The sequence below is a fragment of the Chenopodium quinoa genome, unplaced genomic scaffold (assembly GCF_001683475.1).
Source record: "Chenopodium quinoa cultivar QQ74 unplaced genomic scaffold, ASM168347v1, whole genome shotgun sequence".
In the NCBI taxonomy this organism is placed as follows: domain Eukaryota; kingdom Viridiplantae; phylum Streptophyta; class Magnoliopsida; order Caryophyllales; family Amaranthaceae; genus Chenopodium; species Chenopodium quinoa.
In genome coordinates this window covers 5,094,776-5,238,954 of record NW_018744092.1, presented here as the reverse complement: position 1 = coordinate 5,238,954, position 144,179 = coordinate 5,094,776, and the positions used below count along the sequence as shown (strand labels likewise).

Sequence of the window (144,179 nt, the reverse complement as noted above, 5' to 3'; positions counted from 1 at the left end):
CTTCATTGCTTCAAGATTGTAGGGTTTAACTGTCCATAATTTTCCCACCAGAGTGAGATTTATTTTGGCTTCAGTATCATCGCTAACAATTTCTATGTAATCACCCCCTAGCACCACACCTTCTTCATCAGTTAAACGCAGTTTTTTCCCAATCCTTCACCAGGTCGTCCCCAATTATTCACACTACACCAGAATCCAGGGAGATTGACCTATGAAAGGTTAAATTGATCAAGATTGGCACAAAAATGGAGAAGCAACGCACAAAACCCTAACTCGTGACTTACTTACCCCAGAGAGGGACTTCTAAAAATAAAGTTAAGGGGGCTAACAGATTCTATATAAACTTAAGAGCACTACCGGCAGTGAGTGAAAAATCCCTCACAAGTAAAAGTTAAGGTGTAAAAAAAAAAACCGATCACCACATCAATGAGAGGAAATCCTCTCATGGCTGAGGACAATTAAATTCGCTCAAAGGATGAGGAGAAATAAGGAGGAATAGTAATCATGTGGGACCCGCAAATTCCCACGCAAGCTTATTTCATTTGTTGAGAAAGGATGCAAAACGCATCATACAATTAGCTAACTCAGCAAAACGACGTCGTACAATTAGCAAACTCAGCCAAAAAAAATTAAATGGCTGGCAACTGACGCGCGTCAGGCCAGCCAATGGGGGAGCGACACGTGGCTGTGGCAGTTTATCCAACCAATCAGAAAATTCCCCTTTTTGTAACGGTAATATATTTTCAATGCTAAATAATACCATTTTAAATATATAAAAAAAAAAAATATATTCACCAACGGCCATAAAATTTTTTACTCTATAAATAGAGATCCATTTTGATATATTTTGATATACTTTCAAAAACCCAAAAAATCTCTTATATTCACTAATTTCCCAAACCTCAATTCTTCTACTTCTTATTATTATTAATTACGGTTTTGTTAAAAAAAAAATTTACTGTTATAATAATTATACTTATAATAATAATAATAATAATAATTATATTATTATTATTATTATTACTATTATTATTATTATTATTATTATTATTATTATTATTATTATTATTATTATTATTATTATTATTGCTGTTATTATTATTGTTGTTGCTATTATTATTATTATTGTTGTTGTTGTTGTTGCTGTTTCCATTTTCCGAAAATATAATTTAGTTATTGTTTTTTTTAGTAATTGTTGAATTTCTTACTAGTTATTGTTTAAAGCTTTATTACTTTACTACTTTATCAACTTATGGATCCTAACAACCCTGATTTTACGAATCATTTCTCTGATTTGGGTGATGATTTTGTCACTAATCCTCGTTTCCAGCTTTTCCTACAAAGGCTTGGAAACACTTCTTTGCAAAATTCACCACATCAAACACCTCATCAAACTCCTTTCGAAAACACTACCTATGTACCACATTCACCTCTTGTTTATCAAGGGACCAATTCTCAATTTGATGATGAAATGGAAGAACCTGTTCCAGACACTCCTCAATACTCTCCACATCCTCCAAGAGGGTCTGTGAATCAAAACCAACCATCTCCAAAAGCAAGTCGAATGTGGTCTGTTGCGGAGGATGAAGCTCTAATTGGTTTGTATCTTCAATTCAGTGAAGATGCAATTGTTGGTACAAACCAAAAAGCAGCTGCGCTCTGGCGAAAAATATCTGCGGCATATGATCAAGCGCACTCTGAGAAACCCCGCATCCTACCGCCAAGACCTTTGAGGAGTTTGGAAAGTCGTTGGAGAAGGATGGCAACTGATTTAATACAATGGAGTAGTTGCTATGACGAAGTTGGAAGGGCAGCTGGCAGTGGTTACAACGAAGCAGACCGAATTCATAATGCGAGTAAGTTATTCTATATTTCCTCCAAGCCTACTCCACATAATTTTAATTGTCACCATGGTTGGGAAATGGTTAAAAATGACCCGAAGTGGAGGACAAAACTGAGATGGGCGTTGTCAAGAGAGGAAAGATTAGCTTGCGGTGATGCTGTCGAAGACGACAGTAGTGGAAGTGAAAAGCGGTGTAGAACTGAAGATGAAGATATTGTTCCCGTTACCGGTTTCATTTCTGGGGGTCTTCCTCGACCTGATGGCGTTAAAAAGGCAAAGTCCAGGCGTAATAAGGGAAAAGGAGTGGCTTTTGATGTCTGTAACATTACTGAGCAAATGCAGCAGAATAATGCAAGTAGGGAAATTGAGGCACAAATGCGATTGAAGAAGTTGGATTTCGACATGGAAAGGGAAAGAAGGAAGCAAAAACAAGTAGAGCTTCACCAAAAACAAGTCGAAATTCAAGAGAGAAGGCTGAACTATGAAATGCTGCAAGATCTAATGGCAAAGGGACCGGACCTAACTCCCGATGAAGAGGCTTACAAGGAAGAATTACGTGCACTACTCTATGGTAGAAGGAGCATGTAATAATAATCAGCTTAATGTGTTTGCTACTGTTTTATTTAATTAATGTTCAATGTAGTCCTTTTTATTTTAATTAATGTTAAGATGTACTCCTTTTTATTTACAGTAATGTGAAATGATGTTTGTTTTTATATAACATTAATTATGCAGTAAATTATTTACTTTATTAAATTTGTTTTGAATAATTATCACATGTACTGGTTAATGACAAATATACATCCCAATAAAATCTTCACAACTTTATGTTGAAGAGTCATATCAACTGAACACAAGTAATGATATAATGACATAGATCATTGAAGAGTCAAATCAACTGTCGAAGTGTCATAGATCACATGCATCAATATTTCAATTGCAATTCAGAGTGCAATGACACATCAATTTCATTGCAGAGATTGCATTGAAGTGTCATGTGGACTTTATATACATGCATGACACATCAATTTCATTGCAGATATTGCAATGATACATGGATTTCAATTCAGAGTTACTAACATGAAAAATCAGAGCAACTCACATGCATTGATAGTCACTTGGACTATATATACATGCATGTGTTATTCTAAACGGACAGAATCCCAAACAAACCAACTATTAAACCATAGCCAAAACATGTCTTTCATTTCCTCCACCTCAAGCTCTAGTTCTTCTGATTTCTCAAATAACGTTGAATTTGATCGGTTAGTTGATGATTATGCTGCTAACCACCTACCATATATTTTAATTCCCCAAGTCTCACCACAAGAATTCCAGCTTAATAATGATATAGCAAATGTCCCGGAGCCTAAAAGGGATAGGGAAAGAGAAAAAGGGCATGTGCAACTATATAATGATTATTTTGCGAGTAATGCAGTGTATAACGACAACCAATTCCGCCGTAGATTTCGTATGCAAAGATCTTTGTTCTGTCGCATTATGAATAAGGTGGTTGAAGGGGATCAATTCTTCCAACAACGTCGGAATGCAGCTGGAAAGCTTGGTTTATCACCGTTGCAGAAATGCACCGCTGCAATAAGAATGTTAGCGTATGGCGTAGCCCCCGATGTCGTGGATGAATATCTTCGTATAGGTCAAACAACCTCAAGGAATGCATTGCAACATTTCTGTCAGGGGGTTATTACACATTTTGAAAGTGAATATCTACGTAAACCTACAGATGAAGATCTAAGGAGAATCCTTCACCAAAATGAATTGCGTGGGTTTCCAGGCATGGTTGGTAGTATAGACTGCATGCATTGGGAGTGGAAGAATTGTCCTACGGCTTGGAAAGCACAATATGATGGTCGTAGCAAAACTGCAACCCTCATTCTTGAAGTCGTTGCTGATCAAGATTTATGGATTTGGCATGCGTTCTTTGGAATGCCTGGCTCATGTAATGATCTTAATGTCCTTTACCGTTCACCGGTGTTTGATGATGTTTTACAAGGTCGTGCACCACCAATAAATTTTTGGGTTAACGGACATCAATATGAGTTGGCCTACTACTTGGCAGATGGGATTTACCCGAGATGGCCAACTTTTATACAAGGTATAACACATCCTCAAGTTCAAAAAGACAAGTTGTTTGCTGATCAACAAGCAGCAGTTCGGAAAGACGTTGAACGGGCTTTTGGAGTTTTACAAGCCAGGTTTGCTATACTCCGACAACCAGCACTTGCATACGACGAAGATATTCTTTGTGACATTATCAAAGCCTGTATAATAATGCACAACATGATCGTCGAGGATGAACGACACAACTACACCCGTGCAGATGTTTTGAGACGATACTACGAAGAAGATGGACCACAACGTACAGCAGCGCGGCCGGGACCGAGCACAAGTGTCACGGTGAATAACAACGAGCCATTTGAATTCAACATCGGGCGGCCACCCAACATTGATTTCAACGCATACTTTCAAAGGAGGATTGCCCTTCGTGATAGACAAATTCATTCGTCTCTCAAACAAGATTTAGTAGAGCACATATGGCAGAACTTTCGTCATAACACGACCGAATAAGCAAATTTGTAGTTTGTAAACGTATCGTTTTTAGGTTTTAATACTTGTGTTCGTGTATTGCTTTAGGTCAATCCCCTTTTTTTTAAGTTCGTGACCGTACTTTTTTTAATATCCGATGTATTTGTATTGCCGTTTATGTGTTCATTTAAAAAATGCGCTTCTTATTAATCGTTTAAGTTACAAAAAACATCTTTCGTATAATCTATAATTGCTGTTGTTTGCTTTAGTTTTTATATTCTAATTAAAACGTAAAATAAAAAATAACATTGTAAATGGTATATTCAGAAATTTTAACCGTAATTAATTGAATAAAAAGACATTTCAAAAAAAAAAAATAATTTTTTTATAATAATTATTATAATAATCAAAACGTAATTATAAAAATTAAATATTACATATTTTAAATTGTATTGGAAAGTTACATATGTAGTATAAACATTATTAGAAAAAAAGAGAAACAAAATGGTGATGTGCATTATGGCGGGGTATAGTAAATAGGGGAGGATAAAGTGATGAGGAGTTTTTTTTTTTTTGAGCATTGGTGTAGTTAAAAAAACCTCTCATGAGAGGAATTGGATGGAAAAAGTGAGAAAGTGGGTAGAGAGAGATTGAGGGGTTCGTTTTCTCCTCACTGCTAATAGTGGTCTAAGGAGGAATTATATTGGTATTTTCATAAATAACTCAAATATAAATTCTCAAATCACTTAATCACCCATACATCAATCTGCAAAAAGAACAATCTACCCCTTCATTTGTTGTTATAATTACAGCCAATGTCATTAATACTATTTAAATTACCTCTCATATTGTTATCACTTTAAACTTTGGAAAAGACTGCATTACCCATGAAGTTTCGAGTAATTACGTCAAAATGCCCCTATAAAATTTGTATATTTATAATTCCACTATAAAAAGTTACGGGACTATGAAAAAAATTTCATAGTCTATCTCTTTGTCTTCCATCTCTCGAGCCATAATCTCACCATATCGAATTCTGCTTTGCATTGTCCAAAAAAATCATTGTCAAATTCTGCCATAAAATCCGAGGTGCTTTATCTTCTCCCTCCTTATTTTCTCCCCTTTTTTTCAAATTTTATGTTGAGAAATTATGTTTTGAGTTTTTGTAAAGCATTTGTTATCTTCTACTTGTAAATTTCTCTCGAAATTTGTTGTAAATTTGTATTATAATTTCTCAGATTGTGTTTTCTTGCCAATTGATTTTTTTATTTTGGTTGATTTTGTTTGCTCCGCTAGTATTCGTGATTTCTTGTCAAGTTGCTTGCAAACCCTAAAACCCCAAATTGAACCGCAAAGGTAATCGTCGAATCTATATTGTAATTTGTCAATCAATTGATTGCATAAGTTTGTAATATCTTTTTCGCACATCATAGATTTCACGTATCGATGTTCTTTTTAGGGCAATTTAATTCATACTTAGTATTCTGTAAAAAACGGTTGATCAATTCAATTGATTGAATTGCTTTCTCTTTTTACATCGAACAGGTTATTCCTATTCCGCTGACGTCCAAATATGGCTTCCCCGGACAACAAAGACACTCCTCGTATGTGTTTTCATTTTCATACCCTTGTATGCTATTCAATTATTCATCATAGTAGCAATTTTGATTTTCTGGGAAATTTTCATTGTATTTATCTGCTATGCCTCAATTTTAATTTGTCGCATATTGTTTACAGTATCTTATAGTTGCACTTTCAAGATATAATGATATATAAATAATCTCAGTATAATTAGGATTCTCCTTTCTCATCAATCATCACTCCAGTCACGAGTCATATGCAATACATTGCGTTAGCATATACGGAGTATTATATTGTTGGATGCAATGCATTGCCTTAGCAATTAACATATTATAGATTGATTGGTGTGGAACTTCGTATACTTGGGCTGGGGGAAGGGCATGGCCCCTTGTATTTATACAATTTTGTGCATGTAAACCGTGAATTGTGTATTACTTCCTGGCTTAGTGATTGTTGACTGAATGAGCTATATACCTTTTTTTTTTCATAAATGTTTTATAGAAAGATTAACCATTATGTCACTTAGCTTTCAACCATTATGTCGCTTAGCTTAACGAGATTATTTGATTGGTTTCAGCTGCGAAGAAGATGAAGCTTGAAGAGAAAATCCCTAATCCCCAAGATGGCAAGTCTCACTCTGTTACGATCTTTTTTTCCAGTTTATCATCCTCTGCATTAATGTTTCTGCCCTTTACCTTGGTTATTCCTGCAGCTGATCTTATTTTTTTAATGTTGTGCATAATTGGGTTTTTTTTTTTTTAATTGGCAGGAACTAATGAAAATCTTGAGTACCGTAAACCCAAAGATGTAATGTTGTTATTGTTTGTGCTTATCATTTTGTGGCTTCTATTTAAGTTTTGCAAACAGTCCTTTTATTTGTCTAGAAGAGGAACTAAAAGCATTGTACTTGTAACTTTGCAGTACTTTGTCCTGCTGAAGCTGGAAGTCATCTTACAAAATCGTGAATCCGCTGGAGATGTAATGTCTTTGTTTCATAAAGTGATGAAAGATGCTGGCTGGTATTTCCATTTACACATTGTCTTCATGCTTTTGCTTTTCTATACATCTATCCTCCCACATACCTCATCCGTCCTTTATTTACTTGCATCGTTTGTGGATGTGTCACTATTCACACATGACCAAACAAAGATTGTGCCTTATATGGATAGAAAACCGTAGTCTTGTATGATCTTGTTAGATTCGTCTCAATGTTTACATTGTAAAATTTATCAATGAGGCAAGTAATAAGTATGGAGTAAGTTATATATGTGTGTGCGTATACAGGTTATTTCTGATGTTCTCCTTTTTTTGGCCTGGTTTAAATTTTGTTGCAGCTCTGAATCCCAGATAAGGCCACTTCATAGCTCCTATCACTTTTTTGCACGCCTTACTCCAGAGGAAGCTAAGAAGCTGGCTGGTCAGTTCATAACTTACCTTGTATTTTATGGCTAGCATACTGTTTGTTTGCTAAAGTGTGTGGTTTGTTATATGATTTCATTTTATTCGCAGGTTTGGATTCTGTGAAAAAAGTGAGGCCGAAGGTTAATTCCCGTTGGTTTTCGGCATAATGGCATTTAGGCTGTTGAATTGATGTGCTATGGCCTTGTGATTGTGGATCGATGTTCGTGTTAAGTCACATTCCCGTTGTAATAAGAGTATTACAAAATAGGATTGGGGGGTTATATTAGGGTAGCTGAATTGCTGAGTTGTGGCCTACTGGCTGTGTAGTGTGATTTATCCTCTTGTAACAAAGACGATCATTTGCAATCACTGGTTGTAATTCAACTTAACCTGGTTTGTTTATGCTTCTTGTTGTTACTAAGTATGATTACTTTTCAAGTCGCAACTAGAGTAGTTGACAGCGGAGGCAGTCCCTTACGCCTCACCCAATCAGTATACATGAGACATGATATAAATATAACCATGGTGGTTTTTGGTCAATAGTAGGGAATTTTAATAATTTTAATTAAACGAACCCTTTTTTTTTTAAAAATTTTATATATCCTCTTCTCGCAGACTATAAAAAAAAGGGTGGGGGGCAATAAAATTTTATCGTCATATCAAGACAAACATGTATCAATTCATAGCAAGCATATATCGAAGTTGAATCGTTAATCATCACATCAAAATAAGTTTTGATCCATTTATGTAGAGTTAAGCATACAAATGGGGATTAAACTTTTTCATTTTTCACTGTTTGGGACCTTAACTTTTATAATGATAGTAGCAATTTTACAAACCCATTTATGTAGAGTTAAATTGAATGTAGAATTTGGATCCTTTTGACACATTAATTTCCAGCGGTCTTCATATGTTCTCGGTAAATTTCTTCCGTTTTTCAATGAGTTTCGGCGAGTTGGGTTTGTATATATATATATATATATATATATATATATATATATATATATATATATGAGGAGAGAGGAAGCTTGGTTTGGGTTTGTAAAATGGCTGCCAATGGTCGGTGATGGTTGTCGGTGCCATGATGATTGTTGCTTGCTTCTGTTTGGCATACGATGGTTGTCAGTAATGATTCAAGTCGCTTGCAACTAAGGTTGCCAACTTGCCAATAGCATTGTAGCAGCTACTTCGTCCTTTATCCATCTATTGCTCTCCTCTTATTAATAAAAGGAAACTTTATTTGTTGTCCTTTTTTTTACTGTATTTCATAAATGAAAATATATTTTTAACTGTGCAACTAGCCTCATGTGGGTTTTAGTGTGGTTAAGGGGTGGGCTGAAATTTCATTATAGGTCCTGAAAGGTAAACAAAAAAAAATTCAGGTCGCAAAAGGTGAAAAAAGTGAAAGTTATGATTTTTTTTTTCCAATTTATCATCCTCTGCAGCTGATTTTTTTTTTTTTTTTTTTTAGTTGTGCATAATCGGTTTATTTTGGGAGGAACTAATGAAAATCTTGAGTACCCTAAACCCAAAGATGTAATGTTGTTATTGTTTGTGCTTATCATTTTGTGGCTTCTATTTGAGTTTTGCAAATAGTCCTTTTATTGTCTAGAACAGGAACTAAAACCATTCTACTTGTAACTTTGCAGTATTACGTCCAGTTGGCGCTGGAAATCATCTTACAAAATCGTGCATCTGGTGGAGATGCAATGTCTTTGTTTTGTAAAGTGCTGAAAGATGTTGGCTGGTATTTACACTTACGCATTGTCTTCATACTTTTGCTTTTCTATATATCTATCCTCTGTATACTGACAGGATTTAGTCGTATCACCCAATCAAAAGAAATTCCTAAGTCCTCTAACTAAAGCAGATAGGGAAGCAGGGTCGAATCCACAGGGAAACAGTGTTCTTTTATTCCTAATCAACGATTATAATCTAAACTATTAAGTAACCAAATTTGTGTTTGTGTGAATTAAACTAATAATAAAACTAAGCAAATAAATCAAAGGAATAATCAATAATAAAGAGCTCTAGGGTATAGGTTCACCAATAAATAATACTCCAGGGTAAAACATACAATCAATTATCAATGCATAAATTAACCAGATTATAAAGGGCTGTCGCTACGTATTATAATCACATAATTAATCTACTGGTATTAAATCTCATCTCTCGAATCTCGACCTAACCATTAATAGATTAACATGTCTATTGAAACTAAGCCTAAACATCAATTCTCATCTCTCGAATCTCGAATCAATATTGCAAAACTCATACAATTAAATCTGCGCAAATCTAATTGCATAGCATTAAATCAATCAATAGGAAATTAATCAATCATTAACCATTAACAATAAACAATTACCCCTTCGTACTATTCATGGATCCCCACAACCCTAGAATTAAACTACTTACACATATTTAATATTAAGCTAAGCAAAGCAATTAAAGAAAGCATAATTAAGTCAAAGCAATTAAATTATTGAAAATAAAGAGGGAAGAAATCGTTACCAAAATTAAGGAAAATAATGAATTCTATAAATCAAGAGTGTGTAGAGAGATAAAGTATAGAGAGAGAAAGTAAGAAGGAGAGAGAAAGGAAGAGAGAAAGAAAATTCGTCCGTGTCAAAGACGCCCCTAAACTCACTTAACAAAAGCGTATTTATACTAAACTAAAATCCTCAATAAAGAAAAAGAGAAACGAAAATAAAAATCCTAAATAGAACACGCGCCTGGTCGGGCGAGGCATCGCCCGGCCGGGCGAGGCATCGCCCTATAATGTGCGTTGCTCGCGCCCGGTCGGGCGCGCATCCGGGCGAACCTTCGCCCTATGGTCTTCTCCTCTCGCCCGGCCGGGCGCGCCTCAGGGCGAGGGCACTGCCCGGTCGGGCGGATGCTTGGGCTTACTCTTCTTCGTCCTTTGGGCCTTATTACCTTAGCCCAATTCGTCATCCTTCTTGTATCGAATTGCCCAAGCTCCAAATCTCCTCATTGAGCCCTTAATCACCGGATTGATTCCTCAAATACGGTCCTGGGCTTCGGAATACGATCATAGAAATGCGTCTCGTCTCCAATGCTCGCGGTGGCTCCACTAAGTGCCGGAAAATGTTCCCAAATCTGCAGTTTCCTGTAGAATAATACCACAACTACGAAAACACTAGAAAACACATATTAGTAATAAAATTGGCTCTAAAGAGCCAAAAATACTCCTAACTATGATCACGGGACGGGGATAAAATAATATATAAAATGAATACATCAAACTCCCCCAAGCCAAACCTTTGCTTGTCCCTAAGCAAAGAAATGAATAAATAAATCAATACTTCACCCCAAAAATAATTTAAACCAAGCACAATCGATTCAAGGCAAATCCAACAAATAAGCATCAAGATCAACCAATCAAATTCATTTAACTACTTATCCTCCCTAACAATCGTCAAATAAAGCAAACCACAAGTGTATATGGAATTCAAGACTAGCGCTCACACACTCTGCACTCTTTATGCGGCGGATATAAAATGTATCTGATCGCTCTCCAACCAACCCCTTTAATGTGAACAATGCCCTCCCAACTCACTCACTCGTGTGTTTAAAAGACATACACTCAACCTAGTAGTCGACTCGAAATATATCAAATCATTCTTTGCATTGATAAACAACTAATTTCACATTCATATAACTCTATGCACAAAGGTCGAAAGGTCTTCAAAGCTTGTAACGTAAGGCTAGGGTAAAAGGTAGGATAAATTTGGGAAAATGTGAGAGTAAAGCCATGCTTAAGGGAGCCAAAATCCTAATAAATAAACCAAGGTCAAAAATAAATAATGACCAACACAACTCAACCCTACCAAAAATTCACCAAACATCCAATCCAATCATAACCAAATTTCCCAACACTTACAACTTCACTCATAAAATTATCATAATATAGAACTTGAGAGAACAAACAAACTTTGAACTTGAATTTTTTTCTTTCTCGTTTTTTTTTTCTTGAAACTTATTTTTCTCTTTCTTTTCTTTTGAGCAACCTTCATTAGAACACTTGAACATCGAAACAATTTTTTTTCTTTTGCTCTTTTTTTTCTTTTATCTCACTTGAAATTTGTTCAACTTTGAACAACAATTTTTCAATATTTATTCCAATCTATAAAAATAAGAACAAATAAAAACTTCTCAAGCCCACCCAAAACTGTGCAAATGAATATGCACACTACAAACTCCCTCACCTCACTCACTAATAGCTCCTCCAAGCCAAGCTTGGGACTAGTAACCAATGGGGCAAAATAGGCTTGTAATGTGGTTAATAAACGATAAACAGTCAAGGCAACAACATGGGTAGCAAGAAGGGAACAAATGTATCTAAAAACATCTGAAGGCCACCTAAAAGAACAAATGCCTTCGTCCTCCTCATTGTGCATAATAATGAGTCATACAAACATTACTCAAAGTTATAAACCAATACTCAACTTCATTGACATACCAGGAACTAACACACATTCCTAACCAAATCAACTAGTCAAGCACTATATTCACAAGCAGTTGGGCAAAATTGACTCATGTTAAGATTTCAAAGCAATCAAACATCAAATCATGGCTAACCTATCTACAATACTCATCATCATATACCAAGAATCAAAACAATTTTCACGTATAGGGCATAGGGAAGCATGATTTATCATTCATTGGATCGTATTTTTGTATTTTTTTTATTTTTTAAAGCAATAAAAACAAAATAACCTAGAAAGAAATAAAACTAAACTAAACACACCAAAGAAAATAAAGAGAAAGGGGAAGAAAGGGTACTTGTATATACAAGAAATTCCCCCCAAGCCAAACCAGACAATGTCCTCATTGGCTCAAAGGGAAGAAAGTAACCCAGGCGACTACCCCTCATCATCAAACTCATAACCTCCACCATCCCAAGCATTGCGATGCATCACCTTGTTACAATTCTGGACAAGAAAGAAACAAAATGTTAGTAAGAAAAAAGGTAAAAACAAGTCAGCTTCACTATTTTGATCATAATTTTTTTTATAAAAATGATAATGCAGTAATTCTAATTGCATTGGAAAGTAGCCTTGAAGAGCTTTCCAATGACAGGTCACACGCAAAATTCCGTAAAGAAACGCAAAAGTTATGGCTTTTTGAAGTTGGCCGGTTTTGCTGACGCGATCTCGCGCCCGGTCGGGCGAGCTTAGCTTTTTTTTCGACCTTTGTTCTCGCGCCCGGTCGGGCGGTTGTTCGCCCGGTCGGGCGAATTTTGGGCAAAAATCCTCTTATCTCTCGCGCCCGGTCGGGCGAGTATGCTCGTATACGGACTTCCTCTCGCGCCCGGTCGGGCGAGAGGTCGCCCGGTCGGGCGCCCTACAGCACTTTGAGTCCGATTTTTCTCAATTTGTTCCTTTTTCTCCACTTGTTCCTCGTCAAACCCAAGCCCTACACAATTTAGAGCCCTTTCTATAGCATCCACTTCATCCTTCCATGTAGTAGCTTTTCCTGTGGAAGATGTAACACAAGATACTGCCTCCAAGGGATCTCTAACGAGAGCTTGGGACTTATTAGAAAAATTATATACATCAACCACATCAATACTATAGCACTTTTCTTCCAACATGGGGCTTTTGGGGGCATTATGTAAATTAAAAATAATGTTTTCATCCCCTACACATAACGTAAGTTTACCACTTTTCACATCTATTATTGCCCCTGCAGTATGAAGGAATGGTCTACCCAATATAATTGGAATTTGCAAATCTTCCTCCATATCAAGAACGACAAAATCAACAGGTATGTAAAATTTACCTACTCTAACAGGTACATCCTCTAAAACACCTAAAGGATATTTAAGGGAACGATCAGCCATTTGTAGAGTAATATTGGTAGCTTTTAATTTACCCATATTCAATTTAGAGCTCACAGATAATGGCATAACACTTACACTAGCACCCAAATCACATAAGGCCTTATCAATCATCAAATTTCCAATGTGAAAAGGAATAGAAAAACTACCCAGATCTTTTAGCTTAGGTGGAGACTTATTCTGTAGTATAGCACTACATTCCTCAGTAAAAGCAACTGTCTCTACCTCACTAATAGATCTTTTTCTAGTCAAAATCTCTTTCATAAATTTAGAGTATGAAGGAACTTGAGTAATTAATTCTGTAAAAGAAACTGTTACCTGCAAATTCTTGACAACCTCCAGAAACTTACCAAACTGCTTATCCAACTTATTCTTAAGATGTCTATTTGGGAATGGTAGTTTGATAACTGGTTTCTGTACATCCCCACTCTTGTCTTGATTTTTATCCTTCTTTGGAGTTACAACCTGCAATGTATCATCAGAAATGTTAGTTTTACTTTGGAGCCCTGCAGGGCTAGTAACAACAATATTTGGTGTAACGGAATCATGATTAACAATTTTTGTAATTATAGGTTCATCATCTTTGGGCATAGGAGGCCCATCGAAAGTTGAACCACTTCTCAGCGTAATTGCATTCACGTGATCTGTAGGTTGCACCGGCTGCGATGGTAGGGCTCCCTGCTGGCGAGTTTGTAGAGCAGAGGAAAGTTGCGCAATTTGATTATCTACAATTTTATTATGTGCTAAAAGTGCATCAATTTGCGCATCCCTACTCTGCATGTGTTTTTGCATACTTGCTAACATAGTTCTAATTTCGGACAAGGCAGGGTCAGTGGGTGGAGGTGGATTTTGTGGTTGGCCCCTTTGGTTGGGAGGTTGATAATATTGTTGATGTGTTTGTTGCGGTGCTTGTTGCTGTGGTTGTTGTGGAGGTGGAGGGTTTAGCACATTGGTACTCCGGTAGGAAAGATTTGGATGGTCTCGGAAGCCAGGATTATAAGTGTTGGAGTATGGGTTATATTTGCCTATAGGTTTGGAAGGCATTAACTTGCTCCATGGAACTCCTACAATCTTGTTCCCAATGACCTGCAATTCCACAATTTTCACAAAAAGCATCATTAGAATTATTCACAGCAGAAACATTAGCTACGGGAGTGGGAATAATAGTACTGAGATTATCAAGTTTCTAACAAATAGAGGTTAATTGAGCCTGAACAAAGGATACTGAATCAACACTATGCTTCCCCTTGTTGGCAAAACCTCTAGGATTCCCATATTGGGAGTTGTGTATTGCCATCTCTTCAATAACCGTTCCTGCTATATCTTCATTCAGATTCATAAATCTCCCATTAGCTGCCGAATCAAGGATTGATCTGGAAGAATTTCCAAGCCCGTTGTAGAAGGCTTGAATAAGCTGCCATTGTTGCATCCCATGGTGTGGGCACTCTCTCTGCAGATCCTTGAATCTTTCCCAAGCCTCATATAAACTTTCATCAACCTCTTGGGAAAAATTTGTGATTGAACTCCGTAGTAGAGCTGTTCTCTCTGCAGGGTAATATTTATTATAGAAATTCAAAGCAAGAGTATCCCAGTTAGTAATACCAAGAGCAACTCTATTCAATCCATTATACCACAATTTTGCTTTACCACACAAAGAAAAGGGAAAAAGAATCTCCCTGATTTGGTCCTACGTGACCCCATTTTGCCTAATAGTATTGCAATACTGGCAGAAATCTAAAATATGAAGATTTGGATCTTCACCCTTAGCTCCGCTAAATTGCTTCCTTTCAATCATAGTGATAAACTGGGGCTTGATTTCAAATTGTACTCCTTCGAGGGCAGGTGGAGGAGTAAGATGTGGGAAATCTGTCAGGGTCGGCTGCGAATAATCGCTGAGCTTGCGAGGTGGTTGGTGCGTCATCTCTGCTTCTAGTTCTGAATGAACCTCTATATCACTAGAATCAGATGGTGGTTCCAAAGGTATAGTACCCTCAGAAGTAGCTCGTACCTGTCTAAAAAGATTCTTTTGTCTATGAAAAGAACGTTCAATTTCAGGGTCAAACGGAATGTAACCTGATCTAGAACTCCTGGGCATAAACACAGAACTAAACAAACAGATATGAGAAACTGTCCCAAAGAACTTGCGTTCTCTAAGACGAAAGAAAATAATTTAGACTACAAAAATAATCAAAAATAAAAAAATAAAACCGTTTCCCCGGCAACGGCGCCAAATTTTGACAGGATTTAGTCGTATCACCCAATCAAAAGAAATTCCTAAGTCCTCTAACTAAAGCAGATAGGGAAGCAGGGTCGAATCCACAGGGAAACAGTGTTCTTTTATTCCTAATCAACGATTATAATCTAAACTATTAAGTAACCAAATTTGTGTTTGTGTGAATTAAACTAATAATAAAACTAAGCAAATAAATCAAAGGAATAATCAATAATAAAGAGCTCTAGGGTATAGGTTCACCAATAAATAATACTCCAGGGTAAAACATACAATCAATTATCAATGCATAAATTAACCAGATTATAAAGGGCTGTCGCTACGTATTATAATCACATAATTAATCTACTGGTATTAAATCTCATCTCTCGAATCTCGACCTAACCATTAATAGATTAACATGTCTATTGAAACTAAGCCTAAACATCAATTCTCATCTCTCGAATCTCGAATCAATATTGCAAAACTCATACAATTAAATCTGCGCAAATCTAATTGCATAGCATTAAATCAATCAATAGGAAATTAATCAATCATTAACCATTAACAATAAACAATTACCCCTTCGTACTATTCATGGATCCCCACAACCCTAGAATTAAACTACTTACACATATTTAATATTAAGCTAAGCAAAGCAATTAAAGAAAGCATAATTAAGTCAAAGCAATTAAATTATTGAAAATAAAGAGGGAAGAAATCGTTACCAAAATTAAGGAAAATAATGAATTCTATAAATCAAGAGTGTGTAGAGAGATAAAGTATAGAGAGAGAAAGTAAGAAGGAGAGAGAAAGGAAGAGAGAAAGAAAATTCGTCCGTGTCAAAGACGCCCCTAAACTCACTTAACAAAAGCGTATTTATACTAAACTAAAATCCTCAATAAAGAAAAAGAGAAACGAAAATAAAAATCCTAAATAGAACACGCGCCTGGTCGGGCGAGGCATCGCCCGGCCGGGCGAGGCATCGCCCTATAATGTGCGTTGCTCGCGCCCGGTCGGGCGCGCATCCGGGCGAACCTTCGCCCTATGGTCTTCTCCTCTCGCCCGGCCGGGCGCGCCTCAGGGCGAGGGCACTGCCCGGTCGGGCGGATGCTTGGGCTTACTCTTCTTCGTCCTTTGGGCCTTATTACCTTAGCCCAATTCGTCATCCTTCTTGTATCGAATTGCCCAAGCTCCAAATCTCCTCATTGAGCCCTTAATCACCGGATTGATTCCTCAAATACGGTCCTGGGCTTCGGAATACGATCATAGAAATGCGTCTCGTCTCCAATGCTCGCGGTGGCTCCACTAAGTGCCGGAAAATGTTCCCAAATCTGCAGTTTCCTGTAGAATAATACCACAACTACGAAAACACTAGAAAACACATATTAGTAATAAAATTGGCTCTAAAGAGCCAAAAATACTCCTAACTATGATCACGGGATGGGGATAAAATAATATATAAAATGAATACATCATATACCTCATCCGTCCTTTTTTTTTCTTGGTGAAAAGATGCATGACATTAATTAATTAGATGGATAGAAGCCCATTAAAGTCAGTCAGACATAAATCAGTACAAACGTCTGGCATTCGATGCAAAACAACAAGAAATCTTGGCTAAAAATTCTCTAGCTATTTTATATACTCCGTATTAATTTATTTATTTGCAAAAATCTTGATGAAAAATATTTTATAATCTATACTATTTTCTTTCCCGATTAACATAACAAATGCTTAAAGTGAGAGTGGAGAATTGGGTTGAAATTATGTAGCATGTAGGGATGTGAGTGGGGCGAGCCATCCGCGGGGGCGAATTTAGTTTGGCAGATTGGGGTCGGGGATGGGGATGGATAAAAATCATATCCGCTAGGGTGACACTAGCAAGGCGAGAGTAGATTTATTATTGTACCCACCCCATCCCCGTTTCATACCGCATGAATAATATTACTATTATGTTTACCAAGCTATCTATTTCTCGAAATTTTTTGAATTATCGAATGGTTCGACCTAGCTTTATACAAATGTCGACAAAATTGTTATAAAATACTCACAAATTACATGCATGTGATGATTTGGGGCATCGCTTGGTCCAATAACTACTTTCAGTTCTAAATAAGCTACTTCGCATTTCGTTAAGCTTCTTTAGGATATGTAAAGAGCTATTAAAATATCTCATCATCTAATTACCGATTCAGTTTCATATTATGTGCAACATTTACTAATAACGGAAGCTACACTTTATGTACAACAAATGTTTTCATTCCTTTAATTTTTAAGTTGTTCTCTCTCATCACATGCATGATGCCTATGCGTCTCTATATTTCACTCTTCGTTTAACACTCACAAACAAAATTTGCATAAAAGTATGTGTTAAGGTCTTTGTTGCACATAATATGAAATGGAGAGTATATGAAATAGGTTAAACAAAGAAAGAGATAAGAATTTACAAAAGATCCTTCGCATATTATTCTTAGTGTTATCATTAGGGTATTAATTTATATTTGTAGCTTATCACTTTCAATTCTAATTAATTGGTTTTTTTTAGCACAATAACATCTGCGCATAAACAATGTCAGCGCCAAATTTGTTAGTTCTAGTTCTACACATACCGGCAGGCGCGCACGTAGTGGCCAAGCCACTAGTCGGTTATAAATGCAACATTGAGTTTCCAGCTAGTCTGCTACCTTATTATCAGTACGAAGTATAAAAGAATGACTTCTTATATAGTTAGTATAAAAGATTGACTTCAAACATTTACTTCGTACTATATAACTAGTATCTTAGATCATAGGGAGCATTAATCATAATTGCCATTGTCTAGAATCTCACACAAATCAAGGATTCTTAAGAAATTGAATATGTTAAAAATCTTAACAAAATTCTTCTTCCTCATTTTCATTAGATAATTACTTATGTTGTAATAATATGAGTTTAAAATATATGTTTTTTAACGTTGGACTTTAACCGTACCGCAAATAATGGTTATTGATAGAGTATAAAACATATTTCTAGGCATCAACCATCAGCTTAAGCTTTTAGTTGAGTTGGTCTTTTAACATGGTATCAGAGCCAACGTGACATAGAGGTCACGGGTTCGAATCTCATCCACCCCTCTTTCAAAGTGGAATTAATTCGTGCCGGATATGGAAGGGCCTCTGATAGAGTATAAAACATATTTTTGGGCCTCAACTATCAGTTATAGTGAAGAAAAACAATATTATGATTTATGAAGGCAATATCAAAACAAATCTAGTAAAATAGTTGATGTAACTTATATCGATACAGTTTAAGAATATTTTATAATCATAGTTAGACCTTGAAATTGCAAAACCATCAAATATTTAGAAATGTAGAGAACATGGTTATTGATCGAGCTGGAGTTGAGGAGTACGAAACATAATCAATTATATAAGGAGTATTCTTTGATCGAAATATTTTACACATCAGATATGTATATGCTTGATTGCTTGCACAAGTTCTACTCCAAGTCAGGAGGAATGACAAGAAATTTTATTGTACGAGTACAATAAGAAGGGTCCTCAAAAGCAGCATATATCACAAACTTTTTCCTATTACTCCTATTTTGACATAATATTAACTTTTTTCTTAGTACAATAAGAAATTTAGCAATCGATGCAAAACAACAAGAAATTTTATTGTACAAGATGCTAAGAGGGAAGAGATTAATGTTCATCGGAGATTCATTAAACAGGAACATGTGTAAATCGTTGATTGGTTCTTTAAAAATCTTTAACATACAAACCTCAGGATCCCGGGATTTTTCAACATATTATTACAAGGTAAGGTATGATATTTATAGCATTGAATTCGTTAAATCAACCATTATGGAAAATTTGTTTTTGGCCTATTGTCATTTTTTTGTGCTATACTAGAAAAATTAAACACATACTAAACACTTTCTAGCAACAAAGACTAATTAAAGACATGAAATTAACGATTATTAATTTTTGTTGATGCATTAATGGAGTAGATTAACTTATTGGTTTAGATTGGTTTGAAATATTTTTAAAGGGCTAAATACTTCCAATGACAAATGGATGAATATTACAAGATAATTTGACTCAATTTAAGTATTATTACTTTTTTTATTAGCTTGATGAAGCTGGTTAATTAAAATTTGGCAGTTGGTTTTAGGATTATAATTGCAGCATAATGTTCATCATGACACCCTTCTTAGTCCAACAAAATCAAATCTCGAGGAGAAGAGAAACCTTGAGGCTGGACACTTTGGAAGCCTCTATCTCCAAGTACCATGACGCCGATCTTCTCATCTTCAATACTCATTTCAGGTAACATTTCGCCTCAAAGATTATGATTATGTGTTCATTGAGTCAAATTTGAACTATACATTTACATATGTACATGATCCAAATAAATACACAATTTTCAACTAGAAAAGATATGAAGCATAGATTTGCAGGAGAAATTTGGTCCTCGATTGTAGCTACCTAGAATTATCACTTTTAGTTTATGTAGCCGATCTCACTTATGAGATTAAGATTTTGATTGATTGATTGATATTATTTCATTTGATTGGTGTAGGGGACAGTGGTGGACCCACCTTTAGTCATGGTGGGTCCCGTGACACAGTATTAATTTTTAAATAAATTAAAACAAAAAAAAACTAATAAATTTGCTAAAGGTAAGTGGTGACAATGTCTAACAAAAGTGAGAATTGTCCTTACTACTCCCAAAGTCACGTGAAACCCAACCAAAAATCAAGTAAAGTTAAAAAAAAAAATTGTCAGTTATTTTCTCTCTCCCTAAAAAAATAAACGTTTTGAATAACAAAATTTAGCACCCACTCTTACACACGGACGAAACGACGCAACCACCGAGCGCTGAGTGTCGACTGACCGAGACACCAGATCGACCACCCACCGCCGGCCGACAACCTCTGCGGCTCCACCCACTCTTGTCCTCTGTCCGACTGTCCACTCTATAAACTAATAAACCAGGTAATTTACTAACCTTAAATCCCTAATTTTCAAAATTCAAATTTGAGTATTTTGGTGATTGTTCTTGACTTCTTGCTTTTTGCTAAGTAATTCTTTATGGTAATTGTTGAAAAGCTTTATATTGTTGTTCTTATTTAGTTTATAAATGATTATTTGAAGGTTTTGCTTTAGTCTTTAGAAGTTTGGATTGATTAATTGTTCTAGGGTTTTTAATTGATTATTTACTGTTTTAATTGTATAGTTGTTATTCATGAAATGGGAATTAAAGTTGCAATTTCCATCGAAGTTATTGGTCAATTGAGATTTGTGAATTGTAGTTTATTTATAGGAAAAAACACAAATTCACAAATTCCAAGGGGTGGGGGAATGGTTTCAGGGGTAGGGGTTTCGAGTCTACGGCGGTTTCGGGTCAGGGAGAGGGGTGGGGATTTCGGGTGGGGAAAGGGATGGGAGTTTAGGATGGTTTCGGGTTGGGGAATTCAAGTTTTGCGCGGTTTCGTTGGTGGGGCTGGGGCGGGGGGGGGGGGCTATTGCGCTCATGTGGCTCTAGAAGGAGGGTGGTTTCGGTGGTGGTGCAGGGGGGGTGGCTGTCGGGGCTGGGTTGGGGAGTGGTTGTCGGGCTGGGTGGGGAATTGTTTAATTAATTTTTTTTATTTTTTTTTTTAAATAAAATAGACCATTCACATGCAGACACGTGTCAAGTAACCTACTTTATGAAATGAACTTTTTTATATATTTTTTTTGTTCATTATACAAGTTTTGACTATTTTTTGATATTATATGCGGTCGATGGACGATTATGAGACAACCTATTAATTAAATCCTGGATCCGCCACTGGCAAGGGAGGTGATTGGGATTCAGGGGGCACTTGTGACAACGACACAACTCCAATAACTGATGAAAATATGTTAACACCATATCCATGGTTAATGCAAAGTCTTGAAACAATAATTTCAGAAATGGAGACACTGGTGTTGTACCTTAACATTACAAAATTGACAAATTATAGAAAAGACGCGCACCCATCAATATATTGACGTCCTGGAAGCAAGCGGCGAAAGGGGATTCCACAAGATTGTAGCCATTGGTGTCTCCCAGGAGTTCCAGACTCTTGGAATCATCTTTTGTTTTACTCTTTGTTACTCTCGTTGGAAGGGTCCAATACAAAGGGCTCATAGAACTAGCTAAGACTTGCATCAAAATTTTTACACAAGGGCAACTTAATGAATTTATTACTTGTTTTTATATGTGGGCATGAGTTATTGTCGTTGTGGACAACATATTTGATGCATGAACATCATAATTCACGTGGCAATCGGGGATCTATTTATTATGACTTTTAATTGGGTAGATTCAATTTAATGATTGACAATTTAGCATTGCATCTTCATTATTGATTGCAATTCACGTTATTTAATTTTGCTAAGCTTAATTAATTAACTTGATTGAGTATTTATGTTAACTTTAATTTAATCTTCACATATATATATCGATCTAAATTTATTGCAAGACCAACATCAATAGCTAACATCAAGAGGTTGTTAGATTAAATAATGTAACATGATTACAAATAAGCATATTAGAAGAGAGTTAGTAGTGATAAATTGATAATAGGGCAGTAACTTAGTTATGCTAGTGACATCATTTTTGTAAAATCATAGTTAGGGTTGTTAATCATCTAAGTCTGCTCACGAACAACTCAAGCTCGGCTTGGTCAAAGCTTGGCTCGAGCTCTGAGTTCAGATCGAGAATAAATGAGATAATACACGATCCATGCTAAGTTCAACTCAAAAAGCTCGCAAGCCGGCTCGAGTTGTATATTTATTTTATACATTTAACTAAAGCTAATGAATGAAAAGGCATAAAATAATATAAAAATAAAAATAAAAATAAAACTATAATACACAAGCTCAAGTTCATATGATGGGCGGCCTAAATAAGCCTCTCTTTATAAATGAGCTTTTAAACAAGCCTCATTTAAACCTCGAGCTCGAGCGGTGCCACGAGCTCAAACCAAGCTCCGTTTTCGAGCATTCTAGCTCTAGCCGAGCTCAATATTCCAGGCTCGACGAGCCACGAGCTCAAGCTGAGCCGAATCTCCAAGCTCACGAGCTCGAGCCGAGCCTAGCAAAGCTCGGTCTCGGCTCGGCTCATTAACAACCCTTTTTGGAACTTACAAGTGGGTAGATATTTGATTGGATGAAATTGCAAGTTAAAGAAGTTATAAAGATGATTTAAGATTTTTTATTCAAATTCAAGGTATGATAGTAAATATTTGTTGGGGTTTACATGATTAAAATAGTAAGTACAAGTAATTTAGAACGTCCATTTAAGATAATTGGTGCAAATAATCTGAGACGGAGGGAGTATAACATTATATGAAAAAGCCCCTACTTAATTCACCTAAATTTGTATATATACTTGCGGAAATGAGAGTTCAACCATAACTTAAAGTCTTTTCTTTTTAATGAGTGTTATACTATTTTAATAACTAGCATTTTTTGCATGCTATGCGTGCATGTTATACTAATATTTTTTTTTTAACCACAATTGCTTATACATTAGCGTTAGAGAAGTGCGAACAAATATTAATACTCCTTATTCTTGAAATATATCCTTATTCAAATATATTATTGAGATGGGAGGGAAATATAAAACAAAAGAAAATATGAGCTCAAATAAAGTGGAAGAGTTTGATTTATATAATATAGATTAAATGATGATCAATATTTAGCTAAGTTTTAAAATATTAATTATTAGTAAAATTATTAATACAAAATTCAAGTTAATGTTTTTTTCTTTAGTTGTATGTGTTAATTAAGTTTGTCCGTTTAATTTTTTTTACTGGATTTTTAAATTTAATAAATACATATTTCATTTTTAACATGTTTAATTAGTATGATAAGCAATGGGAGGAAATAATTCTCCTCCATTGAATACTAAATTGAAATTTCAAATTTTATAATTTAATAAAAAATAGTTTTTCCACAACTATATATTTTTTATGATGAATATTTTTATTTTTATAAATAAATTAAAATATTTAACAATTAATATCTTTGTTTTTCTCACAATTTTATTTGTTAAAGATTTTTGTTTATTGTATCTTCAATAAGTAATTACAAAAATAGTTTTTCCATAACTATACATTATTAATATACTAATACCAATTTAGTTGATTTTATTAAATTACATTAATTTTATTGTTATAAAATATTTTATTGAACTTACTTAATATAATACGGACATAACACTGGCATAACATCTAGTAATTAACCATTTTTTTTTTATACCACTTTCTCTTCTCTCCTTTTTATCTAATTAACCCACCAAAACTACAAGTCTAAAATTAGGAAAAAACTTGGTTGACCCAATGGGTAGACTACCCACACTTATTACTTCCTCCATTCTTTAATACTTGCATCCTTTTCCACTGTTGAAAGTTTCATATTACTTGCATCCTTTTCCTTTTGAGCAATATACTCTCTCTATCTCTCCCCTAACACATGGGATCCATTATTTCAATTTGTGCCAAGTTGCTTGGATGCAACTAATAAAGAACAGAGGAAGTATAAGGTTATGATAATTATGTTAGTGGAATCCAACCTGACTTAAACATTAATATTTTAATAATCTATTAGTTTTGGGTAGACTACCCGGTGGGTAGATGTGTAACAATGTCCCTAAAATTAACATTTACTTTGTAAGAGTCGGTATTGGTAAAAAATATTGTAATTAAAATGTTACGGAAAAAATATTCAATTCGTATCGTGTTAGTGTTTGGCGGGTTTGCTTAAACGCATATATAAGGGGTAGCAAAATAATTCGAACTTTGGAGTACGACCGGAAAAGAAAAGAAAAGGGAAGAAAGGAAGGAACGAATCCCGACTTCCAGCTTTCGCTCCAAGTCAGCGGTCAACACTGAAACGAATTTGACGATTCGCTACGTACTTCCTTTTCTCGCTTCATCATCGTCTTCTCTCCTCTGAATTTTGTTACGGTTGTTGTTGAATGAGCTTACTACTTAGAGCGGTTCTGTTATTGCTACTTCTATGCTGTGAAGAATTGAATGAAGTGATATCTGAATGATTTCATTAGGTAATGAAATACTTCTTTGATCGAATTTAGGTTTTTAGGGTTTGAATACGATAATGTTATTGAATGTTAACACTTTTTTGGAGTGGTTCTGTTATTGCTAGTTCTATGCTATGAAGAATGAAATGAAGTAATATTTGAATGATTTCATTAGGTAATGAAATACTTTTGTGATTGAATTTGGGGTTTTAGCGTTTGAATGCGATAATGTCAGTCATTGAATGAGGTTAATACTTTCTTGGAGTGGTTATGTTATTGCTGCTTCTATGCTATGAAGTATAAAATGAATTCTGTGTTCGAATTTGGGTTTTGAGCGTTTGAATGTGATAATGTTGTTGTGCTATAGTTGGAATTCGGAATTCGCTTTTCTAATTATGATTGATTTGTAACCGCTTCATTTTTCACGTCAATATTCTTGCAGCTGCTCTCAATCTTCAATTTATCACCCTTCTTCTTGCGCGCAACTGTAAAATCTCACATCATCGGTAAGTTTGTTCTTAATTCAGTTGGCTTACACGAATTTGGTACATTCTAAATTTCTGATTCAATTTTGAATTTTCACCTGCCTGTTTATCATTTTTAAACTCGAAAACTCCATATTTTACGAAAATCAATTTATATACGTTAAATTTAATGTCTAATCACAAAGAAATAACTTCTGGGTATTGCTTATTTAGATTTCTGTTGCTTTTTTTCTTATTTGGAATTATGCCCACCACCTGTTCGATGAAATGACAGTGGTTCTGTTTTGCCCAGTTTCATGGTATTGGTTTTGAATGAAATTGAAGAGATGTTTAAAATAATTAGCTCAATGTAAAATAATTTGGAGCTTCCTTAATGTTTTTACATGCTGTATTTTTTGGCTAATATGACAGGTCTTCTTTACTTCAGTCCTGGTTCCTAGTTTTACCAATTAGAACTTTACTGCTGAGAGGAAATGTTGTTCTGTTTCCCCTTTTAATTAGTTTCGTAATCAAATTGAATTGTGAAATATCTTGATAATTTCAAAATTGTTGTTCTGGTTGTGCAAAATCAATGACAATGTGCATCATCAATCCCATTTATTCTGTATACTTGTATAGTACATTGTATTTAATTCCATTTTTTGGACAGGATTGTTACAGTTCTCCCATCTCTAGACATAATCCATGCAAGGTAATAGAACAAACAAAACAGATAACATCTCAGCTGAAACCAATTCAAAAGCTAGCTACAAGAAAATATTGCATTTATAAACCTTGTTCCAACTGCACAAAATACACATAATACTTCTGTATTTCAAGTGCACTAACTGCACATAATACTATTGTTTCCTTGTGCAATGAATGTAAACAAAGTTTCCTGTCACAAGGATCCAAAAAATACCCTAACCATCAACACTAAACACTAACTACTTCCTAACTGTTCTCAACTTAGGCCTCAACTCAGAACATGCTGCTGTTGGGCCTGATACATTTATTGTTGATGCTTGACTGAGATGCAACAGAATGCGCGAGCTAGCTAGCAAATACAGGTTCAAGGAAGATAATAGAGGGAAAGACAAGTTGATTGATTAAATAGTTGCAGAACAAGTTAGTGACTTTAGGTCACAAGTCTCCGAGGCTCTTTTCTGAATGAATTCTCTTTCCTAAGCTTCCCATATATATAGGGCTACACTAACTAGTGATGTGGCATCAAGGCTTAATTGCTACATTCTTCATTTACCCAAAAGCACAAAAAGCAACATAAAGTAAGCTAATAAGACACCAACTGTTACAGCTCTAAGGGGTTGGTGTTGCAGGCTGCTGCTGTGGGTGGAGGGTGCTCCCCTGCCTCTGTTGCTGCTGCTGCATTTGTCTCTTTCTCCTGCTGTAAGTGTGGAGTAGTGGTGGTGTGGGCTGGTTCATTACATTACCCACCCCCAAAAGACACACCTTGTCAGGGAATCGCAATTGATTCAGCTTCCTCCTAAGTGGCCTCCATATCTGGCAACCCTTTCCATTTAATAAGGACCTCTCGGACCCCTTTTCCATCCCTTGCGTGCCGGACTGTGGTGACTGATTCGGGTTCCACCGCCAATTCAAACTTTGAGAGTTACCTGATGAGGATTGATGAGGATTGGTGGGTGAGCTTGGCAAGTTCCCAATAGCGCGCTTCAATTGTGAAACATGGAAGACAAGATGAATGGAGCATTGATCCGGCAACTGTAACTTGTATGCAACCTTCCCCACTCTCTGAACCACCTCATATGGTGCATAGTAACGTGTTGCCAGTTTTTCGAAGGGTCGCCCTGCAAGTGATTTTTGGCGATACGGTTGGAGTTTGAGAAAGACAAACTCTCCCACACTGAATTCTACTTCCCTTCTCTTCGAGTCCGCCCCTTGTTTCATGACTTGCTTTGCCTTTAACAGATTAAGGCGTAACTCATCCAAGATCACATCCCTCTATTGGAGCATCTCCTCTAGACTATCGACTGGAGTTTGACCAATGCCATACAGGCCTCGAAAGGGGGACATTGAGGTGGAAGAGTGGACTGCTGTATTATAAGAATACTCAGCCAGGAAAGCCACCGTGCCCATGCTTTCGGCTGCTCTCCGGCAAAGCAACGAAGATAGGTCTCAAGACCCTTGTTAACCACCTCTGTGTGACCGTCCGTTTGAGGGTGGTTAGACGTATTCCTTCGTAATTCTGTCCCTTGCAGCTTTGAAGAGTTCTCGCCAAAACACACTTAAGAAAATTCGGTCCCGATCTGTAACAATACTTCTCGGAAACCCGTGCAACCTCAAAACCTCATTGATAAAGTGGTCAGCCACCACCGCCGCTGTGAACGGATGTTTAAGCCCAATTCAATGAGCATATTTTGTGAGTTGATCCACCACGACTAAGATCACAGCCACCCCTTGGATTTAGGAAGTCCTTCAATAAAATCCATAGTGATATCCTCCCACACCGCCCCGGGAATAGGGAGTGGTTGTAGCAGCCCTGCCGGACTTTGTTGTGAGTGTTTGTTCCTTTGGCACGTCGAACACCCTCGCACGTACTCGCCACATCGCGCCTCATTCCCTGCCAGCCAGCCATCCTCAAATATGTCTTTGTTTCTCCTACACGTCCTGCTTCCGATGAGTCGTGATAATCCTTAAGTAATGCCGGCTTAATTACCGAATTTTTGGGCACCACCAAGCGCCCCTTAGTTTCTGGTGTTCAATTGCGAACCAGGAATTTACCTTCCCTCCGCAAGGTCCTGCTTCACCTTCTGGAGCAGCTTATCCCTTGCAATTTCTTTCTCCAGCTCACCCCAATCCACCGCATGAACGGTGATTATGGACCCTAACTCAGATTCCTCCTCACCTTTGCGTGAGAGGGCGTCAGCCACGTGGTTCACTTCCCCGGGTTTATACTGTATCTCAAAGTCGAACCCAATGAGCTTCCTGATCCACCTTTGATACTCCATCCCGACCTCTCGCTGTTGAGTTATGAATCGCAGACTCAGCTGGTCATTTCTCACTATAAACCTTCTGCCAATAAATAATGTTTCCATTTTTGTACCGATAAACACACCGCCATCAGCTCCTTCTCATAGATCGACTTACTCCGGCCACGTGGCCCCAGAACCTTGCTATAGAAGGCAATCGACCTTCCATCTTGCATCACAACCGCTCTGAGTCCGAAACCCGAGGCATTCGATTCCACCACGAACATCTCGGTGAAGTTTGGCATGGCTAAAACCGGTGCGGAGCACATGGCCTTCTTGAGCTAACAATTAGTTTTATGGTTGTAAGTCTAACGATGTGTTTGAGGAATCATTATAGAAAAACATTCGACTTTTTGGTCAAAATGTACCACCCTTTTTGGGGACAAAGGGGGAGTACCTCTTAAGTAGGTATGAGTGAAAACCAAATTCTACAATTATATGCAACTAAGATCTGATATGTTTGCACTATTAGATATAAAAAATGCAAATTTTTAGTGCATTTGTAATCTTGTGGTGTGGCTTTTCTATCAATTATAATGTACATTATTCTATGCAGGGTTTTCTTACACGTACTTACATAATCACTGCTCCAGGGAAGTAATGACTTTGTTTTTATTTAACCAAGAACCGCTATTGAAAAGTTTTGTTGGTTTTGTGTATGAATGATCTCAAAGTGATTTTGTATTGATTAATCTCACAAGTTCTTGCGCGTTGTATAATCCATATTGGAATTCCATCTTTCCAATGTTACAATATGTAGAACACTAGATATGCGGCAATAACTTTGGATTAGATTCTGACTTCTATATGTTTAATGCACAAAGAGGAAATATGATTATGAGCTTGTCGAGAATGTATTTTCTTATTTGTTCCTATATATACATAAGTGTCTCTAGGCCTTTTATTGTAGATTTTTTTGAAGTACATGTTCGGTTGGAAATTTTTTGGTTAACATACACGTGCTTTCAACTTCCACTAGTAAAATCATTGTTATAGGAGTCAATTGCCATTGTTTTTTTTAATTTTTATTCTGCTTTATTTACAATGTCATGTTTAGAGTTTTCAACTCGATATTTAGATTCAGCTCTAAAAAATTCATATACTACTGCTATTATAATCTGTAATGGAAACAATGTAATGGGAACAATGTAGCACATACGTAATATGTTATTTATGTTATATATGCAGGTTAGTGTAAGAGAAAGGATATGGATCCATTTGAGTTTTCTAGTAGCAGCATCTATAATCAATCCACTGTTGCTATTATAGATGGTTGTCGGAAGACATCTATTCATTGTGATAGAAATGTTTTGACATTTCTTTGTGATCATAGGTGAGACTTGAGAGTTTTGAATTATTTTTTATATTATATTCAAATCCTTACTATTGAGTATATTATTAATGTTTTTTTTTTCTTCGTTGATTTAGCGGGTTAGAGGATTACAAGTCTATTGATAAGTTGTGTGAGGACTGCTATGAGGCAGGCAAACAATCTACACCAGTAGGAATAAACGCACACGGCTATTTTTGTTCTTCTATCATAGCGTCACGTCGTTTTGTTGATGCTAGTATTGGACGGATCAAATTAGGCACCATTAGTGGCATCTCACCCCCACCCCGCATTGCAATCTATGCAATTGGATGCCCTTGTGGTTAATTGATAATGATAGTGTAAATCATGCTATTTATGAAGCAATCTCAGCTAAAGTGGATGTGATATCAATGTCACTTTCGAAATCGTTTTCATCTCTCTTTTCTGATGAATCTAGTGATGCATGGGGCGTAGCGATTATGGAAGCATTGAGAGAAGATATCCTCATTGTACTATCAGCAGGAAACTATGGCAAATTAGGTCTTCAATCAATACAAAAAACTCCTCCTTGGACCGTAACCGTTGCTTCATGCACCCCGACCACCAAATTCAAAAGTAAAGTTGAATTTGTATCTGATACAGATTTTTATGAGCTAGAAGATATTGAGGTACTTTAACTTTATGACTTATTAATTTTTTTATAGTATAATCATGTTATTTGAATTTCCTATTTCATTTATTTATTTCTTTGTTATCTATATCAGGGGTACTCCATTAGTATGTTCTCAAGTTCAAGTTCTAATGATGATTTTCTACCTGTAAGGTAATCGAATTTTCTTATATGCATTTTTATTTCTTTCTTGTCAGTAAGATATTTATAGCTAGAACTTCCTCTAATTGCCTCTAGCATGTTACAGTATTTTCTTAGATTATTTTGTAGTATATTTTTTTTAACAGACCAACAAGAAAAGTTTAAAAAATAAAGACAAAATTGTAATATGAATGTGATGCGTTAAACTAAAGTAGTCATTTAGTAGAGTCATACACTACTTATCATACATCATTATCAAGTTCAGTTTGCTTGTTATAACAAAATCTTTTCCACATACCATGCTTTTGGTTTCTCATTAGCTTTTAGAGATAGAGTAATTATTTAACAATATTATTAACCATGATTTGACTTTATTTTAGGAAGTTGGGCGATATCCAAGATACACAAAGCATCATGTATCTTAAAAACTCGGAAATTTTAGTTGAACCCTCTTCAGATTTTTCGGATAGTGCAAGCATACAACCAATTGTCCTACTTTCAAAAGAAGCAAGTAATATAGTTTGCTACTATTTGGAAAGCGTAACTGCAAAAAATGGGTGCGTATTTTTTTTAAGAAAAATTGTATTAAATGTTTCATAGTAGAGATATTTAAAAACAATTTTCTTGTTAATTTTCTTTAAATTATTTTAAAGAGCATCACAATATCTTAGTCTCTTAAATTATTATATGTTATATGAAGGTCACTCTATGCTATTATCCATTGCTCGTCGAGAAAGAAGTTGGTAGTACACCTTTAGTTTCAGACTTTTCTGGCCGTGGACCATGTCGTACTTACACAGAATTCATGAAGGTAATTTTCTTTCTAGATGTTATTATTGTTACTTTATTAATGATATTGCTATTGTTATTGTTGTTGTTGGTGCTACTGCTGTTGGTGTCTATGTATTATTATTAGTGATATGTGTTTTTTTGTTTGGACATGATAAACCTCCTTCTATTCAATCAGCTTTTGCAAATCAAATCATGTCTTCCACCCAAACCCTCTTTTTTTTGACAAAGGATAAGACCACCAAAGAAACTCAGTCTTTGTGGCAGTGCTTAAAAAGATTACAATTTAATATCAAATAGTAAGATAAACCTGTGTTACTCGGACTCGTGTACCCATATCCGACACGGGTACGTGTCCAATGTACGACTCGGCTAATTTTTGAATTTTTTTCAAGATTTTAGCCCAAATTGAAGTGTCCAAGTATTGTACCCATGTCCGAGTGTCAAGGATCCGACACGGGTGTTTGAGGCAAAATGAAGAGTCTGAGTAACATAGAGATAAACAATGAAAAGAAGCACAATCCTTTAAGGTATCTCCTAAAGCAGCAAAACGTTGGGCGTTGTCATCAAAAAATTCATGAATTCCTTTTTTATTCGTGAGGCAACCCAATCTGGACGCCACTCTAAGCCCTTTGCTTAGACTCAAGAGGACCGATTTTCTCTTGTCTTTTGTCTGGTAGGCATTCGATTCTTTGTCAAACGGGCTTCACCCGCAACCAAGAGAGAGAGAAAGTCCACTTCACAAGACCAAGGAGGTTCCACTTCAAAACCATATGGCCATGAGGGGATCGGAGTAGCCCCTTAGTCTTATATTGTGGTCTCAACTCTCAATTTCTATCAATGTGGGACACTCATGTGTTATTTGGTGGGATCTACTTCAACATTCTTCGTGCAAAATTTGTCCGTGTCTCATTAATCTCCAAATTATGTCGATGCGCTCTCCTTCCTTTTTCCTTTTCCCCATCTTGATCTGGAATTCACTTACCTCCTTGCATTCGTTATGACCGATTATCATCTGAATTGGCTTAATCTCGAAACCTGGAGGACCTTCTTTCATGTCTTTCCTTGGAATTTTGGGGATTGGGGTTTGTTGGCTGGTCCAGCTTGTATTGATTGTCGACTCCGCTCTTCGAATGATGCCCAGGGGGTTAATACAAACTCCTTCGAACACCACTTTGTTCCTCTGAAGCCAGATACCTTGGAGGAGATTGACAAAAATGGGAGTGCTCCGACCTGTTTTCTCTCTAAAGGTAAGCAATCCAGTCGGTGATCCAATCGACCAATGGAATGGATCTGTCATTGTTAGTTCTAATACCCAGGCTGCTTCCAGCCCACACTCTCCTGATCGTTGGACAGTCCCTCAATAGATGAGTCGTACTTTCCTCCATAGCTGGGCCTCCCTGAGAACTGCACATAAGGCAATTCCGTTGGTTTTAACTCCTCGTTTCTTTAGGTTGTGCCCTGTAGGGAGGGCGTTGTTCAAAATCCTCCACAAAAATAATCGTTGATCCCTTCTTCCACTCAAACGCTCATTCCCGTATAAATTATTAAATTCTACTCAAATAAGCAAGTTTGTGAGCTACCCCATTCCCTTCCCTACCCACATGTGAGTAAGAAATACAGCAGCAGCCAAATGTAGAATATCATCTACAATTTTTCTCAAGATGCTATTCTCGCATACAACTTTTCTGCAGATGATTGCATAAAGCTTGAAACTGTCCATCTTTAGAACCACTCTTCGACATCCCCCCTTCACTGCAATCAGTAAAGCATGACACGCCGCAAGAGCCTCTGCAATATCCATGCCAACTGCCCCTCCTTAACACAAGTAGCTAAAATCACATCACCCACATGGTCACGCACGCTTCACCCCCCTTAAACCAACCGAATTATCCCCAAAAACGTCAGAATTGATTTTATAAGTATCCATGTCAGGTGGCTTCCACCTTTTCAGGACAGCAAGCACCACGCAGCTCTTGTGCTTTCTCAACATTATTAGTAATGGAAACATTCATAGGCCACTAAAATATTATTAGTAATCAACTTACTTGGCATCAGAATATTATATTGTTATTGTTATTATTGTTATTATCGTTAACATTATTTTTCTTATTGTTGATTTTATTTTTATTATTATAACTGATTCCGGTGATTTTTGCAGCCTGATCTTTGCGCTCCAGGGGAGCATATTGTTGCATCTTGGCCAGACGACGTGCCTTTAGGAGACGATGGGGATTCATTTTTTGTTCCATATAATGTCTTGTCCGGCACTTCTTTTGCAACACCCCTCGTTGCTGCTGGACTTGCTATGATCAAAGCGGAGAAAAACTTTTCTGTTTCTGCAACAATTTCTGCAGCCATAACTACTGGTAAGCTTGCGTAGTAACTTTTTTTTGTAATGTAATAATTGCAAATGTTATATTTTCACATGATACATGCGTAGTAGTTGATTGGAGACATCAGTACATGATGGGCAATAATTTAATGCCTAATTAGTTCGTGTTGCACCCACTAGTTTTTAAAACATAGTGTTATTAGGCATTCACTTCCCTAGTTTCATTTAGGTGCTAACGTTCTTAATTGCTTTGGTTCTTACAGTCTAAATAGTACATACAACTATGTTTTGTGTTAATGAATTTTTTGACTAACCCACTTTAGCTCCAAAGCTTGTATACTCCAGAGACAATTTTATTTTGCACATGAATCCAATTGAGAAGGGAAATAAATCAATCATTGAGATGAGGTCCAACCCCTATGGAGACCAGCAAGCAACCTAAGTTAATGAGAATTGACCAATGACCCGAGCATCCAGGAGTCTAGAACCGGCCAAATTATCTACATAAGGGCACCTATCCCTACCCAATTATCGTACCAAAAAGAAATTACATTCCCATCACCCAAGTCCCAAGAGGCATTATGTGAGAGATGGTGCCACCCCTTTATGCCAAATAACCGAACCTTTCTTGGAGTGAGTTTTTTGCCATTAAACAATCTTTTGCAAGGTTATTGTTGTTTTGACTCATTTTCCAACCTAGTTTCATCATAAAGGCTTGGTTTATACTTTATAGTCTCCAAATTACGTATCCCTAACCAACACTAGTCTTTGGCTGGTATAACCTCTCTTTGCTTACTAAATGAAGTTTTTTACTCTCATTGCTCCCTCCCAAAATGAAATAAATCAAGGGTTATTTTCTCTAGTTTATGAATACTTGCTTTCAGTTTGCATATTTTTGTAAAAAAACCACTGGAAGCATCAATTAATTAGCATGAAAAGAGAACGAGTGCAAGATGGCTCTTGTCTCTTTGAATTCAGACTATGAAACACAACATGAAAGAAAATACAAACAGCAGCATACTGCCTATACTACAAAGATATAAAAGAAACAGTGGACCGAACAAGGCAGGTAATATCTAGTTTTCCAAGTGATTTTCCTCATTTTTTCTCCTCTCACTTCCTCCATTATTTTTTCCATTCTCTTTCTAATCTTTCCCCACATTGTACGACACCACCAAATTCTCTCTCCTCTTCTTTCCCCATAAATTGCAAAACTACCCCTTGCCCCATATGAACAACAACGATGAATCTCCCACAACCCGATAAAGATGAAACACAAAAATCAATGAGGAGCATGTGTCTTTTGGGTATGTGGATTTAAGTAGTAGCTAGTTATTTATTTATTTTCCTTTTCTTTTTTGAATTATGTGGATTAAGATGATTGTGTTATATCACTTAGTTTTATAAGTATTTAGAGGAAGTATTACTTTGTATTTTTGGTGTTTGTGTTACTAATTTAAAATTGATTTTTATGTGAATTTTGTATTAAATTCATGTGGCCACACAATTAGTTAATGGTGTGACCAGCCTCACAGAAAATTCATTTTATTTACATTATTGTTGAGACTACATCTCTTGTTAAGGATCAGAGCACCTACATCAAGCCTACAGTCACTCAAGCTCCTAGTGCATAGTAAAGTTTGTTATTATGATAGAATTCTGTTATAACAGAATTCCACATCAGCAAGTCAACTGATGCTTTGTATGGCTTGGTTAGCCTCTTTCAGTCCTTGTATATAAGGCTGATCTGTTTAATTCTTGCCTAACTTAATGAAAATAATTCCTCTTTTTCTCTCTAAATCTTTTTCTCTCTATTTTTCTGCTCTCATTTACTTTTCTTCTACAACACTGTTTTTCTACTGAAATATTGATCACAATCTCAGTTTGATCATTAGTGCTATTCTTGTATACTTGGTTACAAATTGTTTCTGAAATATTGATCACAATCTCAGTCTGATCATTAGTGCTAGTTGTTAGTGGTATCTGATTGATCATTACTGAATGATTTAACAATTATATAACTTGATGTTGTTTTAAATTATGTATCATTGTTTTATTATGCAGCTAACAAAATGCATGGAAAGATCTTGCTTTTGAGTTTGCATATGGAGCAGGAGAGTTTAATTTGAAAAGGGCAAGACAACCCGGTCTGGTGTATGAGGAGAAACATTGTATTTTTGAAAGATTCTATTTGTCTGATGGAGAAGATCCACCTTACTTTCACCTTAATCTACCTTATTTCTCAGCTACATTTCCTCCACATTGTGAAGAAAAATGGGCTATTAAATTCAGTAGAAAATTAAGAAGTGTTGAGAAAGGGCGAAGTACATATACTGCTAAGATTGAAATTCATTCTTCTACGATGCGCATGCCTACAGAGTCAATCAGCATCAGCGTTGTTCCGAAAATATTGGAATTTGATGATATGGACTGTGAACAACAATTTACTTTGAATGTGAGTTTGCCTAACACCAAATATTATGAATGGTCTTTTGGTGTGATTTCTGGTTCTTTAATATGGACAAAAAATGCTGATAAAGAAGATCAGAGAACTGTAGTTGATTCTCCCATTCTACTTTCATCCAGACATGTACCATCTAGGCCAGTTGGAGTTTATCCTTCCTCATGTTAGTACTTCATGACTTTTATGTTTGATGGTGAACTCATTCGATATGTACATATCATTTTTGTATGAAATTTTATTGATTTACAATTTTATAGTAGTGTTTCACCAAATATATTAATTTACACTAATATAATACTTATTTGCAAGGGTGAATAATTTGCATGGGTGATATTATACTATGACAATGTTATTTGACATTATATAATATTTTGTAATATTACTTGCATCAAATAATACACCACCGATGCTAGGCCGACACTAGGTGAGCGATGCAACAGGACCCCAAATAAAACATGTTAAAATTAGGGTCACTATGTTCAATATAATGTCAGTTGCGTGTATATAAATCTTAGGTCCACAATAATATTATCCATTATACAACATCCATGAATTTTTTTATTTTGTTTTTGGCAAGTTAGGGGAAGGTGTCATGGTTTCGAGCCTCTCATAGGTCAACCCGATCTGGGTTAGCGGGCAAGACTCCTTGGGAATGAGGGGAAAGAGTAAGGAAATCCCCACCATCAAATTGTCCCTTTGTGAGGATTAAACCCACATGATTATAAGATACAATCTATCTCATTAGACCAAGTACTACTCGTACTTGTTATCAACATCCATGAATTGATCCAATAATACCAAACATAAGTTGAGCAATCACAAAACTTAATACGAAGTATGAATTAATTTTAGGATATTTTTTATTTTAACACCTGACAAAATTTCAAAAATGGGTTTTAACACCTCCAAAAAAAAAAGTTTTATATTAACACCAGAAAAATGTTACGAAAATGGTTTTTACCACCACTTAACGGTCTTCGTCCAAAAATTCCGTTAAGTGGGGTCCACAGTGACACGTGTCACCATTTTACTTGTTTTCAAAAAATAAAAAATAAAAGAAAAAATTTTAAAAAAAACAAAAAGAAAAAAAATAATTTTTTTTTAAAAAAACTCAAACAACCAGCAGGCAGCCACCAACGGTGGCCCTTCTCCCCAGCCAACTCCCGAACCACCCTCTCCCAGCCCCCGCCACCGAGTTTCGCCACCGAACCTGCCCTAACACCGGAAATCGGCGTACCCTCGCTTTCCAAAAAACCAAAACCGGTTCCTCCTCCCTTCCCGCAGCCCAGAAATCAGGAACTGCCACCGGAAATCATGCCCAAAAAATGATATTCATTTTAAGTTAGGTGGCGGGGGGCTGGGAGGGGGTGGGTTTCGGAATCCGATGAAGTTTGGGTGTTCGAAGCTGAGGTTGGGTATCGGGTTAGTGGTTAGGTGGGGTTGGCTGTTTCCGATTCAGGGGTGGTGGGGTTGGTCGTTTCTGCAACCTTCCTTCCCCAAAAACGGCGACGAATTCGGCCATTAATGGCTGAAATCGGCCGATTTTTGGGCTGAGTGGCCTTAACTGGCCGATTTCGGCCATCAATGGCCGAATCAACGGCCATAAATTCGTGCCTGGTGATGGTGGTGGTGGGGCTAGGGTGGTTTAGGGCTGCGGGAAAAGAGTGGGGATGGGTTTAGGTCGGTCGGTGAGGGAGGGGGGGTGGTGCGCCGGTGGCTGTGGGTCAAGGTGAAGAAGAAGGTGGCAGTGGTGGGGCGATGGTGGGGCTAGGGTGGCCGGGTAGTTTTAGGTTTTTTTCACTTTTTTTTTTTATTTTTTTGTTTTTTTTTTATTGTTTTTTTCTTTTTTGGCCAATAATAAAGCGACACGTGGCTCATGACCCCACTTAACGGTTTCCTAAACGGAATCAGTTAAGTGGTGGTAAAAACCATTTTTATAGTTTTTGTCTGGTGTTAAAATAAAACTTTTTATTTTTGGTGTGTTAAAAACCATTTTCGAATATTTATCAGGTGTTAAAATTAAAAATATCCTTAATTTTATATATGTAACATACAAGCCAAATTTGAGGTATTTTTAGCAGAAAGGGCCAATTTTTTCTTTATGAAGAATGAAATAAGGGTCGAAGTTTAGACCGCTCACAGTAGTTCTACCTATAGAAAAGATCATGAAAGAGGCGATTAGAATGGTATCCGAATCCATTTACGATCCCAAGTTTCCAGACTATCTAATAAAACTAGTTTAACCATAATCAATAATTGACTAAATAACATTATAACACTCATTGGATATAAATTTACCAAGTGTTAAACAAATCATTTGTGGAATCTGCGAGTAAAGGTTTCATTTCACTCATAGGTGATCGACAACATTTATACTACTTAGAACATACTCATTTCTCCTTACATAATAACTATTGAATTGCTATCAATTATCAAGCTCATCTATTGCAAGTTTGCAACTGTAACCCTGTAAGTGACGAATGCCACACTATACTGTAAGGAAAAATGTTCTTTTTGTTTCTTTGATACACACGAGATGAGACAGCCATGAAGTTCAGTACAAATGATCTCTATACATGCATTGAATTTGGTATCCATCGCACCTGATTAAACTCTGACAAGGAACATCTGATCTCTAAAATTTAAGGAATCAGACAATGATCAGCAAACTAACCAGCTAATCAGTTTATATGCATGTTTTACAGTAGTAATGGACATCACTACTTCCAGCTTTAGCGTGAACCAGCTCACTAGCATATGTACGGAACTTAAGTTTTGTGAATGGCCTCTTTCAGTTGTTAAAGCATGATCCACCATGTCAGGACTACTCTCTATTGATTAATCATCATTATATTGCAAAAGAATGAATCAGTTACGAGTACTGTAGACTTCTCTTCTTGGAGTGAGCATCAGATTTTCTGTTTCACCATAAATTAGATTTATGTAAACCAGTCAAGTAATACAATGAATTTCATGTTAAATAGCATGCTTCACACAACTAATGAAAATTTTGCACTCAATTCAATGTCCTCAAATCCAAAATGAATGATGCTTACCTTCTTCTTCTTCATCACCGGTCTGGGTAGTGAAGAATGGGGTCAGATAGTTTTTGTCCAATGATGAAAAAGATGGAGCGCTGCAATTTTGTTTTTTTAACGAGATAAATAATTATTTAGAATTAAGAGCAATAGTTGTAACAGGAAACAAACTTTTGTACATGAGCCGTTATACACTACCTTCTATGGAATTCTTTTAGTCTCATCTTAAATCTGTTTGAAGATGATCCCTCGTCTTCTTGGCCAGAAGACACAAAGCCATCGCTCCTATTGAAGCCCTAAGGACACAGGAATTATGTCAATTATAAATGTTTGAGCACCAACATGATAAATTCATCACATGTACTCCGCATGATATAACAAGCCAGTTAGCCAGAGAATAATCCAACACACACCATATAATGAGACTCGCAAACTGGTGAAAATTCAACAGATAATAGAACATAGTAGTGTAGTACAATGATTCGGCCTAGGATCACATCCATCATTATATAGTAGTTTATATCAAATGACTGCTGATTGATACTCAATAATTCATATTCCCCCTGTCAAAAAGAGTCCAATTCTTACCTACTCACACACACCCTTTAAACATGGAAAAACAAGAAAAGATCCACTGCTGACTACCGAAACAATGAAACGCCCGATAAAAAAATGTTTTATGTCAAAGAAAGTAACAGGCATTTCTGTACTCAAACTTACATCTAGGTGGCCCTCAGGGGTATCACCAATAACTTGCAAAGATTCAAGCATGGTTCCTGTTGTTCCACCAATAAGCAAAACCTGCAGGACATATCTCAAGAGTTAATCAAATGTCACATTTCAGTCAAGATCAAAGTCCATGTTTTGAATTTTATTTTAATTATTTTTTGTTGTTGTAGTTGGGGGAGGGGAGGGGGGGGGGGGGGGGTGGGCGACATCAACCTAGTTTTATCCATTTTTATATACCATTCCAAACCAGACAAACCAGACAAACATAATTCACAACTATGAATACACAAGGACAAAATGCAGGCAACTCCCAAGCTGGAATGCAGCAATCTGAAAAAAAAAAATTCTTTAAAATGCCTTCTTCATATTTGACAAGGGAATTGCCTCCAATTAAGGGTAGCCACCGAAAGAGCCGAGCTTAGTTGAGCCGAACTTCGACATGAATCAATTTGCCTCTGTTCTTTTCTTTCTTTCTTTCTTTTTTTTTTTGGCAACACACAGTCTTGGTACAGAATTCACAGAAGGTAAACAAACAATTTGATTTATATAACTTTATTACCATTTTTCCAGGAAAAAAAAAAAAACTACTCCCTTTGTTCCTTTTTGTTTGTGATGCTTTGACCTTAGTTCTCTCACAAAAAGATTCCAAACGTAACAAATAGTAAGGAACGAAGGGAGTACAACTTTATTACCAATAAGAGGAAAGGGTTAGCTTGTTACGGTTACAATTATTTTAAATTAGTTTGCCCATTTACCTTCTCTAATGACTTCCTCAAATATGTTGGAAATTATCTGACATATATAAACTTAGTATTCCTAAGGATTATATTTGTTAGGCCAAAACAGCATATCCTATCGGTCATTACCTTTAGACACACATAAATAGGAGTTTAGAGGCCTTTAATTGTTAATGTCCAATTATTATGTCCATACACAGAGATAGAATCAAAAAACACCAAGAGGAGAAGGTGACAGAGTAAATAAAGAATATTCACAGGACAAAATGAAGCTGAAACAAAAGGGACAAAAAACAAAGATGACGAAGATGAAATGGCCATGGAGAAAGAACAAGAGGAAAAAAAAAAAGTTTAAAATGAAGCACTCATTAGAATAAGAAAATTCTAAAGTTTAAATGTCAAGTCAAAACATGTAGTTCAGAAAGAGAGAGTAAGAAAGCCTACCGTTAAAACAACTATTGCCGTGGTAGCTGTGAATATCGTCTGGCCATGCCCTTCAGGCAGATCATGAACAGACTGGAGAGCAAGAGCAAAAGCCATAGCCCCTCGAAGTCCTGATCAGGGTATAATGCATTATGCACATTTCTTTTGACTAGGGTAATGTCATACATTTGAATTTCAATAAAAAGGTAACAAACATAAAGTTGTTACTCATACCATTGTACCAAAGCGCTTTCTGATGCGTCATTGGTATCTTTCTATGTGCTGGTCTAACCAAATTGACCAAATATCCACATGAGAAGACATTGACAGCCCTTCATAAATGATAGCAGACCTTGTCAGCAATTTCATACACAGTAGCATTACACCGTTGTACAAATTACATCATTACATGTATTCTAGCCACAAATTAAACTTGTAGGCATATCAATAAACCACAATGATGCACAATTATAACTTATATAATTGACAACACTAAACTATTTTATTATTGACAAAGAGAAGCTAATTGTAGGTGGTCTCCAACCTTTAGAAACAGCAAATGTGTCAAAACAATTTATATGCAATAATCAATCATAGATACCAACAATTATATCAAAAGATTAACATAAAGCGGGGAAAAAAAAAAAAAAAAAAAAACACGAAGTATTATTACCTGGCTAGCACAATAGTTATCTGGAAAACCAAACCAAGTTAAGGAACAGCAAAGTGACATGAGAACATAAAGCCCAATAATTAACTGTTTAGATGAGCCTTTTACAATTTAAACAATTATGAAGGATACAATTGCGAAGAAGATAAAGCCTATATGCGACCAGCTATGCTTCTCCATGACAATATCAAGGCCCATGTATATGAATCTGTAGGTTAAGACTAAGTTAGAAATGTCTAGAGCTCTCGAGCAAATAAAAACCAATCTAAACAGCATCAAATTTCTTACATAAAAGTCTCAGCTAAGGATGATATTAGATGGAAAAATCCAGACACAAATTGTTGAGACTTCTCGGACAAATTTGAGTAAGTATAGTGCTTCATGACCTGAAAAAGAGAGAAATATAACCTCAGAAAGATCTTTAACTTAAACTATAGTGACTATACATAAATAGAACTTTTTAAAAAAATGTATAGTAAAAATAAAAGGAGCATCTACTTAGACTACTTACAATCCCGGTGAACAGTATGGACACGATACCAGAGAGCCCAAGACCTTCCGCAAGCATGTACCTTAAAATGTGTATAACATCACTAGAAAAAAAGCTTTCACCAAGAGGCACCCTATTGCAATAAAGGCATTGGACTACTTACGAGAAATAAGGGAAAAGAACAAACAGACAGCATTCCAAGTTCTGAAGGCTGCAAAGAAGATGTTCCAAAAATGGTGATGTCAAAAAGTGTCATAAGAACATATTCCAGCTCTTATCTGAAAGCCTAAGAAAAAAGTTGTCAAGGCACTCACTTTTCAATATCTAGACCTGCATACTTGAAAAGGTTCATGAAGTCAAGGTTGCACAATATGTAGCCACCCAAACAGTAAATCAAGTAGAGACCAATGTTCACAAGAGTAAAAACTTTATTAAAAGGATATCAGAGCAGATATGAATCCAGCACCAACCCCTGCAAGAGAAAATTAAATGCTCAGATTCACTTGAATTGGATTTCACTAAAAACTTAGGCAGTTTCAGTGGGAGAGACTGAAATTTAGGGTGTGGTCAAGCAGTCAAGCTAACAATAGTCCAAACAAAAAATGAGTTTCCCTTACCTAGATATAATATCCAAATATAATAATGTAGATATTCCCATGATATGGTCTCATTTTTAAATTAAAAGTAAATTCAGTCTGAATTTCACAAGATATCCCCACTGAAAGGGAGTGATGCAAAGAGGATTGGCTGTGACACGAGTTAAATGACTATTATAAAAGGGATGTTTGTAATGTAAGGATAAATCATCGGTTATGAGAAGATGGGAATAATGTAAAACTGTTTCCATATAAGAGAGTACAATATATATAAGCTACCATCCAAATCTATATTTGATCTATCTTCAACAGATGCGACAAAGCTATAACCACCATTAAGGCTGTTTAATTAATTTAGATTAAAACTATAAGTTAACATTCCACACTTGAAAAGCACTAACAAGTTGGTTGGTAGGGGGCAATAAATGGTGGCAATGAAATTGACATATATGTAAGTTTGCAAGAAAGTCTCATGGTAGTATATCTTTACCTAAGTCTCTTCAGCTTATTTTCACTTACTTCAGAATAATAAGTTCAAAATAGACTTCAATATTGGGGGTCAGTGCAGGTCAGGTCGGGTCATAAGTGTAACAGGTCTAAATGAGCCAGGCCAAAGCAAGTAGGTAGTGGGAAGGCCAATAAACAATCGAGCAAAAATAACAAGGGAGAGAGACAAGATTAAGCACATGTGTATTCAAAACTTAACATGTAATGTTATTTTATCCTGTTTTCTTTTACAAATTATTGGGTTACCATTTTTAACCTATTGAATGTTCAATAAAGACCCTATCCAGTAGAGAGTAGAGACTTTTTCCAATAAAAGCCATTGTAACTTTGACCATAGCTCTATACCCAATGGGTTACCCAAAACATTAATCAAGTCTAGTAACATATGTCAAATTTAGTTATAGACACCCAAGTATATGCTTTGCCAAAGAAATTTTCATTACTACTCAATACCAAATCTCTTAATGGTAATGTGGGAAATTTGCAAATAAAAAAAATTACTTGGATATAATTACATTTCCTTGGACATCAGCATTAAAGTTTCTTTTAAAAAATCCATACAGATATCATTACCTCCCAAGGTCTTAGCAAATATAAAAAGATGGCCAAAGCAAGAAGGCTGAGAAATGTAGAGTAAATAGACTCCTCCTAAGACATGGACTCCCTAAGAGCATGCCCACTAATGGTATGATTTATACCATGCGATGATATTGGCAAAAATCTATACCATGTATACCATCTCAATCCATGCATAATCTACTATTGTAAAATTACAGATGTTTTCTTTAAGATTAATTATTATAAAAGATTTGAATAATAATATCAATAGTCATGGTTTTTTGAGAGCTTTCAATAGACACCCATATTAACAAATTTTGAAACCAAAAAAACAAATACTCCCTCCATTTTTTATTTTTTATTTTTAGTTTACACACTTCTCTTTTCACGAAAACCAAGAATTGTATTTAAAGTTAGGAGAGAGAAAAAAGTAAAGTGTAAAAGTGACAATTAAAAATATTAGTTGTGAGAGTAAAAGTGGTGGATCCCTTTTCTAAAAATATTAAGTTGTACGTGAGTAAATTAAAAAAATAACATCCAAAAAAGGAAAGTGAGTAAATTAAAAGAAAACAGAGGGAGTGGGTCATAGGAGAGAGAAGGATGTGTAACTTTTTTAATTGTTCATGAGTGTGGTGAAGTGTTAGCACAAAAAATTCATGGCGTGGTATAGATGATGTGGAGGAGTGAGAAAATGGTAAAGAGAGAGGATGGTATAAATTTTTTTTACCATGATTTTGCATGCTCTAAAGTAAAATCTTTATGCAAAAGTTAAACCAAAACTAAGTAATCGCACATGACAGCAATTTTCTGATTCACCATCTGAAGAATATAATATAGTTTCATCAAACACCAAGGGATAAATGTGATAGAACTACCTGAAGACATTGAGCCAGCAAAAGTCTCAATAAACCTCAAGAAGAACGTGAACACATTCTGACTTGATGACTGACCCTTCAACGCCGACATTGACCTGAAAAAGGGCAACACAGTTGAAGTTATTAATTGTCACCCTCTGAGCATAACAAATACACAGACGGAAAATCAACTATTCGCACCTGTACAGGGAAATTGCAACCTGCAATTTGTGTTGCAAGGAGAAGATAAGTTTTTGCCAAAATCACGAACATTAGTGATTATCAAGCAGTAGACAAACCAAACAAAATCTATGTCAATAGATCATACATAGATCGGGTAAAAGAACTTACCGCATCATTCAAAACTGATTCTCCAAAAACCAAGGCATAAAGATTCACATCTGTGCCAAGTTCCTGAAAGCAAAAAAAATTCCGAACATATCCTGAGAAAATAGACGGATGCAACAAAGAGAAAGCTGAGAGAGAAAGAGAAGACACAAGAGTGATATCAAGTACTCCCTCCTTAAAACAATGGTCTGATATTGTCACCTTCTCTAATATAGTAATTGGTTAACTATTGGATTTTAAACAGATGCCCCTACTAAAGAGTGCGGGAGAGAATGTGCAATTTGTCAATCATATTATATGGGGATTCTACTAAAATCACAACTACACTAAGTACACGTAACTTAAGTTTCCTAAGAAGAAGCTTCATTAGAACTTAATCCATGCAATTGAGAAACTAAGGTTTAGTTCTCTTCACCTTAAGTGATTCAAACACACACATACAGATTACAGAGGTGAGGATGGCATGGACTGTACAATGATGTGTTCTCAGAATCTCAGTTAAAACGTACAGTATATTGCTGGAAGGGGAAGAATATTCTAGTTGCTCTGACAGATTATGTAGAGGCTGAAGGCTCCTCGCAAAGCAATCTTCTGTACTAGGAAGCAATAAAAAGGAATCTTTTACTGAACACGTTCTAAAGTGAAGGTATTTCAGCAAACCCAGTAGGTGCAGCCTTTGTGATCAAAAAAGCAATCAGGAGAGTAACTATTACTTATTAGCCCTTTGGTGACCTCATTATGACATCTAAAGCTTTTGTTCGTTTGGGGTCTTTTAGGTTCACTAGGGCTGGATCAGAGATGTTCTAGAAACATGGTAAAACATAGCTATATAACAAGTAGACTAGTTTGCATTGAGGACTATTCTACTCTCCTGCTGCCCTATGCTTAGCGACACCTTGAGGTTAAGGGTTTGTTATTCTGAGCCTTGCCTCTTAATCTAAATGGGTGTTACCCCCTTGGTGTCTTTCTAATACATTTCCTCATCTACATACTACTACTAAAGCGAGTCCGCTGAGGATTTTTGTTTTCTACATTACTCTATTTAATACTATACACTTCCTCCATTCCCTAAATATTGCACCCTCTGCAGTTTTAACACAATTAACACTCATTTTCAACCACGCACTGTTATTTCAATCAATCAATCAATCAAAGCCTTAATCCCATAAGTGGGGTCGGCTACATGAACCAAATTTGATTATTCCGTGTAGTCATCCACAAAAATCTTCCTCCTCCATCCCTTACGTTCCAATGCTTCATCCTCATGCAAATCCATATACTTCATATCCTTCCGAACTCCTTCCAACCAAGTCATTTTCGGTCTCCCTCTTCCTCATTTAACCCCTCCATGGTCCCACTCTTCCACTCTTCAAACCGGTGCACCCTCGGGTCTCCGTCTTACATGCCCAAACCAACGCAGGCGATTTTCCCTTAGTTTGTCTGCAATGCCTACCACACCTACTTTCTTGCGAATAACCTCATTTGTGATTCTATCTTTTAGAGTGTTCCCGCATATCCACCTTAACATGCGTATTTCTGTAACCTCCATCTTTTTAATATCCTTCTTCTTAGAAGCCCAACATTCTTTACCATAGAGCAATACTGGTCTTATGGCAGTCCTGTAGAATTTTCCCTTCAACTTTAAGGGAATGCTTCGGTCACGTAACACTCCTGTGGCCGCTCTCCATTTAAGCCACCCCGACTTAATCCCGTGGGCCACGTCTTGATCAATGTCACCATTTTTCTGGATGATCGACCCAAGATACTTAAAACATTCACTCATGGTCAATTCCTTTCCATCCAAACTCACCACTTCATCCCTTGCCCCCCTCTGAGTACCAAAGCAACATATCAAATATTCAGTCTTACTCCGACTTAGCTTAAACCCTTTAACCCCATCTTAACTTTCATGATGTCTAAATTTTATTTGATTATATTCGATATTTTAGTTTAGTTAACTCATGTCCTTTTTTTTCACGTATAAATTTCAAGTAACAAGCATGGAATTATCCATTTACATACATAACAATGTAAAAGGAACAAAGGATGATAACCTATTAACCTATCAAGCAGGCAATAGAAACAAAATAGTGAGTCACCTGGAATATTGCCAAAACAGTTATAGGATCAGTTGATGTTATCAGCGCTCCAAACATCATACATTCAACAAATGGGAGTTTGTAGATAAGATATGTGACCCCGCCAAGATACCTATAGCAGAAATGAACAGCAGTCTAAGTCATGAGCAGATGCACAAAGCAACATAGTCATAATCACATGGAATAAGGATAAAAAAAAGATGCTTACACCAAAAGGCCAGTCAAAATTGAGGCTATAAAGGTTCCAAGAACAGAAAATGTAACAATGGCTCCAAAATTTGAGAAGAATGGTTTCTGGCAGTCACAATATAATGGTTAGATATGTATGTATCATTGTTGCATCGTCAAATGTTTAAACTAGAAGATTGTGAAAGAATCAGGACTCACAGGAGCAAGAATAAACCCTGACTGGGTGGCCACAAAAGAGTCAAGGAAAACAATAACTAAAACACAGCTTACACAAATGAAGTGAAATAATACAAATTAATCCAAATGAATAGGTATTGGTTTAAAAGCACAAAAGGATATAATATGATAGGCGGTAATAAGAAAAGAAAGAAAAACTCCTCGTGAAAGTTAAACCATTCCCTGCAGTTTGGACAAAAATAGGTCAGTGAAATGAAGAAAAAGGAAGAAATCACTACAGTTTTATAAATAAGGTAACAAGAACCTGATGCTAGTTTCTGTATTAGAGATATTAGCAAGTCCACCAACAACTAAACCTGTCAGCCACAATTAGTACACTTTCAGATAATTAACAAAGAAAACACCATAATATTTGCAAATGTGAACCTGCGTTTCCATCACATTCACTGTATGACAATTGACAACAAAAACTCAATCAGAATAACCCTCAAAAGAGTTATACAGATAGTGATACCGCCCTAAGTATAGAATTATCATACAGGGACAAGGTTTATAGCAATTAGCTTCTGCTTTAGGATGCATGTGATCATGTAAATTTTCAATTACAGATGCATTTTAACCTAATTTCACCCAAAATGTCCTCGCCCAAAACCCCTCGTCGCCCCCCTCTTGAATGCACCATCTTACCAATTACAGTTTTTAAAAAGCATCCGGAAACCTCATGATCATCTATGGATATGACACATCCGGAAACCCCATGATCATCTATGGATATGACACTTAGACACTTCATTCTAACAAACATCAGGCATAAAAGGAAACCAAAAAGGATTAAATGGGATCACCAAAAACTACAACATAAATAACAGACACCCAGCTCAAGCATCAATAGCAAACATCGAAAACTAACTACTAATTGTAATGTCTGGAAACCCCGGGATCATATATGCTACTCCGACTCTTCATTTCACTTCAAGTACCCGTATCAAATACTCAACACTCCGATACAAGTACAACAACACTAGGACACTCCATTTTTGGCCAAAATCATGCAAATAGGAACCGAAATCGACAAAACACAACACACATTGCAACATTAATAGAAAAATACCTAGTTCAATAAATCAAAAGAGGGAGAATTATACCAATCAAAAGAGAAGCGCTAGCTTCAGGAAGATAATAAAATTTATGGCGACGCAAAACATGACCAAGTACAAAAGAAAGAACCAACATCATAATTTGAAGCAGAATTCCAACTCCTGCTGCTTGTTGCTCTTTCGCCGGACTTCCATGAACATCTGCCGGAGATATCAGCTGATCCTCCATTTGGGTAATCAATTTTACACGAATTTCCGTAAAACCCGCCAATTAAAACCCAGAAAATGATGATTTTGATTGATGGGGTTTTGTGATTCTTTGAAATTTTGATGAAAAAATTTGGGGAGTATTGGTCAACAATTGGGTTTTTCTAGTGGGAAGTTTCTAATTAGTTCTTCACGATTCACTCTTTTTTCTTTTTATTCTTTTTGGGTTTTTCAATTAAATTTGCTAACGTCTTCTTTATGGTGCAATAGTGCAAATGAAGTTTACTCTTCGACTTGTCATATTCCTTTTTCTTTTTCCTTTCAATCCACTTTCTAATTGTGTGCACCATGGTCCATGGCATGTACTGTGGTATTGGTAATTAGACTCGATAAATTGACCCCAATTAAATGATTTGACTTGCACTAAAATTAAATTCAAAATTGATAGAATCGAACACTCAAATCATGCCCAAAATTGGATGACCTAATCAAAGTTGGCCTTGTGTAAGGCTTGAGAGTAGATCAATGTATTTGTATTTTTCAAGTTGACAAATCATACTTAGATCAAAACACACTACAACCCTCTAGCACCAATTTAATACAAACATAAAAGAATCCTGCGAATGCAAAATAGCACTTACAAGTTACAATACTTAGCCCATGAGTTACGAGTCATTAGGCTTCGTATTTGTCATGATCCAACATTGAGTAACTTGTGTTGTCCTTGCCTTGGAAAAAAAAGGGGGGAAATGAGTCTTTTTTTTTTCTTCGACCCAATCGAAAACCAAAACCATATGTACAAGTCATAAGGCCTAATATATGTGATGATCTAACACTAAGTACATAACCAAACACACTTGCAAAATCCACTTTTTGATGTTGCCTTGGCAAGGCAAGTCCAAAAAATTAAATAAATTGGGAAACTAAGTACCGTTTGGGGTTGAACAAGTTTGGGTCAATCATCGTCCGGAAGATATCACTCCATATGTACTCATGGACAATTCGTCTACTAATTAATATTCCTCTCTAGCTTTACGTCCAAAAGAAAATGCTAAAGTTTAGGCTATGTTTAGTTTGACCACCTTATTTTTTATTATCTAATCGGATCTGAACTTATTTGTTCAAATATGATATGATTTGATTTAAACTTTGACCTCATCTGATTGTCTGATTTGACCAAACTATGATCTTATGTGTATGTTAATTTGTAATGACAAAATAAATCAACTGGGGTCTTATATGATTTGTACAAATTTGAATTTATTTTTTCATAATTTTTCATTACGAAACTAAAAATATAGAACGATGAAAATTGCACATAAAATGATAAAGTAGATTTGAACTTATTGTACTCTGACCAATTCTAAAATAAGCAATAAGGTCCTAAGAGGCTGAGATCAAATGAAGTAGATATAACCTTAGTGGCTCAATAGTCAATACATGCTTTGACTTTTGGTTTAACACATTAATAAAAAAATAATAAAAAAAAATTGATACTAAGTGATTGAAAATCAAAACTATAATTCTTTTTTTTTTTTTTTTTTTTGTGATTGAGAGGGACTAAGCCCCATAACAAAGGAAACAAACAAAACAGCTAAAAGAACACACATAAACAAAACAACGAAAAACAAATAAAGAACTAAGCCAAACAAGGCTAAGAGTTAATCCTTGAACTCGGCACCACTCTTGGCCATGCCACTAAAGGTCCCTTGATCCAATAAAAACAGCATAAAGGTCCTTCAGGACATCCTCTATCCATCAGCTACCACCACCTTTTAATCCAAATTAACCCCATGATTAGTAGTGATCTCCCAATCGTGATGAGTAATGAAAGCCCTACACTTTCAAAGGATATGATTATATAGAGAGTTTGTTGGCAGGGATTTCCTCAACCAACATACTTTTTGTTGGAGTAAAGAGAGTAAAAGACATGTTTTTTGGTTGGATTATTGCTTTTCTAAAGCTTGATCAGTTTACTCCACCAGTAGGCTGTGGCCTATTATGTTTGCTTACGGGTGGGTTGTGGAGTAGACTTTTCATGCCGAGATTCATTTTATTGGCTTTTGTTCTCTTCTTTCTTGGATTCTCTTTGATGTGTAACTCCCATAATTTATGAGGGTGTTTAAGGGGATTTAACCCCACTTTATTTTTCTGATTATTCCCTTGATCTTTGAGCTTCCTCTACCTCTTCATTCTCCTTGATCAACTTTTATGTTGACTTGGAGAAAATCAGATTATAATATACACATACCAAAATAGCTAAACACATTTCATTTTCTTTGGGCATAAGTTTATGTGACTCCAACCTCTCACCCAAAGGTGCCTTTATGTGAGAGTGCGTGGTGTGTGAACCTTATGGAACGTGCCGCCGAATACAATTGAGTACAACGATTCCATCACGACATACCGAATTTATTCCATTGTTTATAAGATTAACTTTTCAATCTTATTGTTATGTCTACTTCTTTCTCGTAGCCTTGAAATTTAAACACCTTATTTTACAACACTTTTCAATGTATATGATTAATTTTTAAACCAACGTTACAAAAATCTATCATCAATGGAATACTAAATCTTACAAATTTTCTAGGATAGTAAGTTACAAGTTCGATTGAGGTGGTAACACATATTGCAATTCAAACCTAAATCAATCAGTTTTTAGATCACTTACACTCATTTTCACGGAAGAAAGACAACACACAATGTTTAGCGTCCTTCGTGATATCATCATAATAGGATTCAGTTATTTATATGTTAAAATGCTCTTAGCGGATTATGTCTTTCCATTCCCACCCAACTTAGCTTATAGTCACACCAAAACCTACCAATTCCTCGTTATGAACTAAACATCATATTGTTGTCCATGCTTGTAGGAACAACTTCTGCAACTATGATAATTATTTGATCTACAAAGACTAATAAATACAGAGTACTATATAATCTTACATTGTAACAATATGATAGAAACTCACGTTTATCACCTTTGTATGCCCATTTTGGAAGTTACAACATTTACACGAATAAGTTCAATTTAACCAGTACATAATGAGCTTATAGTTTAGTATCACATACAACTTATTTAATACAAATTAAGTGAAGTGAACATAGAAACTTTTACATTTTATTTACTTATTTCTACATTTCTGTAATCATGTGTAAATAAAACTTAACAAAATGAGGCTTGACTATGATTAATTTTAAACATTAGTGTATAGATAATGTTAAAGTTTTAGATCATGTTCTTTTCACCTTAATCTTATACTTATTACTTTTCTTGCAAAAAATTGTCAGCATCATAAATTTCCAAATCAAGTCAGACTAGATTTTCTATTTCCATTTGCTCTTTATAGTTTGTATTTAATTTTGTACTTGTAAGAAAATGAAAATTAAATTATTAAGCTAACAAAATCCCAATCGAATAGTCGATAATATTATTTTAAAACGCACATCTAAGGTCAAAATTTAGTCAAATTAAATAATCAAATCACACCAAAATGGATTAGAAAAATAAAGATAAAAACTAGACTATAAAATTAGACAATAACACATGATTTCAAATGAAATGAACAAAACCTTTTATCCTAAAAAATACCTTAAATGTAGTCACTTGCAAGTGCTCCAATCCCTCTGTTTATAAAGTGTTACAGTTTCATATTTTTTCAACATTCACACATGCATGTATGTCATGGGACGAGCGTACATCGCCCGTGCGGCGCCTGTATCCTTGAGGCTTTGATCCAGGCGAGTCTTCCTCATATGCGCAACGAACTAATAAATAGAGAAAACAACACGCAATGACACTAACTCGCACCATAAACACATGCATCAATATGTAAGATTTACATGCATAGGGAGGTTGCCTCATATGAAACTTGTTGTGCTAGGACATCAAAGAAACTGTGAGCACATGACAAGATAAGCTAGATTCATTTACCCTGAATTATATAACACTCCTTATAGCATGTTATGGAGAAGGTCTGGCGCATAGCTCCTATATGCAAACATTGCATATAGGATGTCAATGTAGTAATAAAGTTGAAGTTGTAGTGGGAGTATAAAATACCATTTAATAGGTAAATAGTACCATTAAATGTTGTAGTGGTATAAATATTATGCTAATAGTACAAATAAGTATATAAATGGTACATCAAAATATTATACCACTGTGAGAAATAATAGTACTACTAAGACATAATGGTACAATATACATGCATAATAGTACAAAAAATGTACCACTGTAACCATAAAAAGTACCATTCTGGATGTTAAACCTCAGCGCTTTTCCACTTTTTCCCTCCTATATGCAAAAAATGCTTATAGGGACTCGCATGTTATTAGTTACAATGTTTACTCTTTAAAATAATTTTCTGAAAATAAATCTCATTAATAAGTAATCACCTAAGTTAATAGTCAAAGTCGTATCATAACATATATTCCATGTTTAAAAAACCACGAGAGAAACTAGAGGTTAAAAAAGTTGACCATATCGACCCAATTTGACCAAAATTTAAAATAAACCTAATTTTGATCTTACTGAACCCGACTCAGGAACCCGAATCAACGCCTCTAGACATACTCCGTAGTTAGCAATCCTTTAGCATCGAGCCATCGACTAGCTAGTTAGTCCTCTGGTGGTTCCACTTCACCTTGATACAATGTGATGAATAGCACGTGGACACATACTCACATAGCATAGCAAGTGATTAGGTCAATACTTGACTACAACAAACAAAACCCCCCCAAAAATATCTCATCACTCGTAAAACCCTAATCTCCTACCTTCGCTGTCAGCCCCCGTCTTCTTTTTCCTGTTTACCAAAATATCCTTTTTATTTCTCTCTTATAAAACCTCTCTTTCTCTTTCTTCCTCATTTCCCATCTCTCTTTCTGCCGTAAAACCCTTTCATTTTAGGGTTTTGCAGCTTTCTCTCTCCTCCCTTAAACCCTAATTTCGTTCCAAGCCTCCCTTTCTTCTTCTACCATGGGCAAGTCTAGCAAGAAATCCGCTACCAAAGTTCGTCTTCTCTCTTGTTATCTCCTTCGTAAACCCTAATTTTACTGTTTTTGATTTGAATGGAATTAACGTGTTGTTGTTTTTCGTGTTTCAGGTTGATGCAGCTCCTGCTGCTGTCGTTCCTTCTGGAAAGAAAGGTTCTAATTTAACTTTTTATTTTTCTTTGATTTTTGGTTTTAATTTGTTTTGATTGCTGTATAAATTGAACTGGTTTTAATTTTCTCATTTTTCTTCGTTTTTTTGTGAATTTGGTTTTAATTTGTGTTGATTATTGTAAAAATTGAACTGATTTTTTAATTTTAAGGCTTTTTTTTTGATTCTCGTCATTTATTATCTGTTTTCGATTATAGTTTGTGTTGATTATTGTGAAAATTGAAGTGATTTTTGATTTTGGGGTTTTAGGCAAGAGAGGCGCAGAAGAGGCGATTGAGAAGGCTGTGAGTGCGAAGAAGCAGAAGATAGAGAAGAATGAGGCTGTTATAGCTCAGCAGAAGGCTGCTGAGAAGAAGAAGCCAAAGAAAGTTGAAAGTAGCAGCAGCGAATCTGAGGATGATTGTTCTGATTCAGAGGAAGAGGTGAATGTTTCTCCTTTTTGAATTAAACAAACATTAAAGATTTATACTTTATTTATTTCGCCTGTTATATATATATTTTTAATTATCGTAGGTACTTATTGGTAATTGCAAGTAATATGATCTAATTACTTTTGAATTAGTGAATGTTTTTATTGTATAGTATCATTGGTAGGTGTATGTTATTGTTTGTGTATAAATGATTTGGATCAAATATTTTATTAGCTATTAGTTTTATAGGGTTTATTTGGACCAACATTTGTGTTGGCTTTTTTGTGCGTTCTGTAGTATTATATACCTTCAAATGTAGCAGCTTGATGCTCTATCATTCAATATAATTAGCATGAAAGATTTAGCATGATAGATGCAGCCGTTGTATTGTTCGGCTATATATTTGTATATGTTTTTTTGTATATCTATAGATTGACGATCTCATATTCTATGTATAATTATTATATTGTTAACTTATGTACACTTTGCAATTGTTTTATAACTATTTGACATTTTATAATTCATTAGGTTGTTGTGAAAAAGCCACAAGCTAAAGCCCCTGCTGTTGTCAAGAAAGCCAAGCAGGAGAGCAGCTCAGAAGATTCCTCAGATTCTGACGAAAGTGATTCTGATGTAAGTTGTTGATGAAGTATCACTGAAAAAAGATGAAAATTTTAGTTATAGCTAAGAGTCTGAGACCGATGTTGGTTATGTTTGCAGGATGAACCTGCAACAAAGAAAACTGTACCTGCTGTGAACGGTTCCAAGAAGGATGATTCCTCTGACAGCGATGATTCTTCCTCAGATGATGAGGTAAGCACTTAGATTGTTTTACCATGTGGTGGTAATCCAGTTTTATATTGCTGCTGCTGACTTTCAATTTGGTGGCTATAACATAGGAGAATGCTAAACCTGCTGCCAAGCCTAAAGCTGTGCCCGCAGCAAAGAATGGTTCCCTTCCTAAGGCTAAGCCTGCTGAATCAACTGAGGAAAGCAGTGATGATGACTCAGATGAAGAGAGTGATTCTGAGGATGAGAAGGTATACAACAATAGGTTTAATTAGTATGAGTACTAATGAACTTTTATTTTTTGAAGCTGCTTGCCTTCTGAATTTATAAACTGTATTAAGTTGGAAAGGTTCAATTCTGGCTCTCAATTTCTCTACATTTATGTTACTGCAGAAAGTAGTTCCTGCCAAGCCTGTTAGCAATGTGAAAACACCAGCCAAAGAATCTGAAAGCTCTGATGACAGTTCTGATGAGAGCTCTGAAGAGAGTGACGATGAGCCTAAAGCTAAAAAGGTATAAATGATTTTAAAACAGATGGCTATTGTATTCAATTTATCTTTTTTACAGAGTTTTTTCGCAATGCAGTAGTCGATTATTTCTTGCAGCTAGAAGAGTCTTAATACACAGTAGTGTTCAATTTATTATTATTGTTAATTTTACGCTTTTTGAAAATCTCCCAAGGATATGTGTATTTTGATGGTTGCTCTTTAGTTCTCTGATTCAGCATTGCTATTAGTTTTGGATCCTGTTTGTTGTTTTCTTGCTTGTTGTATGTTCCCTGTTTCAACTGGAACCTTAAGTTAACATATACTTTTGCAGGCTACAAGTGCTGTGAACGGCGCTAAAGAAGCTAAGAAAGGTAGTAGTAGCAGTGAGGAGGAGAGCTCTGATGATGAACCTGCCCAGAAGGTAAAGTGCTGCTACCAATAATTAATGCCTTTTTGATTAAAAGCCATCAGTAGTGTATTAGTGTTCATATACTTCTGTATAACAGACAGTCGCACCCAAGAAAAGTGAAAGCTCAGATTCTGATGAGAGTGACGAAGACAGTGATGAGGAGAGTGAAGATGAGAAGCCGCAGAAGACCCCAAAGAAGGTAATGATCTAGGTCTTGCTTCCACTCCCTCTCCCAACAGGTTGAAATGACAAGAATTCACTATTGTTTGTTTGTAATGACAAGATGATAAGGAAAATGGCATGGAAATGACAAGAGTTTCTTTTGCATGATTTGTACGATTTTATGGCTGTGTTGTTTGTAGTTAGCCAATTGTGTTTGCATAACCCATATTGCCATTTTCATATTTCGTATTCCATCTGAGAATTTCCAAGTGTGTTAATTGGTCGAATCATCTCATTTAAATTGCTTTGTTTGCTTGCAGGATACTGATGTAGAAATGGTTGATGCCGAGGAAACAAAGTCTGCCTTGAAAACAGTGCGTACATAGTTCTTCATCTAATTTCATCCAGCAATGGGCTAAATCTTCTGCAGTTTTTAGTGTGGCCTGATTGTTTATTTCTTTTTTCAGCCTAAGACACCAGCAACACCACAAGTTCAAGCTACAGGATCTAAGACACTGTTTGCTGGAAATCTTTCATTTGATATTGAGGATCAGAATGTGTATGTATTCTTCTTTTTATTTCAAGATTAGTATTGTATTGCTGAGTTTATTTTTCCTCAAATCATATTGCTGTTACAGGCGAGATTTTTTCAAGAGCGCAGGAGAGATTGTAGATATTAGATTTGCCTCCGAACCTGAAGGTAGATTTAAGGGCTATGGCCACATTGAGTTTGAAACAGCAGAAGCTGCTCAAAAGGTGAGTCTCCGTTTATCGTCTGTATGGTTGCTATATGATGGCCTTTTCTGTATTACAACTACTATGCTATGGCTGTTGGCTGTTGGTTAATCTGCTATAAATACAAATGTAATTTTTTGCAAAAAATATTAGATGTAGTCCATTACTCCTTATACTTGTATATTAGAAGATTGGTTATTCTTTTTTCTGGTTAAACTTTCTTATTCCAATTTCTAAAGGTGTATGCATATTCCTCACTGTGGTAGTATGGTGCTTTCAACTTTCTAAATATATCTAGTAAGCTGCATTTACTCTGCTAAGAATATATTTTTTTCCAGGCTCTAGAAATGAACGGCCAAGAATTATTAGGTCGCCCAGTGAGGCTTGACTTAGCTCGTGAGAGAGGTGCATACACTCCCAACACGCGGTATGTATTGTTATGTTTATTTTTATTCTTAATCTTTACTTCAAATATACAAATTTTTTTATTAATAATTTTTTATTGCTTTTGTTTTGTTAGAGAGAACTCTTCTTTTCAGAAGGGTGGTGGAGGCCAGAACCTTACAATATTTGTAAAGGGATTCGATACTTCTGCTGACGAGGATGAGGTATCATTGTTCTCCTTTTGTTTCCATCTTTTATTGTCTGTCAACTGTTTTTGATTGTTTTTACTGTCCGCTTGCAGATGAGGGGTTCCTTGAAAGAACTCTTTGGCTCGTGTGGAGAGATTACAAGATGTTCTATCCCACAAGATCGTGATAATCAGTGTCTTAAGGGGTATGTACTACGAATCTTTTTTCTGCTTTGTTTTACCGAAGACACCCAGTGTTCTCCTTTTGGTGATACGTACTGAGAATCATTATTCTGCTCTGTTTACTAGAAGGCATCATGTGTTTTTCGTTGTGATGTGTTCTTAGTGTGATGTTTTGCTTTTGTCCAAGAACCAAATTATCAGCATCAGGCATCTCTCATTGTATCCATCTTTGCTTTCATTGGACCTTTTTGTTATTACTATGGGGGTTGGTGATTGGAACTGTATTTAATCTGAGTTGAGGCTGTGATGCATTTGCTTTAGTACTATTCAATTTCCTTTATTCACAGCATATACTTGGCGAGTCTTATAATTCATGAGAATGTGATAGTAGGTTTCTACCACATTTCTCATGGACGTCAAGTTCTTGTCAACTTATTTTGCATATCTGTTTCCTTCCGGTATAGTTATCTTGTCATATGGGTTTATTGCTGACTTACAGGTTACTTATTATTGAATATTATTCCATGATTGTGTCCTGTTTAAGAATATAATTTCCATGTTAAAATTTCTGGTGTGAATATTTTTATCCAAATATTTGTTACATGTGTTGCTGCCTGCCTTTTTTGTACCATTCTTTACATTCCTGGCAAAGATGTTTCCTTTCTGAGTATTTTCTTGTGCTCTGCAGTGTGGCTTATATTGATTTTGCAGACAGTGATGCATTTAACAAAGCTTTTGACCTAAATGGATCTGAACTTGGAGGTTGTTACTTGAATGTTCAAGAGGGTAAGCCAAGAGAACCCCGTGAGTTTGGGAGTGGAGGATTTGGAAGTGGAGGATTTGGAAGTGGTGGAAGAGGTGGTGGGAGAAGAGGTGGCAGAGATGGTGGTGGTGGAAGGTTTGGTGACAGACGTGGTGGAGGAAGGTTTGGAGGTGGTGGTCGTGGTGGTAGAGATGGTGGTGGTCGTGGTGGTAGAGGACGTGGTGGTCGTGGTGGGTTCAGCATTACTGCATCTGCCTCAGGTAACTCTTCAAAACCATAATGTCACAGAAAGAGTGAGAGGAGGTTATGAACTTATGATTACAAGTCGGTTATTGCTTAATAAATTGCGAATAAAATCTGCTCCTAGCATCGCCAAATCTTCTGAATTTTGTTCTGGGTTATTTTGTGGGTGTTCGTGTTTAATCTGAAAATTCTTTTATTCTGATGAATGCAGGAAAAAAGACTACCTTCGATGATTAGGATATTATGCAAATGGAGAACATCAGTTTCGGCCAGATGTATTACAGTGTTTTAGATATTTTAAGTTACTATGGGACAGTTAGTTATGATGCTGGTTTAGTTTGAGCCCAAGTAGAAAATTTGTGTACTTAGGCCGAAGTTTTGTTCAGAGATGTGACCATTGTATTAGTTTTATGCTTTTTTGGCTGAATTACTTTTTCTTGAAAGGATTATAGGGATATATATTTGTCCTTAAATGGAATGTTTTTATTACTTTTTGCAATTCATCTAGTATCTAATCTATCATTTTAATTTGTGTACCTTTTTTTCTACTTCTGATTGACGAGTTATCGATTGTTTTTACACTTATTACTCCCTGTACTTAATCATAATTCTTACCTTGTCATAAGTGTTTGGAAATAATATAAATCATAGATGTATTCTGTAATTTTTGTTAAAAATAGTTTCACAATTCAAGTTGAATCTGTGGTGATAATTTTACATGATTGTTGCTATATCTGAATCTTTTGAGGCTTGTTGTCCACTCGACTCCTGTCACTTCATCCATAAATTTGGATGATACTCCGTATAATTTACTCTCTTACTGGTATTATTTTAGGTCAGACTTCACTAATTAGGTGCCGTTTCTTACCTAATTAATCAGAACAAAGAAAAGAGAATTTGCTATCAGAACAATTTATGTGACTTACAATTCTTAAAGAGACTAAATAATCTATAGCCCTATTTGTTTGTCTATGTTTCTTTGTAAATGTGCTTCGATTGAAATTGTTAGATCAATATGGAGTAACAAGACATGAAGCTTAACCCGGTAACCCCTCTTAATAGCAAGGGTAAGGTAAACCATCAGTTTCTTGTTAGATTTGTTTTGAATGTGTCTTTTCAAATTATCAATTTTAAAATGATTTTGTACTCATTTAACAATTTTAAAATAGGATTATGTTTTATACAAACACGATAAAAGAAATATGTCGACTTAAAAATAACATCAATAAAATGCATTTATATAAGTATATTATATACTAATATATGTTTTTTTTTTTTTTTTTTTGGTGAAACATACTTGTATATGTTGATTGTATATAAAAATGGCATTTAGCCCCTCCTATCACGCGGTGTTGGGTGCGTGGCTCGAGTTTGTTCATACTTGTTCTACCGACTTCAAAAGAACATTTATCAATCTTCTTTTCGTGAGTGCCAGTTTTCATCAACTATAATTGTCCTCATATCTTTCACTACTTCGTATTTTCCATCCTCCAAAAAACAAAAAAAAAAAAAAAAAAAAAATGACTTTTGGAAAAGATGCTCGTCCATTGCCAATGTACGAATATAAAGTTCTGAAACACGTACCTACTATGGTTAGAAGACGATATGATCGAGATCTTGACCACAAGTTGAGCGATGCAACTCTAGGTACGTACGACTTCATTGTTTTTGCGAGTAGCAATTTTCTTTAGTAACTAAATGGTCGAGTAACTAGAGAAAATTCAAATGTGCTATATTCTCTAGTAATTGAATGGCCGAGTAACTAGATAGAATTCGATATACTTGTATATTTAAGAATATGTGATTCAACAAACATGTAAGTTCTCACCATCAAATGTTGAAGAAGAATGAAGAAAGAGAAATGTATTCATGGAGGTCAACGGGTGAGTGAGAAAGACATGAATGAATTTAATTTTTGGAAGTATTTTATTTACTTTTAATGATGGGATGAAAATAAATAAATAATGTGCGGTGATATTTAATTTGTTTTATTATGCTAGTCCATACAGAAGAGTAAATAATACTGAGATACCAGATGATTCTGTGGGGGTGATAATGATGGGATAGATTAGTGCACATGGTTGGAGTGGTATTGTAAATGGGATAGAAAAATGGAATATTTTAGGCACCCAATGCTAGATATTAAAGCCTAAAGGCCATGGGACCATGGGCCACGGCCCATGGTACTAGTACACACAAGGGGATAGTGAAAAACATGTTCCACGTATATTAAACTCGAAATTTATAAAAGCGGCATTAATTAAAGATGTGTATTGACAATTATGTCTAGTCAAAACGTACTGTCAAGAAAATAAGGAAGAGAGTATTTAGTAGGTTTTGGCTTCGTTTGAAAATTAGTGATTAATAGTAAGCTGATTGTAGCTAGTTTGATTAATTGATTGTATGGAGTGGCTGTTTGCGTAAAAAATATTTGGTTAATTGAGCTACTTTAGCTAATTGTGTGATATAGGTATGTCCAATAATGATGTTCAAATAATTTATTGTTATGAAAATTTTAAGATTATTGGTAAAGGGTAAATTTTTTGACCTACTTAAGAATAGAATTGTCATTCCACAATTACATTTACAGACGTCTATTCTGAAAATCTCATATAACCACTTTTCAAAATTAACCTTATGGGCTCAAGCTTCTCTTACTCTTCCAATTCTCTTTTAGGCCATGTTCGGTGGTTGACAATCAGCGGTTTGTATAAGCTGGTTTGACTAGTTGGTTACATTAGCAATTTGTATACATGTGCTTGGTAAATTATTGTATAAAATGACTGGTGCGCTAAAGTTAAAGGAATCAATGTCTTCCAATATGTTGGTATTCATGATTGAAAGTTTCTAGTATTGTTCTGCTAGTTTGGTTAGTAAATTTACCAGATATCAGAGACATCAAACACGACTTTCCAAACAAAATTTAATGGACTCTTCAGAATATGACAAGTTACATGATTAACATCAGCCTAACCATTAGTTCAATAAGCTAATGGCGATCATGTAAATCTTGTAAATGTGTGTTACACTAAGGCAAAGAAATCGAACTACACTCGAACCAAGTTTTTACACAGATCCCTTACAATTAAAATGGTACATAGGATTTAAAACACAAGCCCTTGATATACTGGTAAAGTCACATTTCTGAGAAGATTCAATCTTCAAAATTGATTAAAAACACAATGGATTGAAGAGTATATTGTGTGTAGATCCCTGGATGAAATACTAGTTCAAATATGCAGATTTGTCATCTAAAGACGGCGAAAGCAGAGGTGATGATGGAGCTGAAGCTTCCAATCATGCTGCTGTTAGTGATTTTGATGATGAACCAGAAGATGAATTACATGCAGATTTCGACAATGAACAGGATTCCCAAACTTATACAGATGATATGGGCATGTTTTCAGAAGATAGCAAAAGCGAAAGTGGAGGAGCTGAAGATGAAAATATTGTGTATGTAGGTTTGCATGAAGTAGAAGACAGCAGAAGCGAAGGTAATGGTACAAAAGATGTGAATATTGTTAGCGATTATGTGGATGATAGTGTCCAAGACGAAGTTGAGGACAAGGATCAGGGAAACTCTGACAATAAACAAGGTATGCAAATCACTGCAATTATGCTAATTCTTGTAAAGATGTCAATTATGGATTGAAAAGTTGGCGTGCAAACCCGTGGATGAAAGACATGTTCAAATATAATACAGGTTTTCAATCAGAAGACGAAAAAAGCATAGGTGATGATGGAGCTGAAGATTCCAGTCCTGCTGCTGTTATTGATTTGGATGATCTTGTTGTTAATAATGAAGCTGAGGAAACACAAACATATACAGAAGATTTTAGATGTAATGAATTCGGACAAAGTACGAGTAAGTATGACAAACTTGGTGTGCTATAGTTCTGCCATTTAATTGAGCTCAAAATTTTCTTACACAGCTACATACTGAAGCTAAGTTGATGATGCAGAATAAAAGCAATTTCAATCTAATAACTAGCTCTTTTTCTATCATGGACTACTTCATGATTTAAGGAATTATGCAAATGCAATTAATGTTGAAATAAGATAGAGAAAAACAATATGGTGTCTTTGAATAGTTCTTAATTAGGAGTCACCCTTTCAATGTAAGCAGTATTCTCATATATGTTGGTATGTCTTCAGATGATAGCAAAAGTGAAAGTGGAGGAGCCAAAGTTGCTGATCTTACAAGCAATAAGGATGCGAATGTTGAAGATGAAATCGAGGGGGATGGACATGCAAAATTATCTGACAATGAGCAAGGTAATAAGCAAATATATACAATTATTAAGATTCTTATAAACCTCTAAAAACTAGTCTAAACAATATATATGGTGCCTTTGAATAATTATCTACATTTGCATTCTCATATATGTTGCTATATGTATTCAGATGACAGCAAAAGTGAAAGTAAAGATGTTATTGATGCTAATGTTGAAGATAAAATCGAGGGAAATGGAGATGTGAAAACCGACAATGAGCAAGGTAACAAGCAAACATGTACAATTGTTAATACTCTCATAAACATCTAAAAACTAGTCTAAACAAAATATATGTAGGTCTATGTTCAGAAGATGGCAAAAAAGAAGATATCGCAGCTACAAATGAGGATACCCTTGAGAATTTTGTGGATTCTAGTGTCAAAAATGAAGTCCAGGAAAGAGAACAGGGTATGGAAGCATGAATATTCTGAAGATTCTCATAAACACCTGAAAAGTAGACCAGACTAATTAAAGTATATATATATATATGTACATGTAGATTTGAGTGTCATAGAAGATAGCAAAAGCGAAGACAATGGAACTAAAGATGCAGATATTGCTTGCGATTATGTGGGTGATAATGTCCAAGACAAATTTGAGGACATAGATCATGACAAATCTGACAATGAACCAGGTGTGGCCTGAAGTCATTCCCATAAAATCCTTGGTGGCACTAATAGTAAGACTAATGGAAATAATATATGTAGGTATATGTTCAGAAGATTGCAAAGATGAAGATGATGGAGCTATAGATGCGAAAATCCTTGCAGATAACGAGGATGCCTGTGTTAAAAATGAAGTCCAGGACAATGAATTAGGTATGTAAGTATATTGAGAAGATTCTCATAACACCTGAAAAGTAGAGTAAACAGATTGAAGCTAAGGATATTTTTATTTTGGTTTGCATGTAGTACAAGATAGCAGAAGCGAAGACAATGGAACTGAAGATGTAAATAATATTAGCTATAATGTGGATGGCAGTGTCCAAGATGAGGTTGAGGACAAAGCTCTTGGAATATCTGACAGTAAAAAAGGTTTGGTCTTAATGCTAATGTGTTGTGAAGATGCCTAAACAAAACAAATTAGCTGATCTACAGTAATAAATAAACTGATGAATGTATGTACTGTATGCAGTAGATATGCAGCATATGCTAGTAGAAGACTGCAAGAGCGAAGCCGATGCCACTAAAGGTGCAAGTGTTGATAGCTATAATATGAATAATAGTGCCAAAGATGAAGTCTTGGACATTGAACATGACAATAAACAAGGTATATTCAAATTAAATTGTGGGAAATTTTATAAATCCCTTAAAATGTACTAATTTAGATATATGTAAGCTTGCATTTAGATGATAGCAAAATCCATAGTGAAGGAGTTGAACACGATGATCTTTCCACTTATGAGGATGTTAGTGTTGAAGTCCAAGACAAGGGAGTCGGAAGCTTTTCTGATGAACAAGGTACGCATACAAATGTCTTCCTCGGATTTTGGTAATAAACTCTAACATGCAAGTACTCAGTCCAAATTTTATCACTCACTATACTATTTTGAGATGTCCCAAATGGCCGAATTTATCTTTTACCTATAACAAAATAAAATGTGCATCTCCTGTGAAGTGAAACCTAGCTTTTCTCCTACGAGTACTAGTTTTATCCCTATCAATCATGTACGACTCCTTTTCTCTTCACAACGACTGATTTTCTTAACAATTCTGTACTATTCTCTTTGTATCCACTTTCAATTTCCTTATTCACTATATTTTTTTAACCAATTTCCCTACGATTTTACTTAATACACATAATTAATCTAAGTGTAAGATAATGTTTAAGACAGAAGTAGTATTATTGTATTAGGAAGTTAAGTTAGCTAGTGCTTTATGATAGAACTAACAGCTAATTATTACTACTGAAGTATGTTCTTGCTGATAAAACTTTCAAACATGCAGATTTTAGCCCAAAAGCTTTCAAGGAAACTCTGGAACGAGATGGAATTGATCTGTGTTGTCCCAAATGCAAGAATAATATCACCCACACAATGATTTATCGAAAAAAGGAAGATAGCCAACAACATCAAACAACATGCTATACCTTTTTGACAGCTCTATGTAAGTTTTCAGGCTAGCCATTTCGAGCCAAATCCTGTTATCATGCTCTGTCTTTTCATGACGACAACCAAATTTTATGTTCATAACGACTAGGTACAACTAAGTTGGATCATTCACCTTACCACCTGATAAAGTTTATTCTTATGTACTCCCTTTAATTTGTTGACATACAAATGTAACACACAATATTTAAACTAGTCACAACTATAAAAATCGTAAGGTAAAGAGTATGCATTCACGGTAGTTGACATAAATTTCTATGCGGGAACATTGATTTTACTAACAACAATCCTGTTGAACTTGCAGTTAGTTGCATGCATTCGATGGTAGTTCACTGGAGAACTAATTATCGCTCACACTCTGGTAAGTCCCCTAGCTCTTTTGTAGCAAAAAAAAAAAAAAAAAAAAGGTTCTCAAACATTGTCTTATATTTGTTGTTGCATAGATTAAGGCATTGGCGGAACGGATGCAAGGAGCTGATCATGATAGATATGCAACGAACGCAAGCTAGCAAGCTTCACCAGGCTAACATGTATTGGTTGGCGACTGTGATGTAGCTAATTATGGCTTTGTAGCAAATGAAAATTCAGCTTTGTTGCAAAAGAAAATTCCCCTGTACTTACTAATTAATTCCATCCCCGAGTTTGTAGATTTCTTGCATATAATCGAGTGTATTCACTATACAGAAATAGTTATACTTGAGTTCTAGGTAGAATCACAATTTCTGCTCACTACGATCACAAACAATTAAAACAAGGGCTATGTGGCCTATATCTTGCACGAATAAAGGAAAATAACCAAACAAGGGAGTACAAGCTTAACTTGACAATAATATTATTACTTGTATAACACAAGAAGGATTTTTTTGATACTCTGGGTATACTTCGGAGTGTTCCTATTGAAGATGGTTCAAAAGTTAACTAAACAAATTTAAACTCGAAAAAGCTCGTAAACAAGCTCAAACTTACAATAACTCATTCAAGATTTGTATTAATTGTTGAGAAGCTCAAAAGAAATAGAAAAAAAATTTAGTTACAAATTATTCGAACATGAAAAAGCTCACTAGAATAAAAATCACTTGTGAAGGAAAGTAGCAAGGCGTTTGAATAGAAGTTTAGCATTGTCAGTATCTGGATTAAATGCATGAAAACAATGGCCTTCTCCTTTTACTTCAAACAACTCTACTATCCCTTTAAACCCACTCTTTTTAACTGCATCATAGTACCTTTCATCAACATCCCTCACCTCATCCATCTCCGCGACAATTACAAGTACTCGAGTACACCCGAGCATGCTCAAGGAGTCCATTGACCTCTTTGGCTATGGAGTCTATTGATAGGAAATGTTGAATAAAAAAAATGGTAAGAGTTAGTTAAGAAAAAGTTGTACAAGATGATAATACAGAAAATGAAATAGTGTAAAACCATGTTAAGTGGACGTTAGGTGATTTATGTTGTCACTTTGCTTCTGTTGAGAAGAGAGCAATAGGGCATGCAAATATAAAATGCTTCATGGCCTCACAATGTTGACCTAGAGAATCCCATAAGTTATGATTGACCTAATGTATGGAATATGTTCACGTTGTAAGTACGTAAAGTTCTAGGTACATATAACTTGTAGAAAATTACATTAATTAGGAATTCCTCTCGTAAGGAGGATTTTTTTTTAACTTGTTAGAAATGTAGAGTTTTTAAGGTTACTCAAAAAAGAACAATACGACTCGATCGATCATACATGCCTTACTCAATTATTTTGGTTTCACGTACAAATCTAATATCATATCACATCACTAATAAATAAAGCTGGTCTCGTGGCCAGGCCACGAGACATCGACACTTGGCATTACAGTTTTTCGCCAAGTGTTGCACCACGTAGGATAAAATAGGTTTTATTGTGACACATATGATGCTAAGTAAGCGAGTCTTGGATAGATTTTTTAAGATAAAATTGTTGTATAGAGTTTTATTATCGATAGAATTCCAATATTTCATATATACAAAATTAATCATAACTTTTAATAAATATCCTATAACTCAATTCTGTTTTCATCATCAAATTCGTTTTAAAATGTTTTTTTAAAATAAGATCCATTTATAATATATTTAATCACAAACTTTTATACGTAGCTGGCCAAACCGTGTCACCAACTATTACAAGATCAGAGTTACTTCGTTAGTGCTATAGGGGTTACTTGGTCATTGTTATAGTGGTTATCAATCAGTGTTATAGATAGGGGTTACTTAGTTAGTGTTAGAGGTTACTCAGTTAGTATTATAGGGGTTACTCGATCAGTTTTATAGGGGTTACTTTGTCCGACCCGCCAGATGGTGTGGTTAGCCGCATACAAAATGCATTGTTATTTAATTTATTTTAAAAAAATATTAGAGAATCAGTAAAATAAGTTTTAATCAGTAAAAATAATTTTAGTTTGGTAAAAATACTTTCTGTTCAGTGAAATAATTTAAATTCAATAAAATAATTTCAAATCAATAATAACATAGGTATCTATTTACTGTAACACCCCAATAATTCTCTCTTTAAACCTGTAGATACCTTTAATAAAATACAAGAGAAATATTGACGTGCCACCGCCACGTGTTCAAACGTTAAGCCTAATTCAGAATTTAACAGCGGAAAAACTAACTCAATTATAAATAAGTTTCAAAACCAACGAACGAAACCAAATTAAGTCTTACAAGTTAGAACCATTAAGGCCCTTATTCAAACCCAATAAACAAAGTATTAAATGAACCAAACCTGAGTTTAAATAAACTCAAACTTAAGAAATGAAATAAACTGCGAACAAAAACCAACTCTCCACTCAAAATCCCACCACCTTGATGCAAGTCCAAACTATGTAAACACTTGTGATAAGTCTGCTCCCCAATGTTACAAGTGTAAAGATTGGATCATTACAGGATCATTGAAAGGCGAAGACCATGACCAAGAAAAAGACACACAAAGCACGCAATTAGCAACGCTGAGTACATACAAGCTACGAATTATAACAAAGAATTCTTAGCATGCTACTAGTTATCAATCAACACACAACAATTTAATTATTGACTCAAACAAATGACTCAATTGTTATTATTACTAAGACTTCTCTAATCAGTACTGATTATTTCATCTCATTTTATTCATTGGATTAAGCAATAGACAAGGTTGTCTCCCCGTGCTCCAATTCGAAACATCAATAAAAGAAAAACCCCATGCCTCCTCTCGGAAACATCAATAAACATCCAATAGCAGACGGGCACGACTTTGTGGCCATAGCTAGTATGAGATCTCATCTAACTCCTTATGGTTTTAAAAAGTATTTGAAAACAAGAGACTCGGAGATCAGACGACCTCTAGAAAAGTGCACGGCTAATACCCCGTGCACCCCAACCCCTATTTGTCATTACTCTAGATTTGCACAAATCTAGAGTTTTATTGCTCATCCTTCTTGAACTTTACGAGAGTTACATGTTTAAACTTGGGGGTGACTCATTTACAAAAGCAAAACAACCAATCAAGCATTAATAATCATTCAAGCAAGTTCAATTTCCAATTTAATTCTTGAATTACTAGTAACAAACAACATTTAGTATTGAATTCTTTAAACTATCTTGGTGTATAAACACCTTAAGTGCATAAGACACCTCAAATTCTCAACCTCGTCTTATAAGATTTCAATTCTTCCTTTACTCATTACATTTCAATAATCATGAACAAGTAATAATAATAATTCAATCCAACATGTATTTTTGCCTCCAAGTTCATCTTGCAAGTTGATGCATATAAAATTACTTACAAGATAACATAACATAAAAGTTATAAATCATGCACATTCAAGCATAAATACCAAAGAGATTTATTACCAAACAATTTCAATCAACCACAAGTTTCCTAATCATGATTCTAAGTTTTCCAAATCCTTAAACATGCTTCTAAAGTCAAGGTTTTTCGTATCCTTGTACGTACCTTGTGTAAACGAATTGGTTGGCCACTTTAGAAACTAGAAATCGCCTTCTACGAAATCCTCTCCTAAACCAAACAACAATAGTTCCATCAATACCCAAGCAATTAAATTTACAGCAATACTAACTTACTTTAAAACCTTCAAAATCCAATTAAAAAACACTTTAAGGGGCCGTTTGGTTCGCACAGGGGAATCGGAATGGAATGTTGAAAGGGAATGAAGGAGAAAGGAAAGGATTAACTCTGATTTGCCCTGGTTGTTTGGTTGTATCCAGGAAACGGAATGAAATGCTGACTGATTCCCTTTGGTTCAAACTAGGGAATCAAACCATTCTTGATTCAGCGAAAAAAAAAAAAAAAAAAAAAATTCATTCGTGCTATAGCAAAAAAATTTCAAGAATGCAAATTCTATAGCAAATTCAATCACCATGCATGAAGGCATTTATGAACAAATTAAAGAGTAATGTCTTATTACAAGTGCATGAACGATTAAAAATCTTATTCATGTTAACAAAAGTAAATAAGAAATGCGACATTCCCTCTCCACAGCATCGCCTCTGCCATCGTCGACACCCCACTGACCTCCTCCGCCGCCATTACCAGTTTAAAACATGGCAAATCCACAAAGTTACGTAAATTCAAGAAAAAAAAAACGAAAACTACATTACAAAACGGAGGAATTAGGGCTTCCCTGCAGCAGACGGTCGACGGTCGCAAAAGGTGGTCGGCGGTCACGGATCTGATGTCGGAAGGCTCACCGGCGACGGGGACGGCTTCGAGCTCGTTAGGGTTCACTTGAGAAGCTTGAGAAGAGAGAGAGGGGCGTCGGTGTTCGACTTAGCTTCACCGGCGGTCGTGACGTGAACACCGGCGGCGGACGTTCTGCAGTCGGACATGAACACCGGCGACGGCAACGTCTTCGACTGTGGCAGGGAGCAGCCAAGCAGTGGAGAGGCTTGAGAGGAAAGAGAGAGAGGGGTGTGGGTAATGAAGGGGAATGGGAATGCAAAAGGCTAGGGGGGGGTGGGGAATGAGTGGACAATTTTGGGTAAACCCAAAAATAAAAATGGAGAATGGGAATGACAAAAGATTCAAAACAAACACTTATAAAGGTAATCATTTCCATTCCCTTTCCCCATTACAGCGAACCAAACGGCCCCTAAAACCTTTCCTTTAGTTAAAATTAAAGGCTTATATATAGTTCTTTAAATTTCCTTCATAAAAACCTTAAAATACACTCTTATACATGAAATTACAGCAAGTTTGAAGTTTAATAAAAATCTGAAATTTAATTCATGAAATTAGACTTTAAAGTTCAAGGCTTAAAATCATATAAAACTCACAACCATTATAATATGAGATTAGGAACATAAAAATATAAGACTAATACAATTTAAACCCCAAGATTGAAACTTTAATAAATCTGAAATTTTAAAAGGAATTAAAATAGTTATGTTTTAACATAATTTAGACATAATATAATTAGATAACTTAATCAACACGTTTTAAACCCTAAAACCATGAAAAATCAAGATTTTCAACCCACTTTTTATACTCATAATAATCTGAAATTTTAGTCATTAAATTAAACATAGTAAAATTCAAAAATTTGTAATCTTTTGCACTCATATGCATAATCAAATCATAATAATAACAATTTAAGAACAAAAATTTAATAAAGATTGGAACTTTAATCAATTTAACAAAAGAAAAGAAAGAAGGAAGGAAGGAGAGAGAGAAGGGGCGAACTACTGGTGGTCGCCGGAGCAGCAGGGTGGCGCCGGTGATGGACTGGCGTCGGCGGCAGCAAGGCACATCAGCGACTTTTTTTTTTTTTTTTTTTTCCCCCTGGTTGGTGCGTGAATGGAAGAAGAGGCAAAGCAGTGATGGAGTTTGTGAGGGAGTGAGGTTTACGTGAGATTGGAGGGGAAAATAAGGGGAAAAGTTATAGGTGGGTATAAATAATAAGAAGTGGGTTTGAGGGTTTCTTAATCCAAATATAATTAAGATAACTTGTTTAGGCCCAAATATATACCAAAGCTTAAAAAAAAAATGAGATGTAAGGTTGGGCTTTGAGGTAAATTGGACTAGGCTCTTAGTTTGGATGGTAAAATGATTATTGGCAATAGCTAGTAATGACTAAATAACTCAAAACTAATTTATTATTTTTGAAATATTTATAAAATAATTATATCTTTAATAATAAAGTTTAATCTATTAACCTATACTAAAAGCAAATCCTTCCATAACACTTGTCATTACCTTGTAAAAAATTTCCCGCCTTTTTTTTTTTTTTTTTTTGGCAAAATCTTTATGTAAATTATTTATACCTTATGATATTTTCTTTTCATTTTGACAATCATATTCCACATATATACAAATGAAATATTTGTGAATATCTTTTATGTACTTTATATTTTGTATTATTATTGTCAAAAATATTTAACAACCGTGCATTGCACGGGATTTTAACCTAGTTATAAATAATAAAATATAATTATAATAAACACAAAATCATGGGGGATTAATTTACTAACAAAACTACACAAAGTACACTTCATATGATATCGTATGTCTAAATATCCTACATTATCAGAACGAATTATTTGACCGTAATTAACATTCAAGTAAAAATGGTATCTTAAATTTTATCAACCATACGGGCATAGCCCGGGCACAAAACTAGTCACTAATATATAAAGCCGGTCTCGCAGCCAAGCTACAAGATAGCGACACTTGACATTCCAGTTATTCGCCAAGTGTTGCCACGTAGGCGAAAATTATGTATTATTGTGACACATATGATGCTAAGTATGGATAGATTTTTTAAGATAAAATTGTTGTATAGAGTTTTATTGTCGATATACTTCTAATATTTCATATACCAGTATACAAAATTAATTATAACTTCTAATAAATATCCCATAACTCGATTCTATTTCCATCGTAAAGTTTGTTTTAAAAAGTTCTTTAAAATAAGATTCATTTATAATATATTTAATTTTTAATTAGTAAAGATAATTTTAGTTTGGTAGAAATTACTTTTGGTTCAGTAAAAATAATTTAATTTCAATTAATAAAAATGATTTCAAGTTAATAATAACATAAATATCTATTTACAAACAAAACTACAAGCACACTATTATATAAATAAGCGATATGATATAGTATGTCTGAATATTCCGCATCTTCCAAAGTGAGTATATGATCGTAATTAACATTCAAGCAAAAAGGTTTATCATAAAATTTTATCAACAATTGGCATCACCCGGGCACAAAACTATAACTAATATATAAAGCGGAACTTTTAGCCTTGCCACGAGACGACGACACGTGGCATTTTAACTTTTCGCCAAGTGTCGAGCCACGTAGGCACCATATAAGGATAATTATTTTGACACATACGACTTATTTGAATATATTTTTTAATAAAAAGATTGGATAGATTTTGTACGATAAAAAAGTTGGTTTATTGTTTTAATTTCAATAAAATTTGGATAGAATTTAGGATAAAATTATTGGTTTAGAGTTTATTTTCGACAAAATACCAATATTATAACTTTATTCAAATTAATAATTAGATTATAACTCTTTATGATTATCCTAAAAAAATATTTTTTTTTATCATAATATTTGTGATAAAGAATACTTCAAAATTTCCTTCAAAAAAAAAAAAAAAGAGAATACTTCAAAATAAATCTATTTATGATATATTTTGTTAATTGACATAAAAAATAAGTTAGTCATTAATAAATCTATAAAGTTGTACGATTAATCAAAATCACGCGATATAACAAAACTTAAGCGGTTCGATTAGCCAGCAGGGGACGAGATATGGTATTCCAACTTTTCGTAAGTGTGGTGCACGTAGGTTACAAATAACCATTATTGACACATATGATTTATTTGGATAGATAAAAAGTTTATATTAATGATATGTTTTAAAATTTAGCATATAGATAAAAAAAAATTATCTTAAAATTTAATAAACAACCCGGGCATCGCACAGGGCACAAAACTAGTATGTATATAAAGGGAGTTTTTTTCCAAGTTTTTAGAGAGTCACGTAGGATTAAATTTTCTTAACGTGCCATGTAGGATTATACATTTTAGTTAAAAGCCAATTAAATAAGAGATTTATAATTTCTTTTAGAATAAAATAATTCAAATACCACATAAGCAAAATTGGCGAATGAGATTTTAAAGTTTAAAATTAATTAAATATAAAATTTTATTTGTGTAAAAAAAATATAAAATATTATCTTTTGAGATTAGGAATTTTATCTAAATATATAATGAATGAGAGGAAATTCACAATTTATTTTAAAATAAAAATCTTAAATGATATACTACATACAACGAATAAAATATCAAATTTTATCACATAAATACAAAAAATATTTGTTTGTTTTAAGAAAAATAAACACCCCGTGCATCACACGGGCTTCATCTAGTGCCAATTAAAAAGGGGTAGTGGGCCGAGGTGCAAAGATAGGGATAATCAGTATCACAACCTTCCCTCCCTTCCCCCCACCCCCCGAAACGCCCTGACCACCCTTCCCTCACCCTTGAAACCGCCCCCTTCCCTTTCCCATCCCGGAAAACAACTCCTTTTATCGAACCCTCGAAAACCACCCCCCTCCCCAAAACTTGCCAGGGGTGCCGGTTTCTAGGTTAGAGGAAGGCAGGGGGTGGGGGGGGGGGCAGTTTTCGAGGGTTGGGGAAGGGAAGGGGAAGTTTAGGGGTCGGGTTGGCCGACCAATTTTAGGGGTCGGAGTGGGGCAGTTGGCCAGTTTCGGGGCTTGGGGTGGTCGGCTAGTTAGGGTGTGGGTTAGGGTCAAGGGAGGAGGTAGGGGTAGCTTTATATATATACAAAGTTTTTATTTTTTTTATTTTTTGCTTTTATTTTTACAATTTTTTTGACCAATTACTTTGTGACACATGACATTTAGAAAAATAAATAAAATCTTTCAACATGTTGTTGGCCTGTTAGAGAAAAAAGCCACCCAATGTTTGGATTATTTCAGAATAATCGAAAATTGAGATTATTTAAAGTAAATGGCTTAAAGTTTGGATTATTAAAAATTGTGTAAGCTAATATTTCGATTTGTAGATGGTGAATTGCAAGCATTATCACTAATATACATCCAATGATTCAATATATAATACTTCATCTGTTCTACAAATATTGCGACAATTACCACTTTAGGAAGTTTCATAAATATTGCAACATTTTCCTACTTGCACATGTTTTCTCTCTTTCTTTCTCCTTACCACACGAGTCCATATCTTAATTTTTGTCTATCTCTCTCCTCTTCTTAAAATCCGCATCCTCAACCCATAATGTAAAATTAGGAAAACGAAGGAAGTATAATAGAGTAAAATTTTGGTAGTTGAAACGTAATATTGCTAATCAAATGTGGCCGTGATTTACATGAGATTTAGTGGTTGAAAATACTTTTTAACGTGGGATTCTTTACGTTTGTTGATTGGTGGGTGATTGATTAAATAAGTTGCAGGAAAATTAACCAAACTAAGCTAAATTACAAAATAATTTTTTTAAAATAGACTCGTGGCCAAACTATTTACCAAAAAAAATAAAAAAATTAGTCAACATATAACCAGTGTATGTCCCAGACAGCGTTTTACATATTGACTTTTTTTTTTAAAATAAAAAACCAAATTTCTGATTTAAATAAAAAAATAATAATCAGATACTATTGATATTTGCATGTGTTCTTTCTAGGGCAATGGATTTGCATGTGTTCTTTCATACAAATATGCTAATTCAGAAAAAAAAAAAAAATTCTTTTTTTTTTAATAAGATGATTTGATTAGAATTTTGTAAATTGTTTTTTTTTTTTTTTTTTTTTTTTTTGCTATCTATTGTTATTAGCCAATGGATAATAATTGAGGTTTTAAGTTATGCATTATTATATAATTGGATGACTAATAATAGAATAAATTTTCAAGTACCTAAAGAAAGTAAAGAAACATCCCTCAAAATATGACTCGTTTTTTTTTTTTTTTTTAAAATAAAAGTATGACTCATTTTTAAGTGGAAGCGGACTACTAATTAATCGTTTAACAATATGTTAACCATTTAATCTTATTGAATTCCTTCCTAATGCTAATTCTAATTCTAATTTTAGGGGTCTTTGTTAATGATGACCAATAGATTACATCATTACATGTGTTTATAAAATATGGTTATTAAATCATATTAACATTGGTATTTGGTAGTCCCATTAGATTTTCTCATCGCTAATTAGTCCATGCATTTTATTTCAGCTTATTTATATTCATTTTTATTAAAAAAAAATTATAGTAACCATATATATTAGTACATGCTTAGATAATTGTCAATTATAAACTTTCAAATCAAACACTTTTCAACAACTAATTCAAAACGAAATATAGTAACCATTTATAATTAGTGAATAAATAAAGATAGAAAAATAAGGTGAAAAAATGAGGGAAAAGAGTCTTCAAAACAATATGAAAAGGCAAGTTTATTAGGTCGGCTACATTAGAGGCTGTAATAGTACAACAGTAGTAGTAATCATAATCTGCATGGCAATAGTATCTGATTTTTAAAAAAATAATAAAATAAAAATAAGTTAGTGAAACGCTGCCTGAGACCGCGTTTCAGTAACTTATTATTTTTTTTTTAAATCAAAAGTTTGGTTTTTTACCTTGTTTTTTTTTTTTAAAAAAAAAGTCAATATGTAAAACGCTGTCCCAGACAGCGTTTTACACATTGAATAACAGCGTTTTACCATGGAAGCTTAGTTTGGTAATCAGACAGCGTTTTACACATTGAATAACAGCGTTTTTCCCTAGAAGCTTAGTTTAGTAAATAGTTTGGCCACGAGTCTATTTTAAAAAATTATTTTGTAATTAAGCTTAGTTTAGTTAATTTTCCTAAGTTGCATATACTAATAATTTATCAATCAGAACACACTTTTTTTACTGTTCAATCCTAAATCCTTATTCCCAAGCTTTTTAAAGTTCTATCACATAGTACTCGTATAATTTAAGAAAAGGGTCTGGGGTCATATGATTTTTGAAGTTTTGAATATATGAACCGACTAAGAAAACAATGATAAGATAAAGATACATTTTTTCTTGATGAATGTAATAGATTGATATTTGGAAGATATTTCTAAGACAGCAAAACATATAAAACACGTTTTTTTAGATCGTAGGTTGGGTGGTAACTAATGATAAATTATTTATAAAAAAAACTTTAATTCATGTCTACAAATCTACAATAGAAGGTCTAAAAAGCAAAATAAAGGAATTGTTTGGCACATTAAAAATTAATTTTGCACACCCATTATGAACAATGATTGATGTAGAATACTAAGCTTGGAAGGGCACTTAATGAATAATTATACAGGCATAACTATTTATATTATATCATCAATATAATATAATTTTAAACCAATAAAAGAAACTTAAAGTATTTTAGGTGGGGCCCGTGCCACCCAGGCACCCACATAGATCCTCCAGTGATAATAAAGTATGATTTTCGATGTTCTTCTCACATTGGGGTGATGTATTTAAATCAATTTATAATATGTTAAATTTAGTTTTCAAAATTATTAGGATAGAAGGTAGTCCACAGAGTCCTAAATGTAGCGTGTTGACTCTTTTTCTTTTCGTCTGCCTAATAAATCAAATTTTCATTAAGGAAACTCTCCACACAAGGAGATGCACCGATACACACGTGATACATCCCTTAAAAATCAGTACTAGAAAGTTCTCTCTCTCTCTCTCATTTTTTTTTTTTTTTTTTTTTTTTGAAAGATACTAGGAAGTTATTGACACTTCTTATCTAACGTTAAATCATACAATATAAGAAATTCAAGAATGTACAAATGTTGTTAATCATATTATTAAAACATTCCAAAAAGTACAAATTAACCTCTATGCCATGTAGGGGTGTCAAAAACTTACCCGACCCGAAATGTTTACCTGAAACTGAACTGTTTTCGAACTAGTTGGTTCCGGGTATTTTTTATCCGAATTCGATATGGTGTCGAACCGACGTTATCTCAAAATCGACTCCATCCGGTAATTTATGATCTAAACCCAACTTGGAATCGACTCATATATAATTCGAAACCAATAAGACCCAATAATATAAAATCCGAATTCGATCTAGCCCGAAACAAAATCTACCCGAAACCATTCAGACCTGAACAATACCTCTTTTTACCCGATCTTTAATTATCTGATTTGAAACTTCCCATGACCTTTATTAAAACCGACTCGAAATTACTCATGATGCAGTTAAACCCAACATATTATTAACCTAACTAAAACTTTCCATGACAATAACCCAACATGACTAATGTAATTGGTAATAGGGCACGAATAATAACTCATGATCCAAGTTGTGAATTGTACAGAGAACAAAGAAGGGAGACAGAGAATGGAATGGTAATTGGTAATAAAATGGTATAAAAAAAAATTTAATTTGTAGTAAACATTGAGATACTACAGAGGTAAAGTGTGGTGTGACAAAGCAATAAGAGTGTTTGAATGGAGTCAACATCATAGGGACGGTACAATGATCGATATATTAGTCCATGATTTTAGTACTCTAGAGTCAAACAATCCTAAATTATCATTATACCATAAAATATAAGTTCCTAAAATGTATAAAATTTGAAATAAGTTCCTAAAGTATAAAATATGAAATGTATAACATAAATATGTATATATGATATATTAATGTGATTAGGTGTGTTATATTCACCTGATTTTGACGAATCTGAATCTATTTCAACTTAATTGAACTTATCTGAATTTATATAAACAACTCTGAATTTATCCGATTTTATAAAGCATATTTGAATTTATCTGAACTCATATCAATCTGAACCTATCTGAATTTATTTGAAGTTATCTGAACTTATTTGAATTTATAAGAAAATATCTAATTAATCTGAAATAATATGAACTTATATTAATTTATCTGTACTTATCCGAATTTATTTGAAATAATCTGAACTTATCTTAATTTATCATAAATTATCTGAACTAATCTGAACATTTCAAAATGTATCCGAATTTATTTGAACTAATTTGAATTTATCTGAACTAATCTGAATTTGTATAAACCTATCTAAAATTATATGATATTATCTGAACTTATAGTCTTGAAATAAGAGAAAATAAGGTGAATGGAACAAATCCTTATTTGAACATACTTTAACCTTTTTTTTTTTTTTTTTTTTTTTTGAATGGAATAGGGAGGGTGATTTCATTAAATAATAATAGTCATTCGACACTTACAATCATCCCTTAAGAGATCTAAATTTTCAATAACATACTTTAACTTATTAGATCTTATTGTAGCTTATTTAGTTGTAATTTATTTATTTAAATTCGGATAAGCTTTATTAAAACTTATTTTAGTTATACGTCAAACTCAAGTAACATTTATTCATTATTGACCCTTAGTAATGTGGCCTTACTAAATAAGGTGTTAGAATTAGTATGAAACCAACATATGATAAATGTGTTGCGATCATTACGAATGGAGGGGTATAACTTCATTAACAATAACAAATTTAAACATTCCTAAGATTTGAAAATCTTGTATTTTTAATCACAATTTAGATGATACTATATAATAAACAATCTTAATACTTCTAGTAATCAAGTTGCCAATGACTTGACAATGATAAATAGCTGCAAAGACGACAATAAACGTAAAACGGTAAGGAAAAAGATATTTTACAATGATGTGATAATCACCCGATCAAGGCGATAAATAGTCATTTTCTGCAATAACTTGAGTAGTCAATCTTATAACAATTCTAATAAGCCAATACGAAAATTAATTAAATGAAACCCAACAGACTATTTATGAATGAAAATCTCCAATAACAAAAATGACATGACATGTATTCTAATATAGCTAAAATGACTTGAACTGAGATTGACCTGAATTCAAATTAGTCGACTCAAAACCGAAACTAAAGTAAATTTAATTGAGAATGAGCTAATAAAAGAAGTAACCATATTCAAATTTTAACCAGAATTGAATTGATTTGAACCAAGATCTAGTCAAATTCGAAATGACCCGATCCAAAGTCAAATAAATCCATTTTGACCCAAATAAACCCGATAAAACACGGATCCGAGTTCATCTTAACTCGATATGAATCGACCCGAATTTGATTTGACCCAAGTTCGATTTGTATCCGACCATGCTTGAACTCAACTTTAACCCGAATTTGATTAAGCTCAACCCGATTTGATTTGGTTTGTTAAATTTAAATGACCCATTATTACCTGACCCAAACATCTTGACTCGTCGTGGGTCAACCCAAACTCCATCTGGGTACTCGATTTGACACCTCTAATGCCATGCACCAAGTAATACTTTCAAGCCTCGTTAAAGAAAATAGTTCATCCATTGTCTTCTTATTGGCCCAAAGTATGGCAAATCCCAAATCTTATTAGTTCATTTGGAGCCCCCTTTAAGCTTTAACTTGATCCATTATTTTGCTACAAGGCATTTTCAAAACAAAGCTCGATATAAGAGGGTGTATGTTGCACCTAGCAAGATAGCACATGGTTAATTAAAGGAAAATGATAAACATAGCCCTAATTTAAGGGCTATGAATAAGGAGTCAAAAGTGGTAATATTTGATAAAATCAAGCATTTATTACATTGATTTGCACATGATTTTGTCATGAGTTCACAAATTATTTCCATTTTAGAAAGTATAATAATGTCTTAAACATAGCCCTAAAGGCTATATATAACATCACCCTTAATTAAATAGGAAAGCCCCTACCACATCCCATTGCCCATTGATTTCTAATACTTCTTATGACTCAGTGGCTAATAATGCATCTGTCAATACATTGATTGATATTATTGACATATTTTGATAGAGCAAATATAGATCCTTGATTTGGAAGAGCATTAAGAGGAGATAGTATAAAATTACTTGGCAAAAAATACTAATTGGATGATTGGAAGTGGACAAGGGCTAGTTTTTGTTTTTTGTTTTTTTTTTGTTTTGTTTTTTTTTTTTTTTTTTTTTTTTTGGGGGGGGGGGGGGGGTTGGGAGGATTATTAGGTAGGAATCAAATCTTTGCACAAATCTATTTGGGTCCCTCTAAGTAAGGCAATTGATGACCTGATTTAAAAAGGAAATAACAGGACTTTATTTTAGTAATTAGCTGATACCTGATTGATATAACTACTGGTTGTATCTTATATTAATTGGTTTGACTAGTTGGCTGTATTAGGACCTTTCTCAAAAAGCTCTTTTTATAAATTGTATGTTTAACTAAACACCCAAATAAATTAGCATTTTCAGATTGGTCAAAGCTCTAATAGGCTAGGTGTCAATAATCTAAAATCTTTTAATAAAGTAGGTCTAAGAATTTCCCTATAATCGCCTTACATCTCAAAATTTTTCATTGATAGTCATGTCAGATCCAACTTTTGCTTCTTAAAGTATTTCAAATTCTCTTTTGATAAATGGAGACTTAATGTGGATGATTAACTAAGTTAGTTGGTTAAGGTGTTGAGTGGTGATACTATAAAATCTACAGTAGCTGGGATCAAATCTTGTTTACATCATATGCCCCGATGACTCTCCTTACACCAAAAAATAAAAGAGATATTAATCACTTTATATTGTTAAAAAGATACGTAGTATATCTCTTATTGTCTTATAGTTTTAAGATAGATACCACTTGGTTTTGTGAAGTAAACATTCTATTTCTCTCTTCTTGATAAGCATAGTCTAGGCCCATCTTTAACATGGCATCAAGTCCAAAACCATGAGTTGGACCTTTAATAAGTTGGGTCAAAATAAAAAATGGATGACACATGTGAGGGGAGTTTTAAAAGGCGTGTTCTCCACCCATGAAACATCACACGTAAGCCACATTTACTCAAAAAAAAGAAAAAAAAAAGAAGGAAAAATGCACCTTAATAATCTCAACTATGGGCGATTACGTTTAATAATCCCTACTAAGATTTATTATTTAATAATCCTAACTATGCTACCAGTTTGCCTTCAATGGTCCCAATGACTGGTAACCTGTTGAAGAGTTTTTTTTTTTTTTTTTTTTGTTTTAATAGCCAAGTGTCAACATGTGATTTGTCCAAATTTTTTTTTTAAAAAAGCATTTACAAAAACAAAAAAAATCCCAAAAATACCCAGCCACCCTTAGCCACCGTCAAACCCTAACCTTGCCGGAATCTGGGCGGCCACCTCTCCTTAACCACCTAAACCGGCCGGCCGATCCCCTTTGACCTATCCCCGACCTTCGAAATCACCTTCCAGCCAATCCCCGACCGCTGAAACCACCTCCTAGCGAACCCTCGACACCCGAAACCACCCCCCAGCCAACCCCCGACCCCAGAAACTTGAAATTCCGTCAACGATAAGTCACCGACTCTGCCTGGGACTTCATCGCTACTACTTCGAAGCCGTTGCCGAAGAACACGCTCGCCGTCACACCACCTCCGACCTCATCTTCAACCTCCAGACCCAATCCACGCCTGCGACGACCTTTAAGGTGGTAGATTTCGAGGTTCACCTTGCTCGAAATCGCATCCTTTTAAGGTGGTTTTGGGGGTCGGGGAGGTCTGGCTGGGCGGTTTCGGGGGTCGGGGATGGGTGGTGAGGCCGGCGGCCGGTTTCCGGTGAGATTGAGGGTTGGGGTTAGGGTTTCGACGAGGTTAGGGGGTAGGGGAGAGGGTGGTTGGGATTTTCGTATATTTTATTTTTTATATGTTTTTTTTTTTAAAAATTTTTTTTGGACCAATCACGTGTTGACATGTGTCATAGTCACCTGTTATGACAGGTCATTGACTCATCGTTGATAGGTTGGGACTATTGGAGGTAAACTGACCCCATAGTTGGAATTATTAGAAGTTAATCGCCCATAGTTGAGATTATTAAAGTGTATTTTTCCAATAAAAAAAGGATGTTAGCTTGTGAGAGAGTGTGTTTGAAACTTGTATAACACCAGAAGAAAAAGAAAACAAAAAGACTGAAAAAGAGGAGAGAGAAATAAAAAAATAGATCTTAAAATTATTTATAGAGTTGCTTGGATAGAAAGTATTTAACCAAAAAAAAAGAATTAAAGAAAAGAAAAAAAAAAAAAAAAAAAAAAACAAACATGCAAATTGAATGAAACGGTGTAGTATAACTTTAGTATCATCATGGATCGATTAGTGTTTTATATATAATCAATAAATATTTTTTTGAAAAATCGTCGTATAGGACCTTTTATAAATTTATAGCAGCCATTTTTGTAAAAAAAGGTACCCTTTACATTAGTACTGTATTTGTCATGGGTTGTGAGGTGATATTCTTTATGTTGATAAATTTGGGGGAATTGAAAGAGTGGAATAACAAGCGCCGAAAATGTTAAGGGGGATTTTGGGTGTTTTATACAAGTAGTGGCAAATCCTATATGAGTTGAACTTATATTGGATCCAAAAACAATCTATGATAACGATCATAGAAATGCATAAGTCGTTTTTATTGTAAGGCTATATCCCTACCTTTTAAAAAGTATGAGATAACTCTTATTAATAGTGTTTAGACAATTATATCCTTTAAAATATTTATTTACTTATTTGCCCTCATTAATGTTAATAATCTTTTTAAACTCTTAAGAATAGTGTACCCACATTTATACCCCTTAAAACATTTGTTTACATATTTGCCCTCATTAATGCTGTCAACAACTACATTTGTGATATAAAGTCAAACTGAAAAGCTCTTCGAACATGGCTAATTAAAGCGCACATCGCGCGCGTTAACCACCCTAGTAATTTTATAAATGTCGTATGAAAATGCTTTACAGAAGGGGTGACTAATAGGCTGTTATTGTACCAGGCCCATCAATTTAGATGAACCAAAAATAGCAAAGAGCTAGCTCACGTTTCTATATTTTTTTAGGTCCAAAAGAAATTTAATAGTTGACCACGGACACAGAATGACATAGAATCGTAAAAGAACAAAGTAATTCCTATAACACTGACTGAGTAACCTCTGTAATATTGGTCGAGTAATCCCTAAAACACTTACTGAGTAACCCCTATAACACTGATCAAAAAATCCTTGTAACATTGACCGAATAACCTGTATAACACTAACGAAATTTGAGATAACTTTTGTGAATAGCGTTTGGACAATTATACCCTTTAAAATGTTTATTTACTTATTTACCCTAGTTAATATTAATGCATTTTTTTTTTTGTAAAGATTTTAAGAATAGTGTGCGGACATTTATATCCTTAAAGATATTTGTTTACTACATTTTCCTTCATTAATGCTACCAACAATTATAGTTGTTACAACATAAGACCAAATTGAAAGAATTCTCGAGACATGACTAGCTATGGCACACGCATTGCGCACGTTAACTATATTGCCCTAATATATTAAAAATGAAATCACATACATATAATAATTAATAAGCAATTTAATATTTCAATTTTAGTTTAACTTTTATATAAAGCAAATGGCATAATTAGGGTGTAAATTGAATTTAACTTATTTTTACTGTAGTGTGTTTGTTTTGAACTTATTTTTACCGAATTGAAATTATATTTACAGAATATTTTTTTTTTTTTTTAATGTGAAGTGAAAAGGGCTTTAGTTATTAGGAAACAATTAAAAAAAGTTGACAATCAATTTTATCATCCTTTTCATTTAAAGATTCTTCGTTTTCATTATATCTCTACCCTATGTATATAGAGTATCTAAATTCCAAAGTAGTTTTTTTTTTTTTTTTTTTTAATTTATTTATTTTTTTATATATACTACCAACAATCCTCATATTTTTGCAAAACAATATAAAAAGGACACCAAAAATAATAAAGTACATGATTTTCCAATAACAAAAAAACTACTTGTAATTAATAAATTAAAAAAAATTAGAGGACAAATTCATATAAAACATACCATTTTTACAAATTAAATTGTTGAAGTATAAACTTCTCAAAGAATACATGTAAGTGTTTTACGTTGAGAAAAGAAGACAGAGTTACACACTTTATAAGGATAAGGGGCTAATCCTCTTATTGTTATATGGTTTTGGGATGAAATCTCCTTGGACTTGTGAAGTGAACTCTCTCTCTTAGTTGCGGATCGGGCGCGGTCCAAACTCATATTTAACATGGTATCAGAGCCAGACCTACGGTTTGGGATCTTTAATAGCTTGAGTATTGAGTATAATGGGCCAAATTGAGTGGGTAGGTCTATGTGAGTGGAGTGAAAAAAGTGCGCATTAACCCAAGGAAATCACATGAGACGAAATAAGGGACCTTACATGTGAGGGGGAGTGTTGAAGTATAAACTTCCCAAAAAACACATGTAAGTGTCCCACATTGAGAAAAGAAGAGGGTTAAAACACTTAATAAGTCAGGGGCTAATCTTCCTATTGCCATATGGTTTTAGGATGGAACCTCCTGGACTTGTGAAGTGAAATCTCTCTCGATTGCGGGTGTGGCCTAGACCCGTATTCAACATTAAACAGATGGAGAGACAGAGGAAAACATAAATACCTAGAGTGTAACTTAATTAACCACAAAAAACAACAAACAACACATTTATTATTCCAGAACAATAAAAATGATACAAAGATAATATAGAAGGGTATAGTACCTTCTTATTATTAGCTTACATAACATTTACCTTTTATTTCATGGCTCCTCAAATACCTATAGTAGGAGTCCAAGCACATTACACACAAATAACAACAACAACATGTAATAACACCATATCATTAACATCATTAAACTTGTTCAATAATAGTGAGCTTATCTTTGCGACAATATCCGCCTAAAACAGGCCTGCTGCAATAATAATGATTACAACACTGGGTTATAACCCCGTCACAAGGTTGTTTGTAGCCTCGACATTGAAGATTATGGTTGATATTAGGAAATACAGCTCGATCAAGTAGCATGAGAATGTTTTTGGATGGGAGAGTAATAAGCTCATCATTGTTATCGTTACCATTATCGTTAATGGTATTGGCAGAGGTGACAACAATGATGAGCATAAGCATCATAGCTACCATCACCACATTCTTTCCCTTCATCTCCATTATTATCTTTCAAGTAATAATCAAACAAATAAAATGAACTCTATTTTCTTATTTTGAGAGCTAGTTATGATTTTTGTTGTGTGAGTATGCAAATGCTTTGCTAGCCTTATATAGAAAATGTGAGACCATGCATGGCTAAGCTAGCACTGTTTTATATCCACACGTTCACTCTAATCACTAGATAATTGTTCATATCATCTCATCTCATCTCATGCATTCAATAATCGAGTTCACACGTTTGTAAATACCTTAATAGGCTGTTGTGGTCATAGGTAGGGCACACTCTTAAATCTTAATTAATTAAATTAGTTGTAAATTTGTCTTAGACTCTTAGGTATGAATTGAATGTATGATGTAAATGGAGGATCGACTTATTTTTATGTAGGGTATATATACTCGTGTTGAAACTGGCACTTAATTATATTTTATGAAAATTTCACTTTGGTACTCTGAGATTTTATATAATTGCGTTCACTTTAGTGCCAATAGATGATAGATTGGGAGTTTTGTTTCTCATTATTTTGTGAAATGAAAAAAAAGAGGATATTTGTAGGTTGCCGATGTCAAAATATATTTAAATCTTAGGGGACATAATCAGTGGCGGAGCCAGGATTTATAATTCGGGGGGACAAATTTCAGATGTTTAGTAAATCGACAAAATTTATGAAAAAAAAATTATTCACATAAATTGTTTAATATATATTTGAAATCGCACATGAGAGAGGACAATTATTCTTATATGGCAAAAGAGGAGTTGTTAAAAGTTTCATTGCATATTAAGAAAATTATCAACCCAAAAAAATAATATTTTGTTGGTAAACCCCAATTTTAAGTTATGTAATCCCCAATAATCGATAAATACGATTTATCTAATAATAATTATTTAAACAGATTTATGATAGATATAAAGGGATTTGGGTTACATTCGAAAAAAAAATAAACACAACTTTTTTTGACTAATGAAATTATTAAAATATATTCTGTAAAAATAAATTTTGAAACTTAGTTCCAAACAATTAATTAAAAAAAAAAAAAAATAGAATTTAGGCACACATAATTAAAGAGATAAAATAAAATACAGAGATATGTATTCATTACAAATAGTTTAATAACACATTAGTATTCATTATCAACAAGACATACTTGATTAAATAGTTAAATGAAAGTAGTTAGAGGTTTGAAGACTTATAATAATTTGTATATATACATTATATACTATAAAATGAAATCCAAAAACAAGTTTAAAAAAAAAGGCGAAATCCAAAAACAAGAAAAAGAAGTTTTATTTTTCTTATTTAGAAACTAATAAAGCTTAGTTAAGCTACCCAAATGGGCAGAAAAAGAAGTTAAATGGGAGCACCTTTTTTTTTTTTTTTTTTTTTTTTTTTTTTTTTTTTCTTAAAGAAGTTAAATGGGAGCACTTTGTATAAACTATAAAATGAAATAAAAATAAAGTCCAAAAACAGGAAAAAGAAAAAAAATTAAATAAAACATGTATGGGTAATGAATCTAAATGGGAGCACTTTGTATAAACTATAAAATGAAATAAAAATAAAGTCTAAAAACAGGAAAAAGAAAAAAAAAATTAAATAAAAAATGTATTGGTAATGAATCTAAATGGGAGCACTTTGTATAAAATATAAAATGAAAAACAAGCTTTATTAAAGCCCAACAACCAATATATATATATATATATATATATATATATATATATATATATAATATTATATATATATATATATATATAATATATATATATATATATATATATATATATATACTGCATTTGTTATGCTAACATAAATTTTTTCTTTTTTTTTTTTTGAAAATGGGGATGTCCCCCCATGTTCCAACGCCACTGTACATAAATACGATTATCAAACTTTATGGTATCAAATGTAAAATAAAGTCAATGCTTGAGAGTCAGGAAGATTATAAATATCATTGAATAAATACGTATTAAAATCTTCAGATATCCGAAATATCATAAAAAGAACTAGGTATTCGATTTAGTTTTTCTAATATTCGGATATTTTGAATTGAATGTCCTATTTTTTTAATTGAATAAATACGTATTAAAGGCCTGTTTTGTTCACCTTTTTTTTCACGTATATAAGTTCAGATAAGTTCTAGTTAAGTTAAGATAAGTTCTAGTTAAGTTAAGATAAGTCCAGATAAGTTCAATTCAGGAAAAATAAGTTCTTATAAGGTTACCCAAGTTCAAATTACAACTAAAATAAGTATTAATAAGTTTAGTTAAGTTCAAATAAGTTTGATTAAGTTCAAATAAGCTCATATTAGTTCAGATTAGTTCAGATAAGTGAAAATCAGGTGAATAAAACACACCCTAAGTCCCCTTCTTATTGTATTAAAAAAAACCCCAAATAATGAACAAAGGAGTAAGTAAAAAGTTAGACCATGACTGTAATCATAATTTTTCATCAATGTACACTATATGCATGGTTGGTGACCGGTTAGGACCAAAGAAAGCTAATAACCCCAATGTTCGGATTATTTAAAAATAATGTAAAGTTAGGATGCTTTAAAGCGAATAGGTGAAAATAAGGATTATTATATTTTTACCAATTTTTCTTAATTTTTTTAAAAAAATTTAATATAAAAATTATTATCTCCATTCTAAAAGTTTAAAACATTTATTATTATACAAAAATTTGTGAAACTACTCCGTAGTAAGAGAATGTTTATGCGGTGAGTGAGTGGGTGTAAAAAAAAGTTGATAAAGTGGGAGAGAATTAATTAGTGGGCGTATTTGTAAAAAAAAAAAAAAAAAAAGGTGGAAAGAAATAAAGAGATTTCAAAGAGATGGGCGATACAATGAGAAAATATCCTTTATAAAGTTCAAACAAACTTTTATGAATAGTGTGCGGACAATTTGTACATCTAAAATGTTTGTTTATTTATTTGCCTTCATTGATGTTGATTGCCTCTTATATTATGAATAGTATGATATGCGAACATTAGGTTTGTCACAAATATTTTGGAGGCCTTGTGCCTAGTGGTGCTAATCGAGTTAAGTAGCTCGTGAGCAACTCGGGCTCGACTTGATCAAAACTCGGTCAAAACTCGGCTCGAGTTGGATCGACTCGAACTCGACTCGACTCAAGATGTTAACGAGTACGAGTTGAGCAAGCTCTAACTCGACTCGATAAGCTCGTGAGCAACTCGATAATATATTTTATTAATATAAAATTTACAAACAAAGTTATTACCATTGACTAATTTGACACTTAATAAGAGTTAATTTATATTATCAAAAAAGAAAGAGTAAATTTTTAATAATAAATAAAATAATAAAAAAAAAACTATATAAAGTGAACAAAAACAATAAAGGCCTATAATTTTAGAAGGGTCAAAACTTTAACGAGCATATCATGAGCTACTCGACTCGACTCGAAACTTTAACGAGCACAAGTTGAGCAGGTTTTATTGGCTCAAAACTTTAACGAGCACGAGTCGAGCACATGAAAAAAAATTTCGACTCGATTTGAGCACCCCTTAGCTCGTGATCGACTCACTCGATTAGCATCCTTTGTGCCAATTACAAAAACGAGGCCCCTGGAATCACTTTCAATTTAAAATAAATTTGGTAATGCATTCCATGAAAGTAAAAATTTAATTCAATTTATAACATATGCAATAAATAGTCACTTTTCGATTTGTTTTAAACCGGAGCATTTTCTTCTTGTTACTGACTCCCCCTCTAAGTGATCCGGTTCAAAACCGGAGCAAATACTCTTTTTTTTTTTTGGAGCAAAAGTACTTTTTCCACTAGTGGATGGATGGATGTTAGTGATGTGTAAAGCGGATTTTTAACAAATGGACGTGGGTGAAGCAAATGGAATGGTGAATGGTGAATGGATCAAATGTGGGTGACCGAAGCTCCACTTGATAAGAATTTGGTTCATTGCCACACACCTTTAGAGCACTCTCACTCATGGGCAAAAAAAATGCCTATGAGAAGAATATCATGGTAAAATTAGCATCCCACTCATGAGAAAAAAAAAAATTCCCATGAGGAGATTGTCAAATGCCCATGGGAATGGCAAAAATAAATTACTACAGTACTCGTGGGCCTTAGCTTTAAAATCAGAAAATTAGATAGTTTAGGAGAGGGAAATGTAGAGAGATAGTGGTGTGGTATTTTTTTTTTAGCCCATGAGTGTGTAAGGAGTTATTAAAATAAAATACTCATGGAGAAAAGTGGAAAAGAGGAGTGAGAAAGTGGGAAGAGAGAAAATGACTTTTTGTTTTTTTTCGCCCATGAGTCAGAGTTGTCTTACACTATAAGAGTTATAATGCTAATATGTATGTTGTGATTGTTGTCATCATATATCATCCATGCACCATGAACATTGTCAAGCAATCACACATTAATTCGATCATTGGCGTTATATGAAGTTGGATTGACTAACTTGTGAGAGGTGTCGATTTGCTGTTTTGCTCCGTTGTATGATAATTCTCCTTACCTACAACTATAACAAAAAATCAAAGGCCTCGTGGTTAATAAGAGCATCTGATGGACTACAATTGTTCTGAAAGTTTTAAACGTAGTCTGATCTTAAAAATGCGTCCATTGTATTTGTAGCATATTCTTCCTCTTTTAAAATAAAGGAAAAATTGGTTTTAATAATCCCAACTTTGGTTAATTTTCTTTAAATAATCCCAATTTTTGATTATTCTGGAATAATACCAACTTATACAGGTATCTTCTTATAATAATCCGAACTTTTGTTTTTGTAATACATAATGGTTCCAAAAGGGATCAACAAAAGCAACAAAAATAATACTTCAGATTATTTTAGGAAGATACACGTATAAGTTGGGATTATTCTAGGATAATCAAAAGCTATGATTTTTGAAGAAAATTAGCCAAAGTTGGGATTATCAAAACTAATTTTTCCAATGAAATGCCTCCATTTAACTAGGCATGTATGCCAATGCAGATTTTTAATCAATAAAATTTTTAAGTTTCAATTAGTATAAATCTTAAAAATTTGATTTTCGAAAACTATATATTAATGCAATCTAACAAGTTCTCATATAACTATATTATATACTTCCCTTGTTTTTCTTTTATTGCACCATAAGGACTTACACTATTCACTTAATCGATCTTCTTTGACCATCTTTTGTTATTTATCCATTAGGAAAAACATAATCATGTGAAATCTAGTTAGATTCATCTCGAAATCTACTTTTCAAATATCAAGTTTTTTTTTTTTTTTTTTTTTTTTTTTTTTTTTTTTTTTTTTCTTCCTTACAAAATTTTAATTAAAGTTATTAATAGCCAAAGTAATGCATAGGCAAACGTGAAATCTCTCATGGTGCAATATAAAAGAATGGAGGAAGTACACATAAATTTTTAAAAATTATATAGATCACTAACATTGGTTATAGTGCATTATGTAAATCGTGTAAAAAATCAAAATGAGACATTTACCAATTATTTATAGCGGCAATACCGTGGTCCTTGATGATGACAACCAACAAACATTATTAAGGTCCAACTACATTTGGCTGATACATAAAACACATGACATATTGATTTTCTTGGCAAATTAATATGTACGGTGCACTTGTTTGGTTGATAACAGAACAATCCGTCTTGTGTGTGGCTGGCCACACCGTGTGATCACTTGTAAAAAAGCAAAGTAACTCCTATAACACTGACCGAATAATCACTGTAATACTGATCGGGTAACCCCTTTACTACTGATCGAGTACCTCCTGTAACATTGACCAAGTAACCCCTATAACACTAATGAATGAAGTAATCCCCATAATGACTGGTCATACCGTGCGGCCAACCATATATAAGAATTTGTGTAGAATCCGAAGTTTCACTTCTCACAAAGTGGATAAATTTACTTACCTAGCTCGATCTTCCAGTTAAGTGTAATTATTCATGGAAATGGAAAGCAAAAGTTCTTTCATACAGTCAAACAAATCTTGACATTTCCAAGAAAATAATTTTCCCTTATGTTGAATCTTTGTTGGAATTAGTACTTTCTACATTTACTGAGGGACGTTTTGAGACCAAGGGTTCAAATTCCTTTACAAGCTTTTTTTTTTTTTTTTTTTTTTTTTTTTTTTTTTTTTTTTTTTGAAATACGTTTAGTACCAAATTTATTAATCAATGGAAAGATTGTCCATTAGAATGTAAGGAGAAATTACAGAAGGGCAAGAATTCTCCCAAACTTGTTCAACACCAAACGGTACTAAACTAGCAAGGTGATGAGCAACAAAGTTTCCATCCCTTTTAACATGAGATCAAGTGACAAAATCAAAGCTAGAACAAAGATAAAAAAATATCATCAAGCACCGAATCAAGATCCATGAAATAGGTTGCAGCCTTTGAGAGTCGAGTGATAACATGCTGACAGTCCGACTCAAAAATTACCTTCTTGTACCCATATCTTCTAGCTAGCTTCACACCAAAAAGCAAGGCTCTGCACTCTTGCAATTTCTGGTGGCAAGTAGCCACACACTGGTCTCACCCCCCTTCAAATAGGACCTCCCCTGCAGCGTTTCTAGGAGCAGCCCCAAGACCAATCCAGCCATCGGTCTTAAGGCAAGCATCACAGTCGATCTTCACGAAATCAGAAGGAGGAGGGAGCCATTTCTTCGGGCTATTGCACTTGCTCTTGCTGACCACACCATAAACCTTAGCAGCTTACTTACCACATTCTTCAACCAAGCGAAAAACTCTGTCTCTTACTACCAAATGAAGGACTTCCTTATTGTTGAAAACTTTCTCATTCCTACGGCTCTATATCTGCCATAGAATGCAACCTTAACAAGGCACTTTCTCTCATTCTTTTGCTTCCAATCCAAAAGCATTTCTTTGAAATCAAAAGCTGGTTCAGTGACAGCAAGCTCAGAGCATTCACATCCTGAACAACCGGACAGTAAGAAAAAGTGTGATGAAGCGTTTCAGGAGCACTAGAACACCATGGGCAAAGGGCGGAATCCTTCATATGCCTGTTATACAAGAGGGCACAAGCTGGCAGGGAGTTGGTGCTAATTCACCAGAGAAAATGCTTAACTTTTGCCCAAATGTCTACCCACACTTGATGGAAAGCCCCTAAATTGCAAGACTTCCCAAGCATATATGCAGTTTTGACATTATAGGCACCATCTTTGGAAAATGCCCAAGTCAATAATGTCATCCTGAACTCTATGACTAAGAGGTATAGACAAAATACATCTAACATCCCTCTCCTCAAAGTTACCAGAGAGTAATTCATAGTTCCAGTCCTTCGTTTCAGCATCCACCAAGTCCTTGACCACAGTCGGCTCGTCTGTTCTAGGAGTACAAACAAACCTCCAATTCTCATCCATAAGCCACGGGTCATCAAAAATTCTGATTTTAGAACCATCTCCTACTCTCCATATCAGCCCTTCTTTCACAAGGGATTTAGCTCCCTAAATCCCTCGCCATGAGTAACTGCAATTACAGCCAAGAGAGAACTCCAAAAAATCCGAGTGAGGGAAATATTTGCCTATCATTACTTGCCCAAAAAGTGAATCGAGATTGTTGATAAGTCACCAAGATTGCTTACCAAGGAGAGCTTTATTAAAAACTCCCATATCTCGAAACCCCATCCCACCCAAACACTTCGGTTTGCACATAACCTCCCAATTTAGCCAATGAACTCTCCTTCTAGAATCCGAATTTCCCCACCAAAATCTTGCTGTAAGGCCACGAATTTCCTCGATGACACTATTAGGCAACTTGTACACCCCCATCAAATAAGTCGGGATGGCTTGGATCACTGATTTTATAAGAACTTCCTTCTCGGATCTCGATAAAAGCCTCCCTTTGTAGCCCTGCAACTTTTTCCATATTCTATCTTTCAAGGCCGCAAGCACCATTCTCTTAGATCTTCCGACGATAGTAGGAAGCCCAAGATATTTTTCATGTTTAACTACAGGCCGCATCTGCAATAAATCAACCAACTCTCCCTGTTTCGAAACATTTACGCCTTTGCGAAAAGAGACCTCCGATTTTTCATAGTTAATTTTCTGTACGGAAGTTGCTTCATATATGTTGAGTATATCAACTATCTTCGAGCATCCACACAATTGGCCCTTGCTAATAGCAGACTGTCGTCAGCAAAGAAGAGATGAGAGATTTTCGACCCATTCCTACTAGCCCAAGCACCATGAACCAATCTGTAATCCGATGCCTTGTTTATTAGAGCCGAAAAAGCATCGACCACCATAATAAAGAGATATGGTGACAGAGGATTGCCCTGTCTCAACCCCCTAGAGGGAAACACCGAACCTACCACATTGCGGTTAATAATAAATGAATATGAAACCGTGGAAACACAATCCATAACAAGTCTCACCCATCGATCTGCAAACCCCATTTTAAGCAATAAGTTTTCCAAAAAATACCACTCTACCCGATCATAGGCTTTGCTCATATCCAATTTCATCGCAATTGTCCCCTTTCTACCTTTACTCCGTTTCTTCATGGTATGAAAAATTTCCATTGCTATCAAGGCATTGTCAGTTATTAGTTTACCAGGAACAAATGCACTCTGACTCTCCGAAATGACTTTAGGAATTTATTGTAAATTGATTAATGTATAGTTATTGTTGTTCATTTGTGTATAGGAAATTAGGAATTTATGTTTTTTATTTACAAAGTTAGATTGATTTTCACAATTGTATCAATCGTCAATTGTAGAGTTAGATTTACATCATAATAATTATAATATTATAACATATGTTTTTTATGTTTTTTTTTTTTTTTTTTTTTTTTTTTTTTTAAATTTAATTATTTTAAAGTATAATTTAAATAATTTTTAATAAAAAAAATCAAAAGTTAACCATTTTAACTAAAAAAGTTAGCCATAAACCTAAAAAAGGTCAATATGGTCAATTTTTCTAAACCTTGGTGCCACTAAAGAGAGCTGAAAAAAACTTTGTCTTCCATGTAGAAAATTCAAAACCATGAGGCCACCATATAGAATTTCCCTTTTTTTATTGTACAAAATGACCCTAATTAAGAAATTTATGTCACATATGACATTAATGAGTGTTATTTATTTTAAAAAAACTAACTATGGTTAACTTTGAAAAAAAAAACTAAAAATAAAAACCACCAACCTAGCCACCACCTTCACCCTCATCCCCACCAGATGTAGCCAGCCCCACCCAACCAAGCTCCCCTCGCCGGCGACACTGCTCCAAGCTTACCCTGCTGGCGACGTTGCTCAACCTTGACCACTTCCAGCAAGAATCCCCAACCCGCCAAAGACCCACCTTCTCTCTCCTCACCGCCACCACCACCTCTACCTTCTTCCTCACCTCAACCCGACATTCCCCACCAGACCAAGAACCGCACCACCACCAGACCAAACCCACTGCTCATCCTCCCACCACAACCCACGAACCTCCTTTTCTCTCTCCTCTGACCTCTTCTACGCCCAGATCTAAACCCGTCCGTCGCTCCTAGTTCGATCTACAAAATCCAAATCGTGTTTGGGTTCGGCGATCTGGGGGTGGTCGGGGTTCTGAGTTCGGCGACTTAGTGGTGGTGACGGTGAGAAGGACGAGAGGGAGGGAGGGTTGTGGGTGGGGATTTGGGAATCTGGCTTGGCGGTGGTCGAGGTGGAGTTGGCGCAGTTTCATCGGCGGTCGGGGGAGTCTAGGTAGTGTCGGCGGCGATCGATGGAACCTGGGGTAGTGTCGCCGGAAGGGATATGGTGGTTGGGCAGGTGGTGGCTGGTTTTTGGTGGTTGGGGTTAATTTTTTTAATTTAATTTTATTTTTTTTTATTTATTATTATTTTTTTTTAAAAATAGAAATCTAACCATAGTTAATATTTAATGAAATAAGGTTATGAGTGAGATGAAATTTTTAACTAAGGTCATTTTGTGTAATAAAAAAAAAGGGAGGTGACCATTGGTGCGTAGCAGAAGTTGAGGGTCACCGTTAAGAATTTCCCTATGTTTTTTTAGAAAAAGAAAAAGAAAAGGTGGAAACTATAAGGCTCTTATTAAGGCTTATTACTCTAAGAGTGAGGTGTAGCTTAGCTCACCCGGTTCAAAATGATCCTAGGATCGATTGTCATTACCTGTCCTAGTGGCTCTCTAAACACCAAAAAAATTAAGGCCTCTTACCCTTATATTAACTGAGTCTGCATTAATTAATGTAATACCAATCAAGCACGTCTATCGGTCTATATCCATGATTAAATGCTTCAAATGCCAGCAGAGTAGTTATTGTATTGGCTAGCAACCACACTTTTGTTTGGCTAGCGACCACAGTTGTATAAATCGGGTCCAGGCGAGTTATTTTGATAAATGTATTCTTGTATACGTCATTAATTTTCATTATGTCCGATATTTGGATAAATGACTCTGTCCGATATTTGGACACAGGTACGGGGACACGTCTATACGTCCCTTAAATTTATATAAATAAATTATATATTACAAAAGGTCTAAATTTTTCATTATATCTACCCCTATTTTTTTTTTTTTTTTTATTATAATTCTTTCCTCGGTAAATTCTCCTAATAAATGACAATATTCTTCTCTCCATCTTCTCTATATTTATGCTAGTTTTCGAACAAGATATGTTTTTCTTTCATGTTTCTTCTCTTTTTTCCTCTCCTCTCTTAATGGAAGTGTCCGGGTGCACAGTAAAGGATCGGACACGTGTCCCATGTCTGTGTCCGTGAAGTGTCACGTCGACACGGACACTTCGCGATATTAGCGGTGTCCGATTAACATAGCAACCAATGGTTCACAAAATGGATGAGCGAAAATTGAAAGTTTGCTAGGTTGGACCTTTGAATTAAATCATGTGCCTAAAAACCTGCAAAGTTATGCCGGGCTCATCATATATTAAAGCGGGTTTTTCGAGCTGGATTCGGGTTTTGAAATAAAAATGCAATTTTATGCTTGTCCAAACCCGTTGTTTTTCGGATCGGGCTACCAGGTTGGGCCATTGATAATCACCTCTAAATTTTGCTTTCTTGAAATGCATATGTCGTGACCTGTGGCACCAATCCCCCATAGCTGTTTCAACTCTTCAACAAATGGTTGCTTGTAAACATTCAAGTTCCCTCTTCGGATTTTATGTCCCGAGGTTAAGTATACAAAGGAAGATGGATGATTTTTCCTGTTTACATATAGAAGATCTATGGAGTGATCCTGCTCACTAGAGGTGTTTAAATCCGGGTACGATAGCAAACATGTCTAGCTAGTCAAAATGATTCAACTATTAACAAATGAAATAAATTCCAACATAAGATTTGTAATAATTTTACATAGCCCAAGTAGCTTAGCTTAGTTTTTTTGTTTTTTTTTTTTTTGGTTGAAAGGTAGCTTGTTTTAAATCAGTTTGTTGTTGAATTTGGTAAACTTTGTTTAATTATTGCAAATTGAGCTTCGTAAAAACTAAGAATTAAAAAAAACTACAAACAACAATATAATTCATACCGATGCAAAACCAAAAGATGATACCTTTTACATAGAACATAACACAACTCTTATTTAATGGCTCCTCAAATACTTAGCCACTAGCCAGTATCATAGTAGGAGTCCAAGCACACAGAAATTATAACTACAGCAACCATAACAATAATAATACGAAGTCAAGTCTTAACAACGTTAACCTTAATTCAAGGGACACGGCACGTGCCACCTATAACAGCTCCGTCGCAATAATAAGGATCACAACACTGGAACAACCACCCGTCACACCTATTATGTACATCAACACAACCAAGATTATGGTTGATTTTAGGAGATATGACTCGATCGAGTAGCATGAGAATGTTTTGTGATGGGAGAGTAATAAGCTCATCATTGTTATCGTTACCATTATCGTTAATGGTATTGGCAGAGGTGACAACAATGATGAGCATAAGCATCATGGCTACCATCACCACATTCTTTCCCTTCATCTCCATTATTATCTCTCAAGTAATAATCAAACAAATAAAATGAACTCTTTAGTTTTTTTTTTCTTTTTCTTATTTTGAGAGCTAGTTATGATTTTTGTTGTGTGAGTATGCAAATGCTTTGCTAGCCTTATATAGAAAATGTGAGACCATGCATGGCAAGCTAGCATTGTTTTATATCCACATGTTCAGTCTAATCACTAGATATTTGTTCATGTCATCTCATCTCATGCATTCAATGATTGAGTTTTTTTTTTTTGTTGTAGATTGGGAGTTTTGTTTCTCATTATTTTGTGAAATGAAAAAAAAAAAGGATATTTGTAGGTTGCCTGACGTGAAAATATATTTAAATCTTAGGGCACGTAAACTGTGGCGGAGCCAGGATTTGTAATTCGGGGGGACAAATTTCAGATGTTTAGTAAATCAACAAAATTTAAAAAAAATAAATTATTCACATAAATTGTTTAATATATATTTGAAATTGCATATGAGATATGACAATTATTCTTATATGGCAAAAGAGGAGTTGTTAAAAGTTTCATTGCATATTAAAAAAAAATATCAACCCAAAAAAATAATATTTTGTTGGTAAACCCCAATTTTAAGTTATGTAATCCCCAATCGACAAATACGATTTATCTAATAATAAGTATTTAAACAGATTTATGATAGATATAAAGGGATTTGGGTTACATTCGACAAAAAATAAACACAACTCTTTTTGACTAATGAAATTATTAAACTCTATTCTGTAAAAATAGATTTTGAAACTAAGTTCCAAACAATTAATTAAAAAAAAAATAGAATTTAGGCACACATAATTAAAGAGTAAAATAAAATACAGAGATATGTATTCATTACAAATAGTTGAATAACACATTAGTATTCATTATCAACAAGACGATACTTGATTAAATAGTTAAATGAAAGTAATTAGAGGTTTGAAGACTTGTAGTAATTTGTATATATAAACTATATACTATAAAATGAAATCGAAAAAACAAGTTTTTTTTAAAAAAAGGCAAAGATCCAAAAACAAAAAAAAAAAGAAGTTTTTTTTTTCTTAATTAGAAATTAATAAAGCTTAGTTAAGCTACCCAAATGGGCAGAAAAAGAAGTTAAATGGGAGCACTTTTTTCTTTTTTTTTTTTTTTTTTTGAAAGAAGTTAAATCGGAGCACTTTGTATAAACTATAAAATGAAATAAAAATAAAGTCCAAAAACAGAAAAAATAAAAAAATAAAAAATGTGTGGGTAATGAACCGAACCTGGGATCAAAGAAAAAACAAGCTTTATTAAAGCCCAACAACCACCACACCATGTTAGTTTGTGATACATGTGGATATATATATATATATATATATATATATATATATATATAAAAAAAAAAAAAAAAAAAAAAAAAAAAAAAAAAATATATATATATATATATATATATATATATATATATTGTCCCCTATGTTCCAACGTGGCTCCGCCGCTGTACATAAATACGATTATCAAACCTTATGATATCAAGTGAAAATAAAGTCAATGCTTGAGAGTCAGGAAGACTGTAAAATAATTCTCATTGAATAAATACATATTATAATCTTCAGATATCATATTATAATCTTCAGATATCCGAAATATCATAAAAACAACCAGGTATCCGATTTGGTTTTTCTAATGTTCGGATATTTTGAATTGAATGTCCTATTTTTTTAATTGAATAAATACGTATTAAAGGCCTGTTTTATTCACCTTTTTTTCACTTATATAAGTTCAGATAATTTCTAGTTAAGTTAAGATAAGTTCAGTTTTACAAAATAAGTCCAGATAAGTTCAGTTCAAGAAAAATAAATTCTGATAAGGTTACCCAAGTTCAAATTACAACTAAAATAAGTATTAATAAGTTTAGTTATGTTCAGATAAGTTTGATTAGATTCAAATAAGCTCAGATTAGTTCAGATAAGTGAAAATTAGGTGAATAGAACACACCCTAAGTCTCCCTTCTTATTGTATTAAAAAAAAAAACCCCAAATAATGAACAAAGGAGTAAGTAAAAAGTTAGACCATGACTGTAATCATAATTTTTCATCAATGTACACTATATGCGTGGTTGGTGTCCGGTTAGGACCAAAGAAAGCTAATATCCCTAATGTTTAAAAATAACGTAAAGTTGGGATGCTTTAACATGAATAGGTGAAAATAAGGATTATTATATTTTTACCAATTTTTCTTAATTTTATTTTTTAAAATTTAATATAAAAATTATTATCTCCATTCCAAAAGTTTATAACATTTATTATTACACAAAAATTTGTAAAACTGCTCTGTAGTAAGAGAATGTTTATGCGGTGAGTGGGTGTAAAAAAAAGTTGATAAAGTGGGGTAGAACTAAATAGTGGGTGCATTTGTAAAAATAAAGAAGGTGGTAAGAAATAAAAAGATTTCAAAGAGATGGGCGATATAATGAGAAAATATCTTTTATAAAGTTTAAACAAACTCTTATCAATAGTGTGCGGACAATTTGTACATATAAGATGTTTGTTTATTTATTTGCCTTCATTGATGTTGATTGCCTCTTATATTATGAATAGTATGATATGCGAATGTCAGGGTTGTCACAAATATTTTGGAGGCCTTGTGCCTAGGGGTGCTAATCGAGTTAAGCAGCTCGTGAGCAACTCGGGCTCGACTTGATCAAAGCTCGGTCAAAACTCGGCTCGAGTCGGCTCGACTCGAACTTCGACTCGACTCAAGATGTTAACGAATACGAGTTGAGCAAACTCTAACTCGACTCGATAAGCTCGTGAGCAACTCGATAATATATTTTATTAATATAAAATTTACAAACAAACTTATTACGTATCATTGACAAATTTGACACTTAATAATTAAGAGTTAATTTATATTATCAAAAAAGAAAGAGTAAATCTTTAATAATAAATAAATAATCAAAAGAAAACTATATAAAGTGAACAAACACAACAAAAAGGCCTATAATTTTAAAAGGGTCAAAACTTTAACGAGCATATCGTGAGCTACTCGACTCGACTCGAAACTTTAACAAGCACGAGTCGAGTAGGTTTTATTGGCTCGGAACTTTAACGAGCACGAGTCGAGCACATGAAAAAAGTTTTCGACTCGAGTTGAGCACTCCTTAGCTCGTGATCGACTCGCTCGATTAGCATCCTTTTGCGCCAATTACAAAAACGAGCCCCTGGAATCACTTTCAATTTAAAATAAATTTGGTAATGCATTCCTTGAAAGTAAAAATTTAATTCAATTTATAACATATGCAATAAATAGTCACTTTTTGCTCTGTTTTAAACCGGAGCATTTTTTTCTTGTTACTGACTCCCCCTCCAAGTGATCCGATTCAAAACTGGAGCAAATACCCTATTTTTAACCGGAGCAAAAGTACTTTTTCCATTAGTGGATGGATGGATGTTAGTGATGTGTAAAGCGGATTTTTAACAAATGGACGTGGGTGAAGCAAATGGAATGGTGAATGGATCAAATGTGGGTGACCGAAACTCCACTTGATATGAATTTGGTTCATTGCCATCCACCTTTAGAGCACTCTCACTCAAGGACAAAAAAATGCCTATGAGAAGATATCATGGTAAAATTAGCATCCCACTCATGAGAAAAAAAAAATTCCCATGAGGAGATTGTCAAATGCCCATGGGAATGGCAAAAATAAATTACTACAGTACTCGGGGGCCTTAGCTTTAAAATCAGAAAATTAGATAGTTTAGGAGAGAGAAATGTAGAGAGATAGTCGTGTGGTATTTTTTTTTTTTAGCCTATGAGTGTGTAAGGAGTTATTAAAATAAAACGCCCATGGAGAAAAGTGGAAAAGAGGAGTGAGAAAGTGGGATGAGAGAAAATGACTTTTATTTTTTATTTTTTGCCCATGAGTGAGAGTTGTCTTACACTATAAGAGTTATAATGCTTATATGTATGTCGTGATTGTTGTCATCATATATTATCCACGGACCATGAACATTGTCAAGCAATCACACATTAATTCAATCATTGGCGTTATATGAAGTTGGATTGACTAACTTGTGAGAGGTGTCGATTTGCTGTTTTGCTCCGTTGTATGACAATTCTCCTTACCTACAACTATAACAAAAAATCAAAGGCCTCGTGGTTAATAAGAGCATTTGATGGACTACAATTGCTCTGAAAGTTTTAAACGTAGTTTGATCTTAAAAATGTGTCCATTGTATTTGTAGCATATTCTTCCTCTATTTTAAAATAAAGGAAAAATTGGTTTTAATAATCCCAACTTTTGTTGATTTTCCTTAAATAATCCCAATATTTGATTATTCTGGAATAATACCAACTTATATAGGTATCTTCTTATAATAATGCGAACTTTTGTTTTTGTAATACATAATGGTTCCAAAAGGGATCAACAAAAGCAACCAAAATAATACTTCGGATTATTTTAGGAAGATACATGTATAAGTTGGGATTATTCTTGGATAATCAAAACCTGGGATTTTTGAAGAAAATCAGCTGATTAGGGGGTTTTTCCCCGCCCAGTCAGGATACGCCACGTGGATCTATCAGGGCCTGACATGTGGCACATCCCCATTTGTCCACCATGGACCAGCCACGTCATGCCACGTTGCCTATGAGCACGGCCACCAAAGGCCCGATTCCCGAGAAGCCCAGTCAGATCTAAGGTTTGCCAAAAACCCTAGAATTAGGAACGCTTCCCAAGGTTATAAATACCGTCATTAATCCTCATTAATGGGAGATTACGCTAATCGAAAATTGATCACAAACTATACTCGCGCATTCTTGCTAGACCCGTCCTAGTGGGTGCGCCTCTCCTGATCTCTCCTCCCCTAGAGGAACCAGAACACATCTTTTACCTTTCTGCACCTTTTTACTCCACATACAAGTACTAACTTGATCGTCGGAGGCGGAGCTCCCAACCCCGGAGTCTCTGTTGTTTTGCAGGTACAACGCGTGGATCCAGTCTCGGAGTTGTAACTCTCCCGCAGGACATCAAAAAACCCCGAAACATTTGGCGCCGTTTGTGGGGAGAGTACTTTCGAGATGGCATCACAGTCTGTACCGATTCTAAGCGACAAGCGTCCCATGGACGACCCTCAGGTCTACACCGACCAGGATACTGACAATGAGGTCGATGTTGAGACTCACAGGCCTCAGACGGGACCCTTAGGGCCCGACGTACCCGTCCCACCGAAAGGAGGGAACGGGAAGACTGCCAGGCCGGTCCCAGTCAAGCCGGCTCGCCGCCTGAGCATCAACAGGTAGCCGAGGGATCTGCTCCTGTTACCAGAAATGAACTCATGACCTTCATGAATAATTTCAAAGGAGAGATCCAGGAGCTTATGAACAAAAGAACGACTGTCCCACCAAAGGAACAGTCGGCCAGAAGATCCTCCAATTCTGGGAGGAAGAAGCCAGTAAAAGATCGGGAGGCGACCCCTTACCCTAAGCCTAGGCAGAGGGAACCGCCAGTGATTGATCTAACAAAGTACCGTTTCCCCTCTCCAGGGAAGAGGAAGCCCATCCGTCTTGTTCAGCCGGATGGGTTGAAGAAAACCTATTCTGATGCTCGAATGGTGCTAGAGCAGAAGAAGAATGACCGATTGTCAGAGTTGGCTTCTACGTCTGATCTTCAAGACAATCTCCACAATGCCTCTTTGAGGTATCCAAAATCAAATTATGAGAGCCAGACAGGCGGTACCTCATATCGGTCCGGCTCCCAGAAACAACAGGCGGTCCCGTATGCGCAACCCCAGCCATATGTTCCGCAACCTCAATATTTTATGCAACCGACTCTCTTTGGAGGACAGACGACAAAAAATGTCCAGCCTTTCGACTGGCAACTTCAGTTGCTTAGACTTGGAGAACAGCCATCCGCTTTCTCCAAAGAGATAATTGAGGCTGCCCAGCCGGCCAAAGTGAAGAATGTCTTGGTAGGAGCCTATGATGGCACTACTAACCCTGAAGATCATCTGATGGCGTTCACCAACCTAATGTACCTTCAAGGGTTGGATGATCCCACATGGTGTAAATGTTTCCCGGCCACATTGAAGGGTATTGCCCAACAATGGTTCGGCAACCTGCTGACTGGTTGTGTAAACAATTTCAAGACCCTTGCTTACTTGTTCACCTCAAATTTTGCGATGAACATCCCTACTAAGAAGACGACCCTTGACCTAGGGACTATACAGCAGGGAGAAAAGGAGGGATTGCGTTCCTACATCAGGCGGTTTAACCTGATGAGGATTCAGATACAGGGGCTGCCGGATGAGGTAGCCTATACTGACTTTTTTAGAGGGCTGAAGGACGGGTCGAACTTCAAATTTGATCTTGTCAGGAAGAGGTTAACCACCCTCCAGGAAGCCATGATGGAGGCGGATGCCTATATTTTCAGGCAACTGACCTCTGTAATACTGGGAAGCAGTCGGACGGAAAGAGGTCCGACAAAAGAGAGAGCCGACCAAAGCAGTCGGCAAATAGAGAAGAGAAAAAGAGTAAAGAAATCTGGGCGGTCGACACCTCTTCACAATCGTCCCAGAAAAAGAAGAAGGAATATAAACCATACTTTCCCAAGTATGAATTCAATAAGGATAGCCATGCTATCCTCAAAGAAATCAAGGGCCGGATCTCAATTGAGAAGCCGGCCGCCATGAAAGGTTCTGCCAGCAATCGAAACCAAAACAAATTCTGCCATTACCATGAGGACATTGGTCATGAAACCAATGAATGTATAAGCCTCAAGCGTCTCCTGGACCGCCTGGCAGACCAGGAGGACCTTGACTCCTATGTCAAGAAGTCCAAGGGGAATGCACCCCCCAAACAAAAACAGGCGGCCAGAAAGAAGCACCGGGTGGCCGACAGCTCTGACACTGACGACGCGGTCATCTATACCATAGCTGGCGGCTTCGTTGGAGGCGGACCCACCATTCGGGTCAATAAAGATAACATCAGACGACTAGAAGTCAACTCCGTCAACCAGGGACGGACCTCCAAATATTCATTTTCAGAGATTGTTATCACTGAAGAAGACTTGTGAGGTATTAAGGGGTCGCATGATGACCCCATTGTAGTTGAATGCAAAGTGGCCAACTAGAGAGTTAGCCGGATCCTCATAGATACCGGCAGTTCTTCTGATCTAATCAGCAACAAGTGCTTGGCAAAACTCAAGTACAAACCTGATAGCATACATCCGTTGTCTCACCCATTAGTGGGATTTGGAGGAAGCGTCGTACACCCAGTGGGACGAGTGGATCTACCTGTCCGCCTGGGAGAGAAAGGGAGGGTCGTCACATGGTGGTCCGGTTCTTATTAGTCAAGGAGCTCTCGGCATACAACATGATCTTGGGACAACCTACCCTGAACAATTCCAAAGCTGTCATCATACCGTCTCTCATGTTGCTCAAGTTTGAGAAGGATGATGGAACAGTCGGCTCCTTAAGGGAGACCAGAAAATGGCAAGGGAGTGTTACCTCTTTGTTGTCAAGACTACTGTGGCAGCAACCGGCCCCAGTGGAGAAAAGAACCTAATGCTCAAAGAAACAGCGCCTGCTCAAGAAGCAGGCGGCAAGAAAAGAAAGGCAGCCCAAATGGGGGCCGACAGAAAGGATAAACAATAGCAGTCACTGATTGAGGAGCGGTCAAATGAGTTCCGCCTTCAGCCGGCTGGTGAGCATGTAGACGTCATTCTGGACGATTCACGCCCTGACCGAACTGTTAAGGTCGGGACGACTGCTCTTGCTAAGTTTGGTGATGAATTTCACCAACTGTTAAAAGAATTCCAGGAAATATTTGCATTTGAAGTGCATGAGATGCCAGGTATTAGTCCAGACTTGGCGGTACACAAGCTAGCTGTTGATCCAAAGAAGAAGCCGGTTAGGCAGAAGAAAAGGAATCATGGCGAAGAAAGAAACAAGGCGGCCGCCAACGAGGTGAAAAAGTTACTAGACGCCGGGTTCATTTGGCAGTGTTATTTCCCAGGCTGGGTTGCAAATGTAGTCCTGGTAAGAAAACCGAATGGTACCTAGCGATGTGTGTGGACTACACAGATTTGAACAAGGCATGTCCCAAGGATAGCTATCCATTGCCAAAGATCGACAGTCTGGTCGACTCTACAGTCGGCCATGCCCTGATGAGCTTTATGGACGCCTACTCTGGCTTCCATCAGATCCCTCTGTGGAAGAAGGACCAAGAAAAAACGGCCTTTGTCACAGAACAGGGACTCTATTGTTACACGGTCATGCCGTTTGGTCTGAAGAACGCCCCAGCCACCTTCCAAAGAATGATAAACACAGTGTTCTTTGAACTAATTGGAAGGAATGTGGAGGCATATATTGATGATATGATTGTTAAATCCAAACTTCAGACAGATCACATGGCCGACCTCCGAGAAACATTCGCCACACTCAGGCAGCACCGAGTAATGCTCAATCCTAAGAAATGTATTTTTGGAGTTGAGTCTGGGAAGTTCCTCGGATTTCTGATCAACCAAAGGGGGATAGAAGCGAACCCTGACAAGGTACAGGCGGTCATTGATATGCAGTCGCCTCGTACCATCCGAGAGGTTCAGAAGTTAACAGGTTGCCTCGCGGCTCTGGGGAGATTCCTCAGTCGAGCAATCGACAAGTGCCTTTATTTCTTCCAGGCAATCAAGAAGAAAGCAATGTTTGAATGGGGGCCGGATGCTGAGGCGGCCTTCCAAAAGTTGAAAGAACACCTGCACTCCTTGCTGAAAGAAGTGCTCTATATGTATCTTGTTGTGTCTGACCACGCTTTAAGTGTAGTCCTCCTTGCTGAAAGAGACGGCTGCCAGCTCCCGGTATACTTTGTCAGCAACGTTTTAAAGAATGCCGAGTTAAGGTACCCCCTGGTTGAAAAATTCGGCCTTGCTCTCTTCATGGCAGTGAAAAAGTTGAAACCCTACTTCCTGGCACATCCGGTAGTTGTGTACACGGACCAGCCAATCAGGCGGCCCCTGACCACCATGGAGTCGTCAGGCCGAATGATAAATTGGGCGATTGAAATTCAGAGTCTTGAAGTAACATTCGAACCAAGAAAAGCACTGAAGGGGCAAGAATTTGCTGACTTTATAGTAGAAATGACTCGGCTACCTGACCCTGAAAATATTGATCAAGTCTGGAAGCTCTATGTGGACGGGAGCTCCACTATGAACGGCTGTGGGGCAGGCGTCATATGTCAGTCGCCAGAGGGTGACAGGTACGAGTATGCGCTTCGCTTCAAGTTCCAAGCCTCGAACAACGAGGCAGAGTATGAAGTCCTGTTAGCCGGTATCCGCATGTGCAAAGCTGCCGGCGCAAGAAAGATAGCCGCTTGTTCAGATTCTCAATTAATAATAAGCCAGTACAATGGTGATTATGAAGCCACTCATCCGGCCATGATTAAATACTTACAGGCAGTAAGGCAGGCGGCAGGGTCACTTGAGGAATTCCATCTAACCCAAGTACCCAGGTCCGAGAATAACCAGGCGGACGCCTTGTCCAAACTGGCATCCTCGACCTCATGCAACACTCCAAGAACTGTATTCTGGGAAGTTATGGACAAATGAAGCATCGAAGAGGATCCTATTGGAGTCCTTGACAGAAGTTCCACTTGGATGGATGACATCCGAGCCTACTTAACAGCCGGCACCTTGCCAAATGATCACTCCCAGGCAGTGCTACTTAAGAAACGGGCGTCCAACTTTGAAATATGTAAAGGAGAACTTTTCAAGAAAGGGTATCTACAACCTCTCTTGAAATGTGTTACCCCAGAAAAGGGGCGAGAGGTCTTGGAAGATTTACATTCAGGGTACTGCGCCTCTCATGTAGGCGGCAGGTCGCTTGCTCAAAGAGCAAGGCGGCAGGGTTATTTCTGGCCTACTCTAGAAGCAGACGCTATGGAGATGGTTAAGAAGTGTGACAAGTGCCAAAGATTTGGCAAGTTGATTCATCGACTGGCCACTGATATCACGGCTATCTAGAGCCCTATACCGTTTGCCAAATGGGGCATGGATATCCTAGGTCCCTATATGCCTGCAACAGGCAGTAGGCGATATATATTGGTAGCAGTCGACTACTTCACCAAATGGGTAGAGGCTGAGGCAGTTAAAGGTATCAAAACCAAAGACGTAATTTCTTTCATCTGGAAAAATGTCATCACTCGGTTCGGAATACCCATGTCTATGGTTTTTGACAACGGTCCCTAGTTTGAGACGCCTGTTCTCAAAACTTGGTTGGGAGACCAAGGTATCTCTCACTACTTCGCATCAGTCGGCCGACCACAAGCAAACGGTCAGGTTGAGGCTTTCAATAAAATCATCTCAGACGGTATAAAAAAGAAGATCGAACGAGCATGCGGCCTATGGGCAGATGAACTACCACATGTTCCCTGGGCCATCAGGACGACTGAGAAAGGGGCGACTGGAGAAACTCCATTCCTCCTGACTTATGGGGCAGAAGCAGTTCTTCCCATTGAGCATTATGAGCCGACCCTTCGCATAATGCTGTATGACGAAGAGGCCAATTGGGAGTCTATGCGCCTGACATTGGATTCACTTCCAAAGCGTAGGGGCAATGCTGCCCTACGCCATGAAATCTACCGCCTGAGAATGACAAGGGCATACAATAAAAGGGTACACAGGCGTCCACTCAAAGTGGGGGACTTTGTACTAAGGAAAATGGAATCAGTCGGCAGGGCGAATGAGTTAGGGAAATTAACTCCCAACTAGGAAGGACCCTACCGTATTTATGAAGAAGTTAGGGACGGCACCTACCGCCTGGAAACACCAGACGGTCGGCCCCTACCTAGAACTTGGAATGTAGATAACTTGAAAAAATACTCTTTTTGATTAATGTAATTGCCGAAAGTTATTAATAAAAAATTGCAAATTTTCTTCATCTCTATATATTGTGAATAGAGGGGCATGCCGCCTGATCTAAAAGCAGACGGCTACTCTCAAATTTCTACCAACTGAGGGACACGCCACCTGGTCTAACAGGCGGCTACTCTCCATGATCAGCCCAGGCCCCTAGCCACCTGATCATTCTGAATTTTTAAACCAATACGACCTGTCCCAACTTATAGCAGGCGTCCGGCAACATCCATCCGGATGAGATTCGTCGCAGAGAGCAGCTCCCTTTTGGGTGGAATAATGCTCTATAAACCAAGTACACGGCACCAAGACGACTGTCCCCAAGGGCAACCACGTAGCCGTTTTGAGACAAGGATAACTCTTAACACTTACCAAGCAAGTGTTAGTAGTTGACATCTGAGTCGGATAACCGCCTGTATTACTTGGGATAAGTACAGGAGGTACCTCTTGAGTTAATAGCCAACAAAAATTGGCAAATCAAGGGGATCAGCCGGCCTCCGCTGCCTGGTACCTCTACTACTCAAGCAGAAGAGACGGCGACTGAGTAACCCCAAGGTTAACTCATAGTCACTCCCTCAGACTTAGTCTGGAACCTAAAAGGTTTTGAGTGACCCGCCTGTTTTCTGGAAGACAGGGCCACTCTAACCACTATTCCTACTAGGTCACCCATCCTTGGGTTAATAGCCAACAAACATTGGCGAAACAAGGGGAACAGGGGTCCTAGAACACTATTCCTACTTGTATGAAGCAAAATATAAACAGGTGTCCTGATTGTAGAAAGCCTGCTCCCCCAAACTTGGTAAAATAAGTACATCCAAAACTAGTTGTCCAACCAACGATATCAGGCGGACCAAAGATAAGCGACTGTTCCCAGACCTAGGCGGCTTATCCCCTATACAAATATTTTCTAAAAACCAAGTTTGGAAAATAATATCAAAGTTGATTGTCGTCTAAACAGTTGAACTAGTCGGCATCCAGCCACTAAAACTCATAAAGCGGCTCAGAAATTCGTTTTGTAAGATCATTTTGCTAAGTATGCCTTGGAAGTACGACTAAGGTCATGGCCGACTAATTGCCTCTTCTGAAGAAAGACAACCAGTCGTCCAGGGGCATAAGCAGTCGTCAAAATTAAAACTAATGGTTCCCACTATACTTAGCAAAATTAATCGTCAAAATTGAACTTTTTGAGTTTTTCAGCAATCAAACGGCAAAATAGCCAAATCAGTCGAGATGGCATACAAGCGGCTACAAAGACCCCCCATACTTGACAAAATTAATAGCAAGAGAAAGAAGCATGGATCAAAGACGACTAAATAGTCGCCAGTTAAATTAATAAACAGCCGGTCAAAGACTGGCAAAAATATTCATAAACTCCGGCCCCCTGGCCAGGTAAAGAGACAAAATAAACGGCACGCAGGCCGAAGAGAAAGTTTGAAAAACATAAGGCTTTAAACATTGGGATCGGAGGAGGGGCTTCTGTTTCAACAACCGCCTAGTCAAGATCAATTGTGGGCGCATCGTTCTTCGAAGCGTCTTCGTTGGGCTCATTCGCAGGGGCCGGCTCCTTTGGCGTTTCGGCCTCACCCGACACTACCTCTTCCTCGTCCTCAGAGCTGGAGGCAGCCGTCTTCTCTTCCCTTTCATCCTCATCAGCCGCCTGCTGCATAATTTGGCGGTTGTATTCGTCTTTGCAGGCGGTAAATTTGGAGTACCATTGCCGGTAATCACTTTTGGGGAAGAGTGTAGACCAGGTCATCTTCATGATGTTGTTCGATTCATCCATCATGGCCTTTGCTAAAGCGAATTTTTCAGTCTCGAACTTGCCTTTAAGTTCTTGAGTAATGAGCGCCTCCTGTTTGGTCAGCCGGTCTCTGAGAGACTCATTTGTCTTCTACAGAGTCTCGGCCTTATGACCAATATGCTGGAGCGCCTGCAGCTTCTCCTGAAGCTCTGTAACCTTCTTCTCCAGCTCCAGGTTTCGTTTTTTAGCCGCCTCCAACTGACTCTTAATCTCCGAAGTGGCAGCCGCCTGGTAATAAAGAATGTCAGTTGTTAGAATTTCGTTCCGGGCAATTTGAAACATTGCCTTGTTAAAATCAGAGGCGGCCATGGCTTTGACAGCTTTACCTCTTGGTTTTTGGCATGAATCGGCCTGCGAAGGCCGTGTACTCGGAGCAGGGTCTGAAAAAGAAAAAACAGGCGCCAGGCTTGCAAAAATCAGGCGATAATGAATTGAGACATTTCTAAAAGCCAAGTATACCTCGGAGAGCAGCCCCATAATCCCATCAAGGTCAAGAGTGCCGACTCCCTTGACCGCATCCCTCTCGTCATGAGGGATGGCCTTCACTATTGACTTGGCCATTCCAACCAAGTAAGGTTCCTGGTGGCCGCCTGCACAAGAAAATAGAAATCAGAACCAGAAGTAAAATATTGAAGAAAAATGGCAAGGGCCAAATAACCAGGTATACCTCTTGGGGGCCGGTTGTCCTTTGGGACGACAGCCTGTTTTCCCGCACTTTGCTGGGTTATTGGCTATTTCTCAGCCGCCTGCTTCCTTGAGGAACCAGGCATGCTGCCAGTCGCTTGTTTTCGAACCTTAGGGTTTGGCTGCTGGGACGAAGAGAGCCGGGACGAGCTAATCTGTAAACCAAACAGAAGAATGTTATTATGACTGCGCAAATTACTAAAGAAAAAATCAACCAAGGTTCAAAGCTCACCTTGGGCGCCTCTTTGGAGGGCGAGTCAGCAGCTGGCTCATTTATGGCCATTATAGAGGCCCTAAGTAGGGCGGCTGCCTTCTTGGACATAGAAATTTTGTCCATAGCGTCGGCTGCAAAGAAGAAGAACCAAGAGTTAAACGAGGAAAATTTGAGTAAATAATTTATATGAAGACATAAAGGCCAGCTACCTCTAGAGCACAGACTACTTAGGCCACAGGCGGCCAAAAGGTACTCATCATAGAGCCACTCAAACTTGGGAATGCAGTTCAAAGGAACTAGCTCCTTTTTCCCAGTAGTGGAGTCGGCCCTAATCTCCACTTTGAAGAGTCCTTTCTCAAGGATCTCCTTGCGGGCCTGCTGAGGGACAGGTGGCATGTTGCAGCCGCCTGCTAGAAGAGGTGGATCCCTATTCCACCTATTGTAACGTTTGTTCAAAATTTTGTGGGGATCGGAGATTATGAAGAAGGTGTTTCTCCAATCCTTCCATTTATTTTCCTTTTCCCTTATCATGGCGTAGCCCTTGTGGCTAATGATTTGGTACCAGCCGGTACCGCTTGCCTTAGGGGTCCGGCTCAAATAGTTCATGTGGGCGAACGCCTCAAAGTTAGGGTCTGCCCCGTGCATTTCACATCCGGCCACATAGCCAAGGATGTTGAACCAAGAGTTCAGGGCTAATTGCCATAGCCCCACCTCGTATCCGTCGAGGATTTTTTGTACAGCCGGATGCAACGGAAACCGAAGACCAGCTTTAATGTCCGCTTCATAGCAGCCAAAGCACTCGTCCGCATAGCTGGACCCTTCCGGCCACACGACCGTGTCCTCAGCATCCGGCACGAATAAAGAAAACTCTGGACCCATCACATGGTCCATCTTAAAAGTCTCAACACGCTCGTTCATGGCCTTGATTCAACCTTTCGGTACGTGGCAGAAGTAGGGGGTATGAGATTCCCTTCGAGAGGTGGACGGCCCAGCCCAGTCGTCCCCCTTTTCAATAGCATGAGATAGTCTGGCCTCATGCAAGCGCGAATTCCTTTCTTCAGAAGTTAGGAAAGGCGATCAGAAGAGTTGCTGTCAGACCCACTCTCCGAGGAGTCCGACTCTTCCCCTCTAGAGGGGGCCGACCCCTCTTCTTCGGCAGGGGCCGGCTGTTGACCAGACAGGTCAACAACAAAGTTTGAAGGGACAATCTTAGTCCCATCTTCAGAACTTTCAGTAGCAGGGTCACTCGGAGCCCTGGCAGATTCAGGCGACCTGTCCGAGAGCTCGCTGACAGGAGCATAGAAAGAGGAACCGTCCGAGTTTGTGTATCTGGCAGTCCTCTTGGTTCTTGCCATAGTATCCTGCACAGACACAGAAACAGTCGGACTTTGCACAAAGGGCAGGGTTGGTTCCAGAAAAGGTGAGTCGGTACTCCTAGTCCTAGATTCAGCCGTCCCCGCTGACCGACTGATCATTAACCTAGGTCGTGCCGAGTGCTTTTGAGATATCATATTTCACAAGTAAAAAGAAAAAAGGAAAGTTCAAGAAGGAACAGACGATTACCTGAGTAATGAAATCTGTTGAAGGTAGAATGAAAAAGCAGCCGTCCAAAGTAGCAGTCGGCTGGAAAAACAGTCGTCAAAAGTCTAAGAAATTCTGAAGTGTCAGAGCTCAAGTCCAAGGGTCCGCAAGTTCTTTCAGAAAGTTTGCAAAAGTATGAATGAAAGACTTTCGATCAAGGCCCTTATATAGGGAAAAAATGGAAGACGAAAGGTCACTTCTAAAATTCAAAAGCGGGCGGGAAAACTGCTCAGCCAACCACCAGTAGACATCTGTAGCAGGCCGTCGCCTGTTACAGGCCGCCACTTGTCACAGGCCCCACGTGACCAGTCACGTGCCACCTGTGAGGGGCAAATGATTAGGGGGTTTTTCCCCGCCCAGTTAGGATGCGCCACGTGGACCAATCAGGGCCTGACAAGTGTCTTCTAGAAGCACCTATCAGAGCCTGACACGTGGCACATCCCCATTTGTCCACCATGGACCAGCCACGTCATGCCACGTTGCCTATGAGCACGGCCACCAAAGGCCCGATTCCCGAGAAGCCCAGTCAGATCTAAGGTTTGCCAAAAACCCTAGAATTATGCACGCTTCCCAAGGTTATAAATACCGTCATTAATCCTCATTAATGGGAGATTATGCTAATCGGAAATTGATCACAAACTACACTCGCGCATTCTTGCTAGACCCGTCCAAGTAGGTGCGCTTCTCCTGATCTCTCCTCCCCTAGAGGAACCAGATCACATCTTTTACCTTTCCGCACCTTTTTACTCTACATACAAGAACTAACTTGATCGTCAGAGGCGGAGCTCCCAACCCCGGAGTCTCCGTTGTTTTGTAGGTACAGCGCGTGGATCCAGTCTCGGAGTTGTAACTCTCCCGCAGGACATCAAAAAACCCCGAAACATCAGCCAAAGTTGGGATTATTAAAACTAATTTTTCCAATAAAATGCCTCCATTTAACAGGGCATATATGCCAATGCAGATTGTTAATCAATAAAATTTTTAAGTTTCAATTAGTATAAATCTTATAATTTTGATATTCGAAAACTATATATCAATGCAATATAACAACTTATCATATAACAATATTATATACTTCCCCCGTTTTTCTTTTATTGCAACATAAGGACTTTTACACTATTCACTTAGTCGATCTTCTTTGACCATCTTTTGTTATTTATCCATTAGGAAAAACATAATTATGTGAAATCTAGTTAGATTCTTCTCGAAATCTACTTTTCAAATATCAACTTTTTTTTTTTTTTTTTTAATTAAAGATATTAATAGCCAAAGTAATGCATAGGCAAACGTGAAATCTCTCATGGCGCAATAAAAAAAACGGAGAAAGTACATATATATATTTTTAAAAAATATATAGATCACTAACATTGGTTATAGTGCATTATGTAAATCGTGTAAAAAAATCAAAATGAGACATTTACCAATTATTTATAGCGACAATACCGTGGTCCTTGATGATGACAACCAACAAACATTATTAAGGTCCAACTATATTTGGCTGATACATAAAACACATGACATATTGATTTTCTTGGCAAATTAATATGTACAGTGAACTTGTTTGGTTGATAATAGAACAGTCCGTCTTGTGTGTAGCTGGCCACACTGTGTGACCACTTGTAAAAAAGCAAAGTAACTCCTATAATACTGACCGAGTAATCACTGTAATACTGATCGGATAACCTCTTTACTACTGACCGAGTACCTTTATAACACCGACAAAGTAACTCCTGTAACACTGACCAAGTAACCCCTATAACACTAACGAAGTAATCCCCATAATGACTGGCCATACCCTGCGACCAGTCATATATAACAATTTTTGTAGAATCCGAAGTTTCACTTCTCACAAAAAGGATAAATTTACTTACCTAGCTCGATCTTCCAGTTAAGTGTAATTATTCAAGGAAATGGAAAGCAAAAGTTCTTTCATACAGTCAAACAAATCTTGACATTTCCTAGACAATAATTTTCCCTTTGGTTGAATCTTTGTTGGAATTAGTACTTTCTACATTTACTGAGGGACGTTTGAGACTAAGGGTTCAAATTCCTTTACAAACTTTTTTTTTTTTTTTTTTTTTTTTTTTGTTTTTTGTTGTTGTAATAAAGGGGAGTTTTTTTTTTTTTTTTTTTTTTTTTTTTTTTTTTTTGAAAGACGTATAATACCAAATTAATCAATGTACAGATTGTCCATTAGAATGTAAGGAGAAATTACAGAAGGGCAAGAATTCTCCCAAACTTGTTCAACACCAAACAGTACTAAACTAGCAAGGTGACGAGCAACAAAGTTCCCATCCCTTTTAACATGAGACCAAGTGACAAAATCAAAGCTAGAACAAAGATAAAAAATATCATCAAGCACCAAATCAATATCAGTGAAATAGGTTGCAGCCTTTGAGAGTCGAGTGCTAACATGCTGACAGTCCGACTCAAAAATTACCTTCTTGTACCCAAATCTTCTAGCTAGCTTCACACCAAAAAGCAAGGCTCTGCACTCTGCAATGTCTGGTGGCCAGTAGCTACGCACTCGTCTCACCCTTGCAAATAGGACCTCCCTTGCAGTGTTTCTAGCAGCAACCCCAAGACCAATCCAGCCATTGGTCTTAAGGCAAGCATCACAGTTGATCTTCACGAAATCAGGAGGAGGGAGCCATTTCTTCGGGCTATTGCACTTGCTCTTGCTGACCACACCATAAACCTTAGCAGCGTACTTACCACAGTCTTCAACCAAGCGTAAAAATCAGTCTCTTACTATCAAATGAGGGACTTCCTTATTGTTGAAAACTTTCTCATTCCTACGGCTCCATATCTGCCATAACAATGCAACCCCAACAAGGCATTTTCTCTCATTTTGTTGCTTCCAATCCAAAAGCATTTCTTTAAAATCAAAAGCTGGGTCAGTGACAGCAAGCTCAGAGCATTCACATTCGAACCACAGGTCCTGAACAGCCGGACGGTCAAAAAAAGTGTGATGACGCGTTTCAGGAGCACTAGAACACCATGGGCAGATGGTGGAATCCTTCATATGCCTGTTATACAGGAGGGCACAAGTTGGCAGGGAGTTGGTGCTAATTCGCCAGAGAAAATGCTTGACTTTTGGGATCGTATCAAGGCCCCAAATGTCTACCCACACTTGATGGAAAGCCCCTAAATCGCAAGACTTCCCAAGCATATATGCAGTTTTGACATTATAGACACTCTTTGGAAAATGCCCAAGTCAAGATGTCATCCTGAACTCTATGACTAAGAGGTATAGACAAAATACATCTAACATCCCTCTCCTCAAAGTTACCAGAGAGTAATTCATAGTTCCAGTCCTTCGTTTCAGCATCTACCAAGTCCTTGACCACAATCAGCTTGTCTATTCTAGGAGTACAAACAAACCTCCAATTCTCATCCACGACCCACGGGTCATCAAAAATTCTGATTTTAGAACCATCTCCTACTCTCCATATCAGCCCTTCTTTCACAAGGGATTTAGCTCCCTAAATCCCTCACCATGAGTAACTGCAATTATAGCCAAGAGAGGACTCCAAAAAATCCAAGTGAGGGAAATATTTGCCTTTCATTACTCGCCCAAAAAGTGAGTCGGGATTGTTGATAAGTCACCAAGCTTGCTTACCAAGGAGAGTTTCATTAAAAACTCCCACATCTCGAAACCCCATCCCACCCAAACACTTCTGTTTGCACACAACCTCCTAATTTAGCCAATGAACTCTCCTTCTAGAATCCGAATTTCCCCACCGAAATCTTGCTGTAAGGCCACGAATTTCCTCGATGACACTATTAGGCAACTTGTACACCCCCATCAAATAAGTCAGGATGGCTTGGATCACTGATTTTATAAGAACTTCCTTCTCGGCTCTCGATAAAAGCCTCCCTTTGTAGCCCTGCAACTTTTTCCATATTCTATCTTTCAAGGCCGCAAGCACCATTCTCTTAGATCTTCCGATGACAGTAGGAATCCTAAGATATTTTTCATGTTTAACTACAAGCCGCATCTGCAGTAAATCAACCAACTCTTCCTGTTTCGAAACATTTACGCCTTTGCTAAAAGAGACCTCCGATTTTTCATAGTTAATTTTCACTACGGAAGTTGCTTCATATATGTTGAGTATATCAACTATCTTTGAGCATTCCACACGCTTGGCCCTTGCAAGTAGCAGACTGTTGTCGGCAAAGAAGAGATGAGAGATTTTCGGCCTTTTCCTACTAGCCCCAGCACCATGAACCAATCTGTAATCCGATGCCTTTTTATTAGAGCCGAAAAAGCATCGGCCACCATAATAAAGAGATATGGTGACAGAGGATCGTCCTATCTCAACCCCCTAGAGGGCAACACCGAACCTACCACATTGCGGTTAATAATAAATGAATATGAAACCGTGGAAACACAATCCATAACAAGTCTCACCCATCGATCTGCAAACCCCATTTTAAGCAATAAATTTTCCAGAAAATACCACTCTTCCCGATCATAGGCTTTGCTCATATCCAATTTCATCGCAATTGTCCCCTTTCTAACTTTACTCCGTTTCTTCATCGTATGAAAAATTTCCATTGCTATCAAGGCATTGTCAGTTATTAGTCTACTAGGAACAAATGCACTCTGACTCTCCGAAATGACTTTAGGAATTTATTGTAAATTGATTATTGTACAGTTATTGTTGTTCATTTGTGTATAGGAAATTAGGAATTTATGTTTTTTATTTACAAAGTTAGATTGATTTTCACAATTGTATCAATCGTCAATTGTAGAGTTAGATTTACATCATAATAATTATATATTATAACATATGTTTTTTAAGAAAAAGAAAAAGGAAAGGTGGAAACTATAATGCTCTTATTAAGGCTTCTTACTTTGAGAGTTAGGTGTAGCTCACCCGATTCCAAATGATCCTAGGATTGATAGTCATCACCTGTCCTAGTGGCTCTCTAGACACTAAAAAAATTAAGACTTCTTACCCTTATATTAACTGAGTCTGGATTTTATTTTTGAGAATTAATGTAATACCAATCAAGCACGTCTATCGGTCTATATCCATGATTAAATGCATCAAATGCCAGCAGAGTCATTATTGTATTGGCTAGCAACCGCACTTTTTTTTGGCTAGCAACCACAGTTGTATAAATCGGGTCCAGGTGAGTTATTTTGATAAATGTATTCTTGTATACGTCATTAATTTTCTTTTAGTAACAACACAGCTTTAAAGCACGTCCTTTTAACAGAGGATTAGTGAAATCAAACAAATGGTTTTATCAAAATAATTTATATTGACAATAGAGAAGGGTTAGTTACTCTGTGCAATTGTGCATAAATTATTCTAATTAATTAATTTGTTCATTTACATACAAGTCATACATACATTATTTGATCTTTTTTTTCTCAAAACTATTGCCATAAGGTTGTGTTGCACGTTAAAAAAAACGTTGCCATAAGGTTGTATTATCATAATGTACCGAATAGATTACTGTTCAAGCAATTATATTTCCTTAGGAAAATTTGTCATAAAGAAACTTTTATGGCTGTCATTTTGTAAAAAATTAAAGTATCTCTGAAAAAAAAGTGGCAACAAAAGACCTTGATAAGCCTCTAGTTTGTGAACAAGACAGGACCTTAAAAAGCATTTGGCTTAGATTGATAGGAGAGTTTATATTCATTATGTTGATGAATTTGCAGGGAATTGAATATAAGAAATGGAGGCCAAGAAAACGTGGGGGAAGTGAAGGGTGGGTGTTTTCTGGCAATTTTGGGTGTCTGATGCAAATTCTTCGTAACAATGCAACCAAACAGGTTTGGTCCTTGAGCTCATAAAATAACATGATCGATATATTTTTGTGCCTTAAATATTTCTGAGGCGAATCCGGTTAATCTTTATGATTGACAAATTTTGTCAATTTAGTGGCAAAATAAGTGTCAATGTAGTAGCAATATTGAAATAGCGGTTATGCCCTAAAACAAACAATAAAAAAAAATGGTGCAGTTATTTAATACTGCGACTAGATTGACAAAATTTGTCAACCATACAGATTAACTTGTATTTTCTCAATATTTCCTTACCCTTACAATTCTTACCACGATCGATTACCTCTAATGTAATTGAAACCTGAATGTAGGTTTCCTCAATTAGCAATGTATGACATTATCAAGTACTAGCTTCAAAGTCACAAGACCAATCACCATGCATATTAAGTATGGGTCTAGGAAGCACCTATAATCAAAAGAGCGAGTCCAATCCACAAAACTAAGGGAACTGAGGTTTCATCCTAAAATCATATGGCAGTAGAAAGTATCTCAGATTCTAAATAATCCTGTAATTAATTTGATGCTACGAGTAATAGTTTATGCTATAATCTAATTACGAAGACCAACTAGCTGCCGTTTTCACTTAGCTAGAGGATAGGATTATGCATGTTTGGGTTTGTATCATTATACATGCATATGATGAACGCAATAATACAATCCAATTCAAGGATTATCTCACAATCTTTTGACTCTATGAACATCCATCAAAATTGCGACTCTATCTTTTGATCTTTGATTGAATATTTGCTTTAAATTGTTAGTGGTTAGTTCACTTCTAATGTATAGGAATATGCTCGATCTCCAGTAGTGGGTTTAGTGGGTTAATGTTATGCATGATCTAATGATCACTATATATATGTTGCTATCTAGTTCGTTTTTTAGTGGATTGAATACATGAAAGTTCTTCTTTCCCCCTCTCATCTCTATCAATAATTTTATAATTGAGAACCATGAGTGTGCCTACAGTGTATCTACTAGATCACATTAACCCTACCATTCTTCAACTAGATCGAAGATGTCTTAGATGCCTTAAAGAAATGATAAGATGCGATTGTGAAACAATGGATTAATAACACTAGCTCTAGCTATTGATCTCTCCTACAAACCATTTACCATAAAAAACTATTGTTAAAGAAATTTGGGATCGTATTAAGGGAATTTTTTAGGATAAAATAAATACTAAGGTTGTTTATCTTGAAAAAAATTTCATTTTATTAACCTTGATATTTTATTGATTTGATGGCTTAATGTCAACAGCTTAAGAGTTTGTCTTCATAATTAACCAATTATTCGGTGACTTGTGATCAAGAAGCTATTTTATTAATTATTTTGAGAAGGATGATCAGTTAAGAAAAATGGACGATGGCATTCATTGCATGCAACCACATAATTAATAACTTTACCAGTTTACCTCCACGTTCAAGCCAAAATGTGCTGTTTTCATCCGTATAATAAATACATGACTTCTTTTGCGCGGTAGACCATCCAGATAACATGCCATTATATGCAAGAAAACAACTAATCGATGTTACATGGACTTGGAAATGGGTGTCGGACGTGTCCGATCCGGTAAGTTCCAAAATTTTAGGACACGGGGACTCTGTCCGATATTTGGACACAGGTACGGGAACACGTCTATATGTTACTTACATTTATATAAATAAATTATATGTTACAAAAGGTTTAAAATTTTCATTATGTCTACCCATATATTTTTTTATTATTATAATTCTTTTCTCGGTAATTTTCCTAATAAATGACAATATTCTTCTCTCCATCTTCTCTATATTTATGTTAGTTTTCGAACAAGATACGTTTTTCTTTCATGTTTCTTCTCTTTTTTCCTCTCCTCTCTTAATGGAATTGTCCGAGTGCACAGTAAAGGATAGGACACGTGTCCGTGTCCGTGAAGTGTCACGTCGACACGGACACTTCACGATATTAGTCGTGTCCGATTAACATAGCAACCAATGGTAACCACTATAACACTGACCAAACCCCTATAGGCTATAGCACTAACGAAGTACTCCGTAACTCTTGTAATAGTTGGTGACACGGTTTGGCCAGCTACGTATAAAAGTTTGTAATTAAATATATTATAAATGGATTTTATTTTAAATAACTCTTTAAAACGAATTTGATGATGGAAATAGAATTAAGTTGTAGGATATTTATTAAAAGTTATAATTAATTTTGTATATATAAAATATTAGAATTCTATCGATAATAAAACTCTATACAACAAATTTATTTTAAAAAATCTATCCAAAAATCACTTACTTAACATCATATGTGTCACAATAATACCTATTTATTTCCTACGTGGCGCGACACTTGGCGAAAAATTGAAATGTCAAGTGTCACTGTCTCGTGGCCTGTCTGCGAGACCGGCTTTATTTATTAGTGATATATGATATGATATGATTTATATCCTAGTTTCCCTTGTATTTTAATTTTTTTTTTCTGAATTTTGTTTTGAAGTATATAAATTACAGTTTTCACATACTTTAACTTTTTTTTATATATTATAGTTTCACATACGTACATAATTTTTTTTGAAGTATATAAATTTTTAAAGAGAATCTTCAACACTTGCTTGTTTACTTTTTGTATGTTAATAATTGGTGAACAAAAGTACTTATCAGTTTGTATACGAAAATTTTTTAAAAATTTTGACTAGAACAATTAATTCGAATTTTCATATATTATGTTCATTGAAGCAAAATTTAATTTGTTTATCAATATTTTTATCTTTTAATTTTAATTATGAAAAAGGCCTAATTTTATAAAATCGCACATGGCCTCGAAAATCTTTGTCACGCCCCTGTCAGGTGATGGCCACCCCTTTTGCTTGACGGATGACCCACAAACCTTAGCTTTATGATTTTTTTGGTTTTTTTTTTTTTTTTTTTTTGAAAGAACCTTAGCTTTATGAATTTTATTGTTTTTATTCTATTTATTTATTTATTTATTTATTTATTTTGTTTTATTGTTCTGGCTTTCACTTAATGTATCAGGTTAAAAATATAAATATCTAGGCCTTTTCTTTTATCATCATCTTTGCAAAAATAGTAGGAGCTGCCCGGCCAAAAACTGAAGAACACATAACCAGTTCAGGCACATTATGTAATACAAAGATAGTTTATATAAGGCATAACCGTACCATATGCATAGTTTACACTACCTCCGTTAATTATTATGTGCAACAAAGGGGTATTATTTGTAAGACATAAAAATATTCCTTTATTGCACATAATGATAACGGAGGTAGTACATAAAAACAAAATTACGAAGATAGATAAGGGCAACATTTATTTATATAATTATATTACCATGCCCCCTTAAATACATACATATACTCACTAGTAGCTTACTTATAGTAGGAGTCCGATACATGCACACATAAACAACACAATACTTACTGTAATAATAATACTGTAATATTTTGCAATGCGAATATCTAGTATGGGTAAACTATGCACATTCCGCCCCAAAGGGGCCTGCTGCATTTCAAGCCTTCGCAACACTTGGCGCGAATTCCGTCGCACCACTCATAATAAGCAGCACATTCATCAGGCTTATTATAGTTAGGGAATAAGACTCGATCAAGTTGCACAAGAATATTTTTTGATGGAATAAGCTCATAATTGGCTTCGTTATTGGCAGAGGTAACTGCCATTAACGTAAAACCAGCCATTATCATAGCAACTATCATAACCATATTCTTTCCCTTCGTCTCCATCTCAGATTAACGCACCTAATTAATTATAAAGCTTATATATTTTTAGAAGGATTTGTAATAACTTTTTTTTGTTTTTGGGTAAGTATGTCAATGAATACTCATAATGAAGCTTGCCTTATATAGAAATAGAAATTTTTTGCATAAGCTTGCCTTATTCAGAATGTTATGAATGGCCAAATAGGATGCTGCCACCTTGGTAGGGCAGACTTTAAACAATATTCCAGTTTTTTTAAAAAAAAAATATTTATGACACATTTTCTAATAGTCTAGCTTTTTTAATTATAGAGTATTTACACTTGGAAACTTTGAAGCATAATTCCCGTAACAACATTTCTTAATTCTTAGGGCAGTTAATGCGCACTATCTCACGCCTTAGATAGCCATGGCTGAAGAATTAGTTTGGCGTTATATCACAAATTTTGTTGCTGATAGCATTATGTAAATAAACAATTTAAGGGAAATTAATGTCAACTAAAATGGAAGGAGTAGTAAAAAAGTCAAGTTAAGGCATAAACCCATTAATGGGAAATTTTGTTTACAAGCCTGTATGATTTGAATTCAGGAATGAAACCATTGTAGCATCCATTTAGAACTTATTTATTTTTTATTTATTTATTTATTTATTTTTATTTTTTTATTATGATACTTAAATAAATCGCAAGATTGACATGAACAAAACTCATCTATCCCGGCCTTGAGTTTCTAAACCTGATATATTGAGAGTTTGAGGTATGGAGCCCTTCTAATTAAACTCATAGTTTTTCCTGTTAATTAATTTTAAGTGATTAACTTTTCTTAAAAAAATAGTAATATATTGACACATTTTTCTTTTGAAATAAAAATATCACGATATTTTAATTATATATATTTATATTTTTTTGGTCCACACAACAATATTTTAAATTGTTTTTATTTCCTCATGGTTCATAATCCTACATTTTTCTAATAATACATCTTATCTAACAACCAAATATCTATCTAATCCTCTAATAGTACAAAATACCCTACTTAATTACACATACAAACTCTTAAATAGACTTGGTTCACATTAATTTATTGTGGACCACTAATATTAGTGACATTATGGTTGTTTCATTAAAAAAAAAAAAAAAAAAAGAGGGACATTATGTTAAAATAAAGGCTATTATGTTCAAATAAAAGTCATTGTGTTATCATAAAGGTCTAAAAAGATTAATTTTTTTTAACAAAATTTTTAATATATTGACCAATATGAATGTTAAAGGTCACTATATCAAAATTATAGTCACTATATTCAATAACATCATATTTCAGATTCACAATAATATTGAAGGTCACACAAGTTTTAATAAAGGTTACTATGATAAAATTAAGGTTATTATGTAAAAATTAGGGTCATTATATTCAATAAAACGTCTTGCGCGAATATATGGACCTTAGGTCCATAATAAATTATTGTAAATCAGGTCCAAGTTTTTTCGCCCAACGTATTTCTCCTAAAAAAAAACTCCACACAGAAGATGATGTGCCATCTAAAATAACAGAGGGTGTACCTAATAGAAAAATTTCTATTAACCAAAATATATCTTAAATAAATAGTCTAAAAAAAAAAAAAAAAGGAGGAGATATGTGCGAAATTAGGATCGATCTATGATGAGACCAGCACATGTTAACCACATATGAGGAATGAAAAATGGATCTCCCCCCTGAGGGTTCAATTTTTCACAGCCCCTCATTCCTGCAATAGGATGGGATCCCGTCCCGTAATTTATTGTTTAAAAAAATAAAAATAAATAAATAAATGTTAATCACATATGAGTATATATATGACATATCCACACACGAAAACAATTTAAAGATTAGATTTTCCAAATGCTAAATCTGAATATTGGTGGCCCTGAAAATTTTGAGCCTATGGCTTCAAGTGTCCACGCAATCTAACACTCTAGATAATCTTATCTCATGTTTATGGCTACAGCGTTCAATTATCATCACACGTTTTTGTAATTGTAAGTAGGTGTTTTTTTTTTTTTTTTTTTTTTTTTTTTTTTTTTTTTTTTTTCTTGTTTGACAACCTCGAAAAAAATACAAATTTTTTTAATGGTAGAGCAGGGATAGGGTGTTTCTTCGATCTTCGACTTTACACACAGAAGCAATTGCTTGCCTATTTGCCTTGCGTTGATAATGACCGATTTCGAGCTACTGAATTATTCCATGAACAAGAATTGATGAATGACTATATATGGACATGATTATGTGGACTAATTTAGAGTTAAAGAGGCCGTGTTATGTCAATTATGTGTTTGTGTCGATTAACAAATATTTCAAAAGACCAGGCTTCAACAATAGCTAGATTCATTTAATTATGATGAATTGATGATAATCCTTTACACTATTAATTATTTTACCACAATTACTTGCAAATGAAACTTGAATAATGAATGTGAAGGAAGATTATATTGTGTTAGTTTGTGACTTTGTGTATATCTCAAATAGACTAGCTTTATGAATTCGAGAACACCCCATTTGGAAAAAAACAAAAGAAAAATTTGTCAAGAATAAGCCAACCTTTATTCGGTCTTCTCAAAATAAGTCAACTTTTTAATTAACTAAGAATAAATCAACTTTTAAATAATATTTTCTTTAAATAGGTTAATTGACTTGTAACCTGCTAAACGAATCACTATATTTTATTTATCTACTTTAAAAATTAAAAATATAAATAATTCCTCACCCCAATGAACCTCAACTTGCCAGACACCACATCTCAACAATTACCCCTCACTGCCCGTAACCAGCCACCACCTTCACGTCTATTGTAATATAAGAAGTATTTCAAGGCTACAATAAAAGTAAGCAATAAGATCGAAAAGTTGATCTTATGACGATGGAAAGAGTACGGTGCGTCGTAAAGCAAATTCAGTGACTTGAAAACAAAATTCAGGCGTAACCGGCGTGCACATTTGTATTCGCCGGCACGTTCCCTAAGGTTAACACACCACTTCCACACAAAGGCACTTTTGGGTGGAAGGTTGGAGCCGAGTAACTTATGCCCAATATAGAGTATGTATTTAAGCTTGTGTTTGTTTTTTTTTTTTTTTTTTTTTTAAGATTAAGTGTGTATGAAATCAAAAAATCATACTCCAAGTTATCATAGTGAATGGAAGAAGATGGAAGATCATAGAGGAATCTTTTTCCATCAATGAAGAAATAAAATCATAATAAACATGGTGATTTAATCACCTTAATCAACCTCTTAAATGGGGGGTTACAAGAAATTAATCAAGAAATCAAGATAGAATTCTAGGAAGAAAACCGTTGAATTCCAACGAATACTATCGCGCCCGATCAGGCAAGGCTTAGACCGACCAGGCGAGCATCCAAGAACAAACTGACAGATTTCGAAGCTCCTCGCGCCCGACCGGGCATGACTCGCCCGATCGGGCGAGCAAAGGTCTGTTTCCAGACTTTCACTCGCGCTCGACCGGACGGTGGGGGATTCTAGCATATCCGTTATTCTTTCTCGCGCCTGATCGAGCACAGCTAGCCCGATCGGGCAGATGCTCAATGCGATAACTCTCTTTTTTCTCCCTTTATTCCAACAACGTCATCGCCCACCACCCCTCTATAAACCCCGCAACCACCATTGCATCCCTCTGTAAATCCACCCTACCCATCTATACGGAGAGAGAAAGAGTAGCTTAAATTTACCTATTTATGGTTGAAAACACTGACTCGTTGATTTATTTTGGAAACCAAAGACTGTATTAATTGCTATCCAGCCCAATTGTCGTCAATATCAAGTTTATTGAGCTTCAAGTAATTACTAATATATGTTAGTCTTATTACTTAATAATTAAAAGTTTTAAATTTTGGGAGATGAATTTCTAATCCAGGTTATCATACTTGTGGCTATATTTTGTAAGCTACATGATGGAAACTGATAGATATTATATTTATGATAATATTTATTATTTATGATAATATTTATCGTAGATTAGGATAGATTTTATGTATATTTTGTATTCTTATCGTTCTAGGTTTTCTAACGTCATTAGGATTGTATTGTAAACTCTTTATATATTGATCAGTGGTACACACTCCAATTTGAGGCATTTTCCCGAAATCTAACATGGTATCACAACTTTAGGTTTTTCGTTCTAGCTTCCGCAATTTAGGTCAGATTTGAAAAAAAAAAAAAATTATCGCAAATGTCTCTTTTTGTGTGTGTCATGAAAGCCAAAGTTTCTTAGTAGAGAAAATGAGGCATTTGTGATAAGTTTTTGTTAATTCAATTCTGACCTCAAATTGGTTTCAAAGGACTAAAATGACCCCCGAAAAACATTAAACAACATGTGTTTTGCACGAAAATCAAAGTATTATTTTTTTAATTCCATTAGATTTAATGATTATTTTGACGGTATGTGGTGAAAGACAATTTTTAGATTTTTATTGCTGGTAAAATAAAAAATTTAGAAGTTTTGGTAGTAAAAAATAATTTGTGTTTTTTTGTAGTGGTAAAAGTTCAAATTTCCTTATTTTTAAGTAGATTTTATAAAATAATTTTTTTAGACTAATGAATATGTTCTGTTAAAATTACAATTACATATAGGGCCCTTTTAGTTCACTTTATTTTTGCTTATTTGATCCTGTTAAAACTTTTTTTTTAATCTTATTTGAACTTATATTTTCTGATTTGAATTTATTTTTCCTGATCTAGCTGATTAATTGTTTGATGACCAACTTTTGTCCTTATATTTGCTCTAATCTATAAGGAAAAAAATAGTGGGGTCTTGTTATTAGATTTGTAATAATGTGTATATTAATGATATATAATTTTTTTTTTCCATTACGAAATAAAAGATAATTAAGGAGGGATTAAAAATCGCCCACAAAATGATAAATTATATTTAGAACTTAATTTTTCAAACTTAATTTGATATGAACTTATTTTCTCTAATTTAATATCATTTGAACTTATTTTTTTTATTCTAAGCTGATGTTAAATAAGTAATAGGATTTTGAAATAAGGTGAACTATACATAGCCATAAGCAGATGTTCCAAATAGGTTTCAAAGGGATTTTTTTTTTATAAAAAATAATAGAGAGAAAAGGGGTGGGGGGAGAGGATGGAGGTGAAGCGGGGGTGTTCCACATAGGCTTCACCAACCATGTGAAAGTTTTATTAACTGTTGTATTACCTTTTCATCTGTTGTAATAGGTCATTTTTTTTATTAGAGCTCGTCAATTTAAGAAGATTAAAAACGGTGAGATTATATTGACTTAATTTTAAGGTAAGACTATAATAAGGTGGGACTATTTATTTCAAATATTTCAAATTCTTAACAATGTTGTAACTTTTCAAGGGTTAAAAGTTCAAAACTACTCCGTATTACTTAAAGTAGGGGAGGACCTTCATTGAAGATTATAGGGGCTCGACCCCTTGTAATTTTGTAAAACTTTATTAGGCATAACACATTGCATTAAAATTTGATATAAAATGTCATGTCTTGATGGTTATATTCTATAGTTTTAAATGGTTCAAATTTTGCCTCCCTTACCTTCCGATCTAATATCTGCTAAAGTGACTTATGCTGTACTGTTTACTACTTTCTTTGCACACATAAACACATAAAGTTGTACCATTTGTAACCATATCATTTGCAATTTTAAACTACTTACACTACATGCATTTTCTTCGATCTTTTCCTAAATTAATGGATAACGTTATGCTTTAACATGCATGCGTGAAGTTTCTAATGCATGATCCATTTGAAAGAATATTCTTGGCAAATAATGCAACCCTTCTTAGCCTACTGACACAAAACCCACACCTAGGCAAATAGTCATAGTAGTGCGTAAATTAGCAAGCATGTCTTGACAATTAATGCAATAATAAAAAAAAAAAGAAGGAAGCAACGTTAAGTTCTTAATAACATACTTCGTAAGATTTGTAATTAAGTGTTTACCTAGCCCAAGTAGTTTAAATTAGCTCATTAGCTTGTTTTAGGAGGTGGCGCGTATTGGTTGTTGATAGAGTATAAAACATAATCATGCGTCTTAACCATAGGTTTAATCTTTTGGTTAAGTTGGTCCCTAAACATGGTATTAGAGCTCGCATGATACAAAGGTCACGGGTCTAAATCTCATCCACCCCCACTTTTAAGTGAAATATTTTGTGTTGGGTATAAGGAGGGCATATGCTGCATCCGCATCCACACTTCATACAAGCCCAACCACTACTAGAAAACTGCTAATCAACGACGGAAATAATCCCTCAGAATACCCTGAAATTCCATCGAAAATGACGGTTTCCGACGGAATTCCGTCGGCAGGCACCGTCGCATTACATTTTGTAGGAATTTGGCTATATTCCGAGGGAATTTCCGTCGGAAAGGTCCATTCCGACGGATTTATTTCTGTCGGCGCTTTTTTTTAACTTTTATTGAAATTCCGTCGGAAAAGTCAATAAAAAAAACAGCCCCACCCAAACCCACCCCCGCCACCAGCCCACACCACCAACCCGGACCACCACCCACCCACCCACCCCCCCCCCCCCACAGACCCCCCACACACCCAAACCTCCACCCACACAGACCCCCCCAGCAGCCCCCCTACCACCTTAACCCGCCTCTCCACCTCCCCAACTTAACCCACCTCACCATACCCACCTCCCCGAAACCACCACCTCAAAACCCACCTCCCCGAATCCTGCCCGAAACCCAGAAACTACCTTCCCGAAACCCAGAAACTACCTCCCCGAAACCCAGAAACCACCTCCTCGAAACCCAGAAGCCACCACCTCAAAACCCACCTCCCCGAAACCCACCGAAACCACCTCCCCGAAACCCACCGAAACCTCCCCGAAACCCACCTCCCCAAACCCACCACCCAAAACAACCACCGAAACCACCCAAAAAAACATAAAAAAATAAATCCATAATTCAACAACACCATATATTTTCAAAAAAATCAGAAAAATAAACAAGTTAATTAAGAAGAAAAAAAAGACACATACCTTAATTTTGACCCAAAAAAACCGTCGAAATTGGGTTTTCAAGGTCAAATCTGACCATGAAAACTCTAGATCTAGAGTTTTCATGGTCGAATTTGACATGAAAACCTTGATTTTCATTGAAAATCTTGAATTTACTTTGAATTGAAACCCAAATAAAACAAACCGAAAATGAAAAGAAAGAGGGGAAGAGGAAAGAGAAAGAGGAGAAGAGGAAAGGAAGGAGAGGAAGGAGAGGGAGAGGAAAGAGGAGTAGGGGCGCCGAGCCGCCATGGAAGGAGAAGGAAGGTGAAGGAAGGAGAAGGAAAGGAAGGAGAAAGAGGGGAAGTGGAAAGAAGAGAGGAGAGAGAAAGAGAAAAGAGGCGTGGAGAGGAGAAAGAGTAGGGTTTCGTGTTTTTAAACCCCTTTTTTGTTTTTTACCAAATCCGTCGGAAATTTTCCGTTGGAAGCTAAGTGTTTTCCGATGGATTTTAATTCCGTCGGAAATTTTCGACGGATAATCTAAATTCGTCGGAAAGTTCCGACGGAACTTAAATCCCTCGGAATCACGTTTTTCCGAATTTTCGTGTCCGTCGGAACACGTCCGTCATAAATTGTTCTATTTCTAGTAGTGAACGAGCTTTCATATAAGGGGGTCGGACGTGATAGATTATAAAACATATTCCTGGACCTCAACCTATTTGATAAACTTTTTGTTTAATTAATGCAAATTGAACTTAGGTAAATAACATTTTTTTTAAAATAAAAAATACAAGTAAAACAACCAAGATTTTTACGGAGTAAAAAACTACAAGAGGGTACATCCCTTACTTAACACAACTTTTATTTAATGGCTTCGCAAATACTTAGCCAGTAACATATTAGGAGTCCTATTAAGCACACACAAATTATAATATAACAACAACAACAATCATGATAAAAATAATTACAGACAACCGTAATTCATTCTGAGTACAAATTATAATCCATCCATCATGCATTCCAATCCCATCATCCACATCCATCCATTACATGCTTCACCCATCATCTGTATCCGTCCATCCATCATCCACGAATGAAACGGGTGGATCGGGTGACTAATGGATGAACATTTTATGAAAAAAAAAATTCGCATAAAATTTTAATTTATGGTTATTTACCGTAAGTTATTATTATTTTTAAATAAAAAGGAAGCACTAACTACATATTCTTTGAAAAAATTAATTTGCAACAAATAAAGTATTTTGATTGTATATTTTAATTTTTTTAAATTAAAATTCTTAGATTAAAAATCTTTATATATGTTAGACGGGTGGATGGATGGTTAGCCAGTGAAAAAAATCATCATCCATATCCGATCCGATCCATCATCCACTTCATCCGTCACCCGCTTTTCATCCATTTATTTCGGATTTTCGTCCATTTATTTTAAGCGAGTAGATCGGGTTAGCCGATATCCATCTAATAATGTCATCCCTATTCAAGCATTAAATCCTAGAAAAAACATTATTTTTATCTCTTATTTTAGGGGTGCCAGCATTAAAATCAAAAGGGATGACTGGTTGGGCCACGGGGGTCGGGCCTCTACCAGCCCCTCTTTGGCTCCGCCCTTGTCCTTAGTTTCACCTTTCATTTCTAGGGTTTTCGTTTTTTCAGATGTAGGTGGAGGTCGTAGGAGGTGGGTGGAGATCGGAGAAGGTGGAGATCGGGAAGCTTGAGTGGGTGGAGATCGAGGAGGTGGAGACGGGGAAAGAAGAACGGATGTGGGTGTAGATCGGGGATAGATGGCTGGATGTGGATGGAGACGGGGTAAAGAAGATCGGATGTGGCTGTGATGATGGTAGTGGCGGTGGTGGCTATGGTAGCTGTAATGATGGGAAAGGAAGAAGGATGAAGTAGCAATTATTTACAATTGTGTCATTTGAGTAATAAATGTTGTTACTCAAAATGAGTAACTAGGGCTAGCTCATAAGAAAATATAAATAAATGGATGTTTGAATTCAAAATTCACCAATCTCAACTTGAAGTATTTCAAATGATGACCCGTGAGTCCGTGATTAGCAGGTTGATTGGATCGAGTTGAGATTGGAGAATTTTAAGTTCGAACAATTTCTAGTTGAGAAGGACGACAATTGTTCATGATGAATTGATGACTAGTATTCTTCAGGCTTTACCAATTGGAGTTGATCGATTTCAGAATTCCACTATTATCGTATTATGAAAGGGTGTACAAAACGTCGTTTGCATGGAAAACATGGTCCATTTTAAGCTAAAATACAGGCGACGTTTAGCTATTCATTCATATTTAAATAAAATATATAAATTAATTTGTATTTGTACGTAGCATCTAAAATTTTTGTTTTCAGCATCTAAAATTATACTTATTAAAAAAAAATAAAAAAAAATAAAGGATAACTACCATATGATTTTCAATCTAAATCATCCTTAAATGAGATTTTTTTTTTTTCCCCAACTACTTGTATGATATACTCTCTTCGTTATTGAATATATCAAGTTCATAGAACTTTTACTCACATAACTAAATATATTGGTAGTCAAAAGCGTATAAGAATTCTAAGAATTAAAAAAGTACCGTGTAGGGTACAAGAATTCCGTAAACCAAATACCGCCTGCATTATTAATCGAGCAAAGATTGGTGGAGAACTCACCTTGTGACTTTTAGGTTACGAATTTGAGCCCCACTAACTACAAAGTGCTTGGGAGTAGGGGGGTTCCCTTACCTCCCCCTCTACTCTCAAGCGATGACCTGCGAAACTAAGCTAACTAAATCTGTGAGAGGTGTCGGTTCAGTAGATTCCTTCATCTGACCTTATAAAAAAATAAAATAAAATATTGCCTACGTTAATACTTGTATTTTAAAAAGTTTTATGTCTTGCACTTTAAAAAATCCGGAGGAATATATGAGAAATTAAGAACTCGTACCACCAGATTGGCCCGTGTTAAACTGTTAACCACGAGGAACAAGCACATAAATATTTACACAGTAAGGCACTAATTTACATCAAGTTTTTTGTAATTGTTAGCGCTATCAAGTAGGCCGCATCGTATCATTCGTGTCAAGTACGTTCAATCGATATGTATCATGCCTATTATATTGGCTAGCAACCACACGTATTAATCTGGTCCATTGTCCAATGGAGTTATTTTGATAAATGTATTTTTGTATACATTATCCGTTTTCTTTTACTTGCAATATAGGTTAAAGGCTTGCACTTTGAAAAGAGGATTATTAATTAAAGAAAGTAAGGGTTAAAACGACTATGACGGAATCTCGCTATCTTAAGGTTGTTTGCAGGTAAACTACTCTGTATGATTTTCTATTTTGGGCCTATTTTCAGCCTATTCCATTTTAGGTTTAGTAAATCTTACTCTATGAATTATTTACTTTTTTTATTTTGAAACCTCAAGGTATGGTATGAGCAAAACCCACCCTTGGGGCCAGACCCTTTGAATTTTTATGCCCCGTATTTCACGAGAATTTGAAGAATGGTTACACATTTACAAATTTCACAAACAAATACGTTGTATGGATTTTAGCCCTTCTAAACTCATACAAGTACCTTCTTAAATCAGAATTCAGTGAACAAACCCAACACCTCATAAATAAGCAGTGCATAAGGATAAAATGTTACACTTTAAAACAAATGGAGGGTTTGGAAAATAATAATAATAATAATAATAATAATAATAATAATAATAATAATAATAATAATAATAATAATTATTATTATTGGATCAATCACCTTGTATTTTTTCATAATTTTAAGTAATTAAATTAAAGATATTATAATTCAATGTTGCGTACGTATGAGTCAAAGTGATGCACCATTATGAAACAGAGAGTATGTAGCTAATAAACTTCTAATCGCCGAATAAAGAAGAAAAACCGAAGTTGGTCTTAGATGTAATGGGATGCCTTCATTTCATCACCGTATACACACCATAAAAAAAACTCATCAAACAAAGAAAGCTTAGGCCTCTAAATTTACAACGTCCCTCCTCAAAATGCATAAATTAATTCTAGCTTAGAGAAGGGTGGCAAATGTTTGTCCAACAATCAACATTAGCCTCATTTTTGCAAAATATTCACTCTTAAGAGTTAATGATAAAATGTACACCGGACTACAAGAAATATATAAAAGGTAAAAATTGTCGTCAATTTAGAGTTGATCAAGTATGGTCCGACCCAACTCCGAGTTGGTTAGGGCAGCCAATTGTCGGCTAGCCTGAACCGTGGCACGAATTTTTGGTCCATTAGTGAAAGCTGTGAACCGAGACTTTAGCTTGAGGACCGCCTTGTATGTAAACAAACACCATCTCACCACCGGCTAACAACACTTTGAGATAAGGTGGTACTTGGTAGATGTTCTTTTCACTAGTAGGCATTAGACCGTATATTGGTCCCGAGAGGTTTTCAATCTTTAATTTGAGATCTCTAACCGTTTTCATGGACATGTTCTTGATTAGTACCGTGTGATGGTACACGGTTTTATCCTTGTCTTGCCATGTGCCCGTTATGGAGTGTTTAAATCTAAATGGCACATCTGCGGAAAAAAGTAAAACAATGTTATCATTAAGTAAAAATCAGGTGAACAGAACATGGTCTGACATAGTTAGCTAGAAGTGTAAGAGGGTACAATAAATTAAGTGTAACACGAATACTCACTTGAAGTGGCGTAGGGAGTTTTAGGTGCATTTAGAGGCTTCTTAGCATAAGAAGCTTTTGGTGAGTTTCGAGCATAAGGACTTGAGCGTGTGTTTGTGCTCCTCAACTTTGAGAAGAGGCCTATAAGGGGAGCGGTACCAGAGATTGTAGGCTCAGTTTGCTCGTAGTTAGATCGATCATCATCGAATTCATCGTCTTTATCCGGACCTCCTACAAGGCCTCCATGTATGACATTTGGGTTCGCAGTTGTACGATGATACCATTCTTCAAACCCTTGGACACACCCGACCGGAGAGTTGTGTACAGAGATTGAGGCAATGGATGCTCCTCTGTGGTGCACTTGTTTCGGGTAGTTGTTTCCAAAACCAACCAAGTAACTCATGGAGTTAGGATTTTGTCCTAGGATGTAATCTGCCTGTAAAAATGATCATTCAATAGCAAAGTTTAAATTAGATATACTCCAAAATTTAGTCATATTACTTGACAAAAGAATAGCTTATAAAATAAATTGTACATGAAAGTAAAAGGCAATTAGGCAAAGAAGATGAGATAAGAACCTGAGACTTGGCAAAGTTGAAGAGGTCTTGTGGTTTCGAGGCTCCTTCAGGGCAGTTTACAACAGCCTTTGCTTGGGATAGGTAGTCAGAGTACACGGCGAGGAGGAATGCAGCAGAGGCTGCGTATTGCATATTGTTCCACTGGCGCACATACACTAAGCCACCTAGTTGATTGATAAGAAAATATACACAAGAAAGTATTAAACACTGCATAAATAGGTCAATTTTTTTTATTAGAAAAGTGATTTATGCAAGTTTCAGTACCAGGAGTAAGCTGAACATCATAGCCATTATTCTTTTGTAGGCAAGAGCAAGCAAAGTAATCTGCCTTGGCTTGATACTGATTCAATGTCGATGTATATGATCCGCCGTTACCTTCCAACAATATCTGAAATTAACCCCATACATATTCCGATTACTTTACAATTCGCGCTAATTACATATAGGACAGTCAAATATAAAAGTTACAGCAATAGGTGAATACATATGTATGAATGTATGATCATGATCAATATACTCTGCCTATTATCAATTGGTTTTAGAATGAAACCTCAACTACGTTTATGTATATCAGGTCATTTAGTCGGGACTAAGTGATATTACCTTAGAAAGGAGGACTTGAACTCCGGCGTACTTGTTATCCCAAGAGAATTCCTTAACGGCCCAACCAGTACCGCCCATGGAAGCAGCATTTTGCACCACATACTGCAAGTAGTGCTCTTTGTTAGTTGCTCTATACAACCACGCCGCAGCCCATAACAGTTCATCCTGATTCCACAAAAAAGCATATCATTAGTCACAATGATCAAGGTAACATTGTCAAATAATGGGCTAAAGCAGAGTAATTTTCGGAATGGAAATTATTTTTTAAGCCAATTACTCCGTACTTGATAGCCAGAGGATGTGTAGTAATCTGCAGCATTTGTGATTGAATCATCATATAAGCCTCTAAATGTATCCGCGAAGTAGAAAAGCTGCACAAACATTAGAGTAATGTATCTCATTAGTTAGCATAAGTATGTAGCAGTGTCATAAAACACATAATTTGGTTGTTAGTACCAACATTATTAACATACTTTTTCTTCATTTCAATAAAGTATAATTAGCAATAAGACAGTGCACTTGTTAATCACCTGCTCAGCATGATACACAAGAACATGAGCATAAGAAGAGTTGTAAGGCCGGAAAGCCAACGAGGCGGCAGCTAAGGCGGCTGCAGTTTCTCCGGCTAAATCAGAGCCAGGGTTAGACGAATCTAGCTTGTAAGCCGTCCTTGATGTTGTCATGTCCTCCGGTCTCATCCAACAAAGATGGTCAGATGCTCCATCTCCCACCTTCACATTATATAAAATTACTTTAGTGAGTTTAAAAATTAAGATGTTACAATTCTTTGATGATATCTTATTTTACTTGTAATACAAATTTAATTGTTACGTTACAAGTTTAATATTTACAACACGATGTACCTGTCCCCAAAGAACATTAGGGTGAGTATGGGCCTTGATGAAATAATCAGTTCCCCATCGAATAGCTTGTAATGTTTGATCCAATTGATTCGCGGCTAATAAGTCCTTGTTGAAATCAATTGCAGCCCATGCCATCATCGTGACCGAAAAGGCCATTGGAAGCCCAAACTTCACATGATCTCCTGCATCAAAATATCCTCCTACCAAGTCCACCTACATAAATAAAAGTATGTACCTCACATTAGTTTTTTCAATACATTACATGTTACTTACCCTCTAAAAATTGTTTTACAACATATTTACAATTTGGAGGCCCCGTGCTAAATACAAAATTAGGCTGCTATAAAACTTTAAATATGTTTAAAACATTACTATTACATTAAGATTGTTTTGTACTAGTGCAAGTATATAGCCAAAACATTAATTCTTGAAAGATTGAAGTAAGATTTTCCAGCAAATTTATTTTGAGCCCTCATATTTAAAGTATGTAATAGACAATATTGTCCTTCAAAAACATGTAACAAGGAAGAAGAAAAAGAAAAGGCTAGGTTAGTATACTTACTCCTTGGGCATATCCATCGCGCATGGCGGAATCCTTGCGCCACTTAACTCTGTTGTTGTATGGTAGCTTTCCAGACCTTTGAGCCTCAAAAAACAACAAGGTCTTGTCTAGGGCATCCCCATAGTCGAATCCCGAGACCATGGTTATAGCTTCCAACGCTAGGAGGCCGACGAACACCACAAGGAGAAAATGTGGACGTGAACATAACCTAAACTCCATCTCGATCTTCCTCTATACGTACCTAGCTAGGAACTAATGATCGATATTTATATAAATGGATACGAAACAATAAATCGAGAGAATAATAATCACTTAAACTTTTCCAAATGATAAGAAGTTGTTTTGATATGTATGTCGCATCAACTTGGTTTATATATGGAAGAACAATTCTAAAGGAAGAAATAAGTTATACATAAATTAACAATTAATGTCCAACCATTAGGAAACCTAAATAAAGGTTTAGTAGCCTTCACGTTGTATAAGAAGAAAAGCTTAGAAGAGAGCAATGAGAGTTTGCTTCCCACGTTGTTTGGTTATGATTGTTATACATTGTACATACAAATATAAACGAAAGTCAATTACATGTAACGTGGACTTTTTTATGTTATTTTATTTTTTTGGCTAAGTTATGGTCCTCAACTATGTATTAATTATTTTATATTTTACCAAGCAAGAATATATAATATAGGATAAGAATAAGATTTAGTGGTTGGTTGAATTATGAATATCAAGCTTTATTTTTATAATATGATTAGTATATATACCGATTGTTCGTGTTAATTGTACGTGTACATATATTGCATTCTTTGCATGGCTACAGTACATTTAATATGTAAATCAGGTTGGTAGAAGAGGTTCATGATCATTTCTTTTATTTTTAATTTTTGAGGGGATGATTGTAGTTGTACTAATTACACTCGATCAAGTTAAGCTTATTACATTAGAGTTTATTAAGGCCTTAATTTTAAAGTTTACTGACTCATTGAAAACTACTCCCTTTATCTCAAAATATTTTACTGTATTTTGATTTTGCTTTAGTTTGACATGTTATACAATTTAGGTTGGTTTGACAAAATGCTGAATCCAATTTATACAATTTGATTTGAGGTATGCATGCACTAATGCACCAAATCGCACCAAACTAAAGCGTGACAACCCCAATTTTAGGTGGCACGACAGCGGCTGTGGTGGTGGTGGAGGAAGTGGCAAGGGGTGGGTGGTGGTTGGGAAAAAAGAGGGAGGTAGTGGTAATTTTAGTAGAAAAGGAGTTTAATTTGGTGAAAGAGGCGGGCTAAGGGCAATTAGGACAATTCCATCATTAATGTGGGAGTTACAAGTAACACGCATATTAAAGAGTTCATTTTAATGGTCGTAGTTGACCTAAAGTTTATGTCAATAGTATAATTTTGCCTAAAAATAATCCTTGTAGTTATAAACAGAGAAACACTCATTCACTATCTTTATGCATGGACAAATTTGGTATATTCCTTTTGCACTTAAAAATTTTGTGACCTTAAATCATTATATTGTACATATGTTTGAATAAGATCAGAGAATTTGCATCAAAATCTCACTATTAATTTATGGTCATCACATAAAAGGGCAAACCACAAATTTTTGGCTGCCACTTTGAATTTCAGATTTCATCAATCAAGTACAATAAGGATTGATGTCTCTGACAATAATTAATTAACTCACAATTATAAAGATAAAAAATTTAATAAAAAAAAAATGCTAGCAATCAAGGCTAGGGGTAAAAATTACAAGAATAAAATTAGAATTAGCTTCATATACTAAGCTAATCTAATTAGCTCAAGCTCATATAAAATTACAGGGCTGCAAGAAGGGGAACTAAGAAGGGTAGCATTGCTTTCAGTACTAAGTACTTAACCCGGCCTGAATGCGCTGATGGTGCCGAGTTTATTTGTTGATTAACCATGACATAATCTTCTGCAAGATGTTCAGTTAGATCCATATATATATCAGTTTAAAGTATATTGATCATCTTTAAGTTTTTGACATTATAAGGTTAAAACAAGATTACTCACCTATTACTGGACTGGGAGCAGGTGAATTCAGAATGTAGTCAGAGTCTGTAAACATGAACAGGTTTTGATGAGGCTTCATTGATTTTCTTTTTTTTTTTTTTTTTTTTTCCTAACATCATGATTTTGAAACAATGATGAAGAAATAAATTTGATAAAAAAAGAGAGGAATAAACACAGAGTAATAGGGGAAAGAAGGAAGAAAAAGATCTACAGCTGCGAGTTACTCGGTAAACATACTTGGAGCAGGTTCTGGTGCTGAAGGATTTTGCACTGATGTACTCTGGAGTGGAGTTTCAGCTTGTTGGTCTGGAGGAGATAGAGAAAAATACATCAAAATGAGACAAAGATTTCTGATGAGTCTTTATGTTATGAACTAATGGAACTAGGTAAATTATAGTACAAATAAACTAAAGTTTAGTCATTATTATAGCAAAAATCTCAGAAAATTTCGTAGCACAAATGAAGAAGAAATCGAAAATCAAAAGATATTTTCATGTATAAGTGAAGTGAGAGCCCTGAAAGTTAAGATAGCAGACAGCAGATTTAAAAATAGAGTTTTTGGCACAAAGGAAAAAAAAAAAAAAAAAAAAAAAACCTCGGCCTAGCAAAATTTACCTGGTGACGCGTTTGAAGTTGATGGATTCTGATATTGATCATAACCTAAATTTACATGTTGAATACACTGTCAGTCTTATGAAATGCAGGCTTGCCAGAAAGGTCAATTAAATCCAATAAATTTAGCTAGGAAGTGTAGTAAAAACTTAGCAACAAGATTACTTAATTACCTGAAGGCGTGCTTGGTTCCGATGTTTTATCTGAATAAGAACCTAAATCAACAACATCTAACAAGTAAGTTCATGTTCTCTTAACCTTTTCGCTAAATAAAACACTTTTACTAATGAAAATTGCTACTGGTTTTCACTAGCCAAAATTTGATTTTTGCTCATTTACTGGTGGTTTTATCCTATGCAATTACTTATTGAAACTGGTTTTTACTAATCAAAGCTGAATTTTGCTGGTTAAAGCCTATAGGACCTAAACTATAACTAACAGCAAAGAAGGTTCAATTGTGATCGATTACTTACTTTGTGGAGGTGTTTTAGGGGACTCATGATAACCTGCAGAAGGATGAAAGATAGGTAAATCCGCAAATGTAACTTTTTACCTGGAAAATATAGAAAAGTACAGAATTAAAGAATTGTTATGGTAATGACCTGAAGGTGGACTTGAGGAAAATGCACTGTGCAGCTTGGAGAAAAGGCCTATTAGAGGTGCTCCTGCAGTAAGTGTAGGTTCACTTTGATCGTAGTTGTCTCGGTCATCAGTAAAGCAGTCACTGCTATCAGGACCTCCAATTAGACCTCCATACAGAACGTTTGGATTTGGGTTCCAATTCCTATACCATTTGTCGAACCCTTGTGAACAATCCAACCTGGTACTAAGTTCATGTATAGAAGGGATAGAAGAACCTCTATGGTGAGGCTTTTGAGGATAATGGGTTCCGTAGCCTATTAAGTAGCTCATTGATTGAGGATTGTTACCGAGTATATAATCAGCCTGCACCATACCATATCAAATTCCATAAGAATTATTAGTAGTAGGTGTCAAAGGAAAATTACAAAAACTTGTGAATATAATTAGTGTATAAGTGCTGAAAAACAAACTAATGTATGAAGCACTTCGTATTACTTTATTATGTGCTTAGAATTTCAAGAAAAAAGAATCTTGATACTTGTAGTAAAATACTCTAGGCCAAAAAAGTTGAAGGGCTGAAGAAGTTGCACATATTTACCTGTGACTTAGCAAAGTTCAGAAGATCTTGAGACTGTACTGTACCGTCTGGACATTCGATCACAGAGCTTGAACTAGCTAGATATTCAGAATAGATGGCTAAAAGGAAAGAGGCTGATGCAGCATACTGCAAATTGTTTGACGCGAGAAGGAATGCCAACCCTCCTGATCATACAAGCAGGAAAAGAAATACTCGGCTAAGGGATCTTCTTCGGTCTCACGACAGGGCATATGCTTAAAACCTTATTATACCTTGCAAAGGACTAGAGCAGAAGACTGACCTGGTGTCATGGGCACATTGTCCCCGCTGTTTTTCTGCAAATAAGCGCAAACAAAGAAATCTGCTCTGGCTTTGTATTGCTTCAAAGTGTCAGTGTATGCTTGACCTTCTCCATCTAACAATACCTGTAAAACACACGTGTGTGCTGCATTATATTGCGCTGCATTATTTTTCTCTTCGAATATGTAATGAGGAAATGAACTACCTGACAGGTTGATGATCACATGAAATTTTATATGCAAAACTCCCAAGAATAATTATGCTATAATTAAGTTTTTTATCAAACATCAAATTTGTAAATGAAATTACCTTTGTTAGAAGGATTTGTACACCAGCATACTTGTTATCCCAAGAGAACATTTTGACTGAATTACCAGTTCCACCTAAAGAAGCTCCATTGTAAGATGCGTACTGCAAGTAGTAGTCGTTATTCGTGGCTCGGTACAACCAGGCAGCTGCCCACAGGAGCTCGTCCTTCAAATCATTACCAGCATTTCAGCGTTATAAAATTGATGTAACACCAATACTTGTATATAATTCAAATAAAGGTTTGACTCTAATACATATTATTACATAAGATGATGACTAATCACATGGTTTCGTATTAGGAGCTATGAGATCAATAGATCATACACAATCAACATACTTGTATTTAATTTTTCTTCCCATAAATAAGGAAAATAATCATGTACTAACCGTGTATCCGGATGAAGGATAGAAAGATTCGGCTTCTGGGTAGGAATCATCATACAGGCCTCTGAACGTATCAGCAAACGAAAAAATCTGCAAAAGAAGGATAGTCTCTTTTGCTTAAAATTCTGTACATTATAACCTGTTCACCAAAATGCAAACTTGTACTAGAAGAAGAATACTTCAATGCACATATATATACACATAAATAAGAGACTACATACCTCTTTAGCATGACGCAAGAGAAGACCTGAGTAGGAAGAATTGTAAGGCTTAAAGGCTAAGGAAGCAGCAGCCAAAGCCGCGGCAGTTTCACCAGCAACATCAGAACCAGGATGGCTGGAATCAAGCATATAAGCTATTCTTGACGTAGTCATTTCTTCAGCACGCTGCCAGCAACTATGATCCTCTTCTCCTTCACCTACCTGAACATGCTTGCAAATCAGCACAATAGTAATGCACATATGCGCGATTTTTTAATTAAAACACACAAATATTTAAACTCACCTGAGCCCAAAGAACATTGTTGTCACAATGTGCCTTGAGAAAGTAATCAGTCCCCCATCGAATTGCTTCGAGGGTATGATCCATTTGGTTAGCAGCTACTATTTCTTTCTTCAAATCAATAGCTGCCCACGACATTAGTGTCACACTATACGCCATTGGAAGGCCGAACTTCACATGATCCCCTGCATCATAGTATCCTCCTACTAAGTCTGCCTGCATACATTGAACATTTGTCAATTTTCATATCATTCTAATACAAAGTGTATATGGAGAAGTTTTACAGGATTCTCTCTAGTAACTAGACTATAGGGAATCCGGTCTTTTTAATTATTATGTGTACATACTTGTTGTGAAAAACCATCTTCTAGGCCAGAATCTCCACGCCACTGAACTCGTTGATTCCCGGGGAGTCTACCAGATCGTTGTGCCTCAAAAAACAACAAACTCTTATCAAGTGCATCATTATAATCAAAGGATGCCGTAGCTACAACATTGGTAGTTGTCGATGTTAACACGTAAAAGAGTTGTAAGGCGACCAAGAGGACACCACACAAGCCAAGTCTTCCCATACAAATGATATAGATAGAACTTCCTATAGTCTTTAACAATTCTATGAAATTTAATTTTTGCCTAAAATTAAGTGTAGTTTTGTTTGCCAAGGATGCACGTATTATCGCAATGTTATGTTCATAGCATTATAATAAAGGAGAACCAAAGACATGATTACATGAAGAAAGAGTCTAGAAAATGACACACTAAATAAGTTTGATTTTTTACATCAAGTTGGTTGCCTCCACGTTCTAGTGAATTAAGCTTAAAGGTGCTCACGTTTTTGGTCAAATGACAAAATGTAAATTGGAAAATATGAGTCAAATGCTTTTTAACCCCCCCCCCCCCCAAAAAAAAAAAAAAAAAAAAAAAAAAAGGATTGCTAGGCAAATATACATAAGAAGAATTATGCAATATTTTTTGGATTTGTTTATCTATGTTGTCATTATAACTAGCTTGGTTGACTAGTTTTAAGTAGCAGGCACAATTGATATTAACCCAAGATATATAATATGGTGTACGTGGCAGTAGAGGGTGAGATAAAAATAATGTTGTTCGCGATACCCTTGTTGATATTTGTTTTTGGTCTGGGATTTCAGCAAGAAAGGAGGTTAATGTTGGGTTGACTGGAGGGAACGATGGGGCTCTTCGACCTGCAGATGTGTTACTTTATTCTTGGGACAGAGGCCTTGATGTGTGTGTTGACTTGACGAGATCTTTTCCTTTAGCACAATCTGGGTTATCAAACTTCGTTCCTAGTCATGTTGTGTCGATTGCTGCTCAGCGGAAATGGGACAAGTATGGGGCATAGTGCAGGGAAATTGGCTATGGTTTTCTTCCTTTCTCCTTTTCTTCATTGGGGGAATTAGAGAAGGATGTTGTTGCGTTGCTGAAGCGGGTTCAGGCGTTCGCTAGGACTCAAGATATTGGTGCTCGTGCAACTACTCACATCTTCAGCAGGATCGGATTCGCTATAGCTAGAGGGGTGGGGGCCCACATTGTATCTCGGCTCCCAACTAATTTTTTGTAATTTGTTTGACTTTGTAGGTGTTTGAAATTATTTTATAATAATAATATTAATGATAATAATAGTAATAATAATAGTAATAATGATAATAGTAATAATGATAGTAATAATTATTGTTTGTTCATGTGTTACACCAAAATTTAGAAGTTTGACTTTTATTGACTCAATTTAGACCTTAATGGTCTAGCAAAGCTTCAGATTGGGCTAAAGTCTATGTAATATACAGTCAAAGCCCAATAAAGTTTTTTTGAAAGGAAAGCCCAACAAAGTTAATAACAAAGTCTTAACAAATCAAATGAACATGAAAAAAATAATTACAAACACACATGCCAAGTTAAAAGAACGAAATATGAGTGTTGTATCCATCCGTCTCATAAGAATCATACTATAAATGTATAATTCATGTATTTCTTTTTAATTGAGTCTGAATTGTTGGGCTTATTATTAATCTATGAATTCAGCTTCAAGAACTGAATTCAATGAACTCAATTAAATCTGAGTTCCAAATGAAGAACAATAAAAAATAAAAATAAAAATAGAGAGAGAATTTGGAAGAAATTAGAGAAATCTTTATTTTTTTATTATGATCAGAAGTTAGTTTCTAATACAGCTTGTAAGAGTATATACATACACATTTATAGGGAAGGAAACTGGCAATAACCCGAAAAATATGATTATAGATGCAGGATTAAGTGGTCTAATAATAATACTTCCTTTGTTTTTTTAAGTTGCATCACTTTTCTAAACTGAAGTTTCAAATTAGTTGCATTATTAACGTTTTTAATTAATAAACTCTATTTGCTTCTCTCCTATCACATGGGTCAATTTTCTTTATTCTCTCTATCTCTCTTTTATCCAAAATTTATGTAGGAGCCTCAACTTACAAAGTAATGCAACTAAAAAAAAAACGGAGAGTGTATAAAATAATGAACTTAATAGTGTTACAAATGTGCTAGACCCATAACATTTACTACCATGTATGATGTATATATAACCCGAAATATCCTTGTTGACTATTTATTGATGCCTCTTAGTTTAGTTGTCATTTATAAATTAACTTTTTATTTTTTTTGGGAAATTATCTTTGGTAAACTTGAACTTTTTACTTTTCTCAGTGGTAAACGTTAAAAAAACTTATTATCAATGGTAAATGCTAATTATCTTTACTAATTCATTGGTAACATTAATGATCATTTTTTATTAAACTCTTTAACTATAGTTAGAGTTTTTTTGATTAAAAAAGTTATTTTAGAAATCATTATTTTTTTTTTAAAAAAAAAAACAAACAAACAAACCCCTTCCCCCACCCACCCGGCCACTCAGCCACCTGACCCCCTCCCTCCCGGCCAGCGGCGCCTGTCGGCGATCCCCACGCTTGCCGGCGACCTTCTACCCATTCCCGCGACACCCCCACCCCCTCCATTCCCCAACCCTGATTCACATCCCTCCTCTAATTTCAGACGCCCTATTCCAGTCTTCTAAACGTATGCACCTTCGCCAATTTCTCTGGAAAATTATCACCATTAACACGAATTTCTACATTTTGAAGTGTCGGAATATCGTCGATTGAAGCTTTAGGCCACAATAAGGTTATGTCGACCTCGAATT

The 144,179-nt window shown here is 35.6% G+C and overlaps 11 protein-coding genes and 1 long non-coding RNA gene across 16 annotated transcripts; 6 read left to right on the top strand and 6 right to left on the bottom strand.

Annotated features, from left to right (window-relative positions):
• Positions 1-1,252: 1,252 nt before the first annotated feature.
• Positions 1,253-2,431, top strand: LOC110692049 (glutathione S-transferase T3-like). The gene has a single exon (XM_021869041.1). It carries the CDS (start codon positions 1,253-1,255, stop codon positions 2,429-2,431), a length of 1,179 nt encoding a protein of 392 aa, XP_021724733.1.
• Positions 2,432-3,040: 609 nt separating this feature from the next.
• Positions 3,041-4,429, top strand: LOC110692048 (putative nuclease HARBI1). The gene has a single exon (XM_021869040.1). It carries the CDS (start codon positions 3,041-3,043, stop codon positions 4,427-4,429), a length of 1,389 nt encoding a protein of 462 aa, XP_021724732.1.
• Positions 4,430-5,336: 907 nt separating this feature from the next.
• On the top strand, positions 5,337-7,799 carry LOC110692003. Of its 2 annotated transcripts, XM_021868993.1 has the most exons (8): positions 5,337-5,476; positions 5,684-5,743; positions 5,933-5,991; positions 6,546-6,593; positions 6,738-6,775; positions 6,890-6,987; positions 7,303-7,385; positions 7,478-7,799. In XM_021868993.1, the coding sequence occupies exons 3-8, from the start codon at positions 5,961-5,963 to the stop codon at positions 7,534-7,536; spliced, it is 357 nt and encodes a 118-aa protein (XP_021724685.1). In that variant the 5' UTR covers positions 5,337-5,476; positions 5,684-5,743; positions 5,933-5,960; the 3' UTR covers positions 7,537-7,799. The 2 variants fall into 2 exon arrangements, with proteins under 2 accessions (XP_021724685.1, XP_021724686.1); XM_021868994.1 differs by lacking the exon at positions 5,684-5,743 and having other exon boundaries at positions 5,355-5,476.
• A 12,210-nt stretch (positions 7,800-20,009) lies between these two features.
• LOC110692002 lies at positions 20,010-36,002 on the top strand. 2 transcript variants are annotated; one of them, XR_002505372.1, is made up of 9 exons: positions 20,010-20,420; positions 24,938-25,001; positions 29,156-29,300; positions 29,396-29,947; positions 30,044-30,102; positions 30,471-30,647; positions 30,791-30,901; positions 33,041-33,248; positions 35,279-36,002. It is a non-coding gene; the product is annotated as an uncharacterized LOC110692002 (long non-coding RNA). The 2 variants fall into 2 exon arrangements; XR_002505371.1 differs by having other exon boundaries at positions 20,012-20,420; positions 29,396-29,894.
• Positions 36,003-37,934: 1,932 nt separating this feature from the next.
• Positions 37,935-48,755, bottom strand: LOC110692001 (sodium/hydrogen exchanger 6-like). The gene is made up of 22 exons (XM_021868991.1): positions 48,239-48,755; positions 47,398-47,449; positions 47,256-47,315; positions 47,115-47,139; positions 46,936-47,021; positions 46,728-46,839; positions 44,632-44,694; positions 44,482-44,501; positions 44,302-44,396; positions 42,209-42,237; positions 42,080-42,111; positions 41,929-41,976; positions 41,787-41,847; positions 41,564-41,661; positions 41,408-41,483; positions 41,279-41,298; positions 40,840-40,937; positions 40,627-40,736; positions 39,437-39,517; positions 38,915-39,012; positions 38,735-38,814; positions 37,935-38,596 (listed from the first exon to the last, which is right to left on the bottom strand). Exons 1-22 carry the CDS (start codon positions 48,417-48,419, stop codon positions 38,547-38,549), a joined length of 1,575 nt encoding a protein of 524 aa, XP_021724683.1. The 5' UTR covers positions 48,420-48,755; the 3' UTR covers positions 37,935-38,546.
• A 4,478-nt stretch (positions 48,756-53,233) lies between these two features.
• On the top strand, positions 53,234-58,853 carry LOC110692000 (nucleolin 1-like). The gene is made up of 17 exons (XM_021868990.1): positions 53,234-53,411; positions 53,506-53,548; positions 53,814-53,986; positions 54,503-54,607; positions 54,695-54,787; positions 54,874-55,014; positions 55,157-55,276; positions 55,583-55,672; positions 55,758-55,859; positions 56,143-56,196; positions 56,290-56,381; positions 56,461-56,578; positions 56,896-56,984; positions 57,078-57,165; positions 57,243-57,334; positions 58,000-58,334; positions 58,529-58,853. The coding sequence occupies exons 1-17, from the start codon at positions 53,379-53,381 to the stop codon at positions 58,552-58,554; spliced, it is 1,794 nt and encodes a 597-aa protein (XP_021724682.1). The 5' UTR covers positions 53,234-53,378; the 3' UTR covers positions 58,555-58,853.
• Positions 58,854-59,799: 946 nt separating this feature from the next.
• LOC110691998 (lisH domain-containing protein C1711.05-like) lies at positions 59,800-65,406 on the top strand. Of its 3 annotated transcripts, none has more exons than XM_021868988.1 (14): positions 59,800-59,964; positions 61,560-61,913; positions 62,021-62,182; positions 62,473-62,592; positions 62,722-62,814; positions 62,889-62,999; positions 63,091-63,225; positions 63,299-63,409; positions 63,503-63,625; positions 63,729-63,860; positions 63,941-64,051; positions 64,538-64,696; positions 65,003-65,059; positions 65,142-65,406. In XM_021868988.1, the coding sequence occupies exons 1-14, from the start codon at positions 59,838-59,840 to the stop codon at positions 65,144-65,146; spliced, it is 1,800 nt and encodes a 599-aa protein (XP_021724680.1). In that variant the 5' UTR covers positions 59,800-59,837; the 3' UTR covers positions 65,147-65,406. The 3 variants fall into 3 exon arrangements, with proteins under 3 accessions (XP_021724680.1, XP_021724679.1, XP_021724681.1); XM_021868987.1 differs by having other exon boundaries at positions 63,726-63,860; XM_021868989.1 differs by lacking the exon at positions 63,941-64,051 and having other exon boundaries at positions 63,726-63,860.
• Positions 65,407-91,286: 25,880 nt separating this feature from the next.
• On the bottom strand, positions 91,287-96,728 carry LOC110692047. The gene is made up of 4 exons (XM_021869039.1): positions 96,531-96,728; positions 92,356-92,899; positions 91,545-91,686; positions 91,287-91,440 (listed from the first exon to the last, which is right to left on the bottom strand). The coding sequence occupies exons 1-4, from the start codon at positions 96,726-96,728 to the stop codon at positions 91,287-91,289; spliced, it is 1,038 nt and encodes a 345-aa protein (XP_021724731.1).
• A 17,312-nt stretch (positions 96,729-114,040) lies between these two features.
• LOC110692046 lies at positions 114,041-114,623 on the bottom strand (the record flags this gene model as incomplete). Its single annotated transcript, XM_021869038.1, has 1 exon — positions 114,041-114,623. A coding segment is annotated over one exon (567 nt), but the record flags the coding sequence as incomplete, so codon positions are not given.
• A 451-nt stretch (positions 114,624-115,074) lies between these two features.
• On the bottom strand, positions 115,075-116,447 carry LOC110692045. The gene is made up of 3 exons (XM_021869037.1): positions 116,301-116,447; positions 115,603-116,214; positions 115,075-115,371 (listed from the first exon to the last, which is right to left on the bottom strand). Exons 1-3 carry the CDS (start codon positions 116,445-116,447, stop codon positions 115,075-115,077), a joined length of 1,056 nt encoding a protein of 351 aa, XP_021724729.1.
• Positions 116,448-132,320: 15,873 nt separating this feature from the next.
• On the bottom strand, positions 132,321-135,993 carry LOC110691997 (endoglucanase 5-like). Its single transcript, XM_021868986.1, has 9 exons — positions 135,680-135,993; positions 135,118-135,330; positions 134,785-134,985; positions 134,539-134,625; positions 134,255-134,419; positions 133,916-134,039; positions 133,652-133,815; positions 133,095-133,509; positions 132,321-132,972 (listed from the first exon to the last, which is right to left on the bottom strand). Exons 1-9 carry the CDS (start codon positions 135,896-135,898, stop codon positions 132,683-132,685), a joined length of 1,878 nt encoding a protein of 625 aa, XP_021724678.1. The 5' UTR covers positions 135,899-135,993; the 3' UTR covers positions 132,321-132,682.
• Positions 135,994-137,256: 1,263 nt separating this feature from the next.
• LOC110692080 (endoglucanase 5-like) lies at positions 137,257-141,878 on the bottom strand. Its single transcript, XM_021869067.1, is given in 14 exon segments — positions 137,257-137,629; positions 137,728-137,772; positions 137,965-138,033; positions 138,343-138,387; positions 138,513-138,554; positions 138,813-138,845; positions 138,942-139,284; positions 139,520-139,683; positions 139,800-139,923; positions 140,108-140,327; positions 140,487-140,581; positions 140,713-140,913; positions 140,996-141,208; positions 141,340-141,878. Coding segments are annotated over 14 exon segments (1,941 nt in total). The 5' UTR covers positions 141,565-141,878; the 3' UTR covers positions 137,257-137,507.
• Positions 141,879-144,179: the final 2,301 nt, after the last annotated feature.

Bases quoted from the DNA above. Each gene is read 5' to 3' on its own strand.
- LOC110692049 (XM_021869041.1), top strand. From the start codon at position 1,253: ATGGATCCTAACAACCCTGATTTTACGAATCATTTCTCTGATTTGGGT.
- LOC110692048 (XM_021869040.1), top strand. From the start codon at position 3,041: ATGTCTTTCATTTCCTCCACCTCAAGCTCTAGTTCTTCTGATTTCTCA.
- LOC110692003 (XM_021868993.1), top strand. From the start codon at position 5,961: ATGGCTTCCCCGGACAACAAAGACACTCCTC. The intron at 5,992-6,545 runs GTATGTGTTTTC...GATTGGTTTCAG, and splicing joins GGACAACAAAGACACTCCTC to CTGCGAAGAAGATGAAGCTT. The intron at 7,386-7,477 runs GTCAGTTCATAA...TTTTATTCGCAG, and splicing joins GGAAGCTAAGAAGCTGGCTG to GTTTGGATTCTGTGAAAAAA.
- LOC110692001 (XM_021868991.1), bottom strand. From the start codon at position 48,419: ATGGAGGATCAGCTGATATCTCCGGCAGATGTTCATGGAAGTCCGGCG. The intron at 42,112-42,208 runs ATATCCTTTTAA...GACTTCATGAAC, and splicing joins CTGGATTCATATCTGCTCTG to CTTTTCAAGTATGCAGGTCT. The intron at 40,938-41,278 runs GTAATAATACTT...TCATTTATGAAG, and splicing joins ATAACTATTGTGCTAGCCAG to GGCTGTCAATGTCTTCTCAT.
- LOC110692000 (XM_021868990.1), top strand. From the start codon at position 53,379: ATGGGCAAGTCTAGCAAGAAATCCGCTACCAAA. The intron at 55,015-55,156 runs GTATACAACAAT...ATGTTACTGCAG, and splicing joins GTGATTCTGAGGATGAGAAG to AAAGTAGTTCCTGCCAAGCC. The intron at 56,985-57,077 runs GTATGTATTGTT...TTGTTTTGTTAG, and splicing joins GCATACACTCCCAACACGCG to AGAGAACTCTTCTTTTCAGA.
- LOC110691998 (XM_021868987.1), top strand. From the start codon at position 59,838: ATGACTTTTGGAAAAGATGCTCGTCCATTGCCAATGTACGAATATAAA. The intron at 62,815-62,888 runs GTAACAAGCAAA...AAATATATGTAG, and splicing joins GAAAACCGACAATGAGCAAG to GTCTATGTTCAGAAGATGGC. The intron at 63,626-63,725 runs GTTTGGTCTTAA...TACTGTATGCAG, and splicing joins AATATCTGACAGTAAAAAAG to TAGATATGCAGCATATGCTA.
- LOC110692047 (XM_021869039.1), bottom strand. From the start codon at position 96,728: ATGGAGATGAAGGGAAAGAATGTGGTGATGGTAGCCATGATGCTTATG. The intron at 92,900-96,530 runs GTACATAATAGG...TGCTGACGACAG, and splicing joins ATAATCTTGGTTGTGTTGAT to TCTGCTATTAGCAAGGGCCA. The intron at 91,441-91,544 runs GTTTTCAACAAT...TGGTGTGGTCAG, and splicing joins AGAGCCGTAGGAATGAGAAA to CAAGAGCAAGTGCAATAGCC.
- LOC110692045 (XM_021869037.1), bottom strand. From the start codon at position 116,447: ATGGAAATTTTTCATACGATGAAGAAACGGAGTAAAGTTAGAAAGGGG. The intron at 116,215-116,300 runs GTGAGACTTGTT...GTTGCCCTCTAG, and splicing joins TGGGGTTTGCAGATCGATGG to GGGGTTGAGATAGGACGATC. The intron at 115,372-115,602 runs GTTCATTGGCTA...TGAGGGATTTAG, and splicing joins ATTCGGATTCTAGAAGGAGA to GGAGCTAAATCCCTTGTGAA.
- LOC110691997 (XM_021868986.1), bottom strand. From the start codon at position 135,898: ATGGAGTTTAGGTTATGTTCACGTCCACATTTTCTCCTTGTGGTGTTC. The intron at 133,510-133,651 runs GTTCTTATCTCA...TCATTTTTACAG, and splicing joins TCAACTTTGCCAAGTCTCAG to GCAGATTACATCCTAGGACA. The intron at 132,973-133,094 runs GTGAGTATTCGT...TTTTTTCCGCAG, and splicing joins AACTCCCTACGCCACTTCAA to ATGTGCCATTTAGATTTAAA.